This window comes from Pelophylax lessonae, assembly GCF_965119305.1.
Source record: "Pelophylax lessonae genome assembly, chromosome: 4".
Classification (NCBI taxonomy): domain Eukaryota; kingdom Metazoa; phylum Chordata; class Amphibia; order Anura; family Ranidae; genus Pelophylax; species Pelophylax lessonae.
In genome coordinates, this window is record NC_138771.1 from 348,661,874 (window position 1) to 348,806,052 (window position 144,179).

Consider the following 144,179-nt stretch of genomic DNA (forward strand, 5'->3'; position numbering starts at 1 on the left):
TGCATGTATTTGCAAATGTGTGCAACCAAACCCCTGTTTTTAACACATACTGTTAGACAGGTCAATTTGGTTGGTCGCTGGCTGGTTGGTAAGTTGTGACTGGTTAGACAGGTCAATTTGGTTGGTCGCTGGCTGGTTGGCAAGTTGAGACTGGAAATCTCTTTATTTTTTTGATCTGCGTCTGCCCTTCCAGTGCTCCTTACCACTAAGACCAGTTATAGGTGGAAGCGGTGACCACTTTTTGCATTATTGATATCTATATTGAGCCAGGTAACGCACCGACACCTTTGTCGCCAATGTGCGATGTGCTGGGTGTTCAGTGTGACCCTGCACCTTTAAGGAGGGGTGGGCTCCCTCTAGTCACCTGTCCTCCATCTATCCCATTAAATGCATGTGCTCTCATTGTAAAGACTCTTTAAATTGTAGAGTTAGGGACTGCAGATCACAGGGTGCCTTGTTGGGGCCTGCAGCTTACGCATGTATTTGCAAATGTGTGCAACCAAACCCCTGTTTTTAACGCATACTGTTAGACAGGTCAATTCGGTTGGTCATTGGCTGGTTGGTAAGTTGTGACTGGAAATCTCTTTGTTTTTTTGATCTGCGTCCGCCCTTCCAGTGCTCCTTACCACTAAGACCAGTTATAGGTGGAGGCGGTGACCACTTTTTGCATTATACATACAGGCGGTCCCTGGGTTACAAACGAGATAGGGACTGTAGGTTTGTTCTTAAGTTGAATTTGTTTGTAAGTCGGAACAGGTAAATTTTTTAAGTTTAGCTCCAGCCAAAAGAATATTTTTTTAGATACTATAGGGAAGAGTTAACACCCCTGTACCATTTGTTTTGCTCTCTTTGCCCCTGTTCAGAAGATTTCACCTCACTTTCTGTCCCTATGACAACTGTATTTCAAAAGTTTTGGGTTGCTGTGGAAATTTGGATTGGTGATAAAGCTTCAGTGGAGACACCTTTTTCCCATGAGAACGCTTACAGGAGTGAATTTCCCTTCCTAGGGTTAGATTTCTCCTCACGTCCTGTTGTCTCTCTCCATTTGTAAGTAGGAGTCATTTGTAAGTCGGATGTTTGTAACCCGGGGACCGCCTGTACTGTACATGTAAATGCATAAATATATACATGCATACAAACATGAATGCACATGCACATATACGGTCCTTATCAGGGCTTATTGAACATACGTGCATGTCAAAATCATATTGTTTGTGGGGTGAGATGGTAAGAGCTATCCAAAATATCCAGGGATATAAAGTGTTAATGGCCATTAATATGCCCATGTCAAAAAAGAGACTTTCTAAGTATGTATTATAGTTGATCCCTATATAGTATGTATAATAGTTTGAGCCTTTAAACTGCATCTAAAGACATTTGTGTGAAACTCATAGGGGTGTATATTCATATTGATGCAGTGACTTAACTACCATAGTAATAGCATCTAAAGTATATAAGTTCTTACCAAATGGTACTGAGAGTAGGGTGTCATCAATTGGCAGTACACAGCAGGATTGGTCATTCCCTTCAGTGCTGGTATACTGTATGTGTTTGTTCTGGCACGCCCTCCACTAATAAAGCGGCAGCTGTGCATTGTTGAGGGAGTCAGTGTTAATAAGGGAGTCTATAATTAGTCCCCTGGAACGCAGACGCGCATCGCCTCCCCGCCGCGCATGCACGGATGACCTAAAGGGGGCTTTGAATAATGTCACACACATGCGCACTGCCAACACAGAAAGCCCTCTGAGGGTGCCATAGGAAATACACATGGGGAGCTGTGCAGGGGGAGTAAGACCCGCCCCTCAACCAAAAACAATAGGCTGCGCCAGCGGGAAATTGACCATATGGGCACTGCCCGAGGGCACAGGACCAGTGGGAGGCCCCATAAGAGGCTCCCGGGATCCTGTGATATTAAGACACAGGATAAGCAGTGCCCAATGGCAGAGAAGGAAGTTTGAGCTGGAGCATAGAGGAGGCACAGACCCTCCAGGAGGGAAACAGAGAGAAGTGCAGAGAGCCAAACGCAGACCTGCAGAGATGAGTGCAGAAGAGCTGCACAGGTGAGGAGTTGGAGAGGGGGGGGGGGGGCAAGTGAGGAGAGGGGGACAGGTGAGGAGTGGTGGTGGGGACAGGTGAGGAGCATAGTCGGGAACACATAATACTGGGTTCTGTGAGCAGCACTCCTTCCAGAAGATCTGGAATATGTTTTGTACTGTGCTGTGTTGTGTGCACACTGTTTTTTCTGCAGGTGTACTTTAACCCCTCCTGTGCCAGGGGACAGACAAGCCACCCCCTTACCCCAGTTCTGCTGCACATGTCTGACAATAGCACAAAAGGTTTGTCAGCAGAAGTTTACAATAGAAGTGCTAGGTGCTAGGCAGGGAAAATATAGTTGCTCTGTCTGCTTATCAAGGGAGCCTGCTTAGTAGTTAGGCCTGGTGCATGTGTCCAGGGTGTGATTCATCTTGGCTGAGGGAGTGTCCCCACTGTATCCAATAGGGGAGCCTGTTGGACAGTGGAGGAAACCCAGCCAGTGACACACAGGATTTTGTAACTATCTCAGTGGGTTGGCACAAACAGTGTTGCATCCTGGGATACGTTATAAAAGCCAAAGGCACATGTGACAGGAGGTCTTTGGGCAGAAAGCCAGGTCCTAGGAGGAGGGTGACGGCTGTCTCTCCTCCTGTTTGCTGTGGATGGTGGTCAGAGGCAGTTGGCCTAGTGGATCAGAAAGTGTGGCTGAACCCAGAGGTCCAGTGGAAGCTGACTGTGGAGGTGAAGGCAGAGCAACTCTGAAAAAACCGTGTCTGTAAGTATGGGGGAGCTTTCCAAAGGGTCTGCCCAGGAAGGGGACCACTCCAGTGGCTAGAGTTAGTGGACGGGTGTCAGCACACAGGTAATGAGAGTAAAGGGGGTGTCAAGTTGTCAACCCTGAAGAGAATATTCAAGCGGGAACAGTCAATTTATCTTCACTACAGTGGCAGGGTGAAGTAGCTGCCTTGCCACATTCTACAGTCAGTTGTCCTGAGAATTGTGCATAGTTACTAGTTGGAGTACCCCAACTCATCCCTTCTCCTATCCCAGTTCTAAATAAAACACAAAATCAAGTCCCCTGGACTGATCATTGACTGAGCCAAGAACTTTTAATGCCGTTTATCTACTGTCAGTTGCTAATGGTATATCAAGTAAAATTAGTGCAGCGCAGATCCTCTAAATAATAATATACTAATGGAAAGAACTAAAAGTCCCAAAAGATGGAGAAAATCAGTCCATAAGTCCAATCTGTGTTAAATGAAGGTGTAGAAAATAACAGCTCCACACAGTGAACTCCCCTCCACTAGATAGCACACATATGCCCTCACCTTATAATTAGACCACTGTTTCACCAGAGGTCACAAATCGCAATGAACATCAAATCAAAGAATCAGGCATCAGGTTCATGAACATGCATCTAATGATGATTCAGGACCAGGTACCACTCATGGACATATGCCCCAGGTAATGATATCCACAGATGTTCCATAAGGATATGGACATAGAAAAGAAACAGGAGTCTAAGTGCAGATTGCTAATACCAAGCGTTTAATAATAGAAGAAATGCACTTACATTGGGGAAGACATAAACAGGTGTATCAATGTAAACCAGCATTGTAGACTCCACAAGCCATCATGAGAGCTCGAGGTAGCAGCAGCAGCAGCGGGTGACGTCAATTAGAAGCGACTCCACCTCCCGTACGCGGCGTTACGTCCGATAGGACTTCGTCAGCGGGGGTGGAGTCAGTCGGTCACCTTGGTAATTATATACAAAAACGCTGCTCATGTGATCGGAAGAACGTAATCAACACACTAATGAGGACATCTAGTGGTTATCTGAAACATTACATTCTCACAGATAGAAATCATAAGGAAGGACGTAAGCAACACACTAATGAGGACATCTAGTGGTTATTTTCAACATTGCATCCTCCAAACTCAATGCCATAAAGGGAAGGCCTTATGAAAACAACTCCTGATCAAATTAGAATCACTCCAATGATCAAAACATAAAAAAATAATCAATAAATTATTAATTAATTAATCAAGCCTATTGACATCAACAGCTGCTGTGCTAAAACACATATAAAACATATAAATTACATGAATAAGTATAAACACTAGTAATAAATATGAAACACACTAAAACAGCAGATATCATACTACATTAATATAAAAATGTATAAAACCCCAATAATGTCATAAAAAATATATATAAAAATACATATATTATATTAAAATACACTAAAATCGTGAAATTCTTAATAGAAAAAGGAGTACATTATCTGTCGGAAATAAAACATTTAAGATCGAATTCCACATTCAGGCCAGACGGAAAGGAGACTCTGGTCTCAAGTATCCATACGATTCCCTCTGGCTCAGGAATCTGATATAATGTCCTCCTCTCCAGTGTCTGTTCACCCTTTCTATACCCCAAAGTCCTATCGGACGTAACGCCGCGTACGGGAGGTGGAGTCGCTTCTGATTGACGTCACCCGCTGCTGCTGCTGCTACCTCGAGCTCTCATGATGGCTTGTGGAGTCTACAATGCTGGTTTACATTGATACACCTGTTTATGTCTTCCCCCATGTAAGTGCATTTCTTCTATTATTAAACACTTGGTATTAGCAATCTGCACTTAGACTCCTGTTTCTTTTCTATGTCCATATCCTTATGGAACATCTATGGATATCATTACCTGGGGCATATGTCCATGAACGGTACCTGGTACTGAATCATCATTAGATGCATGTTCGTGAACCTGATGCCTGATTCTTTGATTTGATGTTCATTGCGATTTGTGACCTCTGGTGAAACAGTGGTCTAATTATAAGGTGAGGGCATATGTGTGCTATCTAGTGGAGGGGAGTTCACTGTGTGGAGCCGTTATTTTCTACACCTTCATTTAACACAGATTGGACTTATGGACTGATTTTCTCCATCTTTTGGGACTTTTAGTTCTTTCCATTAGTATATTATTATTTAGAGGATCTGCGCTGCACTAATTTTACTTGATATATTTTTCTGGGATTTCTGCTGTGTCCTGGGTCGGTGTTCAGCTGGCATTTCCATTTATATTGAGTCTCACTTACCTGTCTGCGCTGATTGTTTTTTTGTTTATATAAGTTGCTAATGGTAACCCAGGGGATCCAAGAAGTGTAATTCTCAGAAGCCCTCCAGGGGGCAGTGCTACAGAAGTCATAATGAACACCCCTCCCCCCTCTTACCCCCCCCCCCCCCCCACACACACACACACACACACACACCTCTCTCCCCACCTCTCTTCCCCTCTCTATTTATTTTAATTAGTTTTAACAAAAAAATGTTTGTTTTCATTTTATTTATTTCCATAAAAATTCCCACTGAAATCCTCAGCACCAGGCCCGTGATTCTCTTAATATGGGCCTGTTTAGAGAAGATGTTTGAGAAATTGCTGAGTTGTTGTCTGTGCAGTGACAGACTGTGAACCTGATCAGACAAACATAACCTGACCGGTTGCATTAATGATGTTCTTTGCAATAATGGGGAGAGGGTCCCTCTCGTTAACTAAATATGGGTATGTGTCCTTATAAAGACACTGATGCCACCAGTATCCCACCCCTTGTTTCTGTGTGGAAGTTCAGATAGAGATGAGTTTGAAGAATGCTTGAGTTCATATTGGAGATTATATGATGGTGATTGGATAGGCTGTTGTTTAAAAGCCATCAGCTTACTCAGAAACTCCTTTAACCTCCCTGGCGGTATGATTATGTCAGGAATTACATACCAAAAGCGGTACAATTTTTTTCATGGAAATTTGGCGTTATGTATTATAGGCCTACAATTCTTAGTAATTACTGACTTAAACCTGACCAAAACAAGAGTCTAGTAGACATCCCAGATGTGATAAATTTGAAACACATGAATTATAATCGAATCAATAATATCATTTTATTATTTAATATATAATATATATAATAAAATTATATTATTGATTAGATTATAATTCATGCATTATATATTATATATATATATTATAAATATATATATAAATACACAAATACAGGGAGTGCAGAATTATTAGGCAAATGAGTATTTTGACCACATCATCCTCTTTATGCATGTTGTCTTACTCCAAGCTGTATAGGCTCGAAAGCCTACTACCAATTAAGCATATTAGGTGATGTGCATCTCTGTAATGAGAAGGGGTGTGATCTAATGACATCAACACCCTATATCAGGTGTGCATAATTATTAGGCAACTTCCTTTCCTTGGGCAAAATGGGTCAAAAGAAGGACTTGACAGGCTCAGAAAAGTCAAAAATAGTGAGATATCTTGCAGAGGGATGCAGCACTCTTAAAATTGCAAAGCTTCTGAAGCATGATCATCGAACAATCAAGCATTTCATTCAAAATAGTCAACAGGGTCGCAAGAAGCGTGTGTAAAAACCAAGGCGCAAAATAACAGCCCATGAACTGAGAAAAGTCAAGCATGCAGCTGCCAAGATGCCACTTGCCACCAGTTTGGCCATATTTCAGAGCTGCAACATCACTGGAGTGCCCAAAAGCACAAGGTGTGCAATACTCAGAGACATGGCCAAGGTAAGAAAGGCTGAAAGACGACCACCACTGAACAAGACACACAAGCTGAAATGTCAAGACTGGGCCAAGAAATATCTCAAGACTGATTTTTCAAAGGTTTTATGGACTGATGAAATGAGAGTGAGTCTTGATGGGCCAGATGGATGGGCCCGTGGCTGGATTGGTAAAGGGCAGAGAGCTCCAGTCCGACTCAGACGCCAGCAAGGTGGAGGTGGAGTACTGGTTTGGGCTGGTATCATCAAAGATGAGCTTGTGGGGCCTTTTCGGGTTGAGGATGGAGTCAAGCTCAACTCCCAGTCCTACTGCCAGTTTCTGGAAGACACCTTCTTCAAGCAGTGGTACAGGAAGAAGTCTGCATCCTTCAAGAAAAACATGATTTTCATGCAGGACAATGCTCCATCACACACGTCCAAGTACTCCACTGCGTGGCTGGCAAGAAAGGGTATAAAAGAAGAAAAGCTAATGACATGGCCTCCTTGTTCACCTGATCTGAACCCCATTGAGAACCTGTGGTCCATCATCAAATGTGAGATTTACAAGGAGGGAAAACAGTACACCTCTCTGAACAGTGTCTGGGAGGCTGTGGTTGCTGCTGCATGCAATGTTGATGGTGAACAGATCAAAACACTGACAGAATCCATGGATGGCAGGCTTTTGAGTGTCCTTGCAAAGAAAGGTGGCTATATTGGTCACTGATTTGTTTTTGTTTTGTTTTTGAATGTCAGAAATGTATATTTGTGAATGTTGAGATGTTATATTGGATTCACTGGTAAAAATAAATAATTGAAATGGGTATACTGTATCTTTGATTTTTGTTAAGTTGCCTAATAATTATGCACAGTAATAGTCACCTGCACACACAGATATCCCCCTAAAATAGCTAAAACTAAAAACAAAATAGCTAAAACTAAAAACAGCTTTGATATTAATGAGTTTTTTGGGTTCATTGAGAACATGGTTGTTGTTCAAAAAAAAATTAATCCTCAAGAATACTCATTTGCCTAATAATTCTGCACTCCCTGTATAACGCATGAATTATAATTGAATCAATAATATAATTTTATATATATATATATATGTGTGTGCATATATATATATATATATATATATATATATATATATACATATATACACATATACGTATATATATATATATATATATATATATATATATATATATATATATATATATATATACACGCATATGCATATGCATATATATATACCGGTATAATATACTGTATATTTCCCTCCCTAGTTCCGCTCCCATGCAGCATTGCTGCTGCAGGGAACGGAACTAGGAAGTCATCACACCGACGGAGGAGCGGCGGGACCCTCGGCTGGCGGTCACAGCAATGAGAGATCATCGCTGGATCGCCAGGAGAAGGTAAGATACACCGCTGCGCTCTCTGCACATCTACCCCGAGCGTGACTCAGGGATACCGATCCTGCACTAAAAAATCCACCCCGAGTCACGCTCGGGATTACCGACAGGGGGGTTAAAAGCACACATCTTATAAATTCAGAAAATACTTAATCACTTTTGTTAAAAGTGATTGAACTAAACAATCTGAAGGTCTACAGCTAAGAATTCTGGATCAGTAAGCACAGCAACTCATACACATCTATTTTAGAATTAATATCATATAAATGTCACACATAATATCTTGTGCCAGCTCTACTCTGACACTGTGTTTTTTTCCAGCAAAGCAATAAAGACAATGTTGCCACTGTGCAAGTCATTTATTGCTGTAGTCTATAAACCCTTTATTAATACAGTACATAGAAAACTGCCACACTTATTTTGCAATGTTCAGACTTAAACTACAGTTGACATTTAGGCTTGCCTTATAAATACTGGTTTAACCCAAAGGTAGCCTAGATAAGATAATATTTAAGCTCTTGGGTTTTAAAAAATGCACACTGCAGCAAAACTGATAAGAAGATGCATTCACTGCATAGACTAGTGATAATGTCAACGGTGAAAATATTGGTGGTAGAACTAAAGGGATATTTGTTAAAACAGTAAAATCTCAGCTCTTACCTTCAGACATTAGTCTGCTGGGTGTACATATGGCATTGATATTTATTGGAATAGCTAATCTCCACACAAGTGCTAAAGCATAAAGGACACAATTACATTGCTTTCACTGATCATGTAAGCTATTTTTAGCAGTTGATGCTTAGACGTTAAAGTAATTGTAAAGGGATTTTTTTTTTTATAACAAACATACTATACTTACCTGCTATGTGCAATGGTTTTGCACAGAGCAGCTACAAATCCTCCTCTGCCGGGGATTCCCAGACGGTATTCCTGGCTTCTCTCCTTTTCCAAGCTGCTTGCTATTGGGGCACTCATAATGGCTCAATCCCAAGTTGGGCTCTGTGTGTCCATTGTCCAGCTCAGCCCTGCTCCCCAGCCCCCCACCACAGGCTGTGATTGGGAGGAGCAGAAACCAATGGTTCCCGCTGCTGCCTTCATGTTCAGTATGGAGAGAAAGAGCTCTGGATTCAGATCGGGTTAAAGTGGTTGTAACCCTCGGTCTTGGAATGTGAGCAAAGCACATACAGTGGGTACGGAAAGTATTCAGACCCCCTTAAATTGTTCCCTCTTTGTTATATTGCAGCCATTTGCTAAAATCATTTAAGTTCATTCTTCTTCCTCATGAATGTACACATAGCACCCCATACTGACAGAAAAACACAGAATTGTTGACATTGTTGCAGATTTATTAAAAAAGAAAAACTGAAATATCACATGGTCCTAAGTATTCAGACCCTTTGCTGTGACACTCATATATTTAACTCAGGTGCTTTCCATTTCTTCTGATCATCCTTGAGATGGTTCTACACCTTCATTTGAGTCCAGCTGTGTTTGATTATACTGATTGGACTTGATTAGGAAAGCCACACACCTGTCTATATAAGACCTTCCAGATCACAATGCATGTCAGAGCAAATGAGAATCATGAGGTCAAAGGAACTGCCTGAAGAGCTCAGAGACAGAATTGTGGCAAGGCACAGATCTGGCCAAGGTTACAAAAAGATTTCTGCTGCACTTAAGGTTCCTAAGAGCACAGTGGCCTCCATAATCCTCAAATGGAAGACGTTTGGGATGACCAGAACCCTTCCTAGAGCTGGCCGTCCGGCCAAACTGAGCTATCAGGGGAGAAGAGCCTTGGTGAGAGAGGTAAAGAAGAACCCAAAGATCACTGTGGCTGAGCTCCAGAGATGCAGTCAGGAGATGGGAGAAAGTTGTAGAAATTCAACCATCACTGCAGCCCTCCACCAGTCGGGGCTTTATGGCAGAGTGGCCCGACGGAAGCCTCTCCTCAGTGTAAGACACATGAAAGCCCGCATGGAGTTTGCTAAAAAACACCTGAAGGACTCCAAGATGGTGAGAAATAAGATTCTCTGGTCTGATGAGACCAAAATAGAAATTTTTGGCCTTAATTCTAAGCGGTATGTGTGGAGAAAACCAGGCACTGCTCATCACCTGTCCAATACAGTCCCAACAGTGAAGCATGGTGGTGGCAGCATCATGCTGTGGGGGTGTTTTTCAGCTGCAGGGACAGGACGACTGGTTGCAATCGAGGGAAAGATGAATGCGGCCAAGTACAGGGATATCCTGGACAAAAACCTTCTCCAGAGTGCTCTGGACCTCAGACTGGGCCGAAGGTTTACCTTCCAACAAGACAATGACCCTAAGCACACAGCTAAAATAACGAAGGAGTGGCTTCACAACAACTCCGTGACTGTTCTTGAATGGCCCAGTCAGAGCCCTGACTTAAACCCAATTGAGCATCTCTGGAGAGACCTAAAAATGGCTGTCCACCAACGTTTACCATCCAACCTGACAGAACTGGAGAGGATCTGCAAGGAGGAATGGCAGAGGATCCCCAAATCCAGGTGTGAAAGACTTGTTGCATCTTTCCCAAAAAGACTCCTGGCTGTATTAGATCAAAAGGTGGCTTCTACTAAATACTGAGCAAAGGGTCTGAATACTTAGGACCATGTGATATTTCAGTTTTTCTTTTTTAATAAATCTGCAACAATGTCAACAATTCTGTGTTTTTCTGTCAGTATGGGGTGCTATGTGTACATTCATGAGGAAGAAGAATGAACTTAAATGATTTTAGCAAATGGCTGCAATATAACAAAGAGTGAAAAATTTAAGGGGGTCTGAATACTTTCCGTACCCACTGTATATCTGCAGTGTTTATTTATCTCTATCCAAAGCTCTTAGTGTCGTTTCTCTCTAGTGCTTCGTTCCTCTGTTATCAGCATGAGTCCCTTTTTAACAACTGAAACCACCAAGCTACTTATTCACTCCCTTGTTATTTCTCTCCTCGACTACTGCAACTCCCTTCTCATAGGCCGACCACTTCATAGGCTATCCCCTCTTCAGTCCATCATGAATGCTGCTGCCAGGCTTATCCACCTTACCAACCGCTCAGTGTCTGTCTCCCCTCTCTGCCAATCCCTACACTGGCTCCCGATTGCCCAGCGAATTAAATTCAAAATACTAACCATAACATGCAAAGCCATTCACAACTCTGCCCCGAGCTACATCACCAATCTTGTCTCCAAATATCACGCAAACCGTCCTCTCCACTCCTCTCAAGACCTCCTACTCTCAAGCTCCCTTGTCTCCTCCTCCCATGCTCGTCTCCAGGATTTCTCCAGGGCCTCTCCCTGGAATGCTCTACCTCAACCTGTACAGCTATCTCCTACTCTAGCTGCTTTCAGGCGACCCCTGAAAACTCATCTCTTCAGGGAAGCCTTTCACACCGCTAACTAATCTTCCATCAGCTCATTCCCTACTGTTACAACCTCTTGTACCACCTGCCCCACCCCATTAGATTGTAAGCTCTTCTGAGCAGGGCCCTCTTAATCCTCTTGTATTTTATTGTATTGTAACTGTATTGTCTCCCTCTAACATTGTAAAGCACTGTGTAAACTGCTGGCGCTATAGAAATCCTGAATAATAATAATAATGAGTCACTTCTGAGAAGTTTTCCCGACACGTGAGATAAATTTGTGTCTGAAGGGGGAGGAGGGGGGGAGAGCTCAGAATGGAGCTTGTCTATCCATAACACAGTTCTTTTGCTGTGTAAAGGGGGGTGTAATCCTTTCTTCCAATCAGCTCTAACACAGTGTAACTGCAGTCTCTCTACCCTCTCTTCTGTGCTGCTGACAGATGAAGAAAGATTTTTAACATGATCTGCACTTTTTAAGGGTGTAGAGAGGAGAAGACAGCAGATAAACAAGTAAAACCTATCTAGGATGATTTGTTTTAACTCTGTGTATCAGCTGAGGCTATTCACTTTACTGGGTATATGTGAGGATTCACAACAACTTTATGTATTAGGAGAAGTCATCAGAGAGTGAAGAATGATCGTTGGCTGCCAAAATAATTAGGAATGAATTAAAGCGATTGGAAAAGTAATTCTTTTTTGTTTATAACTCACCGGCTGTATGCAATGGAATTGCACAGAGAGACCGCAAACCTCCTCTTCTCAGGTCCTCCACTGGTGCTCCTGACCCATCCTCTCTGTCCAGTGTCTCCATGGAAAGCCCTTTCCCTTGGGGGCATTTATGTGTGCTCGCTCCCAAGCCCCGCTGCTGCGTCCATTGACACAGACAGTGGGACTCGGACCTGCTCCCCCAATCCCTTGTCACTGTCTTTCATTGAAAGCACTGGGATTCTAGCAAAGCCAGTGGGATCCAGAAATGAGGGGAGAAAAGAGCTGCAGATTTGCACAGCACTTGATCAAATGCGGACTCTGGAAAGTAAAAGGGAGGGGCGCATGCTGATGTCTAAACATTTTTTACCTTAATGCAAATAATACATTAAGGTAAAACATGTTTAGGCTTTAGAACCACTTTAAAGTTACAATAAAGTCTATTTTTACCTAACTAATCAGATAATATAATTTGCATGTATCTGCTGTGTTTTTCTCCCTCTGTATTTACTTTTGAAAGCATTCCCCAGCTGCGCTGACATGCTTTTGATTCTATATGTTGCTTATGTGCTGCGGGGACTTGTGTGTGCCCCCTCTACTTGCATGTTCCTCTTCTGTACTACATATGTGCATGCTGTGTCTCGGCTTTTTAGCTAAGATCATGTGTAGTATCTGTTGTTATCTTTTCGGAGGGAACAAGCTTGTGCCTCTCCGTATGGATGGAGTGCTGGTTAGTATCTTCATGATGTAATAAGGTAGGAGTGGTAGAAGGGATCCTTTTCCTCCTGGCCTTGTGCACCAGGCTTGTCCCTAAATGCTAATGTCTTTCTGGTAGGAATGGGAGGCGCAACTAGTTCTCAGGGATGTGACCCGGGAAAATCACTATGTGTTTGGGACCGCACTGTGTTTTCACTGGCACTAGGTCACATCCTTAAATGTTTTTCTTCATATCACTGTTCCTCTAAAACCAGGAACTTGAATGGTGAAAGGTACCAGACCCTGAGTACATGCCTCCTTAACCACTTGCCGTCTGCTCACACGAGCACTACTGCGGCAAATGATCGTCGGAGGAAGGACTCCCAGTGCCATCTTGGGAGTCCCGGGGCCACAAGCCGGCAAATAATTCCGTCAGCTTGCAGGGACCAGCTGACAGATTTTTTTTCCTGGACATGTTGCTCGAAGATTCCGGGTCTCAGGCGTCCGTTCAGGGTGATGAAGAAGCGGCTTGTGTTAGTGGAGCGTCTGTATTCTCCAGTGTTGGCCGGAGGGAGTTTACTATGTGTCCATCTTTGTGTGTGGCTCGCCTCCCCCCCTATATGTGTTATTTAACAAAAAGTTTTGGTGTTTGTACTAAATACCGCATATGAGCAATAGTGAATTTAGATTTTCATTATCATATTCGTTAAGTTGTTATGTGACCATTATAACGCAGGCGATAAACTTTAGTGAATTGTGCCCATTATATCACAAATATTCAGTCAGTTCTGGGGTATTACAGACACTGGGGTTGATTTACTAAAACTGGAGAGTGTAAAATCTGGTGTAGCTTTGCATAGTAGCCATTTAGCTTCTAACTTCAGCTTGCTCAATTAAGCTTTGACAATAAAACCTGGGAAACTGATTGGTATCTATGCAGAGCTGCACTCTCTAGTTTTAGTAAATCAACCCCATTGTAATTTTTCTGTAATAAACAAGTTATACAAATGCTTGCAAGTTTGAATTGAAAGGTGTGACAGACCCAACCAGTTTTAGAGAGGACTAGGAGCAGGGCAGCCATCAGAAATATTGGGGCCCCTTACACAGCTTTATGACTGGGCCCCCCGGTGCTTGACCACCAATCTTCCCCATGGCCCGCCCACTGGCCATCCCACCAAATCTGCCCACTGGCCATCTTACCAGTCCACCCAATTTTATTTTAGCACTCTTACAACTTAATATATGAAAATGAAAAGTGTATTACAAGTCATCAGTGCTTTCAATATTTAACAGTAAGACTCCATTCACACTAGTCCGACTTGGACCGCGCGGTCCGTCACGCTCCCATTGTGCGGTACAGGAGCCATTCTAATAGGAGCGACACAAGTCGCTCCGACTTAGAAAAAGGGTCCTGTACTACTTCGGGGCGACCTGGAGTGACTTGCATAGACATTCATTTTATCAAGTCCGTGCAAGTCGTGCCGAAGTCGCGGTGCACGCAAATTCACAGGTCGCCCCGAAAGTTGTGCCGCTGCAGTGTGAACCGAGACTTAGGGAATACAACCCTCCCTTATCTTAGATATTTCCTCTTTCATACATGAATCAAAAAATATAACAACTCTTGATTGACTAAAGCACAATACCTTTATTCTCCTTAGAAATTCAATTTAACAGGCATGAAACAAACACACTATTAAAAACCAAAAAACCCAACCATCAGGTCCCCACATTTTATAAACAATCCTGTATTCTTTCTATATATTCTTTATGCATATTTGCATGAATAATTAATCACCAAGTATATTAGCTTTGATCAAAGGAAGGCGATTTAGATAGGCTGCTGTATCTCTAATGATAAATAAGGATACAAAATGGTGGATCTAATAAATCCACCAATCAAATAGACTGGCAAATACTGCCATATTAACATAGCTGAAGGGAAAGGTGAACCATATAATGTGTAGTCCACTTTTAGAAACCTAAATTTAGCTTGAATATGCAATTTGATCAAATAAGAAGATGTATAAAAGTGCAATGTATCAATGTAATAGGTAAGCAAGTCCCCTGAACTTGTGAATGCTACTGTATTGGTGGAACTCCAACAGAAGAGAATGAGCAAGATGATATAGACCACAATTTAATGGATAAACTCAGTTGTAACACTCCATTTGTAAATACTGAATGCAAGCAAGTCCAGAGGAGGAGTGGGCTAGCTTTGTTTGGCATGTCCACCATATAAAAATATCTTAGTAGATGCTCACTATGATTCCCCACTTACTCCCTCTTGCTGCAAACAGGTATTGTGACACATCAGTATTTGTGGATAGAAATAGAGACAGAGGTCTAATGAGCCTTCTGGGGACATGAAAACTTTGGCGGCAGTGACTCCTATACTTTCTGTGGTCCAGAGGAGGTGGTTAGATCTAGGTAACATTCTTCAATATATATACCTTTCAATAATCTCCAGCTGCCTTCCTCTAACAGATACTAATTCATACAAAATTGGAGCACTGATATACACAAAGTCCCTTTTGAGCAAGGATCCACAGGTTTTATAACATGAAAAATAGCAGCACCTTCATTTAACATGAGCATTCACCAGCAGACAACATAGCAGCAATAATTTAAGCACAGTCCTTTGGCATATGGATCCATGAGTTAAACATCATCTTCCTAACTGGATAAGTGCATTCAACAGCAGCCATTTCAGCCAAGTTGTAACTACATAACATGCAGCCCAACCCGTTTCACTGGCTCAGACCAGCTGCATCAGCAGGCAGTAAACAAACAAATGTGACATGGTCTTCTAATATAACCAAAAAGACGTCACACACATTTAATTTAACATCCAGAATTAAGAAAAAAACACTACAGTATATGTAAATGTTAAGGTCTACCTGCACATTTACATATACTGTAGTTAAAAGAAAATCTAAAAAAAAAAAGTCTTCATACAAGATACATTTAGTGTGGCCCATGTACAACCATAAAAAACCTCAAAAACAAACATCCTTTTAATTTAATCTTTTGGTCAAAATATAAGGCCTCTTACCAAAGTTGAGAAGTTACCAAAAACAACTGAAGTTGACACATTACAGTTATGCATTTGTTCAATGAAATGGCAAAATACTTAATTGTGCTGAGCTGACCATCTCCTTATTTTAAGGCTTGCAAACTCTTCAATTAGATCCCTAAAATTAAGTTTCCGTGCAAGCTCATGTTCAATGGAGAGAATTGCAAGGCTATTCAAACTTTGCTCACTCATGGTTGACCGCAGATAATTTTTAATTAAAGCCAACTTGCAAAATGCTCTCTCTCCTTCATCAACAGAAAGTGGAATGGTGTTAAAAATTCTGAGAGCAACACATACTTCGCCAAAAATTCCTTCTAGTTGTAACTTGTAAATGTTATTTAGCAAGTTAAGAGGAGCCAAGTCACTTGCAAATGTGGCATCATACACCTTGCGAAGATGTTGAAGTTCACCTACTAGAGAGTTTGTGAGATCTTCAGAGTAGTAGGATATTACATTTTCTGCCGATTTTACCAATTCTTCATCCGAAAGAGTTCTTAATTTCAGAATGGCAACAAACAGGCAACACACCTTCTGCATGGATTGAAACCAGTGATTCAATTCACTAATAATGGAATCAAGTGCCATAAAGAAAACATTAACCTTGAAATCAGTTTCAGCTTCTTCTGGTTGTAATCGTATGTCTGGCTGATGCTTTCTTTGCCTATTTATGCGTCTTGGTGCTTTCAGGATCGTCGGAATTTCCAATTCATGAGCCACAAGTTTAGCTTCAGAAAGTAGATCTCTCCACCTGTCGCGGTGGGCCTGCATTTCAAGAGAAAGGGACTTAATATTCTCTGCGCCTATTTCCAGTGAAACAGATCTGGCTTGGAGAATCTTATTTCTCTCTTCAAAACTCTGAAGAACTTTAATCCAGAATGTTGCCAGTATGATTGCCTTAAATGAGGAAAAATAATCCTTCAGACCCACAGCCTCAGAATGAGATTCACTTGAAAGTCTTCCAGATGAAATTACTTTATCTATGTCTTCAAGGATGCCTGGAAGCTTTAAAGCAACTGGGCGAATGGCTTCCACCCTAGCACTCCACCTGGTGTCACTCAAGGCATGCAGTGAGCTTCCAATTTCTTCCTTCAGAATTTTCCACCTTTCTGGACTTCCACTAAAAAGAACGTATAGACGATTGACACATCCAAAAAAACGTGATTACGTCAGGGCAGCAAGATGCGGCATGAACACCAACAAGGTTCAAAGAATGGGAAGCACAAGGAGAAAATACAGCTTTTGGATACTTCTTTTGTATATGAGCTCAAACTCCTTTGTTTTTCCCAGACATATTTGCTCCATTATCAAACCCTTGATTAACTCCATGCTCCGTCAGTCTCAATAACAGCTTTTCTGCTATCTCTTCCCCGGTCTTCTGGGTAAAATCAAAAAACTCAATAAACCTTTCTTGAATATTCCAATTTTCTGTCACCGGATCTCTATGTAAATATTGTAGAACAATTACATTCTGTTCTGTATGTGAAATATCTGGCGTGGCATCACATATTACAGAGAAATAGATTGCCTTCTCCCTTTCACACAGAATAGTGTCCAGAACACGATTTCCACATATATTTATAAATTAATTTTGCGTGGCTCAAGATAGATAATGAGCATGAAGTTTTTTTTCCACTCTCTTGGCTTCTCTTTACTCTTTCTAGATGGTCTTGAAGGAGTGGATCATAGTGTGCTATCAATTCCAGTACATCAAGGAAATTTACATTGTGCAAATCTCCAATTCTTTGAGAGCTTCCCGAAAGGCCACATTTCTTGAAGCCAGAAACAAAGTTACATCCAGAAGTCTTTTTAACAAAGCAGCAAATTTTTGGGTTTCACTGTCCATACTTTTTTGTAACTGGGAGTCCAAACCATGGCCTGCAATGGACATTTGAAGCTTCCTCCAACTCCAATAGTGTTGCTTGTGATAAATTGAATTTTCGTGTTCTGGCAATCGATTGTATAGGAAATGTCACTTGTTTTTGGATAGATTAAATCCCTCTCTCCGACAAAGAAAACTAGTAAATTTGCCACGGTCAGAAGAGAATGCTCGGCATGTCACACAGTACAAAACATGCTTGCTGGTGCTCCACCTAAGCCAGTCCCATACAATTCTCTCTCGTCCATTTGACGCTTTTGCATATAAAAGAAATTCACTGAAAGATCGTTGTTCACAATCCTTGTCCATATCTTTTATCATTTCCTTTAGTTGTTCTTCTTTACCTAAGCCACAAATCCCAATTCTTTCTCTGTCTTTGTCTGTCAGCACATCTGGCCAAACTGCTGGATCCTTCCAATCAAGTTCTTCCTCTAAATTTTCCACAATACTAGAAATGTGTCAAGGCTGTGTTTCACTTTTTTCTTTTGGATATTGAGCATGAACTTCTGGATCAGTGACAAAAGATGAGCTGCAGGAAGCAGGCTCCTCTTCTGGTTCAACAGGAACTTCTTCCTCGATAGTTTCTATAGTAGTCTCTTCTGTAGTTTTTTGCTTCTTGAAGAACTTCAATAACACATTTTTCTTTTTCAGTTTTTCTTCTTCCTGCTCTCGTTCTCTCTTCTCCTTGCGCTTCTGTGAACCAGACTTGTGTAGATACATTGTAAAATTGGAATTTGTACAATACACAAAACTATGCTCGGAGTGACCAGAAATGCGTATACTTATTTCTCCTAACGCATACGTGGACAAATACTATCAAAAACATGGTAGTTTGGCAGACAAAATGCACACTTTAAAACACGTGTAGTGTTGAGCGAACACGGACTGTATTATTCGTGTTCGTACCGAATAATTGGATTTTTTTTACCCGAACACGGACACGGACACTTTACTGTATGTTCGGGTAAAAATCCGTGTTCGGTCGTTTTATTTCCGGGTTTTGCATGCTTTGGCGCTCTTTTCATGGCGGGCTTTCAACAGCCAATCAACAATCGTTTAACTGGTGTGCCTTAAGCCATCCCAGCCATGCCTGCAAATGTCTTAGTAGCTGTGATTGGCCGTCTGAAGCATGTGACCAAGTCTTTATAAGTTCGAGGCAGCCGCCGCAGCAGCGTCATTCTGCTGCTTAGCTAAGGGACAGAGCACACATCAATGTGCTGGCTGCTGATTAGGGAAAGATAGGCAGGAAAAAACCATTTGTGTCCGGATAGAATTGAGGGACAGGTCGGAGTGTTTAGGCAGGGCGAGTTGTAGGCATTTTAGGGATAGAGTCTGCTGAATTATAGGGTCAGTGTCTTCTACAAACTACAATCGATATTGCTGTGTGGGGGGTGGGGTGAATCTGCACTCAATCCTGATCTACGATCTCTTCTCAATCCTGTTAGGGACAGAGTCTGCTGAATTTTAGGGAAACTGTGTTCTACAAACTACAATCGATATTGCTGTGTGGTGTGGGATTGGAGATAGGCAGGTGTCAGTGATCCACATCCATTTTTCTGTGTGTGAGCTGCAGTGAACACAATCTTTTTGGGCTGCAGTGAACACAATCTTTTTGGGCTGCAGTGAACACAATCTTTTTGGGCTGCAGTGAACACAATCTTTTTGGGGTGCAGTGAACAAAATCTTTTTGGGGTGCAGTGAACACAATCCTTTTTGGTGTGCAGTGAACACAATCTTTGTGGGGTGCAGTGAACAAAATCCTTTGTGGGGTGCAGTGAACACAATCTTTTTGGGGTGCAGTGAACAAAATCCTTTTTGGGGTGCAGTGAACAACATCCTTTTTGGGGTGCAGTGAACACAATCTTTTTGGGGTGCAGTGAACAAAATCCTTTGTGGGGTGCAGTGAACACAATCTTTTTGGGGTGCAGTGAACACAATCTTTTTGGGGTGGAGTGAACAACATCCTTTTTGGGGTGCAGTGAACAAAATCCTTTTTGGGGTGCAGTGAACAAAATCATTTTTGGGGTGCAGTGAACACAATCTTTTTGGGGTGCAGTGAACACAATCTTTGTGGGGTGCAGTGAACACAATCTTTTTGGGGTGGAGTGAACAACATCCTTTTTGGGGTGCAGTGAACAACATCCTTTTTGGGGTGCAGTGAACACAATCTTTTTGGGGTGCAGTGAACACAATCTTTGTGGGGTACAGTGAACAGAATCTTTGTGGGGTGCAGTGAACACAATCTTTGGGGGGTACAGTGAACACAATCTTTTTGGGGTGCAGTGAACACAATCTTTGTGGGGTGCAGTGAACACAATCTTTTTGGGGTGGAGTGAACAAAATCATTTTTGGGGTGCAGTGAACAACATCCTTTTTGGGGTGCAGTGATCAAAATCCTTTTTGGGGTGCAGTGAACACAATCTTTTTGGGGTGCAGTGAACAAAATCCTTTGTGGGGTGCAGTGAACAGAATCTTTGTGGGGTGCAGTGAACACAATCTTTGGGGGGGTACAGTGAACACAATCTTTTTGGGGTGCAGTGAACACAATCTTTGTGGGGTACAGTGAACAGAATCTTTGTGGGGTGCAGTGAACACAATCTTTGGGGGGTACAGTGAACACAATCTTTTTGGGGTGCAGTGAACACAATCTTTGGGGGGTACAGTGAACACAATCTTTTTGGGGTGCAGTGAACACAATCTTTGTGGGGTGCAGTGAACACAATCTTTGGGGGGGTACAGTGAACACAATCTTTTTGGGGTGCAGTGAACAACATCCTTTTAGGGTGCAGTGAACACAATCTTTGTGGGGTGCAGTGAACAACATCCTTTTAGGGTGCAGTGAACACAATCTTTGTGGGGTACAGTGAACAGAATCTTTGTGGGGTGCAGTGAACACAATCTTTGGGGGGTACAGTGAACACAATCTTTGTGAGGTGCAGTGAACACAATCTTTGTGGGGTGCAGTGAACACAATCATTGTGGGGTGCAGTGAACTCAATCTTTGTGGGGTACAGTGAACACAATCTCATACTTCTGAAGATTTGAGGGTGCTGCCTGTTCCATACTCCCCCTACTCCTCATCTAGCCTTTTAGGGGTACAAACAATAGTAATTGGGGCCTAGTGTGGTTGTGTACGTGTGATATACATACACTTTTTTTGGATCGTATTTTCTATTCCGCTATTTAATCAAAAACCTTTGGGGATCAGTTAAATTGGGGGATAGTCTGTGTTGGTACGTGTGAGAGAGATCCACCTTTCCAAGTTGTTGGGGTTCATCTCATACTTCTGAAGGTTTGAGGGTGCTGCCTGTTCCATACTCCCCCTACTCCTAGCCTTTTAGGGGTACAAACAATAGTAATTGGGGCCTAGTGTGGTTGTGTACGTGTGATATACATACACTTTTTTTGGATCATATTTTCTATTCCGCTATTTAATCAAAAACCTTTGGGGATCAGTTAAATTGGGGGATAGTCTGTGTTGGTACGTGTGAGAGAGATCCACCTTTCCAAGTTGTTGGGGTTCATCTCATACTTCTGAAGGTTTGAGGGTGCTGCCTGTTCCATACCCCCCCTACTCCTCATCTAGCCTTTTAGGGGTACAAACAATAGTAATTGGGGCCTAGTGTGGTTGTGTACGTGTGATATACATACACTTTTTTTGGATCATATTTTCTATTCCGCTATTTAATCAAAAACCTTTGGGGATCAGTTAAATTGGGGGATAGTCTGTGTTGGTACGTGTGAGAGAGATCCACCTTTCCAAGTTGTTGGGGTTCATCTCATACTTCTGAAGGTTTGAGGGTGCTGCCTGTTCCATACTCCCCCTACTCCTAGCCTTTTAGGGGTACAAACAATAGTAATTGGGGCCTAGTGTGGTTGTGTACGTGTGATATACATACACTTTTTTTGGATCATATTTTCTATTCCGCTATTTAATCAAAAACCTTTGGGGATCAGTTAAATTGGGGGATAGTCTGTGTTGGTACGTGTGAGAGAGATCCACCTTTCCAAGTTGTTGGGGTTCATCTCATACTTCTGAAGGTTTGAGGGTGCTGCCTGTTCCATACCCCCCCTACTCCTCATCTAGCCTTTTAGGGGTACAAACAATAGTAATTGGGGCCTAGTGTGGTTGTGTACGTGTGATATACATACACTTTTTTTGGATCATATTTTCTATTCCGCTATTTAATCAAAAACCTTTGGGGATCAGTTAAATTGGGGGATAGTCTGTGTTGGTACGTGTGAGAGAGATCCACCTTTCCAAGTTGTTGGGGTTCATCTCATACTTCTGAAGGTTTGAGGGTGCTGCCTGTTCCATACTCCCCCTACTCCTAGCCTTTTAGGGGTACAAACAATAGTAATTGGGGCCTAGTGTGGTTGTGTACGTGTGATATACATACACTTTTTTTGGATCATATTTTCTATTCCGCTATTTAATCAAAAACCTTTGGGGATCAGTTAAATTGGGGGATAGTCTGTGTTGGTACGTGTGAGAGAGATCCACCTTTCCAAGTTGTTGGGGTTCATCTCATACTTCTGAAGGTTTGAGGGTGCTGCCTGTTCCATACTCCCCCTACTCCTAGCCTTTTAGGGGTACAAACAATAGTAATTGGGGCCTAGTGTGGTTGTGTACGTGTGATATACATACACTTTTTTTGGATCATATTTTCTATTCCGCTATTTAATCAAAAACCTTTGGGGATCAGTTAAATTGGGGGATAGTCTGTGTTGGTACGTGTGAGAGAGATCCACCTTTCCAAGTTGTTGGGGTTCATCTCATACTTCTGAAGGTTTGAGGGTGCTGCCTGTTCCATACCCCCCCTACTCCTCATCTAGCCTTTTAGGGGTACAAACAATAGTAATTGGGGCCTAGTGTGGTTGTGTACGTGTGATATACATACACTTTTTTTGGATCATATTTTCTATTCCGCTATTTAATCAAAAACCTTTGGGGATCAGTTAAATTGGGGGATAGTCTGTGTTGGTACGTGTGAGAGAGATCCACCTTTCCAAGTTGTTGGGGTTCATCTCATACTTCTGAAGGTTTGAGGGTGCTGCCTGTTCCATACCCCCCCTACTCCTCATCTAGCCTTTTAGGGGTACAAACAATAGTAATTGGGGCCTAGTGTGGTTGTGTACGTGTGATATACATACACTTTTTTTGGATCATATTTTCTATTCCGCTATTTAATCAAAAACCTTTGGGGATCAGTTAAATTGGGGGATAGTCTGTGTTGGTACGTGTGAGAGAGATCCACCTTTCCAAGTTGTTGGGGTTCATCTCATACTTCTGAAGGTTTGAGGGTGCTGCCTGTTCCATACTCCCCCTACTCCCCATCTAGCCTTTTAGGGGTACAAACAATAGTAATTGGGGCCTAGTGTGGTTGTGTACGTGTGATATACATACACTTTTTTTGGATCATATTTTCTATTCCGCTATTTAATCAAAAACCTTTGGGGATCAGTTAAATTGGGGGATAGTCTGTGTTGGTACGTGTGAGAGAGATCCACCTTTCCAAGTTGTTGGGGTTCATCTCATACTTCTGAAGGTTTGAGGGTGCTGCCTGTTCCATACTCCCCCTACTCCTAGCCTTTTAGGGGTACAAACAATAGTAATTGGGGCCTAGTGTGGTTGTGTACGTGTGATATACATACACTTTTTTTGGATCATATTTTCTATTCCGCTATTTAATCAAAAACCTTTGGGGATCAGTTAAATTGGGGGATAGTCTGTGTTGGTACGTGTGAGAGAGATCCACCTTTCCAAGTTGTTGGGGTTCATCTCATACTTCTGAAGGTTTGAGGGTGCTGCCTGTTCCATACTCCCCCTACTCCTAGACTTTTAGGGGTACAAACAATAGTAATTGGGGCCTAGTGTGGTTGTGTACGTGTGATATACATACACTTTTTTTGGATCATATTTTCTATTCCGCTATTTAATCAAAAACCTTTGGGGATCAGTTAAATTGGGGGATAGTCTGTGTTGGTACGTGTGAGAGAGATCCACCTTTCCAAGTTGTTGGGGTTCATCTCATACTTCTGAAGGTTTGAGGGTGCTGCCTGTTCCATACTCCCCCTACTCCTCATCTAGCCTTTTAGGGGTACAAACAATAGTAATTGGGGCCTAGTGTGGTTGTGTACGTGTGATATACATACACTTTTTTTGGATCATATTTTCTATTCCGCTATTTAATCAAAAACCTTTGGGGATCAGTTAAATTGGGGGATAGTCTGTGTTGGTACGTGTGAGAGAGATCCACCTTTCCAAGTTGTTGGGGTTCATCTCATACTTCTGAAGGTTTGAGGGTGCTGCCTGTTCCATACTCCCCCTACTCCTAGCCTTTTAGGGGTACAAACAATAGTAATTGGGGCCTAGTGTGGTTGTGTACGTGTGATATACATACACTTTTTTTGGATCATATTTTCTATTCCGCTATTTAATCAAAAACCTTTGGGGATCAGTTAAATTGGGGGATAGTCTGTGTTGGTACGTGTGAGAGAGATCCACCTTTCCAAGTTGTTGGGGTTCATCTCATACTTCTGAAGGTTTGAGGGTGCTGCCTGTTCCATACTCCCCCTACTCCTCATCTAGCCTTTTAGGGGTACAAACAATAGTAATTGGGGCCTAGTGTGGTTGTGTACGTGTGATATACATACACTTTTTTTGGATCATATTTTCTATTCCGCTATTTAATCAAAAACCTTTGGGGATCAGTTAAATTGGGGGATAGTCTGTGTTGGTACGTGTGAGAGAGATCCACCTTTCCAAGTTGTTGGGGTTCATCTCATACTTCTGAAGGTTTGAGGGTGCTGCCTGTTCCATACTCCCCCTACTCCTAGCCTTTTAGGGGTACAAACAATAGTAATTGGGGCCTAGTGTGGTTGTGTACGTGTGATATACATACACTTTTTTTGGATCATATTTTCTATTCCGCTATTTAATCAAAAACCTTTGGGGATCAGTTAAATTGGGGGATAGTCTGTGTTGGTACGTGTGAGAGAGATCCACCTTTCCAAGTTGTTGGGGTTCATCTCATACTTCTGAAGGTTTGAGGGTGCTGCCTGTTCCATACTCCCCCTACTCCTAGCCTTTTAGGGGTACAAACAATAGTAATTGGGGCCTAGTGTGGTTGTGTACGTGTGATATACATACACTTTTTTTGGATCATATTTTCTATTCCGCTATTTAATCAAAAACCTTTGGGGATCAGTTAAATTGGGGGATAGTCTGTGTTGGTACGTGTGAGAGAGATCCACCTTTCCAAGTTGTTGGGGTTCATCTCATACTTCTGAAGGTTTGAGGGTGCTGCCTGTTCCATACCCCCCCTACTCCTCATCTAGCCTTTTAGGGGTACAAACAATAGTAATTGGGGCCTAGTGTGGTTGTGTACGTGTGATATACATACACTTTTTTTGGATCATATTTTCTATTCCGCTATTTAATCAAAAACCTTTGGGGATCAGTTAAATTGGGGGATAGTCTGTGTTGGTACGTGTGAGAGAGATCCACCTTTCCAAGTTGTTGGGGTTCATCTCATACTTCTGAAGGTTTGAGGGTGCTGCCTGTTCCATACCCCCCCTACTCCTCATCTAGCCTTTTAGGGGTACAAACAATAGTAATTGGGGCCTAGTGTGGTTGTGTACGTGTGATATACATACACTTTTTTTGGATCATATTTTCTATTCCGCTATTTAATCAAAAACCTTTGGGGATCAGTTAAATTGGGGGATAGTCTGTGTTGGTACGTGTGAGAGAGATCCACCTTTCCAAGTTGTTGGGGTTCATCTCATACTTCTGAAGCTTTGAGGGTGCTGCCTGTTCCATACTCCCCCTACTCCTAGCCTTTTAGGGGTACAAACAATAGTAATTGGGGCCTAGTGTGGTTGTGTACGTGTGATATACATACACTTTTTTTGGATCATATTTTCTATTCCGCTATTTAATCAAAAACCTTTGGGGATCAGTTAAATTGGGGGATAGTCTGTGTTGGTACGTGTGAGAGAGATCCACCTTTCCAAGTTGTTGGGGTTCATCTCATACTTCTGAAGGTTTGAGGGTGCTGCCTGTTCCATACTCCCCCTACTCCTAGCCTTTTAGGGGTACAAACAATAGTAATTGGGGCCTAGTGTGGTTGTGTACGTGTGATATACATACACTTTTTTTGGATCATATTTTCTATTCCGCTATTTAATCAAAAACCTTTGGGGATCAGTTAAATTGGGGGATAGTCTGTGTTGGTACGTGTGAGAGAGATCCACCTTTCCAAGTTGTTGGGGTTCATCTCATACTTCTGAAGGTTTGAGGGTGCTGCCTGTTCCATACTCCCCCTACTCCTCATCTAGCCTTTTAGGGGTACAAACAATAGTAATTGGGGCCCAGTGTGGTTGTGTACGTGTGATATACATACACTTTTTTTGGATCATATTTTCTATTCCGCTATTTAATCAAAAACCTTTGGGGATCAGTTAAATTGGGGGATAGTCTGTGTTGGTACGTGTGAGAGAGATCCACCTTTCCAAGTTGTTGGGGTTCATCTCATACTTCTGAAGGTTTGAGGGTGCTGCCTGTTCCATACTCCCCCTACTCCTCATCTAGCCTTTTAGGGGTACAAACAATAGTAATTGGGGCCCAGTGTGGTTGTGTACGTGTGATATACATACACTTTTTTTGGATCATATTTTCTATTCCGCTATTTAATCAAAAACCTTTGGGGATCAGTTAAATTGGGGGATAGTCTGTGTTGGTACGTGTGAGAGAGATCCACCTTTCCAAGTTGTTGGGGTTCATCTCATACTTCTGAAGGTTTGAGGGTGCTGCCTGTTCCATACTCCCCCTACTCCTAGCCTTTTAGGGGTACAAACAATAGTAATTGGGGCCTAGTGTGGTTGTGTACGTGTGATATACATACACTTTTTTTGGATCATATTTTCTATTCCGCTATTTAATCAAAAACCTTTGGGGATCAGTTAAATTGGGGGATAGTCTGTGTTGGTACGTGTGAGAGAGATCCACCTTTCCAAGTTGTTGGGGTTCATCTCATACTTCTGAAGGTTTGAGGGTGCTGCCTGTTCCATACTCCCCCTACTCCTCATCTAGCCTTTTAGGGGTACAAACAATAGTAATTGGGGCCCAGTGTGGTTGTGTACGTGTGATATACATACACTTTTTTTGGATCATATTTTCTATTCCGCTATTTAATCAAAAACCTTTGGGGATCAGTTAAATTGGGGGATAGTCTGTGTTGGTACGTGTGAGAGAGATCCACCTTTCCAAGTTGTTGGGGTTCATCTCATACTTCTGAAGGTTTGAGGGTGCTGCCTGTTCCATACTCCCCCTACTCCTCATCTAGCCTTTTAGGGGTACAAACAATAGTAATTGGGGCCCAGTGTGGTTGTGTACGTGTGATATACATACACTTTTTTTGGATCATATTTTCTATTCCGCTATTTAATCAAAAACCTTTGGGGATCAGTTAAATTGGGGGATAGTCTGTGTTGGTACGTGTGAGAGAGATCCACCTTTCCAAGTTGTTGGGGTTCATCTCATACTTCTGAAGGTTTGAGGGTGCTGCCTGTTCCATACTCCCCCTACTCCTAGCCTTTTAGGGGTACAAACAATAGTAATTGGGGCCTAGTGTGGTTGTGTACGTGTGATATACATACACTTTTTTTGGATCATATTTTCTATTCCGCTATTTAATCAAAAACCTTTGGGGATCAGTTAAATTGGGGGATAGTCTGTGTTGGTACGTGTGAGAGAGATCCACCTTTCCAAGTTGTTGGGGTTCATCTCATACTTCTGAAGGTTTGAGGGTGCTGCCTGTTCCATACTCCCCCTACTCCTCATCTAGCCTTTTAGGGGTACAAACAATAGTAATTGGGGCCCAGTGTGGTTGTGTACGTGTGATATACATACACTTTTTTTGGATCATATTTTCTATTCCGCTATTTAATCAAAAACCTTTGGGGATCAGTTAAATTGGGGGATAGTCTGTGTTGGTACGTGTGAGAGAGATCCACCTTTCCAAGTTGTTGGGGTTCATCTCATACTTCTGAAGGTTTGAGGGTGCTGCCTGTTCCATACTCCCCCTACTCCTCATCTAGCCTTTTAGGGGTACAAACAATAGTAATTGGGGCCCAGTGTGGTTGTGTACGTGTGATATACATACACTTTTTTTGGATCATATTTTCTATTCCGCTATTTAATCAAAAACCTTTGGGGATCAGTTAAATTGGGGGATAGTCTGTGTTGGTACGTGTGAGAGAGATCCACCTTTCCAAGTTGTTGGGGTTCATCTCATACTTCTGAAGGTTTGAGGGTGCTGCCTGTTCCATACTCCCCCTACTCCTAGCCTTTTAGGGGTACAAACAATAGTAATTGGGGCCTAGTGTGGTTGTGTACGTGTGATATACATACACTTTTTTTGGATCATATTTTCTATTCCGCTATTTAATCAAAAACCTTTGGGGATCAGTTAAATTGGGGGATAGTCTGTGTTGGTACGTGTGAGAGAGATCCACCTTTCCAAGTTGTTGGGGTTCATCTCATACTTCTGAAGGTTTGAGGGTGCTGCCTGTTCCATACTCCCCCTACTCCTCATCTAGCCTTTTAGGGGTACAAACAATAGTAATTGGGGCCCAGTGTGGTTGTGTACGTGTGATATACATACACTTTTTTTGGATCATATTTTCTATTCCGCTATTTAATCAAAAACCTTTGGGGATCAGTTAAATTGGGGGATAGTCTGTGTTGGTACGTGTGAGAGAGATCCACCTTTCCAAGTTGTTGGGGTTCATCTCATACTTCTGAAGGTTTGAGGGTGCTGCCTGTTCCATACTCCCCCTACTCCTAGCCTTTTAGGGGTACAAACAATAGTAATTGGGGCCTAGTGTGGTTGTGTACGTGTGATATACATACACTTTTTTTGGATCATATTTTCTATTCTGCTATTTAATCAAAAACCTTTGGGGATCAGTTAAATTGGGGGATAGTCTGTGTTGGTACGTGTGAGAGAGATCCACCTTTCCAAGTTGTTGGGGTTCATCTCATACTTCTGAAGGTTTGAGGGTGCTGCCTGTTCCATACTCCCCCTACTCCTCATCTAGCCTTTTAGGGGTACAAACAATAGTAATTGGGGCCTAGTGTGGTTGTGTACGTGTGATATACATACACTTTTTTTGGATCATATTTTCTATTCCGCTATTTAATCAAAAACCTTTGGGGATCAGTTAAATTGGGGGATAGTCTGTGTTGGTACGTGTGAGAGAGATCCACCTTTCCAAGTTGTTGGGGTTCATCTCATACTTCTGAAGGTTTGAGGGTGCTGCCTGTTCCATACTCCCCCTACTCCTAGCCTTTTAGGGGTACAAACAATAGTAATTGGGGCCTAGTGTGGTTGTGTACGTGTGATATACATACACTTTTTTTGGATCATATTTTCTATTCCGCTATTTAATCAAAAACCTTTGGGGATGAGTTAAATTGGGGGATAGTCTGTGTTGGTACGTGTGAGAGAGATCCACCTTTCCAAGTTGTTGGGGTTCATCTCATACTTCTGAAGGTTTGAGGGTGCTGCCTGTTCCATACTCCCCCTACTCCTAGCCTTTTAGGGGTACAAACAATAGTAATTGGGGCCTAGTGTGGTTGTGTACGTGTGATATACATACACTTTTTTTGGATCATATTTTCTATTCCGCTATTTAATCAAAAACCTTTGGGGATCAGTTAAATTGGGGGATAGTCTGTGTTGGTACGTGTGAGAGAGATCCACCTTTCCAAGTTGTTGGGGTTCATCTCATACTTCTGAAGGTTTGAGGGTGCTGCCTGTTCCATACCCCCCCTACTCCTCATCTAGCCTTTTAGGGGTACAAACAATAGTAATTGGGGCCTAGTGTGGTTGTGTACGTGTGATATACATACACTTTTTTTGGATCATATTTTCTATTCCGCTATTTAATCAAAAACCTTTGGGGATCAGTTAAATTGGGGTATAGTCTGTGTTGGTACGTGTGAGAGAGATCCACCTTTCCAAGTTGTTGGGGTTCATCTCATACTTCTGAAGGTTTGAGGGTGCTGCCTGTTCCATACCCCCCCTACTCCTCATCTAGCCTTTTAGGGGTACAAACAATAGTAATTGGGGCCTAGTGTGGTTGTGTACGTGTGATATACATACACTTTTTTTGGATCATATTTTCTATTCCGCTATTTAATCAAAAACCTTTGGGGATCAGTTAAATTGGGGGATAGTCTGTGTTGGTACGTGTGAGAGAGATCCACCTTTCCAAGTTGTTGGGGTTCATCTCATACTTCTGAAGCTTTGAGGGTGCTGCCTGTTCCATACTCCCCCTACTCCTAGCCTTTTAGGGGTACAAACAATAGTAATTGGGGCCTAGTGTGGTTGTGTACGTGTGATATACATACACTTTTTTTGGATCATATTTTCTATTCCGCTATTTAATCAAAAACCTTTGGGGATCAGTTAAATTGGGGGATAGTCTGTGTTGGTACGTGTGAGAGAGATCCACCTTTCCAAGTTGTTGGGGTTCATCTCATACTTCTGAAGGTTTGAGGGTGCTGCCTGTTCCATACTCCCCCTACTCTTAGCCTTTTAGGGGTACAAACAATAGTAATTGGGGCCTAGTGTGGTTGTGTACGTGTGATATACATACACTTTTTTTGGATCATATTTTCTATTCCGCTATTTAATCAAAAACCTTTGGGGATGAGTTAAATTGGGGGATAGTCTGTGTTGGTACGTGTGAGAGAGATCCACCTTTCCAAGTTGTTGGGGTTCATCTCATACTTCTGAAGGTTTGAGGGTGCTGCCTGTTCCATACTCCCCCTACTCCTAGCCTTTTAGGGGTACAAACAATAGTAATTGGGGCCTAGTGTGGTTGTGTACGTGTGATATACATACACTTTTTTTGGATCATATTTTCTATTCCGCTATTTAATCAAAAACCTTTGGGGATCAGTTAAATTGGGGTATAGTCTGTGTTGGTACGTGTGAGAGAGATCCACCTTTCCAAGTTGTTGGGGTTCATCTCATACTTCTGAAGGTTTGAGGGTGCTGCCTGTTCCATACCCCCCCTACTCCTCATCTAGCCTTTTAGGGGTACAAACAATAGTAATTGGGGCCTAGTGTGGTTGTGTACGTGTGATATACATACACTTTTTTTGGATCATATTTTCTATTCCGCTATTTAATCAAAAACCTTTGGGGATCAGTTAAATTGGGGGATAGTCTGTGTTGGTACGTGTGAGAGAGATCCACCTTTCCAAGTTGTTGGGGTTCATCTCATACTTCTGAAGCTTTGAGGGTGCTGCCTGTTCCATACTCCCCCTACTCCTAGCCTTTTAGGGGTACAAACAATAGTAATTGGGGCCTAGTGTGGTTGTGTACGTGTGATATACATACACTTTTTTTGGATCATATTTTCTATTCCGCTATTTAATCAAAAACCTTTGGGGATCAGTTAAATTGGGGGATAGTCTGTGTTGGTACGTGTGAGAGAGATCCACCTTTCCAAGTTGTTGGGGTTCATCTCATACTTCTGAAGGTTTGAGGGTGCTGCCTGTTCCATACTCCCCCTACTCCTCATCTAGCCTTTTAGGGGTACAAACAATAGTAATTGGGGCCCAGTGTGGTTGTGTACGTGTGATATACATACACTTTTTTTGGATCATATTTTCTATTCCGCTATTTAATCAAAAACCTTTGGGGATCAGTTAAATTGGGGGATAGTCTGTGTTGGTACGTGTGAGAGAGATCCACCTTTCCAAGTTGTTGGGGTTCATCTCATACTTCTGAAGGTTTGAGGGTGCTGCCTGTTCCATACTCCCCCTACTCCTAGCCTTTTAGGGGTACAAACAATAGTAATTGGGGCCTAGTGTGGTTGTGTACGTGTGATATACATACACTTTTTTTGGATCATATTTTCTATTCCGCTATTTAATCAAAAACCTTTGGGGATCAGTTAAATTGGGGGATAGTCTGTGTTGGTACGTGTGAGAGAGATCCACCTTTCCAAGTTGTTGGGGTTCATCTCATACTTCTGAAGGTTTGAGGGTGCTGCCTGTTCCATACTCCCCCTACTCCTCATCTAGCCTTTTAGGGGTACAAACAATAGTAATTGGGGCCCAGTGTGGTTGTGTACGTGTGATATACATACACTTTTTTTGGATCATATTTTCTATTCCGCTATTTAATCAAAAACCTTTGGGGATCAGTTAAATTGGGGAATAGTCTGTGTTGGTACGTGTGAGAGAGATCCACCTTTCCAAGTTGTTGGGGTTCATCTCATACTTCTGAAGGTTTGAGGGTGCTGCCTGTTCCATACTCCCCCTACTCCTCATCTAGCCTTTTAGGGGTACAAACAATAGTAATTGGGGCCCAGTGTGGTTGTGTACGTGTGATATACATACACTTTTTTTGGATCATATTTTCTATTCCGCTATTTAATCAAAAACCTTTGGGGATCAGTTAAATTGGGGGATAGTCTGTGTTGGTACGTGTGAGAGAGATCCACCTTTCCAAGTTGTTGGGGTTCATCTCATACTTCTGAAGGTTTGAGGGTGCTGCCTGTTCCATACTCCCCCTACTCCTAGCCTTTTAGGGGTACAAACAATAGTAATTGGGGCCTAGTGTGGTTGTGTACGTGTGATATACATACACTTTTTTTGGATCATATTTTCTATTCCGCTATTTAATCAAAAACCTTTGGGGATCAGTTAAATTGGGGGATAGTCTGTGTTGGTACGTGTGAGAGAGATCCACCTTTCCAAGTTGTTGGGGTTCATCTCATACTTCTGAAGGTTTGAGGGTGCTGCCTGTTCCATACTCCCCCTACTCCTCATCTAGCCTTTTAGGGGTACAAACAATAGTAATTGGGGCCCAGTGTGGTTGTGTACGTGTGATATACATACACTTTTTTTGGATCATATTTTCTATTCCGCTATTTAATCAAAAACCTTTGGGGATCAGTTAAATTGGGGGATAGTCTGTGTTGGTACGTGTGAGAGAGATCCACCTTTCCAAGTTGTTGGGGTTCATCTCATACTTCTGAAGGTTTGAGGGTGCTGCCTGTTCCATACTCCCCCTACTCCTCATCTAGCCTTTTAGGGGTACAAACAATAGTAATTGGGGCCCAGTGTGGTTGTGTACGTGTGATATACATACACTTTTTTTGGATCATATTTTCTATTCCGCTATTTAATCAAAAACCTTTGGGGATCAGTTAAATTGGGGGATAGTCTGTGTTGGTACGTGTGAGAGAGATCCACCTTTCCAAGTTGTTGGGGTTCATCTCATACTTCTGAAGGTTTGAGGGTGCTGCCTGTTCCATACTCCCCCTACTCCTAGCCTTTTAGGGGTACAAACAATAGTAATTGGGGCCTAGTGTGGTTGTGTACGTGTGATATACATACACTTTTTTTGGATCATATTTTCTATTCCGCTATTTAATCAAAAACCTTTGGGGATCAGTTAAATTGGGGGATAGTCTGTGTTGGTACGTGTGAGAGAGATCCACCTTTCCAAGTTGTTGGGGTTCATCTCATACTTCTGAAGGTTTGAGGGTGCTGCCTGTTCCATACTCCCCCTACTCCTCATCTAGCCTTTTAGGGGTACAAACAATAGTAATTGGGGCCCAGTGTGGTTGTGTACGTGTGATATACATACACTTTTTTTGGATCATATTTTCTATTCCGCTATTTAATCAAAAACCTTTGGGGATCAGTTAAATTGGGGGATAGTCTGTGTTGGTACGTGTGAGAGAGATCCACCTTTCCAAGTTGTTGGGGTTCATCTCATACTTCTGAAGGTTTGAGGGTGCTGCCTGTTCCATACTCCCCCTACTCCTCATCTAGCCTTTTAGGGGTACAAACAATAGTAATTGGGGCCCAGTGTGGTTGTGTACGTGTGATATACATACACTTTTTTTGGATCATATTTTCTATTCCGCTATTTAATCAAAAACCTTTGGGGATCAGTTAAATTGGGGGATAGTCTGTGTTGGTACGTGTGAGAGAGATCCACCTTTCCAAGTTGTTGGGGTTCATCTCATACTTCTGAAGGTTTGAGGGTGCTGCCTGTTCCATACTCCCCCTACTCCTAGCCTTTTAGGGGTACAAACAATAGTAATTGGGGCCTAGTGTGGTTGTGTACGTGTGATATACATACACTTTTTTTGGATCATATTTTCTATTCCGCTATTTAATCAAAAACCTTTGGGGATCAGTTAAATTGGGGGATAGTCTGTGTTGGTACGTGTGAGAGAGATCCACCTTTCCAAGTTGTTGGGGTTCATCTCATACTTCTGAAGGTTTGAGGGTGCTGCCTGTTCCATACTCCCCCTACTCCTCATCTAGCCTTTTAGGGGTACAAACAATAGTAATTGGGGCCCAGTGTGGTTGTGTACGTGTGATATACATACACTTTTTTTGGATCATATTTTCTATTCCGCTATTTAATCAAAAACCTTTGGGGATCAGTTAAATTGGGGGATAGTCTGTGTTGGTACGTGTGAGAGAGATCCACCTTTCCAAGTTGTTGGGGTTCATCTCATACTTCTGAAGGTTTGAGGGTGCTGCCTGTTCCATACTCCCCCTACTCCTAGCCTTTTAGGGGTACAAACAATAGTAATTGGGGCCTAGTGTGGTTGTGTACGTGTGATATACATACACTTTTTTTGGATCATATTTTCTATTCTGCTATTTAATCAAAAACCTTTGGGGATCAGTTAAATTGGGGGATAGTCTGTGTTGGTACGTGTGAGAGAGATCCACCTTTCCAAGTTGTTGGGGTTCATCTCATACTTCTGAAGGTTTGAGGGTGCTGCCTGTTCCATACTCCCCCTACTCCTCATCTAGCCTTTTAGGGGTACAAACAATAGTAATTGGGGCCTAGTGTGGTTGTGTACGTGTGATATACATACACTTTTTTTGGATCATATTTTCTATTCCGCTATTTAATCAAAAACCTTTGGGGATCAGTTAAATTGGGGGATAGTCTGTGTTGGTACGTGTGAGAGAGATCCACCTTTCCAAGTTGTTGGGGTTCATCTCATACTTCTGAAGGTTTGAGGGTGCTGCCTGTTCCATACTCCCCCTACTCCTAGCCTTTTAGGGGTACAAACAATAGTAATTGGGGCCTAGTGTGGTTGTGTACGTGTGATATACATACACTTTTTTTGGATCATATTTTCTATTCCGCTATTTAATCAAAAACCTTTGGGGATGAGTTAAATTGGGGGATAGTCTGTGTTGGTACGTGTGAGAGAGATCCACCTTTCCAAGTTGTTGGGGTTCATCTCATACTTCTGAAGGTTTGAGGGTGCTGCCTGTTCCATACTCCCCCTACTCCTAGCCTTTTAGGGGTACAAACAATAGTAATTGGGGCCTAGTGTGGTTGTGTACGTGTGATATACATACACTTTTTTTGGATCATATTTTCTATTCCGCTATTTAATCAAAAACCTTTGGGGATCAGTTAAATTGGGGGATAGTCTGTGTTGGTACGTGTGAGAGAGATCCACCTTTCCAAGTTGTTGGGGTTCATCTCATACTTCTGAAGGTTTGAGGGTGCTGCCTGTTCCATACCCCCCCTACTCCTCATCTAGCCTTTTAGGGGTACAAACAATAGTAATTGGGGCCTAGTGTGGTTGTGTACGTGTGATATACATACACTTTTTTTGGATCATATTTTCTATTCCGCTATTTAATCAAAAACCTTTGGGGATCAGTTAAATTGGGGTATAGTCTGTGTTGGTACGTGTGAGAGAGATCCACCTTTCCAAGTTGTTGGGGTTCATCTCATACTTCTGAAGGTTTGAGGGTGCTGCCTGTTCCATACCCCCCCTACTCCTCATCTAGCCTTTTAGGGGTACAAACAATAGTAATTGGGGCCTAGTGTGGTTGTGTACGTGTGATATACATACACTTTTTTTGGATCATATTTTCTATTCCGCTATTTAATCAAAAACCTTTGGGGATCAGTTAAATTGGGGGATAGTCTGTGTTGGTACGTGTGAGAGAGATCCACCTTTCCAAGTTGTTGGGGTTCATCTCATACTTCTGAAGCTTTGAGGGTGCTGCCTGTTCCATACTCCCCCTACTCCTAGCCTTTTAGGGGTACAAACAATAGTAATTGGGGCCTAGTGTGGTTGTGTACGTGTGATATACATACACTTTTTTTGGATCATATTTTCTATTCCGCTATTTAATCAAAAACCTTTGGGGATCAGTTAAATTGGGGGATAGTCTGTGTTGGTACGTGTGAGAGAGATCCACCTTTCCAAGTTGTTGGGGTTCATCTCATACTTCTGAAGGTTTGAGGGTGCTGCCTGTTCCATACTCCCCCTACTCCTCATCTAGCCTTTTAGGGGTACAAACAATAGTAATTGGGGCCCAGTGTGGTTGTGTACGTGTGATATACATACACTTTTTTTGGATCATATTTTCTATTCCGCTATTTAATCAAAAACCTTTGGGGATCAGTTAAATTGGGGGATAGTCTGTGTTGGTACGTGTGAGAGAGATCCACCTTTCCAAGTTGTTGGGGTTCATCTCATACTTCTGAAGGTTTGAGGGTGCTGCCTGTTCCATACTCCCCCTACTCCTCATCTAGCCTTTTAGGGGTACAAACAATAGTAATTGGGGCCCAGTGTGGTTGTGTACGTGTGATATACATACACTTTTTTTGGATCATATTTTCTATTCCGCTATTTAATCAAAAACCTTTGGGGATCAGTTAAATTGGGGGATAGTCTGTGTTGGTACGTGTGAGAGAGATCCACCTTTCCAAGTTGTTGGGGTTCATCTCATACTTCTGAAGGTTTGAGGGTGCTGCCTGTTCCATACTCCCCCTACTCCTAGCCTTTTAGGGGTACAAACAATAGTAATTGGGGCCTAGTGTGGTTGTGTACGTGTGATATACATACACTTTTTTTGGATCATATTTTCTATTCCGCTATTTAATCAAAAACCTTTGGGGATCAGTTAAATTGGGGGATAGTCTGTGTTGGTACGTGTGAGAGAGATCCACCTTTCCAAGTTGTTGGGGTTCATCTCATACTTCTGAAGGTTTGAGGGTGCTGCCTGTTCCATACTCCCCCTACTCCTCATCTAGCCTTTTAGGGGTACAAACAATAGTAATTGGGGCCCAGTGTGGTTGTGTACGTGTGATATACATACACTTTTTTTGGATCATATTTTCTATTCCGCTATTTAATCAAAAACCTTTGGGGATCAGTTAAATTGGGGGATAGTCTGTGTTGGTACGTGTGAGAGAGATCCACCTTTCCAAGTTGTTGGGGTTCATCTCATACTTCTGAAGGTTTGAGGGTGCTGCCTGTTCCATACTCCCCCTACTCCTCATCTAGCCTTTTAGGGGTACAAACAATAGTAATTGGGGCCCAGTGTGGTTGTGTACGTGTGATATACATACACTTTTTTTGGATCATATTTTCTATTCCGCTATTTAATCAAAAACCTTTGGGGATCAGTTAAATTGGGGGATAGTCTGTGTTGGTACGTGTGAGAGAGATCCACCTTTCCAAGTTTTTGGGGTTCATCTCATACTACTGAAGATTTGAGGGTGCTGCCTGTTCCATACTCCTCCTCCTACTGCTCAACCATCCTTTTAGGGGTACAAACAATAGTAGTTGGGGCCTAGTGTGGTGGTGTACGTGCGAGATACATACACTTTCTTTTTGATCATATTTTCTATTCCGCTATTCAATTAAAACCTTTGGGGATCAATTCAATTGCGAGATAGTCTGTGTTGGTACGTGTGAGATCCACCTTTCCAAGTTGTTGGGGTTCATCTCATACTTCTGAAGATTTGAGGGTGCTGCCTGTTCCATACTCCTGCTCCTACTGCTCAACCATCCTTTTAGGGGTACAAACAATAGTAATTGGGGCCTAGTGTGGTTGTGTACGTGCGAGATACATACACTTTTTTTGATCATATTTCCTATTCCGCTATTCAATAAAAACCTTTGAGGATCAATTGAATTGCGGGATAGTCTGTGTCGGTACGTGTGAGATCCACCTTTCCAAGTTTTTGGGGTTCATCTCATACTTCTGAAGATTTGAGGGTGCTGCCTGTTCCATACTCCTCCTCCTACTCCTCATCCATCCTTTTAGGGGTACAAACAATAGTAATTGGGGCCTAGTGTGGTTGTGTACGTGCGAGATACATACACTTTTTTTGATCATATTTCCTATTCCGCTATTCAATAAAAACCTTTGAGGATCAATTGAATTGCGGGATAGTCTGTGTCGGTACGTGTGAGATCCACCTTTCCAAGTTTTTGGGGTTCATCTCATACTTCTGAAGATTTGAGGGTGCTGTCTGTTCCATACTCCTCCTCCTACTCCTCATCCATCCTTTTAGGGGTACAAACAATAGTAATTGGGGCCTAGTGTGGTTGTGTACGTGCGAGATACATACACTTTTTTTGATCATATTTCCTATTCCGCTATTCAATAAAAACCTTTGAGGATCAATTGAATTGCGGGATAGTCTGTGTCGGTACGTGTGAGATCCACCTTTCCAAGTTTTTGGGGTTCATCTCATACTTCTGAAGATTTGAGGGTGCTGTCTGTTCCATACTCCTCCTACTCCTCATCCATCCTTTTAGGGGTAGAAACAATAGTAATTGGGGCCTAGTGTGGTTTTGTACGTGCGAGATACATACACTTTTTTGGATCATATTTCCTATTCCGCTATTCAATAAAAACCTTTCTAGGGCAAGATCTTAAATTACAGAAATATGAGGAGACCGTCAAATAAGGGCCGTGGCCTGGGTCGTGGTGCTGCTGGTAGAGCTCCTGTTGCAAGGAGAGGACGTGGTCGATCTGTGCCAGCTACACGCACAAGTGAAACACCTTCCTCAAGTGTGAGTAGGCGACAGAACCTGCATCAGTATTTGGTAGGGCATCAAACGCCCCTAGAAGTGATGAGGCCAGAACAAGTTGAGGCGATAGTAGATTGGTTTGCTGCTGACAGTGCCTCCAGTTCCTTCACATTGTCTCCCACCCAGTCTACTGCAGAAAGGTCAGAGTTGGCACCTGCAGCCAATGTCCAACCGTCTTTCACCTCACCCCCTTGCATTTAGGCCAGCAGTCTGAGCCCCAAGCCATACAGCAGTCTCTTATTCTTTTTGAGGACTCTGTCAGCAGGGTTTCCCAGGGCCATCCACCTAGCCCTGCCCCAGAAGTGGAAGAGATTGAGTGCAGCGATGCCCAACCACTTATTTCTCAAGATGAGTACATGCAAGGATCATCGCAGCACGTCTCCGATGATGACGAAACGCAGGTGCCAACTGCTGCGGCGTTCAGCATTGTGGAGACCGACAAGGAGGGCAGGGGTGAAGACTGGGTGGAAGATGATGTGGAGGACGATGAGGTCCTCGACCCCACATGGAATGAACGTCATGCAGGTGACCTGAGTAGTTTGGAGGAAGAGGCGGTGGTCGCACAGAGCCACCAGCACAGCAGAAGAGGGAGCAGGGTGCAGAAGCGGAGCGGCCGTGCCCTAGACACTACGCCCGCTACTGCCCAACGCAGCAAGGGAACGAGCGCACCAAAGTCAGCTCAAAGGAGTTCTCTAGCGTGGAAGTTCTTTAGAAAATGTGCTGATGACAGGACACGAGTGGTTTGCACCCTGTGCAATCAGAGCTTGAAGCGAGGCATAAACCTTCTCAACCTGAGCACAACCTGCATGATCAGGCATCTAAGTGCAAAGCACGAGCTGCAGTGGAGTACACACCTTCAAAACCAAGAAACGTCTCTGGCTCATCCTGCTTCCTCTTCTGCTGCAGTCTCGGCCGCTCCAGCCACATCTGTAGTGATACCGGCACCTGCCACCCCGCAAACAGACGATCTGTCAGCAACACCACCACCTGGGTCACCAACAACCATCTCCACAATGTCCCGTGGAAGCGTTCAGCTTTCCATCTCCCAAACACTTGAGAGGAAGAGGAAGTACCCCCCTACCCACCCGCGATCCCTGGCCCTGAATGCCAGCATTTCAAAATTATTGGCCTTTGAAATGCTGTCATTCCGTCTGGTGGAGACGCACAGTTTTAAAAACCTTATGTCGGTGGCTGTCCCACAGTACGTCGTGCCCAGCCGCCACTACTTTTCCAGGCAAGCCATCCCTTCCCTGCACAACCAAGTGGGGGAAAATATCAGGTGTGCACTGCGCAACGCCATCTGTGCCAAGGTCCACCTAACTACGGATACGTGGACCAGTAAGCACGGTCAGGGGCGTTATATCTCCCTAACGGCACACTGGGTAAATGCAGTGGCGGATGGGCCTGAGGCGGATAGCAATTTGGCGCATGTCCTTCCACCACCGAGGATTGCAGGGCGCTTCAGTTTGCCTCCTGTTCCTAACTCCTCCTACTCCGCTTCCTCATCCTCTACCGCCTCCTCATCCGGACAGCGTAACACCTTCACCACCAACTTCAGCACGGCCAGGGGTAAACGACAGCAGGCAGTTTTACAACTTGCCTGTTTGGGGGACAAACCACACACCGCGCAGGAGTTGTGGAGGAGCATGGAACAGCAGACAAATGAGTGGTTGCTGCCAGCGAGCCTCAAGCCCGGCCTGGTGGTGTGCGATAACGGGCGAAATCTCATAGCAGCTCTGGGCCTAGCCGGTTTGACGCACATCCCTTGCCTGGCGCATGTGCTGAATTTGGTGGTGCAGAGGTTCCTTAAAAACTACCCCGATATGTCAGAGCTGCTGCAGAAAGTGCGGGCCGTTTGTGCGCACTTTCGGCGTTCTCACCCTGCTGCTGCTCGCCTGGCAGCGCTGCAGCGTAACTTCGGCCTTCCCGCTCACCGCCTCATATGTGACGTGCCCACAAGGTGGAACTCCACCTTGCACATGCTGGAAAGACTGTGCGAGCAGCAGCAGGCCATAGTGGAGTTTCAGCTGCAGCACGCACGCGTGAGTCGCTCTGCGGAACAGCACCACTTCACCACCAATAACTGGGCCTCCATGCGAGACCTGTGTGCCTTGTTGCGCTGTTTTGAGTACTCCACCAACATGGCCAGTGGCAATGACGCCGTTCTCAGCTTAACTATCCCACTTCTATGCCTCCTTGAAAAAACAATTCGGGCGATGATGGAAGAGGATGTGGCACAGGATGAGGAGGAGGAGGAGGATGAAGAGGTAACATTTCCAAGGCTTTCAGGGCAGTCATTCGCAAGGGGCTCAGAGGGTGGGTTCCTGCACACGCAAACGCCAGGGACGCAATTGTCCAGCAGGGGCACAGTTCTGGAGGATGAGGAGGATGAGGAGGAGGAGGAGCTGGAGGAGGAGATGGAACCATGTTCACAGCAGGGTGGCACCCAGGCCAGCTCATGGCCATCACTGGTGCGTGGCTGGGGGGATACAGAGGACACGGACGATACACCTCCCACAGAGGACAGCCTTTCGTTGCCTCTGGGCAGCCTGGCACACATGAGCGATTACATGCTGCAGTGTCTCCACAACGACCGCCGAGTTGCCCACATTCTAACTTGTGCTGATTACTGGGTGGCCACGCTGCTGGATCCCCGTTACAAGGACAACGTACCGTCCTTAATTCACTCACTGGAGCGCGATCGCAAGATGCGCGAGTACAAGCGCACGCTGGTAGACGCCATGCTGCTGGCATTCCCATCTGACAGCGGGGCCACAGTGGAAGCACAAGGCAGAGGAGGAGGAGGAGGAGGTCGCCAACGCAACCAGGGCACCGCCAGCACCTCAGAAGGCAGGGTTAGCATGGCCGAAATGTGGAAAAGCTTTGTCAGCACGCCACAACAAACAGCAGCACCAGCAGCTCAGATGGAACGTCTTAGCAGGAGGCAGCATTTTACCAACATGGTGGAGCAGTATGTGTGCACACGCCTACATGTAGTGAATGACGGGTCTGCCCCCTTCAACTTCTGGGTCTCCAAATTGGGCACATGGCCTGAGCTTGCCCTTTACGCCTTGGAGGTGCTGGCGTGCCCTGCAGCCAGTGTATTATCTGAACGGGTATTTAGCACGGCTGGGGGCGTTATAACAGACAAGCGCAGCCGCCTGTCCAGAGACAATGTGGACAAGCTCACGTTCATTAAAATGAACCAGGCATGGATCCCACGGGACTTTTCCGTACCTTATGCAGAATAGCAATGGATACCGACCTTACCCACCCATTGTTCCATTTTTGCTCTTTCTCACTCTTTTGGGGTGTACCCTCATTTAAAATTTTTGAAAAGAAGCAGTGTTGGCTACCTCGTCCTCCTCCTCAGGGCCAGATTAATGTAGGGGCTATTGGAGCTGCAGCTCCAGGCCCCTACCTTTTATATAGGCCCCGGGTTGGCCATATTCACTGTTACCGCTCTTCTGTCACTTGTAAACACAGAAGTCTGGCTTCTATGCTCGCTTCCCCAGGCAGCACCCTCAGAACCTCCCCACACAGCGTGAAGGCCGGACAAGGAGGGACAGTTGGCGATGCATGGATGTGTTTATGGGCTTCAGAGACAGCATCCCATGTTGAATTAGGCATGCATGGCTGCACCCTTCCTCCTCTGGGTGCATGGCAAGCCACGGCCCTTAAGGCCCTTCAAAATCCTCAGCACCAAGCCCATGATGCTGTTAATCCGGCCCTGGTCCTCCTCCACCGCCGCTTCCACCTACACCGCCCATAGGTGTGCGCAGCCTATTGCATTAAGGTGTGCACCCCAAAGTTGAAATACACATGCATGTGTTTGCCAGCAGGGAGAGTAATGTATCGGGGCCATGTACCTGTAGGCAAGGAGAAATAGAGCAGAGCAGGTCCCAGGGAGATCTTTCCCATCTCCTCACTGGCAATGCTATGTGCCCTAGGTGATTAGGGTGTGCCCAGGCACACCCAGCACACCCTGTGCGCACGCCTATGTCACCGCCACATCCACCACCACCTCAACCTCCCTCCTACTCCATATGGGCCTCGTCCTTCAGAGATGAAGAAGAACATTGTTTTATTTTTCTGTTTTTTTTTGTTGTTTTAAGTTATTTCCCTATCCACATTTGTTTGCAGAGCACTTGCCATGCTCTTAATTACGTTTTGCTGCCATTTGCAGCACTCTAGCCCTTTCCTTTGGTGTTTTAGAGCCATTTTAGTGCCTTAAAGTTCGGGTCCCCATTGACTTCAATGGGGTTCGGTGTCCGGGAAAAGTTCGGTAAAAGTCCGGGACACGGACCCGGACTTTTTTTTAAAGTTCGGCCGAACCCGTCGAACACGGACATCTAGGTGTCCGCTCAACCCTAAACACGTGTACAAATGTAAATCAGTGCAAATAATACTAAACTTTCAAAATTGAAGTCCTAGTAAATAGTGCCTAAAATATACCCATGTAAAAAAAAAAAAAAAAAAAATGTAAACTTTAAAATAGAAAAAGTGCTACTTAAAAGTGCAAACAGCTCAGCGCAACCAAATACTAACAAATAAATAATAAATTCCACAAACGCTTTTTGTTAAGTAAAAGTGGTATAAAAAGAAATAACAGAGATAAAAAGGAGACAAACTGAGAACAAAGGAAAAAACTGCAAGATTTATTTAATGTAAACTGTAAATGCTGTACAAAAAGTGCAAATGAAAATGTACTATCAAATCGCAAATTTGAGAAATGCTTAGTGTTAAGCAAAAGTGCTATAAAAGGAAGCAACAACAGAGATAAAAAGGACTCAAATGAGAACTAAGGAAAAAAGAGCAAGATTAAATGTAAAACGCTGTACAAAATGTGCAAATGAAAGTGTAAAATCAAATATTAACAATAAATATCCAAAGTGCGAGATACTCAGTGTTAAGTAAAAGTGCTACACGAGGAACCAATAACAGGACAAAAAGGAGAAAACTGAGAAAAAAAAATTGAGAACAAAAGATAAGAGCAAGATTTATTGACTGTAAACAATTAACACTGTACAAAAAAAGTGCAAATGGAAGTGTATAATCAAAAATAATATTTGAAAAACACAAACCCCTTGAAGGAAATTAAAAAATTGTTACTCACCTACTGTGGAAAAGTTTTGAAGTTAAGTGCATAAAATACTCACCACTCTTTCTGTTGTCTTCACAGTCAGGATGGACAAATGTATTCATCACTGAAAGTGTACATTCAGCAGAAAAAAATAAAATAATACATTAGTTACTATATTAATTTATAAGGAACAAAACTTTACACACATTTATACTATAATATATATATATATATATATATATATATATATATATATATATATGTTTCCTCTATCCACACAAATTAAGTGTATGTAGGAATCCCTTCTGCCAAGACATTCTCTCTAAGTACAATCCTTCGAGGTCAGTCTGTTTCCCAATACAATCCCCCCCCCCTCACTGTGCACCCTATACATAACAGTGCCCCCTATACATAACAGTGCCACTTACATCAATGTCACTTACATCACAGTGCCCGTACATCAGTGCTGCTTACATCACAGGGCCCATATATAACAGTGCAGCTTACATCACACTGATCTGTATAACAGCGCTGCTTACAACACAGTGCCAATACATCAATGCCACTTACATTCAGTGGCGGCTGGTGCTTAAAATTTGATGTAATAGGCATTGCTTTGCGGCAAAAAAACGCTGTAAAAAATTGTGTGACTTTGAGGTTGCAAAAGTGTGAAAGGGGCCTTCAGTAATTAAGGTATAGTGTGCCCCCTTTCAATGCAGAGAGACCAGCGTGCCCCCGTTCAATGCAGTGGCCAGCGTACATGCCCCCTTTCAATGCAGTGACCAGCATACATGCCCCCTTTCAATGCAGTGACCAGTGTACATGCCCCTTTCAATGCAGTGACCAGCGTACATGCCCCTTTCAATGCAGTGACCAGCATACATGCCCCCTTAGAATATATATATCCATTAATTCCTTTCCCCACTCAGAATCATCCCCAGCCATTTTTACAATGCAACTCCATCATGTCTGGAGTCTGTCTGTGTCCCATCAGGAGTCCAAACAAAAGAACAGGTGAACAAGCAGCAGGCAGCACATTGCACATTCAAAGTTTAGTGACTTACCCTCCACGCTGATCTTCATTCTGCTCAATGACCTGCGAGGGCTGGGGACACTTCCTCCTGCATAATGATAACCACACCCCCGTGCTGAGTGCTGGCCAATCAGCTACTTGCCAGGATCTACCCGCGGCCACTCGGAGGAGAAGAAAGCCTGTATGCAGGGATTTCTTCTCCTTCTCTCCTCAGTCAGACAGCGGCGGCGGTGGGGGCGGGGGGTGTGCGGTGACGATCTTGCTGATGATTAGAACTCCCCCACCCCCACTAAACACACGCACAAACAAAGGCACAAACAGTATTATCCCACATCCCCCCCCCCGTGGTGGGGGGAGGGGAGGGGGTCGGTTGCGGGTGGTGGTCGTGGTGAAGTTCAGAAGATAATATTTCTAAAGTGTAAGGGAAGCAGTCCCCGCCGGGCCCCTCTAGAGGCTCAGGCCCCTTACACCAGTACTGCTTGTACCCCTTTGATGGCGGCCCTGCAAAAGTGCAATGAACCTTTGTGGGAAAGTTTCCTTACCCTATTAACTTTAGGCCTCATGCACACAGGACACAGGATGCTGCTTTTACAAATGTTTGATGTCTTTTGTTCAGCCTCAAAATTCTCTATGTTAGCCTATGTGGCCATATACACATCGGTGTGTACAGGCATATTTGAAGTGGAGCGTTTGCGCAGAATAAATATTGCATGCACCTAACCATGTGTAAATCTCTCTAAACACCAGCCACTTTTTTCTTTCCAATGGGCAGAATATAATAATATTCTGGCCAATGAAATGAATGAATGCCTAAACGTGTGCAAAACATCCTGTGTGCATGAGGCCTTCAAAATAAGTTAGATCTTGTCACAGGGTCCCTTTAAAGTGATTGTAAAGTCTAGTTTTTTTAAAATAACAAACATGTTATACTTACCTTCTCCGGGTAGTTGGTTTTGTACAGAGCAGCCCCAATCCTCCTTTTCTCTTTTCTCCTGTCGAGTGCCTCACAGCAAGCAGCTTGCTATGGGGCACCTGAACCAAGTTGCAGCTCCATCTGTCCATTCAGACATGGAGATGCTGTTCGGCCCTGCCCCCTCTCTTTCCTGATTGGCTAACTGACTTTGATTGACAGCTGCGGGAGCCAATGGCACCGCAGCTGTGTCTAAGCCAATCAGGGGGGGAGGCCCAGACGGCTGAGGGACTCGTGGACATAGCTGGAGAGAGAGGGACCTCAAGTAAGTAATAGGGGGGCTGGGGGGCGCTGCTACAACCAGAAGATTTTCTATCTTAATGCATAGAATGACTTTACAACCCCTTTAATGGCCGGAATACACGATAAGAAAATCGGCCGAAAATTTCCGTTCAGTGAAGAATCGGCCGATATTCTACTCGTTAATGCCCAGCCATCAGTGACCCATATCGATATTGTGAACGAAAAATCCAGTTTGAAAAAAAACGAAAAATTCTGTCGTCTCATTTGCAAACAAACGATATTCTATACGTTGGTGTTAAGGTCGTTCATTTAAAATCTGTAGAACATCATCAAGCATGCACTGTTTCGATAGTCGGCGGTCAAACGGTCGGGCGATATTCAACCTGTGTATGTTGGCAACGTTTTCGATCAACGAACACTTTTTCATAAGTCGGTGGTCGAATGATCGGGCGATATTTGGCCCGTGTATTCCAGCCATTAGTCCTTTGAAAAAAAATTTGAACTTATTACCAGTCAATCAGTTCAGATTGATGTTAATCAAAGAAAAGTTTTAAAAGTATTTATGTTATAAAGCAATAGGTTACAAGAAAATACCGGTAAATTACAAAAAAAACAAGCATTTGCTTTTGAATTTGCTATCAAATAATAAATAATGTATAGTTTTGCAAGTGAAATGACAAAAAACGTCTTCATACTGTATCCCAGTATAGCATTTTTAAAAATTCAATAAACACTGATTAAAAAAAACACAAACAGCCAGGGGGATTATTCCATTAAGCTTGGAAATTCTACAGCATTTGCATGATACAGCAGATTGAAGGGACGCTTCTTATTCTCAGTAACAATCAATTTGTAAAGAGAGCTCCTTGTTTCTGAACACAGTTAGAGCTTATAGAACTGCATGTTAAGAGCACCTGAAAGCAAAACCCAGTGGGCACACAGTCAAATAATAATCAATTGCCTGTCTGCTCTTCCTTGCATGAATGGTCTTCCTTTTGGTCTGCCTCAAGTTCTTTATAGCACTGTAAATCTTTGACCATTATTACAGCATGGATCTTTCTCTCAGGAAAGGCATTTCAATATTACAAGCACATGCACCTCAGTAATGTAATCTCAACAGTCCTGTTGGGAGCAAAAACATTGTAAGACATTACAAAATAAAGTCTATTAGATCTAAAACATTTATGAAACAGCATTGTCTTTTTTCTTGAAATGCATTCCCTTATTTCATTTACATGTCTAAATCAAAGAAAAGAACTTTCTGGGAAAAGGCAATTGCTAGAAACCCTCAGCGAATAGAATGATTTTCTAGTTCAAGAAAAAAAAAAAGTTTTAGTATATAATAATGGCATGATATTTCAAGAATATTAAAATGAACTGCTAGATGTGCTGCGTATAGTTACCTGTAGACATGAATGGCTGTGCGCAGCTGTATTAGGTTATTGCCAGTGCATACATAGACACTTGTATAGCGTACAGGGCTCATGCATAAAATAAATGTTCAATTTGTTACATACAGTATGCCTGTGTAGCACCCTCCTGGGTTTAGGTAAGGTTGTAAGATCTATTTAGTTTAGCTCCACTTTAATCAGTGGAGCAGGAAATTATTGGTTAGGGCAGCGCAGGTTTTCCCTGCCTGCAGCTTTGATACTTTCCTCTGTATTCTAGCATGTAGTCTTAATATTTATGGAACTTCCAGCAATCCCTGGGGAGGTGTGTCCAAAAGGTGGGGAAAAAGCACATAAATAGTTTGAGCCTGAGCAGCAAGGGTGAGATTGCAGCATGCTGGAGTAAGGTAGCATTCCAGGGTCCAGCCAGGAGGGTACCCCTGCTGAGGGGCCTTGCCATTCTAGGCAGAAGCCATGGAAGGAGCAAGAGGAAGACACCAATATCCCAGCTAGACTTAGCTGGGGGCCTTATTAAAGAGCATCCTAGGGATCCAAAAGCCAGGAGAAAGCTCATGGGAGGAAAGCCAAGAAGTAAGCTGTGGATGAGAGCCCATGTTGTCCAAGAAGCTGAGTGAGTCTTCATTTCCCTCACAGAGAAAAATGCTGTTCATTGAATAAAAAAAGAAACCTCTGAACTGTTTCTTGAGCCAGAGAAAGACTGTTGAAAATGCTGTGTGTCTGGCTGTGTGTGCTCTATGGGGCGGAAATAGGCCCACGCTACCAGCCACTCTCTAGGGGGTGTAATAAACCTGTACACTTAAAGGGAGTGTACGCAGGCAGCAGCTTCTACCCGAGTACATTTGCATACAGAAATTAACGTTTTTAGGCGACTATACACAGCACCTTGGCTTTCTGGGCTAGGGAAATACACCAGAATTTTTATTGCAAGGGCTCAGGGGCCTGTGCAGAAGAAAATCTTAAACATGCTGCATAAAGCAAGATACTAATTATTTTCATGGTGCTACATACTGTATATCAGAGAAAAGGATGAAGTTCAGTTTTCTGTAACCATGGGTTTGAGGTGAATTCTACAGGTAACACGTCACGGCAACAATTAGAAGCTTGAGTTCCTGCTCTGGGCATGGTTGCCTGATGACTGTTTAATGTCTATCCCGGAAGCGGTGAGGGCTTCGGCGCTTGTGTGGAACAGCCGACACACACGCCAACATCTACCCTGCTCCGCTCCTCTCTTCCACCAGGGATCCATCCATTTATCTCAGGGGTTTTCTTACCCCTAAGAGGTACCTACAAATAGGGTTTACCAACTCTATTGATCCTTCCGGGACCCTCACAACGTCCTCACTGACATCCAGGACCAGACGACAATACTCTGTGTCATCCATTTTATCTGGTAATATGAATAAATCAATTTTATCTATCCCCTGCTGATTGTGGTTACATTTTGGAGTGCTTGTCCATTTATATCACTCCTGTGCGCCACCTTCCTTTTTAGCTTAGAGGTTTTGCATTCACATCCCATGCCAGGGATTGGCGGCATTGAGAGTGGTGGTTTTATTATCATAATCATTACTATTACTGTCATCACGATTATTATTTTTACACTGTTCAGTGGTCAATGGACTTATTGTTCAAGGTTTTTTTATGCGGAGGATAAGCGTCAGGACTATTTTCTATCTCAGCTACAAATAGCGTAGCTGACTCTTAATATTTAGAGACTTACCTGTCCAGGGAGCTTGCGATGTTGGCACCCCAGCCAATTTTCGGATTGGCTGCCGGGTGCTGCTGCTGCCAATCATTCTAATGGAAACCGGCAGTGAAGCCTTTCGGCTTCACAGCTGGTTCCTTACTGCGCATGCGCGAAGCATGCTGTGCACTCTAATTGGCTCGGCGGCAGGGGATGGAGGAGGGGGGCAGAACTTTTGACGGACGGTGCAGCGACACTGTCTCCCGGAAGTGGGGAAGGATACCTGTCAAAAACAGGTACCCGTTCCCCCCTCCCCCCTGATAGGTGTTAAATGTGGCACCGGAGGGGGGGGGAAGCAGATGAGCAGAAATTCAACTTTTGGGTGTAACTTGGCTTTAACTCAGGTTAGAGTGGGTTCACAATCTCCGTAGGCAACGAGGACCCATGTTTATTCTATAAGCAGTTTCTGGAGATCAGGGGAAAGTGTGTTTAAGTATAGTTTCCTTGGCTTGCACAGATCTTCCTTGGTTATGCCTGATGATGTTTTATTTGGAAATCTTAGAATTCCCACATGGGTGTGGTCCCTTTCCCAAAAAATTGTTTTTTTCAATTAGAGAAACATTCTCCAATTCGACCTCAAGATGGCACTATGGTATCATTCATGCCATAGCTCATATATGTCAGAAAAGCCAAGCTATTGTTTTCTATGGTTAGAGAACAATAGATGATCCAAATGTCAATTAAAATGCAACAATAGTATCTAACTTCCCATTGATTGAGGACAGCCCTTGTAATTGTTTATAAGGTATTTGTTAGAAAAAGCCATTTTTTCTAAGTATTCTCAAGTCTGAGGAAAAAATCAGATAAATATACAGGTGCACCTCATTAAAAAGGATTTTTAATACAGAAATGTTCGCTTGCTAAAAAGTATGTCCATGTACAGTATAGTATGCACTCAATACTTGGTTGGGGCTCTTTTTGCATGAATTACTGCATCAATGCTGCCTGGCATGGAGGCAATCAGCCTTTGGCACTGCTGAGGTGGGATGGAAGCCTAGGTTGCTTTGATAGTGGCCTTTAGCTCATCTGCATTGTTGGGTCTGGTGTCTCTCATCTTCCTCTTGACAATACCCCACAGATTCTCTAAGAGATTTAGGTCAGGAAAGTTTGCTGGTCAATCAAGCACAGTGATACGATAATCATTAAACCAGGTATTGGTACTTTTGGCAGTGTGGGAAGGTGCCAAGTCCTGCTGGAAAATTAAATCAGCATCTCCATAAAGCTGGTCTGCAGAGGGAAGCATGAAGTGCTCTAGAATTCCCTGGTAGAGGGCTGCGCTGATTTTGGACTTGATAAAACACAGTGGACCAACGCCAGATGACATGGCTCCCTAGTCCCCGGCTGTTCCCGGTGTCCTCACAGCTTAGCAAAGCCTCAGTTACAGACATCACACAGCTCCAAGTGTTTCCTACTCCACCCCACACCTCACAGATACCATCTGACTTCTTGCTGATCTTTTCAGCCCTCTTGTGCAAGTGAGTTAACCCTTTCAGGACCACAGTACCCATAGTCAAGGTTGGAAGCTCTTTCCAATCCAAAACGTCTCTGAAAAGTCTCTGAATTCTGGATTCCATATCAGGATCCCTCCTTACTGGATCACCCTGGAATCCCTGATCCTGCAAGGGTGAAAATCTCTGAATACTCCATGAAATTCTTTTCATCCCCCCTGAAAGGGGCAACAACCCGAAAAATTGAGACACATTGTTTCTGGGTCCTACTAAGGGTACAAACGACAAAAAACATACAATATCTCACAAAAGTGAGTACCCCCCTCACAATTTTGTAAATATTTTATATTTTCATTGACAACACTGAAGAAATGACACTTTTATAACAATGTAAAGTAGTGAGTCTACAGTTTGTATAACAGTATACATTTACTGTCCCCTCGAATAACTCAACACACAGCCATTAATGTCTAAACTAAGTGAAAATGTCCAAATTGGGCCCAATTAGCCATTTCCCATCCACAGTGTCACGTGACTCGTTAGTGTTACAAGGTCTCAGGTGTGAATGGGGAGCAGGTGTGTTAAATTTGGTGTTATCGCTCTCACTCTAAAATAAATCACCCGGACTGGATGGCTTGCACCCAAGGGTTCTTAAAAAGCTCAGCCAGGTGATTGCCAGACCATTGTTCCTGATCTTTAAGGATAGTCTACAGACGGGTATGGAGCCAGCTGATTGGAAAAAAGCCAATGTGATACCAATATTTAAAAAAGGGCCGAGATATATCGTGGGTAACTATAGGCCGGTCATCCTAACATCAGTAGTCTGCAAGATGTTGGAGGGGATGTTAAGGGACCACATACAAGACTTTAGTAATGAAAACGGTATTATTAGTAGTAATCAGCATGGATTCATGAAAAATAGTGCTTGCCAAACCAATCTATTAACCTTCTACGATGAAGTGAGCTGCCACCTAGATAAAGGTAAGCCTGTGGATGTGGTGTATCTGGACTTTGCAATGGCCTTTGACACCGTTCCCCACAAACACTTACTGTACAAACTAAGGAATGTAGGTATGGACCATAGGGTGGGTACCTGGATAGAGAACTGGCTCCAGGGGAGAGTCCATAGGGTGGTTTTTAATGGGGAGTACTCAGATTGGGCGGGTGTGGAAAGTGGGGTCCCCCAAGGTTCTGTCCTGGGACCAAACTTCTTTAATTTATTCATACATGATCTAGAGGAGGGGATATCTAGTACAATCGCAGTATTTGCGGATGATACTAAACTAAGCATGCCAATATCTGCTATGCAGGATGTGGAAATCTTACAAGCAGACATAAACAAAATAATGGGGTGGGCAACTACATGGCAGATGAGATTTAATGTTGAAAAATGTAAAGTAATGCACTTGGGTGTCAGAAACATGAAAGCAAGCTACTCACTAGGGGGGAAACCTCTGGGTGAATCTAAGATGGAAAAGGACCTGGGGGTCCTAGTGGACAACAGGCTTGACAGTGGCATGCAATGCCAAGCCGCTGCAAGCAAAGCCAACAGAATACTGGCATGTATAAAAAAGGGGATTCACTCCAGAAATAAAGAGATTATTCTCCCACTCTACAAGACTCTGGTCTTGCCACATCTGGAGTATGCTGTCCAGTTCTGGGCACCGGTCATCAGGAAGGATGTGCTGGAACTGGAGAGAGTCCAGAGAAGGGCAACAAAAATAATTAGGGGAATGGAGGGCATCAGCTATGAGGAAAGACTACAAGTATTGAACTTATTCTCTCTGGAGAAGAAACGCTTGAGGGGGGGGGGGGGATATGATATCAATGTACAAATACTGTACTGGTGAGGACCCTAGCATAAGGAACAAACTTTTTAGAGAAAGGGAATACAATAAGACACGTGGCCACTCACTAAAACTAGAGGAAAAACGGTTTAACCTTAAAATACGTAAGGGGTTCTTCACTGTCAGAGCAGTAAGGATGTGGAATTCTCTTCCACAAGCAGTCGTATCAGCAGGGAGCATCGATAGTTTCAAAAAACTATTAGATGGGAACCTTAAAGACCACAACATACAAGGGTATACAATGTACTAACACATACACACATCATAGGTTGAACTGGATGGACTGATGTCTTTTTTCAACCTCACAAACTATGTAACTATATGTAACTCTCTCATACTGGTCACTGGAAGTTCAACATGGCACCCCATGGCAAAGAACCCTGTGAGGATCTGAAAAAAGAATTGTTGCTCTACATAAAGATGGCCTAGGCTATAAGAAGATTGCCAAGACCCTGAAACTGAGCTGCAGCACGGTGGCCAAGACCAAACAGCGGTTTAACAGGACAGATTCAACTCAGAACAGGCCTCACCTTGGTCGACCAAAGAAGTTGAGTGCAAGTTCCCAGCATCATATCCAGAGGCTGTCTTAAGGAAATAGATGTATAAGTGCTTCCAGCATTGCTGCAGAGGTTGAAGGGGTGGGGGTCAGCCTGCCAGAGCTCAGACCATACGCCGCACACTGCATCAAATTGGTCTGCATGGCTGTCATCCCAGAAGGAAACATCTTCTAAAGATGATGCACAAGAAAGCCGGCAAACAGTTTGCTAAAGGCAGGCAGACAAAGGACATGAATTACTGAAACTTATTTGGTTCAGATTGTGTCAAGCGTGTGTGGCGGCAACCAGATGAGGAGTACAAAGACAAGTTTGTCCTGCCTACAGTAAAGCATGGGGGTGGAAGTGTCATGGTCTGGGGCTGCATGAGTGCTACTGTCACTGGGGAGCTACAGTTCATTGAGGGAACCATGAATGCCAACAGGTACTGTAACATACTGAAGCAGAGCATGATCCCCTCTCTTCGGAGAGTTGGCGACAGGGCAGTATTCCAACATGATAATGACCCCATATACACCTCCACAACAACCACTGCCTTGCTAAATATGCTGAGGGTAAAGGTGATAGACTAGCCAAGCATGTCTCCAAAACTAAACCCTATTGAGCATCTTTGGGGCATCTTCAAATGGAAGGTGGAGGAGCGCAAGGTCTCTAACATCCACCAGCCCTGTGATGTTGTCATGGAGGAGTGGAAGAGGACTCCAGTGGCAACCTGTAAAGCTCTGTGGAACTCCATGCCCAAGAGGGTTAAGGCAGTGCTGGAAAATAATGGCGGCCACACAAAATATTGACACTCTGGGCCCAATTTGGACATTTTGACTTGGGGTGTACTCACTTTTGTTGCCAGCAGTTTAGACATCAATGGCTGGTTGTTAAGATATTTTGAGGGGACAGCATATTTACAATGTTATACAAGCTGTACACTCACTACGTTACATTGTAGCAAAGTGTCAATTCGTCAGTGTTGTCACATAAAAAGATATAATATAATAAAATATTTACAAAAATGTGAGGGGTGTACTCACTTTTGTGAGGTACTGTATATATTTTTTTTTTTTTTTTTGGACAGTTTTCCTTTGCAATTGGTAATGGATAGCATCGATTTTATTATTAAGCATCATAACAGATCAGCGCCACTCCAAGCTTGCAGTGTCAGTCTCCTAGATTTACACTCTGTATTTAGGTGGTGGCAGAATTAGAGTACATCTCACTCCAAAATTTTCATACAGATACTGCTGCACACCGTATTTATCTCTAACATAAGGTAAATAAAAAACTGGCTTCAGCTCAGATCCCAGCCCCTCTAAGAGAAAAGTTAATTCGCTCCAATTTTAAATGATAAAAGTTCTTTTGAACAACTATCAGCAAGGTATCAAATGTACTGAGACTTTTTGTGCAAGCATTCATAAGATTTAGTTGTGTACGGCCAGGTTAAATGATGGTGCCTGGTATGGACCCCCCACTCCAAATTCCAAATATTAAGTACTTTACTGCCACCGTGGACAACACCAAGGACATTTGTTGGCTAGGGACAGAAAACATGAACTGGCCCCTGCAAATGGAAAGGAATCGCAACTTTATTTTTGGTGCTGTAAAATCTGTTACGTGCCAGTTCACATATGTGCGGCTGCGGCGATCGCATGTAATGTTGGAGCGCACTGCTCCTTCATTACATGCGATCGGCTGTGCGGTGCAAGTTCAGCCATACACTTTGGCAACAATAAAATGCAACAATAGTATCTAACTTCCCATTGATTGAGGACAGCCCTTGTAATTGTTTATAAGGTATTTGTTAGAAAAAGCCATTTTTTCTAAGTATTCTCAAGTCTGAGGAAAAAATCAGATAAATATACAGGTGCACCTCATTAAAAAGGATTTTTAATACAGAAATGTTCGCTTGCTAAAAAGTATGTCCATGTACAGTATAGTATGCACTCAATACTTGGTTGGGGCTCTTTTTGCATGAATTACTGCATCAATGCTGCCTGGCATGGAGGCAATCAGCCTTTGGCACTGCTGAGGTGGGATGGAAGCCTAGGTTGCTTTGATAGTGGCCTTTAGCTCATCTGCATTGTTGGGTCTGGTGTCTCTCATCTTCCTCTTGACAATACCCCACAGATTCTCTAAGAGATTTAGGTCAGGAAAGTTTGCTGGTCAATCAAGCACAGTGATACGATAATCATTAAACCAGGTATTGGTACTTTTGGCAGTGTGGGAAGGTGCCAAGTCCTGCTGGAAAATTAAATCAGCATCTCCATAAAGCTGGTCTGCAGAGGGAAGCATGAAGTGCTCTAGAATTCCCTGGTAGAGGGCTGCGCTGATTTTGGACTTGATAAAACACAGTGGACCAACGCCAGATGACATGGCTCCCTAGTCCCCGGCTGTTCCCGGTGTCCTCACAGCTTAGCAAAGCCTCAGTTACAGACATCACACAGCTCCAAGTGTTTCCTACTCCACCCCACACCTCACAGATACCATCTGACTTCTTGCTGATCTTTTCAGCCCTCTTGTGCAAGTGAGTTAACCCTTTCAGGACCACAGTACCCATAGTCAAGGTTGGAAGCTCTTTCCAATCCAAAACGTCTCTGAAAAGTCTCTGAATTCTGGATTCCATATCAGGATCCCTCCTTACTGGATCACCCTGGAATCCCTGATCCTGCAAGGGTGAAAATCTCTGAATACTCCATGAAATTCTTTTCATCCCCCCTGAAAGGGGCAACAACCCGAAAAATTGAGACACATTGTTTCTGGGTCCTACTAAGGGTACAAACGACAAAAAACATACAATATCTCACAAAAGTGAGTACCCCCCTCACAATTTTGTAAATATTTTATATTTTCATTGACAACACTGAAGAAATGACACTTTTATAACAATGTAAAGTAGTGAGTCTACAGTTTGTATAACAGTATACATTTACTGTCCCCTCGAATAACTCAACACACAGCCATTAATGTCTAAACTAAGTGAAAATGTCCAAATTGGGCCCAATTAGCCATTTCCCATCCACAGTGTCACGTGACTCGTTAGTGTTACAAGGTCTCAGGTGTGAATGGGGAGCAGGTGTGTTAAATTTGGTGTTATCGCTCTCACTCTAAAATAAATCACCCGGACTGGATGGCTTGCACCCAAGGGTTCTTAAAAAGCTCAGCCAGGTGATTGCCAGACCATTATTCCTGATCTTTAAGGATAGTCTACAGACGGGTATGGAGCCAGCTGATTGGAAAAAAGCCAATGTGATACCAATATTTAAAAAAGGGCCGAGATATATCGTGGGTAACTATAGGCCGGTCAGCCTAACATCAGTAGTCTGCAAGATGTTGGAGGGGATGTTAAGGGACCACATACAAGACTTTAGTAATGAAAACGGTATTATTAGTAGTAATCAGCATGGATTCATGAAAAATAGTGCTTGCCAAACCAATCTATTAACCTTCTACGATGAAGTGAGCTGCCACCTAGATAAAGGTAAGCCTGTGGATGTGGTGTATCTGGACTTTGCAATGGCCTTTGACACCGTTCCCCACAAACACTTACTGTACAAACTAAGGAATGTAGGTATGGACCATAGGGTGGGTACCTGGATAGAGAACTGGCTCCAGGGGAGAGTCCATAGGGTGGTTTTTAATGGGGAGTACTCAGATTGGGCGGGTGTGGAAAGTGGGGTCCCCCAAGGTTCTGTCCTGGGACCAAACTTCTTTAATTTATTCATACATGATCTAGAGGAGGGGATATCTAGTACAATCGCAGTATTTGCGGATGATACTAAACTAAGCATGCCAATATCTGCTATGCAGGATGTGGAAATCTTACAAGCAGACATAAACAAAATAATGGGGTGGGCAACTACATGGCAGATGAGATTTAATGTTGAAAAATGTAAAGTAATGCACTTGGGTGTCAGAAACATGAAAGCAAGCTACTCACTAGGGGGGAAACCTCTGGGTGAATCTAAGATGGAAAAGGACCTGGGGGTCCTAGTGGACAACAGGCTTGACAGTGGCATGCAATGCCAAGCCGCTGCAAGCAAAGCCAACAGAATACTGGCATGTATAAAAAAGGGGATTCACTCCAGAAATAAAGAGATTATTCTCCCACTCTACAAGACTCTGGTCTTGCCACATCTGGAGTATGCTGTCCAGTTCTGGGCACCGGTCATCAGGAAGGATGTGCTGGAACTGGAGAGAGTCCAGAGAAGGGCAACAAAAATAATTAGGGGAATGGAGGGCATCAGCTATGAGGAAAGACTACAAGTATTGAACTTATTCTCTCTGGAGAAGAAACGCTTGAGGGGGGGGGGGGGGATATGATATCAATGTACAAATACTGTACTGGTGAGGACCCTAGCATAAGGAACAAACTTTTTAGAGAAAGGGAATACAATAAGACACGTGGCCACTCACTAAAACTAGAGGAAAAACGGTTTAACCTTAAAATACGTAAGGGGTTCTTCACTGTCAGAGCAGTAAGGATGTGGAATTCTCTTCCACAAGCAGTCGTATCAGCAGGGAGCATCGATAGTTTCAAAAAACTATTAGATGGGAACCTTAAAGACCACAACATACAAGGGTATACAATGTACTAACACATACACACATCATAGGTTGAACTGGATGGACTGATGTCTTTTTTCAACCTCACAAACTATGTAACTATATGTAACTCTCTCATACTGGTCACTGGAAGTTCAACATGGCACCCCATGGCAAAGAACCCTGTGAGGATCTGAAAAAAGAATTGTTGCTCTACATAAAGATGGCCTAGGCTATAAGAAGATTGCCAAGACCCTGAAACTGAGCTGCAGCACGGTGGCCAAGACCAAACAGCGGTTTAACAGGACAGATTCAACTCAGAACAGGCCTCACCTTGGTCGACCAAAGAAGTTGAGTGCAAGTTCCCAGCATCATATCCAGAGGCTGTCTTAAGGAAATAGATGTATAAGTGCTTCCAGCATTGCTGCAGAGGTTGAAGGGGTGGGGGTCAGCCTGCCAGAGCTCAGACCATACGCCGCACACTGCATCAAATTGGTCTGCATGGCTGTCATCCCAGAAGGAAACATCTTCTAAAGATGATGCACAAGAAAGCCGGCAAACAGTTTGCTAAAGGCAGGCAGACAAAGGACATGAATTACTGAAACTTATTTGGTTCAGATTGTGTCAAGCGTGTGTGGCGGCAACCAGATGAGGAGTACAAAGACAAGTTTGTCCTGCCTACAGTAAAGCATGGGGGTGGAAGTGTCATGGTCTGGGGCTGCATGAGTGCTACTGTCACTGGGGAGCTACAGTTCATTGAGGGAACCATGAATGCCAACAGGTACTGTAACATACTGAAGCAGAGCATGATCCCCTCTCTTCGGAGAGTTGGCGACAGGGCAGTATTCCAACATGATAATGACCCCATATACACCTCCACAACAACCACTGCCTTGCTAAATATGCTGAGGGTAAAGGTGATAGACTAGCCAAGCATGTCTCCAAAACTAAACCCTATTGAGCATCTTTGGGGCATCTTCAAATGGAAGGTGGAGGAGCGCAAGGTCTCTAACATCCACCAGCCCTGTGATGTTGTCATGGAGGAGTGGAAGAGGACTCCAGTGGCAACCTGTAAAGCTCTGTGGAACTCCATGCCCAAGAGGGTTAAGGCAGTGCTGGAAAATAATGGCGGCCACACAAAATATTGACACTCTGGGCCCAATTTGGACATTTTGACTTGGGGTGTACTCACTTTTGTTGCCAGCAGTTTAGACATCAATGGCTGGTTGTTAAGATATTTTGAGGGGACAGCATATTTACAATGTTATACAAGCTGTACACTCACTACGTTACATTGTAGCAAAGTGTCAATTCGTCAGTGTTGTCACATAAAAAGATATAATATAATAAAATATTTACAAAAATGTGAGGGGTGTACTCACTTTTGTGAGGTACTGTATATATTTTTTTTTTTTTTTTTGGACAGTTTTCCTTTGCAATTGGTAATGGATAGCATCGATTTTATTATTAAGCATCATAACAGATCAGCGCCACTCCAAGCTTGCAGTGTCAGTCTCCTAGATTTACACTCTGTATTTAGGTGGTGGCAGAATTAGAGTACATCTCACTCCAAAATTTTCATACAGATACTGCTGCACACCGTATTTATCTCTAACATAAGGTAAATAAAAAACTGGCTTCAGCTCAGATCCCAGCCCCTCTAAGAGAAAAGTTAATTCGCTCCAATTTTAAATGATAAAAGTTCTTTTGAACAACTATCAGCAAGGTATCAAATGTACTGAGACTTTTTGTGCAAGCATTCATAAGATTTAGTTGTGTACGGCCAGGTTAAATGATGGTGCCTGGTATGGACCCCCCACTCCAAATTCCAAATATTAAGTACTTTACTGCCACCGTGGACAACACCAAGGACATTTGTTGGCTAGGGACAGAAAACATGAACTGGCCCCTGCAAATGGAAAGGAATCGCAACTTTATTTTTGGTGCTGTAAAATCTGTTACGTGCCAGTTCACATATGTGCGGCTGCGGCGATCGCATGTAATGTTGGAGCGCACTGCTCCTTCATTACATGCGATCGGCTGTGCGGTGCAAGTTCAGCCATACACTTTGGCAACAATAAAATGCAACAATAGTATCTAACTTCCCATTGATTGAGGACAGCCCTTGTAATTGTTTATAAGGTATTTGTTAGAAAAAGCCATTTTTTCTAAGTATTCTCAAGTCTGAGGAAAAAATCAGATAAATATACAGGTGCACCTCATTAAAAAGGATTTTTAATACAGAAATGTTCGCTTGCTAAAAAGTATGTCCATGTACAGTATAGTATGCACTCAATACTTGGTTGGGGCTCTTTTTGCATGAATTACTGCATCAATGCTGCCTGGCATGGAGGCAATCAGCCTTTGGCACTGCTGAGGTGGGATGGAAGCCTAGGTTGCTTTGATAGTGGCCTTTAGCTCATCTGCATTGTTGGGTCTGGTGTCTCTCATCTTCCTCTTGACAATACCCCACAGATTCTCTAAGAGATTTAGGTCAGGAAAGTTTGCTGGTCAATCAAGCACAGTGATACGATAATCATTAAACCAGGTATTGGTACTTTTGGCAGTGTGGGAAGGTGCCAAGTCCTGCTGGAAAATTAAATCAGCATCTCCATAAAGCTGGTCTGCAGAGGGAAGCATGAAGTGCTCTAGAATTCCCTGGTAGAGGGCTGCGCTGATTTTGGACTTGATAAAACACAGTGGACCAACGCCAGATGACATGGCTCCCTAGTCCCCGGCTGTTCCCGGTGTCCTCACAGCTTAGCAAAGCCTCAGTTACAGACATCACACAGCTCCAAGTGTTTCCTACTCCACCCCACACCTCACAGATACCATCTGACTTCTTGCTGATCTTTTCAGCCCTCTTGTGCAAGTGAGTTAACCCTTTCAGGACCACAGTACCCATAGTTAAGGTTGGAAGCTCTTTCCAATCCAAAATGTCTCTGAAAAGTCTCTGAATTCTGGATTCCATATCAGGATCCCTCCTTACTGGATCACCCTGGAATCCCTGATCCTGCAAGGGTGAAAATCTCTGAATACTCCATGAAATTCTTTTCATCCCCCCTGAAAGGGGCAACAACCCGAAAAATTGAGACACATTGTTTCTGGGTCCTACTAAGGGTACAAACGACAAAAAACATACAATATCTCACAAAAGTGAGTACCCCCCTCACAATTTTGTAAATATTTTATATTTTCATTGACAACACTGAAGAAATGACACTTTTATAACAATGTAAAGTAGTGAGTCTACAGTTTGTATAACAGTATACATTTACTGTCCCCTCGAATAACTCAACACACAGCCATTAATGTCTAAACTAAGTGAAAATGTCCAAATTGGGCCCAATTAGCCATTTCCCATCCACAGTGTCACGTGACTCGTTAGTGTTACAAGGTCTCAGGTGTGAATGGGGAGCAGGTGTGTTAAATTTGGTGTTATCGCTCTCACTCTAAAATAAATCACCCGGACTGGATGGCTTGCACCCAAGGGTTCTTAAAAAGCTCAGCCAGGTGATTGCCAGACCATTATTCCTGATCTTTAAGGATAGTCTACAGACGGGTATGGAGCCAGCTGATTGGAAAAAAGCCAATGTGATACCAATATTTAAAAAAGGGCCGAGATATATCGTGGGTAACTATAGGCCGGTCAGCCTAACATCAGTAGTCTGCAAGATGTTGGAGGGGATGTTAAGGGACCACATACAAGACTTTAGTAATGAAAACGGTATTATTAGTAGTAATCAGCATGGATTCATGAAAAATAGTGCTTGCCAAACCAATCTATTAACCTTCTACGATGAAGTGAGCTGCCACCTAGATAAAGGTAAGCCTGTGGATGTGGTGTATCTGGACTTTGCAATGGCCTTTGACACCGTTCCCCACAAACACTTACTGTACAAACTAAGGAATGTAGGTATGGACCATAGGGTGGGTACCTGGATAGAGAACTGGCTCCAGGGGAGAGTCCATAGGGTGGTTTTTAATGGGGAGTACTCAGATTGGGCGGGTGTGGAAAGTGGGGTCCCCCAAGGTTCTGTCCTGGGACCAATCTTCTTTAATTTATTCATACATGATCTAGAGGAGGGGATATCTAGTACAATCGCAGTATTTGCGGATGATACTAAACTAAGCATGCCAATATCTGCTATGCAGGATGTGGAAATCTTACAAGCAGACATAAACAAAATAATGGGGTGGGCAACTACATGGCAGATGAGATTTAATGTTGAAAAATGTAAAGTAATGCACTTGGGTGTCAGAAACATGAAAGCAAGCTACTCACTAGGGGGGAAACCTCTGGGTGAATCTAAGATGGAAAAGGACCTGGGGGTCCTAGTGGACAACAGGCTTGACAGTGGCATGCAATGCCAAGCCGCTGCAAGCAAAGCCAACAGAATACTGGCATGTATAAAAAAGGGGATTCACTCCAGAAATAAAGAGATTATTCTCCCACTCTACAAGACTCTGGTCTTGCCACATCTGGAGTATGCTGTCCAGTTCTGGGCACCGGTCATCAGGAAGGATGTGCTGGAACTGGAGAGAGTCCAGAGAAGGGCAACAAAAATAATTAGGGGAATGGAGGGCATCAGCTATGAGGAAAGACTACAAGTATTGAACTTATTCTCTCTGGAGAAGAAACGCTTGAGGGGGGGGGGGGGATATGATATCAATGTACAAATACTGTACTGGTGAGGACCCTAGCATAAGGAACAAACTTTTTAGAGAAAGGGAATACAATAAGACACGTGGCCACTCACTAAAACTAGAGGAAAAACGGTTTAACCTTAAAATACGTAAGGGGTTCTTCACTGTCAGAGCAGTAAGGATGTGGAATTCTCTTCCACAAGCAGTCGTATCAGCAGGGAGCATCGATAGTTTCAAAAAACTATTAGATGGGAACCTTAAAGACCACAACATACAAGGGTATACAATGTACTAACACATACACACATCATAGGTTGAACTGGATGGACTGATGTCTTTTTTCAACCTCACAAACTATGTAACTATATGTAACTCTCTCATACTGGTCACTGGAAGTTCAACATGGCACCCCATGGCAAAGAACCCTGTGAGGATCTGAAAAAAGAATTGTTGCTCTACATAAAGATGGCCTAGGCTATAAGAAGATTGCCAAGACCCTGAAACTGAGCTGCAGCACGGTGGCCAAGACCAAACAGCGGTTTAACAGGACAGATTCAACTCAGAACAGGCCTCACCTTGGTCGACCAAAGAAGTTGAGTGCAAGTTCCCAGCATCATATCCAGAGGCTGTCTTAAGGAAATAGATGTATAAGTGCTTCCAGCATTGCTGCAGAGGTTGAAGGGGTGGGGGTCAGCCTGCCAGAGCTCAGACCATACGCCGCACACTGCATCAAATTGGTCTGCATGGCTGTCATCCCAGAAGGAAACATCTTCTAAAGATGATGCACAAGAAAGCCGGCAAACAGTTTGCTAAAGGCAGGCAGACAAAGGACATGAATTACTGAAACTTATTTGGTTCAGATTGTGTCAAGCGTGTGTGGCGGCAACCAGATGAGGAGTACAAAGACAAGTTTGTCCTGCCTACAGTAAAGCATGGGGGTGGAAGTGTCATGGTCTGGGGCTGCATGAGTGCTACTGTCACTGGGGAGCTACAGTTCATTGAGGGAACCATGAATGCCAACAGGTACTGTAACATACTGAAGCAGAGCATGATCCCCTCTCTTCGGAGAGTTGGCGACAGGGCAGTATTCCAACATGATAATGACCCCATATACACCTCCACAACAACCACTGCCTTGCTAAATATGCTGAGGGTAAAGGTGATAGACTAGCCAAGCATGTCTCCAAAACTAAACCCTATTGAGCATCTTTGGGGCATCTTCAAATGGAAGGTGGAGGAGCGCAAGGTCTCTAACATCCACCAGCCCTGTGATGTTGTCATGGAGGAGTGGAAGAGGACTCCAGTGGCAACCTGTAAAGCTCTGTGGAACTCCATGCCCAAGAGGGTTAAGGCAGTGCTGGAAAATAATGGCGGCCACACAAAATATTGACACTCTGGGCCCAATTTGGACATTTTGACTTGGGGTGTACTCACTTTTGTTGCCAGCAGTTTAGACATCAATGGCTGGTTGTTAAGATATTTTGAGGGGACAGCATATTTACAATGTTATACAAGCTGTACACTCACTACGTTACATTGTAGAAAAGTGTCAATTCGTCAGTGTTGTCACATAAAAAGATATAATATAATAAAATATTTACAAAAATGTGAGGGGTGTACTCACTTTTGTGAGGTACTGTATATATTTTTTTTTTTTTTTTGGACAGTTTTCCTTTGCAATTGGTAATGGATAGCATCGATTTTATTATTAAGCATCATAACAGATCAGCGCCACTCCAAGCTTGCAGTGTCAGTCTCCTAGATTTACACTCTGTATTTAGGTGGTGGCAGAATTAGAGTACATCTCACTCCAAAATTTTCATACAGATACTGCTGCACACCGTATTTATCTCTAACATAAGGTAAATAAAAAACTGGCTTCAGCTCAGATCCCAGCCCCTCTAAGAGAAAAGTTAATTCGCTCCAATTTTAAATGATAAAAGTTCTTTTGAACAACTATCAGCAAGGTATCAAATGTACTGAGACTTTTTGTGCAAGCATTCATAAGATTTAGTTGTGTACGGCCAGGTTAAATGATGGTGCCTGGTATGGACCCCCCACTCCAAATTCCAAATATTAAGTACTTTACTGCCACCGTGGACAACACCAAGGACATTTGTTGGCTAGGGACAGAAAACATGAACTGGCCCCTGCAAATGGAAAGGAATCGCAACTTTATTTTTGGTGCTGTAAAATCTGTTACGTGCCAGTTCACATATGTGCGGCTGCGGCGATCGCATGTAATGTTGGAGCGCACTGCTCCTTCATTACATGCGATCGGCTGTGCGGTGCAAGTTCAGCCATACACTTTGTATGGCTGAATTCGCACTGCACCTGCAGCAAAGACGCACAGGACCCTTTTTTGCAGCCGCATCAGGATTGGATCGCAGGAACTGTAAAGATCGCACTGCGATATGCGATCAAACTGGGGGTGTCGTTAACATTTCATTGACACCCCCAGCGTATCGCATATGGCAGTGTGAACTGCCAGGGGTGCGTTTGCGATGCGGGAACAGGCTGCGAATTCGCAGCCTTCCCGCATCGCATAAGTGTGACCCGGCACTAAGACAAAGCCAAAATCTGTTTATATGGCCACATTCACAACAATGTACTTGCCTTAACATGCGACCATATGGCTGGTTTAGGTTGCACATGTTCCACTGTTAGAAGACATTTAACTAAAATCAACAAATAAAACCAGTCATAGTGTACTAATGCTAATCTTTATTTCTAGTGTTACTCTAGTCTAAGTGACCATCTTTATTTAATTTATCCTAGATCCTAACAAAATGTTTTTTTTTTTTTATGATTTAGTGTGATTTAGTGTAAATGTCAGCTCTAGATACTTTTACGGTTTCTAAAAAATTTCCAGCAGTAATACAGAAAACAATGTTATCAGCGATTGTCAGCTGTTCTTCCTCTTTAAATTCACTGCTGCTAGCTTTCTGTGAGAGATAGGTTACCAACTTATCAAACTGCCATTTTCCCAAGCAGAGGTATTATATCTATCAAACACAAATGAGTGAAGGTTATTTGACTTCATGTGTGTCTGATGTTGCATTCATGTATACTTGGAGAGAGAGGATCAGAAAATCTTGTGCTGCATCTATATGAGAGTATGGTATGTATATACTTTACAGTTCTTCCATGAGCAGAGAGCAGCATGTGCACTGTATTCTCTGATTCATTGAAGCCATTCCCAGTTCTGTGTATCACAATACAACATGCGTTAGGTCTTATCAGTGCCGTGTCAGCCTCAGTAGTTAGTCATTTCCAGACACTTGAACTATTTATCTTCTCTTCATCCCACACTACAGCAGTTATGATACAAATGTTTCCTGTATAGCAGGATTTATTACACAAATAATGAGTTTTAATTGGAAATTCGGTCTTACGTCATGGGGTTGTTAGCAGTTCTGCTTTGTCATTATGACTTACTATGTGGTGTTTAGCACTAGGCAGTAGTTTCAGAAAGCTGCAGCCTAATTTTTTTATTCAGCTGCATAGTTAAAATGATTGCTATTTAAAAAAAAAAAAAAAAAAAATTAGATTTTACAAACATTTTATACTTACCTGCCCTGTGAAGTGATTTTGCACAGGGCAGCCCAGATCCTGTTCTTCTCTGGTCCCTCTTTACTGCACCTAGCCCCTCCCTTCTGTTGAGTGCCCCCATAGTAAGCAGCTTGCTATGGGGGCACCCGAGACAAGCTGCAGCTCCATGTGTCCATTTAGATATGGAAACAGCAGTTCGGCCCCTCCCCCTCTCTCTTCTGATTGGCTAACTGACTTTGATCGACAGTTGCAGGAGCCAATGGCACTGCTACTCTGTCCCAGTCAAAGGAGTCAAAGGAAGGAGGTCTTACTACTTGTAGGACAGATCCCGATTCCCTCACAGAAGTGTTGGCACTCTATTTCCATCTCTTCTAATGGCTGTGACCTAGGCTGGAAGTCATTGTACGGCATGCTGTCACTTGTTTCTCTTGTGAGTGCATTTTTTTAATTTATTATTTTACCTAATACGACTCCATGAAGTGTTTGCATGGTATCTTTCCCTTCTTGTTTGTCTGTTCTGCTTGACCCTATGAAAGTGGCTACATGGTCACTTTAAGGTTGTCTAACGTCTCAGATCTCCTCAAAAGATGGGCTGGGTTAATGCAAGCAAAAAGACATTAGAGAAATGACTACTTTTATTTATAGAAAATATTTTTTCTTGACTGTTAGTCACCAAAACCAAAATGTTATACATAAGAAATAATAAGCAGATGATTGCAGTTTTTTTTATTGTTGTAAGCATATCTTTGATGCCAATTATATCTGACCATCATGACATGACTACCATGTTTTTCCTACCTTAATTGGGTACAGAGTAAACTTTATTTTCTTTTAAGAATGACAGACTTATTTACTCTTTTGTACTACTTTCTTTTAGGTACTGAAAAAGCAATAGCATTTAATGAAAAATATCCATTTCATTCTAATAAATAAAATCTACCTTTATAACATGTAAGGCCTGGTTCACACCTATGCATTTTTAGTGCATTTTCAGTTTTGCAGAAACACACTACAGTCCATTTAACATGGTTTCCTATGGGTCACGTTCACCTCTCTGCATTTTAAGGAAAGGTCCAGAGACCAGCAGATGTGTTTTTGGTTCCATAGACGTCAATGGATCAAAAGTGTGTATCGAAAAACGCAAAATTTACCCAGAATATGCATCAACTTCAACCTGCATAGGTGAGAACCAGGAACCAGTGAGAAGCAGAGTAGGAGCCTTTCTAGACTTTTCTGGAACCTTACTGGATTACTCTCTTAGCACAACTTATAGGTACAATGCACAAAAAGAATACTGCAGTTTGGAAATATTTCAATAGCATGCATCTGATCGCAGATCTCATGAATTACATGTTGCTAAAATATTCATTTTATTAAGTTAACCAGCATTGATGTTCATGTTTTTACTTTTTAGGCAAAAAGTGTAATGTGCCTGTTTATTTCAAAAAAATAAAAAAATGGCAAAATTCAGTAGTTAAAAAAAAAATGGCAAAGTAATTAGCTATCATTGTTCAAGTTCATGACAGTTAAAACTTGTTTGGTTGCTATAAGCCACTGCACTTTGTACATAATTATTGCATTTTGCGCTTTCTTATTTAGTAACCCTGAAAGTGTAAGATCAGATTCTAATCAAACTACAGGTGTTTCTTAGTGATTTTTAAAACTATTTTTGCCTATAGATTGCATAAAAAAATACAATTACTTTTGCAAGACAACTTTGCTAAAAGAAAACCTTGTTTACCAAAAAATAAAATCATATATACATTATTTCAGAATTATAAAAAAAATACCATAGTTGTTACTGTGTGAATAGACTAAAAGACTAAAGCTGCAATAATTGCAATCACTAGGCCTGAGTACTCTTACTTGACCAGGTGAGTGATGTCAGTGCTCACGGTGTTGCCCATACAGCCGATTTTGGAGGAGCTGTAAAAGAGCGCAGATAAGGTGAGCAAGGTTAAAGAATCTCTTTAAAGGCACAGTTATTAAAATGAAATTGTTCTCATACATTTCTGTATTCTCTAGAAAACAGTATTGAGTAAGAACATTCTCCTGCAGATGAAGATGAAGCACAAGCAATTTTCTTTGTGTCCATAAACAATTTAATTCTGAGCAGAATGAAAAGGGATTTAGAAAAATGAGTTAATATACAGTATCTCACAAAAGTGTGTACACCCCTCACAATTTTGTAAATATTTTATCTTTTCATGTGGCTACATTGTAGCAAAGTGTAATTTCTTGATTGTTAAGTAGTGAGTGTACAACTTGCATAACAGTGTAAATTTGCTGTTCCCTCAAATTAACTCAACACACAGCCATGAATGTCTAAACCACTGGCAACAAAAGTGAGTACACCCCTAAGTGTAAAATGTCCAAATTGAGCCCAAAGTGTCAATATTTTGGGTGGCCACCATTATTTTCCAGCACTGCCTTAACCCTCTTGGGTATGGAGTTTACCAGAGCTTTACAGGTTGCCACTGGAGTCCTCTTCCACTCCTCCATGGCGACATCATGGAGCTGGTGGATGTTAGAGACCTTGCGCTTCTCCACCTTCCGTTTGAGGATGCCCTACAGATGCTCAATAGGGTTTAGTTCTAAAGACATGCTTGGTCAGTCCATCACCTTTACCCTCAGCTTCTTTAACAAGGCAGTGGTCATCTTGGAAGTGTTTTTGGAGTCGTTATCATGTTGGAATACTGCCCTGTGACCCAGTCTCCCTGAAGGGAGGGGATCATGCTCTGCTTCAGTATGTCAAAGTACATTTTGGCATTTATGGTTCCCTCAATTAACTGTAGCTTCCCAGTGCCAGCAGCACTCATGCAGCCCCAGACCATGACACCCCCATCACCATGCTTGACTGTAGGCAAGACACACTTGTCTTTGTACTCCTCACCTGGTTGCCGCCACACACGCTTGACACCATCTGAATCCAAAAAGTTTATCTTGGTCTCATCAGACCACAGGACATGGTTCCAGTAATCCATGTCCTTAGTCTGCTTGTCTTCAGCAAACTGTATACAAGCTGTACACTCACCACTTTACATTGTAGCAAAGTGTAATTTCTTCAGTGTTGTCACAGGAAAATATATAATAAAATATTTCCAAAAATATGAGGAGTGTACTCACTTTTGTGAGATACTGTATGTAAATCCTTTTAAAGCCATTTTAATAACTCAAAATAACAATACATTTCTTTCTCATTCATTCAGGAATGGAAAGAGTTCCTTTGTAGTTATTTAATTAGGTGGACCTGCTGCTCTGGTGTCTTATAGAGCACTCAGCACTATATCGTGTATAACAAATCATTTGTGACAAAAGATTTCATTATGAGTGCAAACATATTTCAATATTTGAGCTGTGTAATGTAAAAACTAAATAAGAACAATACACACGCCATTACTGTTAATCAAAAGCCGTAAGAAATCTAAAAGAATACTGTCATGGCACAGAGTAATAACAGACTATAATATTCATTCGTGCCTATCTCATAATTTTTTTTTATCATTTCTGAATGTTTTCTAGCTACACAAAGGACATTAAATCTGATCTCCTAACGTGGTTTCTAAAGAGTATAAAAGACAGTATATTACACTATTTAAAATGTATTTTTTCCGTGGCACAAAAGAGCTTTTTTGCATTCAAATTTGATGTAAAATAACATATGGTGTCATCCTACAGGATTAAAAAAAATAGAATTGCTTTTTGAATTGTTCATAGCTCTAATAAATAAGAATGTATGACTGTACATCAAGTAGCAATCTTCTTGTGGGATTTCTAAAGTATTACAAAATAAAGGATTTGCAGTTGTACATTGGTTTTGTAGACAAAAACGATATATATATATATATATATATATATATATATATATATATATATATATATATATAAGGAGGTTTGTGATCCCTTTATAATAACCAAATGCAACTTTGGAATTACTGTACTTAAAGTGGAGTTCCACCCATTTTAGTAACTTTAGATGTATATAATCCCCTTTAAAACTACTTTTACCAATGGAAACTTTTTTTTTTTTGCTAGTAAATACCTTATTTTCTTCTTTATTCCTCCTCTCCTCACTTCCGGGTCCGATCGGCGATGACGTCATTCGGCGATTCGCAGGGGGGTGCTGGGATGTATTCCATGGCATGAAATCTTGCAGTATTACACAGGAGCTGAGCTGTACTGTATGTATTGAGGCCGTGACCTGCCCCGCCTCCGCCCCGCCTCCTCTCGGTGAGCTGTACTGTATATATTGTGTTCAGGCCGTGCTCTGCCCCGCCTCCGCTCCCGCCTCCTCTCAGTGAGCGAGGACTGAAAGCATTATATCCTCACTGAGCTCACTGAGAGGAGGCGGGGCGGAGGCGGGGCAGAGCATGGCCTGAATACAATACATACATTACAGCTCACTGAGAGGAGGCGGGGCGGAGGTGGGCAGGTCACGGCCTCAATACATACAGTACAGCTCAGCTCCTGTGTAATACTGCAAGATTTCATGCCATGGAATACATCCCAGCACCCCCTGCGAATCGCCGAATGACGTCATCGCCGATCGGACCCGGAAGTGAGGAGAGGAGGAATAAACAAGAAAATAAGGTATTTAATAGCAAAAAAAAAAAAAGTTTCCATTGGTAAAAGTTGTTTTAACCTCCCTGGCGGTATGATTATGTCAGGAATTACATACCAAAAGCGGTACAATTCTTTTCATGGAAATTTGGCGTTATGTATTATAGGCCTACAATTCTTAGTAATTACTGACTTAAACCTGACCAAAACAAGAGTCTAGTAGACATCCCAGATGTGATAAATTTGAAACACAAACACGTGAATTATAATCGAATCAATAATATTATTTTATTATTTAATATATAATATATATAATAAAATTATATTATTGATTAGATTATAATTCATGCATTATATATTATATATAGATATATGTGTGTGTGCATATATATATATATATATATATATATATATGCATATATATATATATATATATATACCGGTGTATATATATATAAATATATATATATATATATATATATATATATATATATATATGCATGCATATATATATATATATATATATATATATATATATATATATATATATATGCATATATATATATATATGCATATATATATATATAATATAAAATGTGTTTTGTGCAACGTTTTTTTTTTTTTTTTTGAATTTCCCTCCCTAGTTCTGCTCCCATGCAGCATTGCTGCTGCAGGGAACGGAACTAGGAAGTGATCAGAGCGACGGAGACCGACGGAGGAGCGGCGGGACTCTCGGCTGGCGGTCACAGCAATGAGAGATCATCGCTGGATCGCCAGGATAAGGTAAGAGAACACCGCTGCGCTCTCTGCAATCCACCCCGAGCGTGACTCGGGGTTACCGCTCCTGATATGAAAAACCAACCCCGAGTCACGCTCGGGATTACCGCTAAGGAGGTTAAAGGGGATTACATACATCTATGTAATCCAAGTTATTAAAAATGGATGGAACTCCACTTTAATAGTTTTTTTTTTCAAGTTTCATGCTTTTGGGCTTTCAAATCTTCTAAATGAGTTGGGTGCTTTTAACAGACACTCAAAACTTGACATATTACATGAAATAGGGTTTAATAAGAAACCATTTTTCCCCCATCAGCAGCTTACGTTCAGGCAGCAGAAGATCAACTTCCAAAGGGGCAGTCCAACCAACAATTGGCCAACTTTTCTACTCTAAATAGGAGAAAATACAAGTGATTAACAATACACGTCTTTTTAAGAATTAAAGCTGAACTATTACAGTCATTTTAAAATGGAAATTATGGTTCCGGAATTGTAGTTGACACTGCAATAGAAACACAAATTTAATGCATCCTCCCCAAAAAGATATACACATTTGGTCAAAATATAAGCAAAGATGCATGAATCTCATGCAATAAAAGAAGTATATTTGATCAAGTGGAAACTCACAAGATCCCTGCACATCAGGCCAGAGGAAGACAGTGTGGTGGCACCCACATGCCGCGGCCAGAGATGGGGCTGACATACTTATCTTGCAGGTGTCAGTAGAAATGCTAAGACAATATTCACAACAGTGACCTAAGGGAAAATAGCAATCACTGTCACTTGGCTGCACCTCAGGGGGTAAGGGGTGCAGGCTGTGAAAATTCAGGCAACAGGTTTCAAGTATTTTTTCTCTTTCTCAAGAGACTTGAGAAAGAGAAAAAATACTCAAAACCCAAAACAATTCCACAAAATTGAAGCTATAGTCTTCCTCTCTTTTCTTTCTGGAATCCTCTGCAAATTCTCAGTTCCCCCATTAAAAGAGGAAGCATATATAGACTGAGAATCCCCTAAGTGGATGGGACTTAATAAGCAACCAAACATCAGATTAATCATATATTTATTAATTCGTATTAAAATCAAATACAATAAATGATGATGTTGTTGGACAGTACAAAAAACAGAAATTCTAACCACATCATCATTTATTGTATTTGATTTTAATACAAATGAATAAATATATGATTTTATTAATCTGATATTTGGTTGCCATTAAAGTCCCACTCACATATATGCTTTAATTGGGACCAACAACATGGATTCCGAATAGTGGAGTACTCTGTATTAAAAAGAGGAAGGGGAGAACTCTCCAATATAAACACAGTGAGTGTTTACATTTGTGATCACTGGGATTAGCCAACACAGAAATCACAAGGCATAGAGCCACTCTGATCATCTCTGTGATTTTTGCCTATGATTACTACTGTCTGGTCACAGTGGGACCATAGGCATTTTGTGCATGACTAATGCATACACCAACAGTAAACAGCAGGATGCTTTTTTAATTGTCCACTCAAAACTGCCCCTCTTACTGGCCAATTCCCTTCAAGGAATAATACATTAACCAAGGCAATAGAAAAACAGGGCCATTAAATTGTCACTTGCAGAATGTTTTCAACCAATATTTGCATGACAAAAAGCCCAAGAAGTGCTCACTGCTCTAGAGGAATGGACTTTAAATAGAAAAGGGGTAACTTATCTCCTGCACAACAGACCTGCACAACCTTGTCAAATTTACTTCTAAATAGTGGAATAGTGGAAATCTTTTAGAACCTTTCTGAAGAACAACAGGGATTCTATCTGCCTAAAATAAGCAATGGCCAAGAGAAAAAAAAAAAAGAAGCCCAACAGCCCTTATTACATCCAGGCAACAGAGAAACATCTCTGGACAGAGCAAAAGGACACAAAATCCTTATCCTCAAAGACCTCTTTAGGAAAAAGAAAGGTAAGGGAAGTTATTTTTCTGTAAACAACCTTGTGTTTGTGTACAATAATTGGGCTTTTTACAGGACAATGCTGATAACTCAGAAAGTTAGTGTTTAAAAATCACTAACTTCTACTGAATTTAGTTAGAATTGGAGGCCCAACAGGGGGAGCAACATGTGAAACCCCCTATATGAAACTACCAATCAAGGAAATAATCAAGGAAATAATAGCAAGAGTACAATAGAAAGGAAAAGACAGGGCAAATACCTGACTCTGAAAGTGCTAAGAGCAAAAAGGGTGTTCTACTCCTAATTGAAGGAAAGAACACGGTCCACTGAAATACTTCTGGGAAAACCCCAGTGAAAATAAGGTATCCATAGTTGAGACTAAATATTGTGGGAAGTACATTTATAGGCCTAAACATGGTCAGAGAAAATGAGTCAAAAATGTGTTTAAATCCTGGAATTCAACAACTAGGTGGCACATTCATCAACCAAGGAGTATAGTGGAAGATCAGACTTTGGGAAAACCGATATGTTTGAGCACACAGGCTAAAAGACAAACCAGGTCAGTATACCGCACCCTCTGAGGCCCATAAGGTGCTATAACAATGAATAAAATGTTTTCAATTTCAAGTGCAGTGGAGGGAAGACATAATCAGGTAAAAGTCAGGGTATACGGATCCTACAGCATCTGCTCAGTCAGTTGTAAGCCCAGTCCAAAAACAAGAAGTTACCAGACCATATTCTGCATCTGAAAACAGTAACCCAACATATTTCAGCTAAAAACCAGCATTGCAGGCATAATCACAGATTGTGTTTGCAGTTACTGCAGTGCCCCTGAAAGCAAGTAGAAAGCATAAGCTGTAGTAGAATAGCCACTGAAGAGTAGCATACTGTATTCCCTTTAAGGACCTGCCATGTGGCACCTCCAGTATCACTCAGTCATTAAACTGACTGATCAACAAATGTATAAATAGGCAACATTCAGATTAAACTCAATTCTGGTCCAAAATGGATGCTCATGCCTATGAAAAATATTCAATGACCCCTCCCCTCTTTTATATCATTGTGTATTAAAGCTGAAACTTTTAAATAATTGTAAAGATTTTTAGGTTTTATTTTATTACCCTTTTTCAATATTTGATTGGGTCTTAGAAAAGCTGCTTGTGCAAAGTCTTTCTTCATCTGTTCTCAAGGTCTTAAAAATCAATAGGGTAAAAGTACCCAGTTAGACATAAAAAGTACTTTAAAGTTTACAGGATGAGTTTGTGGGTTTAATTCATGGGGCCAAATTAGGATTTTATTCCAACTGTGCCTTTCAGAAGATCAATATTTATAGACGTAAAGCTCTTCTGGGACTATTGCTTTTGATTATACATCACAAATAGTATTCTTTTTTATTTACTTTCAGATCTCCTATTTTTCTCTGAAGTAATCAAACTCTATAAATTTACAGTTGACATGATTCAATATATTGCTACCATTAGATCGGATTGCCTGTGAGCACTTGCTAAATAATAGTATAAAAGCCTTAATATACAATATTGAAAACATAGCATTCTTGTTTTGACATTTTATTGGGCATGGCACCTGCTCTAGTGGGGATTTAAGGAAAATAATACTGTGTGAAGCTGTAAATGCATATAAACCAATGAAATTTAAAATAATCGTCACTAACCACTCCAGCACTGCCCATTGAATAGTCATTTGGAGCACTTCTTGTTGTGTTAGGCTTTCTAAAAATGTCCTGCCTGTTTATATTATTGCACACACCCATCACGCATGCAAAGCCTCTACTTCTGCTGTCATGAGACGGTGGAGAGCATAGGCTAAAGGCAGAGAGCGACTGGAGTGACTCTATGCCATGTGACTACTGTGTTAGACCATGGCACGGTACTGTTTACATTTGGGAGCCCTCTCCTTCCTCTCACAATAGAGGGAAAGGAGAATGAGGACTTAACATGACACAAAAGGCTCAATTTTTTTTTTCTTTTTAAATAACAAATATGTTATACTCAACTGCTCTGTGGAATGGTTTTGCACAGAGCAGCCCTGAACCTCCTCTTGTCAGGTCACCCGCCGCCGCTCCTGGCCCCTTCCCGCTGCAAACTGCTCCCAGTGCCCATAAGACAAGCAGAGCACGGCTCTGCCCCACCCCTACTCCCTCCTCACTGGCTATGCTGCTGCTGTGTCTTAGCCAATGAGAAAGGAGAGACCCTGCAGAGCTGCTGCTCTCATGCACATCGCTGGATTAGGAATGGGCTCAGGTAAGCATTAGGGGGGCTGTGGGGGGGGGAGTGCATGAAGAGAACAAACCCTCAGCCTTTAGAACTACTTTAATAAATGAGTTCATATGTTGAATCCCCCTGACTGCATGGGAGGCTGCAATTGATGGTGGGAGTAATAAAGGGCCACTGACCACTAACATTGTGCGATTGTTTTGGAGGCAGTTAAAGTGCTGGAAACCCCCAATCATGGGGGTGGGTTGTTAATACTGTGGAATTGTTTTATGGAAGTTTAAAATTCCACTGACCACCAATGTTGTGCGATTGTTTTGGAAGGGTTTTAAAGTGTAGCTGAACACCAATGATCGGCAGGTGAGGGTGGAGGGTTTTAGCCTCCATTCACATAGGCGCAATTTGACATACAATTTGACAGGTCAAATCGCATGTAAAATCGCAGCCTTTTGCCGACAATGGGAGAGTCCCAATCGGTGCAACACTGACTTTGCAGCGCCGTACCAATTTCCAAAAGTAGTTCCTGCACTACTTTTGGTGACTTCGGGGGGTGATTTTAATAGACATCTGTGCATGATGCTGCACAGACGTCTTTATAGTCGCCCCTGAAGTCGGACTGATATGCGGCTTTGAAATTGCGCAAGTTCAGAATTAAAAGCCGTGTTCAGTATGAGTGAGGGCTTTATACCTAATATTTTTTATTGAAATTTCAGGCCCACTAGGGTGGAGGGTTTTTAAATGTTACTAACCTTAAATGGTTACAGGATTTTTTTTGGGTGGGGGTGGGGGTTAAAATGTTTTGGGCTTTTTCCATTAAATCTAGCCATTGTACACAATGCACTTTAAAGAACAGAATAATTCATTTTTAACAACTTCAATACCATCATGTTTCTTTGGTTCATAAAACTGTGGCAAAAATTGGTCCAGTTTCCAGAAAAGGGGTTATTCTGGGGTTGTTGTTTTAGGTTGTTTTGTCCTGATATTCTTTTAAATGTGTTTTATATTAGATAATTTTTTATATAGTAAAACCGTGGTTATTCAATACCCTCAAAGGAAAACTCTGTCCCAAAAATGATTTAAAATTAATTTGAGTACAATGTTGCATAGCTGAGTAATTGTCAGTCAAACTGTAACAGCGTAACAGCACTGCAAAATAAAAAAATGGCAGATAATGAAAGACTTTAACAGACTGGTACTAATGGAGTTAAAGTTTAACAGACTGGTACTAATGGAGTTAAAGTTTAACAGACTGGTACTAATGGAGTTAAAGTTTAACAGACTGGTACTAATGGAGTTAAAGTTTAACAGACTGGTACTAATGGAGTTAAAGTTTAACAGACTGGTACTAATGGAGTTAAAGTTTAACAGACTGGTACTAATGGAGTTAAAAGTTTAACAGGCTGGTACTAATGGAGTTAAAGTGAAGTAGCTATGACGAAAACATAGTAGCTGACTTTGATGAGTTCTCCTCTCTGAGATGTTATGCTAGGTTCCTGGCTGTCAAGCTACACATCCTTCTTAGCCTTGGTTCACAATGCTACGGCATGTTTGCACACACGTTGCAGGTACAGCAGCCCATTCATTTGAATGGCTTCTGTGCCTGCCTATGAAAAAAAAAGATAAATATGTTCCATGCTTTTTAAGGATCTTTTTTTTTTTTTTTCTGCGGCACCATACAGTTTTGCGCATTTTGCCGATATGTCAGAGTGCCATTAAGGCCCCTTTCACACTTTTGCGACTTAAAAGTTGCGCGATTTTGACTGGGCTTGAAGCAATGCCTATGTCTTTGGACCTCAAAACTCATTAAAATCCGGCCAAAGTAGTGCAGGGACTACTTTGAAGTCGGCGCGACTTCAAGTCGCACAGATATGAATGGTACTCATTGTAAATAATGGAGAACGACTTGTTATGCGACTTTGCAGTCCCAAATCGCAGGACAAGTCGCACAAGTGTGAAAGGGGCCTAAGAGTTAATTAACGTAAGTATGAACCTAGCCTTATTTAGTACTTTTACACTTTTCTGACATGCCCATCGGCATACTTGCTTGGTGTCAATGAATCAGAAAGCATTAAACAGTACAACAGCCAGACATCTAACATTTTTAGGAGGATGTCAGCAATGACAGCCCTGGTATTTCTCACATGAAATGATTACTCAACATGGAAATTTAGGTAAACAAAACATATGCAGTACTTTTCCGGAAAACATGCTTACTTCCCCATTATTTATAGCTGTAAAATGCTGCAAATACATATAAATATCTGTTGATCTGCCAGAAATCCACTGAGCTCCCAACTTCCTGTAGTAAGCTGACAATGCTTCCTCTGCTGCACTGTCAGCCCTTGCTGGAGTACAAAACACCTCCTTTCCATGTTATGGCGATGAGTACCGGGGTAGGTGTTCTTTAGCCAATCTGAAAAAAATGGGCAGGGCTGAGAACACTGGCATTTCAGTGTAGCAGAGGCACTGTGTTGTTTGCTCAAACAGGATGTTACATGCACACTGGATTTCTGGTAGATTAACAGTTTTTCTGTACTTTTAACAAAACAGAGAAGTATGCAGTGTATTACAGAGATGTACTGCATATGTGTGTGCTTTTTATATATTTTTTACTGACATAGATGTAGCCGAGATCGGACTACTCAAATATATGTACATTTATATGCTTATTGTTACGGTTAGAGTTGTCTGAGTACACCTTTAAGACTGCTTTCAGGCGGAGATCGGCCTCTCACAGGAAGTGGAAGAACTGGGTTGTGGGAGATTTAGTTCTGTATCGAGAACAGAGTGTCACCTGGATTGCTGAGGGAACTATTCTCCCAGGGAGCAATAGGGAAGTGAAGGACCATGGGAGAGGCTATAAACCTATCTGTTCCACAGTGTGAACGCTCTCTTGCTTCCGGGACCCAGTGAGCGTGAATCAGCCTGTGGTGTGTCCACAGAATGAGTGGCGGCTGATGCCTAGTACACGAGGCCTAACGCGAGTACAGAGCTCGTCAATAGCGGAGCGGATGCCGATAGCTACACGGTGGATGCTGACACAGTATGGCTGAAAAGGAAGTGAGTGAAGGTCAGATGGACAGCCTGCTGAAGCAGAGTATTGCTCACTCTCTCTCTTTCATCAACACACTGACAGTAGATTGGACCGTGATAAGACCTCCAACTGCCGGTGAAGACTTAGCAAGGCCTTGCTAGGGGGAAGGGTGCTGACACCTGTTACATCTTAAAGGGGACACACTTGACTTGTTTTACAGCAGTGCTTGTTAGAACATTGATAGCACTAGCATAGCTCTAAGTTAGTTCCTTCAAGTTAATAGAAATAGCAGTGCTATAAAGGTCAACAGTCACAGTTTCAAACCCTAGAATATTGTGTTACCACTGTTCATTGATATTGTAATTCGTTATTTGCTATTTCTTCATATCAGTCTTACTGAATCCCACTGGTTTAGGTGGGATTTGACTGACTGATAGAGATATACTTGTTTATCCTTTAAGTAAACGTCAAAACTTCATTTAATTTGTGTCAGTGTGTTCTTAACCACTTGACGACAGCCCACCGCAGATTTACTGCAGCAGGTAGCCGCTCCTGGGCAAACCTACGTAGTACAACGTCGCTCGCTCAGGAGACTCTAGTGGGCGAGCGCGTGCCGCTGTCACCCGGGGAGCTAGTGCGTGTGACAGGCGGCTCCGATGGCCACCGGCCACTCGCAATCTCCCCCCGCTGACAGAGAAGGACGGACGGCTGATGTAAACACAGCCGTCTGTCCTTCTCCCTGAAGTGATCACAGAGGCTATGTGATCCTGCTATATAGGATCGCATGTCTCTGTGATGAATGATCTCAAAAGCCCAACCCCCCCACAGTGAGAATCACTCCCTTAGGCTTACATTTAACCCCTTGATCACTAATAGTATTAACCCCTTCCCTACCAATGGCATTATTACATAACAGTGCATATTTTTAGCACTGATTACTGTAGTAATGTCACTGGAACCCCCAAAAGTGTCAAAAATGTCAGTTAGGGGTCTGATTTATCTGCCGCAATGTCGCAGTCCCACAAAAAATCGGAGATCACTGCCATTACTAGTAAAAAAAAAAAAACAATAAAAATTACATAAATCTTTCCCGTAGTTAGTAGACGCAATAACTTTTGCGGAAACGAATCAAAATATGCTTATTGCAATTTTTTTTTTACCAAAAATATGTAGCAGAAAACAAATTGGCCTAAAATGTTAAAAAATTTTGATTTTTAAATTTTTTTATGGGAATGTTATATAGCAGAATGTGAAAAATATATATATTTTTTTGTTTCAAAATTGTCGCTCTTTTTTTTTGTTTATAGCGCAAAAAATAAATATAACACAGGTGATAAAATACCACCAAAAGAAAGCTCTATTTGTGGGAAAAAAGAACATCCATTTTATTTGGGTCGCATGACCGCGCAATTGTCCCTTAAAATAACGCAGTGCCGAATCGCAAATTAGGGCCTAGTCAATAAGCAGCAAAATCCTCCGGGGCTAAAGTGGTTAAAGGTATACTTATAAACAAATGTGAAATGATTTATAATTGAAATCACAGCTGATGGATCAAGCAATAATTATCATTTATAATTTAAATCACAACCGATGGATCAAGAAATAATTATTTGACTTCATTAACAATCTTCCCATAAAAGTAAGGAAGCATTGGGAAAAATAGCAGTTACCACCAGGGACCATATATGACAAGCGTTCACTGGTAATCATCTGGTAATCACTTGTCAATGTCAGAGGCATAACTAGAACATTCAGGGCCCCGATGCAAAAAAAAAAACATGAAGAGCCCCTGACCCACTGATCCCAAGGGCCTTACCTTCAAGCCCGGGCCTCTTTACTCCCCTTGTGGGGCCCTTTATTATGACCCCACAGTAGGACCATTTCACATGTTCTGCAGTGGGTCCCTTTCCTGCCATATGGGAACCCCCAACGGTGGCAGAACACTAAGGCCGGTCACAAGTGCGACCTTTGCTACCCTGGTAGTTCCACCATTGAGTGAAATACTCTGCCATGGGATGGGTGGAATGCTCTGCAGTGTATCATGGGATGAATGGTATGCTCTGCAGTTAATCCTGGGATGGTTGTAATGCTCTGCAGTGTATCATGGGATTGGTGGAATGCACTGCAGTGTATCAAGGGATGGGTGGAATGCTCTGCAGTGTATCGTAGGATGGGTGGAATGCTCTGGAGGGAATCATGTGATGAGGGAATGCTCTGCATTGTATCATGGGATGGGTGGAATGCTCTGCAGTGTGTCATGGGATAGGTAAAATGTTGTGCAGTGTGTTCAGGGATGGGTTGAATGTTCTGCAGTATGTCATGGGATGGGTGGGATGCTCTGCAGTAACATTGGATGGATGGAATACTCTGCAGTATATCATGTGGCCTGCAGCTGAAACTGTGGGTAGCAGATTTTTTACCACCCCCCCATTTGTTTTCTGTTACTTTTTTAATTCCTTTTACTTGGCATTTGGCATTAGATATCTCTCTGTTTGTGTCAAGGTTGAGGACATTTGCGTGCAATCTGTGTGGTGCTTGCCTCTGCCGCCCCGTGTCCCCCCTCTTGAAAACGATCAGGGACCCTCTATCTAGCCAGTATCATCTTTGGCCAGCTTTGTCCTGTTATCCTGTTACCCTCTACCCTCTAACCCTGACTGTTCTTTAACCACTTTAGCCCCAGAGGATTTGGCTGCTCAATGACCAGGCCCTATTTTGCGATTTCAGCACTTTGTGAATTAACGGACAATTGCACAGTCTTGCGATGCTGTACCCAAATGAAATTCACTTCCTTTTTTTCCCACAAACAGAGCTTTCTTTTGGTAGTATTTGATCACCTGTGCGATTTTTATTTTTTGTACTATAAACAAAAAAAGAGCGACAATTTTGAAAAAATAACAATATTTTTCACATTTTTTTTATATGAAATTCTCAAAAAAAAAAAAAAGTAAAAATCAAAATTTTTTAACATTTTAGGCCAATTTGTTTTCTGCTACATATTTTTGGTAAAAAAAAATCGCAATAAGCGTATTTTGATTTGGTTTGCGCAGTAGTTATTGCGTTTACTAACTACGGGAAAGATTTATGTCATTTTTATTGTTTTTTTTAACTAGTAATGGCGCCGATCTGCGATTTTTTTTGCGGGACTGCAACATTGTGGCGGACAGATCGGACCCCTGACTGACATTTTTGACACTTTTGGGTGTACCAGTGACATTACTACAGTAATCAATGCTATAAATATGCACTGTTACTGTAAAAATGACACTGGCAGGGAAGAGACCCGAGCAACCAGCCGGCATGTACACCGGCTAGTTAGAGTCCCAAACTAAGCCGGATTCAGCTTTGATCGGGTCTCCGATCATGTAACCCGGAAGCGACACCACTTCAGGTTAACTCGGCTGCCAATGGTGTCGAGTTAAAAAAACTGTCAGTATTCAAAAATGCAGATTTTGCATTTTAAAACGTTTGAAGTGCATTGGAGGGGATTGGGGTCTTTTAGACCCCTCACTGCCTATTACTGTCACAAGGGATGTTTACATGGTGCCGTAGGCAGAACAACAAATAAAAAACTATACATTTATTTAATAAAATACACTTCTGACACTTCACTTGCATTGGTGTAATTGGCCGTGACCATTTATTACATTTAAAAATAAACACTAAATATTGAACCATAAACATATATAATTTAGTTCAGCCAAAAAGCTCAAACTAACCCATTACATTTTCAACAAGTAATATCTTAAACTTTGTAGTTTGGCCAAAAAGCCCGAACTACCCAAAAATTATAAATAAATAATCCCCTTCAGCAAAACAATAAAGACCGCGACAAGGATCCAGGGCGGGAGGGAGAGTCAAATCTTCTTCCTCTGCTCCCGCTGACTGAAAATTCCAACGGATTTTACTTTTTTTATAGGGAAAAAGCATGTTTCAAGGTGGCTGAATTTGTCAATTTCGACCAATTAAAGGTAAGTGATCTTTATTGACCAACTAAATTATTCTCTTACAGTGCCTTGCGAAAGTATTCACCCCCCTTGAACTTTGCGACCTTTTGCCACATTTCAGGCTTCAAACATAAAGATATAAAACTGTAATTTTTTGTGAAGAATCAACAAGTGGGACACAATCATAAAGTGGAATGAAATTTATTGGATATTTCAAACTTTTTTAACAAATAAAAAACTGAAAAATTGGGCATGCAAAATTATTCAGCCCCCTTAAGTTAATTCTTTGTAGCGCCACCATTTGCTGCGATTACAGCTGTAAGTCGCTTGGGGTATGTCTCTATCAGTTTTACACATCGAGAGACTGAAATTTTTGCCCATTCCTCCTTGCAAAACAGCTCGAGCTCAGTGAGGTTGGATGGAGAGCGTTTGTGAACAGCAGTTTTCAGTTCTTTCCACAGATTCTCGATTGGATTCAGGTCTGGACTTTGACTTGGCCATTCTAACATCTGGATATGATTATTTGTGAACCATTCCATTGTAGATTTTGCTTTATGTTTTGGATCAGGTCTTTTGCAGACTCCATCAGGTTTTCTTCCAGAATGGTCCTGTATTTGACTCCATCCATCTTCCCATCAATTTTAACCATCTTCCCTGTCCCTGCTGAAGAAAAGCAGGCCCAAACCATGATGCTGCCACCACCATGTTTGACAGTGGGGATGGTGTGTTCAGGATGATGAGCTGTGTTGCTTTTACGCCAAACATAACGTTTTGCATTTTTGCCAAAAAAGTTTGATTTTGGTTTCATCTGACCAGAGCACCTTCTTCCACATGTTTGGTGTGTCTCCCAGGTGGCTTGTGGCAAACTTTAAACAACACTTTTTATGGATATTTTTAAGAAATGGCTTTCTTCTTGCCACTCTTCCATAAAGGCCAGATTTGTGCAGTATACGACTGATTGTTGTCCTATGGACAGAGTCTCCCACCTCAGCTGTAGATCTCTGCAGTTCCTCCAGAGTGATCATGGGCCTCTTGGCTGCATCTCTGATCAGTCTGCTCCGTGTATGAGCTGAAAATGTAGAGGGAAGGCCAGGTCTTCGTAGATTTGCAGTGGTCTGATACTCCTTCCATTTCAATAGTATCGCTTGCACAGTGCTCCTTGGGATGTTTAAAGCTTGGGAAATCTTTTTGTATCCAAATCCAGCTTTAAACTTCTCCACAATAGTATCTCGGACCTGCCTGGTGTGTTCCTTGTTCTTCATGATGCTCTCTGCGCTTTAAACTGACCTCTGAGACAATCACAGTGCAGGTGCACTTATACGGAGGCTTGATTACACACAGGTGGATTCTATTTATCATCATTAGTCATTTAGGTCAACATTGGATCATTCAGAGATCCTCACTGAACTTCTGGAGAGAGTTTGCTGCACTGAAAGTGAAAAATTGGGCGTGCAAAATTATTCAGCCCCTTTAGTTTTTTATTTGTAAACAGAGTTTGAAATATCCAATAAATTTTGTTCCACTTCATGATTGTGTCCCACTTGTTGCTGATTCTTCACAAAAAATTACAGTTTTGCCTGAAATGTGGCAAAAGGTCGCAAAGTTCAAGGGGGCCGAATACTTTCACAAGGCACTGTAACTGACCAATCAACATCCTTTTGTTAATAGCCAATTAAAAGAAGAATAGCATTGCAAATAAAAAACTTTACATTTATTTAATAAAATACACTTCTGACACTTGCATTGGTGTAATTGGCAGCGGCCATTTATTAAATTTAAAAATAAACACTAAATATTGAAACGTAAACATATATTATTTAGTTCAGCCAAAAAGCTCGAACTAACCCATTACATTTACAACAAGAAATATCTTAAACTTTGTAGTTCGGCCAAAAAGCCCGAACTACCCAAAAATTATAAATAAATAATCCCACAAGCCTTGCTTATAACCTATGAGCAAGGCACTACCACCAAGCCAGCGGCCTGTTCAATACAAGTCTGCAAATGTAAATTAAGGATGTCATTAGCAACATCCGAGAGATGAACCATATCCGACCTATAAAAACCAGTTAAACCACCCTCTAAATCTGCATGGCGAAACGAGAAACCACCTATAGAAGGCATGATTTTCGAAATTTCCCTATTCACTCTTTTTCTGTTTTTTTCCAAAAACGTTGCTTCTTCTGAAAACCAACCCAAGCGGGGGATTATTTCAGAAAAAACAAATTTACACCCCTGGAAAACAGACTTAAAAATCATAAAATCAGACTTAACATTAAAAATAAGTTCTATATTTTTCCTAAAACCAATGTCATTACCACCCAGATGAATGACAATGAGATCAGGGGGGGGCATTTAATACTAAGGTCCTGAAAAACAGGAATAAAGATCACTCCACTGCATACCCCTCTTACCATACCAAAACGTGGTGATCAAAGACTGCAAAATCCCTAAGTTCACACCATAAGTCCCCAATTCTGCTCTTCTGTGGGCCCAAAATATGTAAGAATGCCCAATAATCCATACAATCTTAGACGGACCTGAAATTAAACACAAACATTAGGTCTAACATAAGATTTAAAAGCATTAGACTGCCATCTGCCTATATCTTTAATAGAAGTAGCAGAAAATCCATAACTAGCAGCCGTAGTAGCAGCACCTATTCTAAATGAATGAGAAGACATAGGCAGATGTCTCAAATTAAAAAAAGACAAGCATTGCTTCAAAACAGCGCCAAATTGAAATATTGTCAGTGGAGAACCATTTTTATGAACAAAGAATTGAGGAAAAGGCAGGGGTTAAATACATATGTATCTCTCGGCCAGTTCAACAACACAAATATTCTTATCCATGTTACGCCCACGAGAAATCCAATGCCCTTGACCCAATTGGTCGGTCTTACTGCGTCTTAAGAATATTCTCATCTTGTCATTAACTACAGAAACATCAGAATATTGTAAACCATTAATCGCAGTAGACTTAGAGGCCAGCAGTTACGAAATGCGAAAAGCACCAAAGTAACAGGAACAAAAAGCACATTGGAACAACAAGGACTCATATTCACAAAAACAAATAGAATTCGTGGCCGTACACAGGTCCTGCAGAAGAGACAGAGATATCGCAAACCTCTTATCCTGGCTCACATGAGTTTTGCGATATCCTCTCAACGCTGTTTTAACCAAAAAGTTTCTGAATCAGAAAAAATAGGCAAACCCTGCTCAAGTAAAAAAGAAGCCCATAAACTCCACGCAGATTGATAAGATTTCCAAGTGGATGGCGCCACGGAACTCTCAATTGCAGCGTTGACATTATTCATACCAAGTCCCAAAGATGACGAGGGAAAGAGAGGCCCAAAGGATCCGCTCCTGGTGCTAAACTTCGGAAACGCTCTATCTGTAGACGAGACAGGGAATCCGCAATAGCATTAGAATGCCCTGGCACTAATTTTGCCTTCAACCAAATATTACATTTTAAACAGTGAAGCACCAAATACCTCAGCAAAGAGATAACCGGAAGCGAACGAGAAGATAAGCAATTTATTGCGAAGACTACACCCTTGTTATGTGAATGTAACAGAATTCTCTTGTTTCTAAAATGACCACCCCACAACTCCAACGCCACAATAACAGGAAATAAGGTAATAAGGCCCTTAATAACCCAAAGTGAATGCCATGAATTTGCTGACCAATGGCCATTCCAAAAAACACCATAATCATGGGCTCCAGATGCGTCAGTGTACAAATTCAGTGCTGCAGCCGAGCAAAAGCAATCCTGCCACATAGATGGAATTAAATTAAAGGAATCCAAAAACGTAATCCAAACCAACAAATCCTCCTTAATTTCAGAAGATAAACAAACGAAATTTGAAGGCAATGACATACCTGAAATAGCTCTATATAAATGCTTGGTGAAAGCTCTGCCCATGGGCATCACCCTAGAGGCAAACTTCAACAATCCAAGCAAAGACTGTACTGTTTTCAACTGAACTTTCCATTTACCCAAAAGGACATTCAATAGGAATTTCATTTTAGAGATTTTAGCAGCTGGCAAGCGAAATTCCATGGCGACAGTGTCTATCTGTATACCCAAAAACTCTAAGCAAGTAGTTGGGTATACAGTGTTTCCGGCAGCTAATGGAACACCAAATTCATTACATACAATCTTAAATTCAGTGAGCAGAAGTAGACAATCCAAAGAGCCAGGCTGACCTATAAAAAAAAAATCATCCAGATTATCTGTATTCGCTTTGTAGGACACCACCCATTCTAAAAAACTGGAAAACAATTCAAAATAGGAGCAAGAAATCGAACAGCCCATAGGTAGGCACTTATCAAAGAAGAATTCACAATAAAAAAAGAAACCCAATGAATTAAAAGCCTTTGGATTAATAGGCAGCAACCAAAACAGACTTGATGTCAGCTTTCGCAAGTAAAGCTGCTCTACCAACACTTCTGATCTTTGCTAAGGCATCCTCAAAAGTGGCATATATATTAAAAAAGAATAGCGCACACATGCAAAAGAAAAGGCTATCAAATATGGAGACAATCCAAAAATAAAAATGGGGATTTGGTCCCACCATATGGCCATATCGTGCTCAAGCCCACCACTACGTCAAAGTACCCCATTATCAGTGGGTCCTACACTATCCATAAAAAAGGATGAATCCAGCCTCTCTAACCCTTGGAGATAACACTCCTTGCTGAGAGAGATGTGCAACTGCACTACAAGCGACTCCTCCTATATCTACTGGATAGTAGACACTGATAAAGTACAGGTGTGTGTGGGGGGTGGGGTGCTCAACCTCAGAAGTCTGGTCAGACCGAATACATAATAAACAAGCAAAAAATTGGGGGAGCAAACCCTGAACATGTATATCTAAAGCCGGTGCAGCTATGAACCAAGCGACATGTATATTAAAAAAAGAATAGTGCACACATGCAAAAGAAAAGGCTATCAAACATGGAGACAATCCATAAATAAAAATGGAGATTTGGTCCCACCAGGAAAAGTGGCATAGGAGACTGAACACAAAGAAGGATAAATGTCATCATTCAAGGATAAGCCTTCAGGGTAGGATAGATGGTGAATACCTAAAGGGGAAATCCTAAAATCAATAAATGGAGGAGAAGAAAAAGGACCGGCTACTCTACCCTCCATAACCTCCTTATGTATTTTATCACAAACTATATCAGGAAAGATAGCTACCGAAGGTAGATTAGCCCTAATTGAACAACCTGTGCCAGAAAATGAAGGCAGATCAAAACAAAAACAAAAACCCCGAAAAAGCACACCAACTTTATCCCTGTCTGGGTAAGCCATTAGCCAAGGAAGCATTCTTTCCAATCTCACCGGAGTTACTGCTTTTAAGAAAAAGCTGTTCTTTGTTAGAATGTGCAGTAAGAGAAACATTGTTCTTAAAGCACTTAGACACAGGGTGAGTCCCAGCACAATGTGAGCATTCGTGCTTGAACTTACATCTATGAGGCCATTTACACTGGCCATCATTAAAACTAAAACATACACCTTTACGATGCTGTCCCAAATGAGCAGATTTCTGAAAAGTTACAGGCCTCTGAGGCAACAATAAATTAAGCCAGAGGCCAATATCTTTAACACCCCATTTAATGGACTTGTGAATGGAAAGCTTCTGACGAAAAGATTTGTCATAAGCAAACCATCCCATTCCCGGAAAATTCTTGTAAGCTTCAAGCACTATATCCAAGTGCTGGAAAAGCCCACTACACAAATCAGGATTTCGCTCACCTAAAATACTACAAAAAATACAAAAGCTCTTGGAGCCAGTTATTAAACAAACAGGGAGGGGTTCTAGCGCTATCATCAGTAGCCCTGTCCCCTTCAAATTTGGAAGGCTTATTACCGGGCAACAAAGACAACACATCTACATATTCCCCATTTCAATTTTTTTTCTTTAATTGACTCCTTTAAATAAACACCGAGAGGTGAAATAGTGCAAGGCAATGCCTCTTTAAAGGAAGCTTCCGGGACGGAGCGGAAGGACACAGGCACAGCAACGACTTTATCAGGCACTGAATTAAATAAATCAAATCCCAAATTAGCATTTCCACCAACTGCATAGCTACCCCAAACATTGCATATAGGAGGAATGTCCACAGACACAGAGCCAAGAGAATCAGTACAAGGAGCAGTAGAAACAGTAGCACCATGAACTCCAACATTATTAGATAGCATACTAGAACAAAAGGAAGACAGTAACCGACAAAATGGAATCTTGAATGGATCTTGAATCTTGAATCTTGAATGGAGCCGGAGCCGGGCCGAAATCTTCGGGGCCGCTTGGAGACCCTCTGCAACCGTCATCCATCCTTTCTGGCAAGTGTCGACGAATGTAAATGACGATTCTGGAAGTCGTCACCGGGGTCAAGTGCGGACTCTGTGTCAATAGGTCGGCCACGAAGAACGGAAGTCGCATCAGCGGGAAGGTAGTCAGGACCCAGAACTTCATCAACAGAAGGGGACGAAGACGGCGGACGAGGCTGCAACGGAACCGGGACTTCATGCGGCAATGAGAGGCACTTCAGCATCCAAGCTTCACCATCAGCACCGCCGGCCCGCTCCATCAATTTCCTCAGCAGCGACTCCATGACCAGGTAAGAGACAAATCTTCTTCCTCTGCTCCCGCTGACTGAAAATTCCAACAGATTTTACTTCTTTTTATAGGGAAAAGCATGTTTCAAGGTGGCTGAATTTGTCAATTTCAACCAATTAAAGGTAAGTGATCTTTATTGACCAACTAAATTGTTCTCTTAACTGACCAATCAACATCCTTTTGTTAATAGCCAATTAAAAGAAGAATAGCATTGCTAACTGACCAATCAACATCCTTTTGTTAATAGCCAATTAAAAGAAGAATAGCATTGCTGTCCTGTCATGGCCCCATACATGCAGAGCGGGTACAATGATGCACTCTGCATTTTCATTCCTTGTGACAGCAAGAAAAGTGATCAGATTTTTAATTTTTTTTTTAAAAAAACAGGGTTAAAAATAAATAAAATAAAATAAATAGGAGAAAAAAAAATGTAAAGCCCCCCCCCCCCCCACGAAAGAGAATGCATACCTAAGTCGCACGCGCAAATGAAAACAATGTTCAAATCACACGTGAGGTATCACCACGATCGTCAGAGTGAGAGAAATAATTCTAGAAAAATACCTCCCCTGTAACTCTTTGTTTTTTTTTTTTTAAACAATATTTTTTTTTGTTTTCAACCATACCAAATAAGAAGAGCAATATACAAGGTATTTTGTAGGAAAGAGAAATAAGAATGTGAAGAAACGGTCCTATAGTTACATATAGTTGTCAAGTATAGCCTAACAGCAGTGAGGAATTCCAGTTCAACAGTTATGTAATGTCAGTTATTTTAAAACATATACAGTACCACTGAGATAGCAGAACTGAGTATCAAGTGTACCAATCCACCCATGCCTTCCAGTTTTTATCAAAGAGGGAAAAAGAGGCTACTCTAGAGTATAATAGTTCTTCATATGGGTAATTAGGATTAACCTGAGTAACTACCTCAGATGGGTTTGGTGTTAGGTCGTCTTTCCAGTGTCTATAAATTACCAATTTGGCTGCTATTAGTACATGGATTATTATTATTCTGAAGAAGTTAGGATATTTGTGGATATTTGTCGATACCAATATGTAAAATTGCTAGTGCAGGATCTGGAGGTGATCAAATACTAGTGATCTCTGAAAGAATACTGAATATTTTCCTCCAGTAGCTGGTAAGATTTTTACAAATATGGTAGATGTTGGCTGTTTGCCTACAGTTTCTCCAACAAAGGGGAGAACTCGAGGGGAAGAACTTTGCCAATTGTTGGGAAGTTCTGTACCATCTTGCCACTATTTTCTGGGTTAGATCCAAGTGATTTGTGCAGTGGGATGCAATATGATTATACCGAAGAGCAACCAACCATTGTTGGTGGGTAATAGTTCTGTCAAGATCAGTTTCCCATAACAACATTGGTGGAGTTTTCTCAAATTGCTGTTTGCTGTGGTGCATATTAAAGAACAGAGAAATGCCCTTTTTTGCCTCTGGTATCAAATTGTAAAATTTCCATGCTTGTGTGTTGATATATATAATAGGCTGGGGGTGGCGAAGTATGAAGCTTCTAACTGTGTGTGTGAAAGAAAATGTGTTAGTAAGCTTGTATTCCAGAATCAGTTTGGATGTTGATTTGGGGGCCCCATCCTCCATTAAGTCATCTACCCATTTGATACCGTTTTAAACCAAACTTTGCACAGATAAATACGGAAAAAGTATTTCCAGCGTTTTAATGGGTATACGAATATGGGTTGTGAGAGGTTCCTGTACAGATTGGAGGAGTAATTTTCTCCATGCTGATATTGAGGTTGGGGTTGGGGGCGGCAATGCTGACAGAGTCTGATTTCCAAGCATTGGCTTACAGTAGGAGGTTTATTTTGAGGTCTGCACATATGTGGATTCTATGTCAACCCACAATGCTTCGGGTGAGTCTTTGAACTATCGCTTTATATGTGTCAATTGAGTGGTGGTATAGTAGTCGCCAATGTCGGCCCAACCCACTCCTCCCACCATTTTGTGTTTAGTGAGGTGTTTGAGGGAGCATCATGATTTCTTTCCCTGGCAGATGAAACTTTTAAGGATCTTATTCAGCTCTGCTATATAAGATGTTTTAATAGGGAGAGGTAGTGTGCGATAAATGTAAAGTATTTTTGGTAGGGATATTTTTTTAAAAGATACAAGTCTACCTATCCAGGATAGCTCGTATTTTGCAATGCAGGAAAGATATCGGTGGATCTCGTTAATAAGTGGTTTGAAGTTGGTATCTATGATGTCAGACAGTCTGGCAGTCAGTGTGATCCCTTAAAAGGGAATGTTACGGGCAGCCCATGTGTATGGGAGATGGAGGTTTAGGTGTCCTCTGGTATGTTTATTTACCCCTAGGTCTAGGATCAGTGATTTGTTGAAGTTGACTTTCTAGTATGACAATGTGCTGAAATGATTGAGTAGGTTGTGAGCAAAAGGGAGTGATGTAATGGGATTTGTTGACAAGAGAATCACATCATCCGCAAATAGGTTGATGACATGGGATCTACGGTAGAATTGTAAGTCTGTTATATGAGGGTGTGCATGGATGGTTTCAGCAAGTAGCCTAATCATTAAATTGAAGATTGATGGTGATAGAGGGCAACCCTGGCATGTGCCATTAGAAATTACAAAGGTTTCTGACAGTAATCCTGAAGTGTGAACATGTGCGGAGGGTTAGGAGTATAAGGCAGAGATGGCAGCCAGGATTCGTCCATAAAAGCCACATTTTTGAAGAACTGCCGACATATGGCCCCAATGTACTCTTTCAAATGCCTTCTCTGCATTAATTGATAGAAGCAGAGAAGGCTTTCTAAGAGTCTCTGCATAGTGTATGATATTAAAAAAGCGTCTGGTGGCATCTGACGCTTGTCTGCCAATGGTGAAACCCAACTGGTCTGGTTTAACTAGTATTGGGAATCACATCAAGTAGGCCTTTCACTAAGAGTTTGGCATAAATATTGACATCCGTATTTAGCAGGGAAATGGGACGAAAGTTGAATGGAGTGGGGGGGGGGGGTCATTGCCTGGTTTGGGAAGTGTAATTATCTGGGCCTTTAACATTTCTTCTGGGAAAGAACCTGTGTCTGTAGCTGCCTGGACTATAGAGGTCAAATGTGGGGTTAAAAGAGATTTGGAAGCTTTATAATATTCATTAGTTAGGCCGTCAGGGCCAGACAATTTGCAATTTGGAAGTGTAGAAATAATATGATCAATTTCTATTGAAGTGAAGTCAGAGTTTAGTGTATCTATCTGTATCTGTCTTTTTGTCAGAGAGGGCAGGTTTAGGGAGGCCAAGAAGGAGTTAATAGCTGTTTCAGGGGCTTGTGGTGTGTTGGGGTAGTTTCTTAGATTGTAAAGCGAGCTGTAATAGTCTGCAAAAGCATCAGCAATTGCCTCTGGGTTTTCAAGCTTTTGGTGTGTGGTCGGGTGATAGATGTGGGAAATTTTTGATTTCATTCTTTGGACATTGATTCTATTTACTAAGAATTTTCCTGCTTTATTGTGATTAGCGTAATATTGGAGTTTAAGTTTGCACATATAGTGGTCTTGTTTGTTACATAGGAGTTCCCTTAGATTGTGACGTAGTTTAGAGAGTTTTGTTGCCACTGCATAATAGGGGGAGGTTTTGTTTTGTAAGTCTAAGCTGCGAATTTCAGACAGGAGGGTGTCCATTTGTGCCTTATGTTGTTTCTTAAGTCTGGAACTGATTTTTATCAGGATTCCACGTATAAATGCCTTATGGGTATTCCAATTTATAAAGGGCCCCGTATCCTGTTGTTTGTATAGTTGTAAAAATTCCTGAAGGTGTTGGATTTTGGACCACAGAATTAATGCATCTCTAAATTTGTGTTGCTCTTGTCTAAGTGTAGTGAGATAGCTGCATGATCTGATCATTTTATGTCACAGATGGATGAAGCGGCCACTCTCTGTAGCAGCCATTTATCCACAAGGTAGAGGTTTATTCTTCAGTAAGAGTTATGTCTTATGCAATAATAGGTGAAGGTTCTCTCATCAGCATGTTGGCAGTGCCAGGCATTGTAGACCACCTATCTATTCAGAAGACCACGTAAAGAGAAAGAGCGGTTTTTGTTTAGAGAGGATGTGTCGAGGTTAGGGTCCACATACAGCTAGGCTCCCGTATCGCACCCTAGAGATTTTTGTAAAAAGTTTTTGGACAAATCTCAGTTGGTGCAAATTAGGGGCATCGATTGTTGCTAAAGTAAAGGGTTGTTTGTTAATGTTGCAAAGTAAAATAATATATTGAAATAACAATAGTGAAAACTACACTTAAAGTGAAGGAACACCAGCAGTGCAAAAATGAGTGAATAAAGTAAAACACCAAAAAATATATACATGTGCAAAAGAATATATATATTTATGGGCTTCATTTTCTCCTGTCCTTTTCCTCTTTTGATGACCTTGCTGGTCTGTTTTCTGATTATGGCACTAACTATTCATATCTGTGTTTCTCCTGATGAGGCGAACTTTTGAATTTGTGAAACACGTTGAGATTATTACAGCACAGATTGATAATAACATAGTACTGGAATGTCAGAAATAGATGAAGTGATAATTTGTATGTATTTGCATGGGCCTTTAGTTTCTGTCTTTGATAACAGTAGTACGCTTTTGGCCAAGAAGACTGTGGTTCACAACCCTTCTACAGTCGAGCATAGAAGATCCATTACCTCTTCCAGTAACGCTGAATCTGCTCTCACAGGGAAAGTTTCTACACCCAGCAACAGAGAAACTACATTTGATGGCATAAAAATTGAGAGGGATAGGCTACTAAGTCAATGATGTTCTCATAGGGTGGTAGCTACTTTTCTGCAATCCAGAAAAAATACCACTAATAACACTTATAGGAGAGTAAGGCAAAAATGTACTTCACTTGCACAACATTAATCTTGGAACCTGCTGTTCCCTGAAGTTGCTCAAGTTCCTCGAATTTCCCTAGGCGTTATGTTGACGGCCAACAAAAATTTTATGGCCTGCACACCAGATTTTTTTCGGCCGAAAAGTTGGAGTGGGTTGTCGGAAGCATCATACTAACAAGCCGGAAATCGGCCGATCGGACGTTGGCCAAAAATTCACGGCCAATAATTGTTGCGTGTGTACGAGGCATAACCTTCCTTATTGCCATAACCTCAGCAAAAAGAGTGTCTAATGCAAGAACTATTGAATATTGAACCCCATCTTATTTTTTATCTGGATAGAGTGGTTCTGAGACCCTCAGATCGCTTCATACCTAAAGTAGCCTCTTCTTTCCACTTCAATCAAGCAATAAGCCTACCAGCATTGCTTAATGGCCAAGGAGAACCACATCCTTTGGATGATGTGAAAAGTACCATTAACTTGTATCTGACAGCTACTACCTCATTCTGAAAAACAGATAGACAATCTCCTAGTTACCCCTTACGGCCCTAGGGCAGCGTCAACCTCATGGGCATATTGCAGGTTGTCTCCGGAAGCAATATGTAAGGCTACAACCTGGTCATCCAGAAACACGTTCATCTCACAATATATAGTGGATCTGCCTTAACCCCCCTAGCGGTATTCCTGAGTGTGGCTCGGGGTTAACTTTTAGTACCAAAAGCGGTAACCCCGAGCCTGCAATGTTACTCACCTTCCCTGCGCTCCCCCACAGTCCTCCCCGCTGTCCTCACAGTCTCTCCCTGCTCTATGCACGGCCGATTGCCAGCACTTGCCTTCCAGTTCCCTCCCTGTGAGGGGGTTGGAACTGGCGGCAAATTCAAAAGTGTAAAAACACAAATGACATGATACAAAGCTGTGATCCTAACAGATCACACTGTATCATGCCATTTCAGCACAGTATTGCACCTGGTGAAATTTCTAGTGCCCTGCCTGTGCTTTTCCAGTGCTTTGTGCCTGGAAAATTTGGAACGTCCATGGCGTCCAAAAAGCGTTCTTTTTGGGCAAAAGCGTTTTTAGACGAACTGGAAAACAGCGACAGCGAAACTGAGTTACTTGAAGAACTCAGCGATAATGATTAGTGGGAAAATTTGTCATCAGGTACGGAAAGTGACGTCAGCGACGATTCTGATGTCTCTTTCTGGCACATAGCTTGTGGAGTTTGGCAAGTATATCAAATGATTCTTCAGAATTTCCAATGGAACTATGTGCCAGAAAGAGACATAAGAATCGTCGCTGTCGTCACTTTCCTTACCTGATGATGAATTTTCCCACGGACAGCTATTGCTCAGTTCTTGAAGTAACTCAGTTTCGCTGTCGCTGTTTTCCAGTTCATCTAAAAGCGCATTTGTGCAAAAAGAATGCTTTTTGGACGCCATGGTCGTTCTCAATTTTCCAGGCACAAAGAAATAGAAAATCACAGGCAGGGCACTGGAAAAGTCACCAGGTGCAATCCTGTGGTGAAATGGCATGATACAGTGTAATTCATTAGGATCACAACTTCATATCATGTCATTTAGTGTACTTACATTTTTTTAAATTGCCGCCGGTTCCACCCCCCTGCGTTGCAACGCTCGCAGGGAAGGGAACCGGAAGACAGGTGGCGGCATTGGCCAAGCACACAGCGGGAGGACGGCAGGGGGTCGCAGGGGAAGGTGAGTTTTAAAATGTAAAACAACAGATTTCCATGCAAAAGAATGTACCGCTTTTAGCACAGAAATCTGGACATAACCACCAGGGAGGTTAATTGACAACTGTCAAATATTGAAAAACAGTTATTTAAGCTAATTCCTCTGTTAATAAATTAATACTTTCTAGCACCCACCCATTTAGCGAGTTATTTCCCAGTGTGTGCTGCCATGATGCATCAGGAAAACAGAAAATTGTATACTCACCTTTCTGTAATTTTCCTTTCCTGACACATCTTCATGGCAGCACACAGTTACCCACCCATTGAGGTAATAGATACAGAAAATGCTGCGTGGGGGGGTCCTTTGTCAAAACTTATAGCTAACCAGTCCTATCAGGTTGTGGGGGCAGAGTCACAATCCAGTGTGTGCTGCCATGAAGATGCATCAGGAAAGGAAAATTACAGAAAGGTGAGTATACAACTTTCTGTTTTGCTAAAATGGCAAACTTTTTCTAAAATTTCTAGGTTCTCTCAGAAGTTACACAAAAAAGCCTCCATTTCACTCATTCCAACTCCAGAGCCTGCACCTTCAAAAACACAAAAAAAGCAGTTGCCATATTTGTCTTTTGCAGGTTCCCTTTAAACCAGATTGCCCAGGATAATAGTAACATACATTTACACCCAATTTACACAAAATATCATCCTAAATTCTCAGCCTTCTTTTTTTTTTTAACTAGATAATTTTGGTACCAACGATCCAATTATCCATAATTATAGTAAGATATACAATAGGAGTCTTCTCAGGTGAGCACAATCTCTCTGTGTGCTAGAAACACAGTTAATTATGTTCGTGCTTTGTCTTTGAAAGAGAAGGATGTGGTTTACAACATCTGTTACTTTCTGCTACTGTAGGCCTATCATGAGCCACAAGGAACCAGCTAAACAAAACCAAATGCCTTAGGTAAAGCTGAAAGCCAAGCACACAGAAAACACTCTCATTGTCTTTATCTTACTGTTCCATGATTCCCTGTGCCGAAAAAAATCAGACTGCCACTAGACATGCTGGCAAACATTTGTTGCACAATATTTATGGTCTAGTTCTATGCAATTTACAACAATTTTTGACAGATTTTCATTTTAGTATTTATACTATTCTTATTTTTGGTGAGTGCTATAAAAGATCTAATTTCATATATCATAACCATTATATCCCACACACTACAAACTCATCAAAACAGACAGTTTTTTAAGCCTTTTTTAAGTAAACGTCAAATCTTCAATGTGCATTAACAATACATTACTATATAATAATACATAATAAATAAATAAATTAAAGTGCCAGTGCTATATCACTGAACTGAAGTGCAAATACATGAAACAACTGAAAAAAGTATTTTCAATTTGGTCAGATAAAGTCCTTATGCATAAAGTGCTTGTGCTCTTAAACAGCTGAAAATACATGATCCTTATAAAAGTGCTCATGCTTGAATACTTAATAGTGCAGACCACTCCGTGCTCCCCTCTTGTGTCCCCACTCACCAAACAATGGGGAGATCAAATGTATATTCAGAGACTTTGCTTTGCCACGTAGTGGATGCTGGAACAAGAATTTCTCCCAGGTTCTCCCAGAGGACTGTGGGGAATGGCTTTATCTCCTGTGATTCCTGGACTCTCTGGTGCTCAGGAATGTACCGTTATGTAAAGTTATGCACTTGGGGGCTAAGAATATGCATGCATCATACATACTAGGGGGAGTAGAACTGGGGGAATCCATAGCGGAGAAGGATTTGGGTGTTCTGACAGATCCTAAGCTGAATAATAGCATGCAATGCCAAGCTGCGGTTTCCAAAGCAAGCAAAGTCCTTTCTTGTATTAACAGAGGCATGGACTCCAGAGAGAGAGAGAGATATAATTTTGCTCCTGTACAAATCATTATGATTTGAATATGCAGTTCAGTCTTGGGCAACCAAACTGATAAGAGGCATGGAAGAGCTCAGCTATGAGAAAAGATTAGACAAACTGAATTTACTCTCTCTTGAGAAGAGGATATTAAGGGGGGATATGATCAAGATGTATAAATACATAAGAGGTGTTGAGAGGAAAAAGGGGCACTCTCTACGTCTAGAGGTAAGCAGATTTTGTTTCCAGATATGGAAAGGTTTCTTCATCGTAAGAGTTGTGAAAATGTGGAATGGACTCCCTTCAGAGGTGGTTCTGGCTAGCTCACTAGATTGCTTTAAATAAGGCCTGGATTCTTTCCGAGGTGTACATAATATAAATGGGTACTAATATTTTTTGGTAAAGTTGATCCAGGGAATATCCAATTGCCTCTCGAGGGATCAGGAAGGAATTTTTTTCCCCTGCTGTAGCAAATTGGATCATGCTTTGTTGGGGTTTTTCACCTTCCTCTGGATCAACTGTGGGTATAGGATTGTGTATATGGGATTGTATTGTTGGGTTTTCTTTACTGTTTTTTTTTTGTTTTTTATTGTTTGAGCCAGATGGACTTGTGTCTTATTTAAACCTAACTAGGTAAATATGTACTGTAATTATGTAACTATGTAACCATGTCTGCGGAAGTCAACACGCTGCTCACTGGATATTATACATCTCTGTACTTAGAAGATCCAATAAATCCTGAGACCACCGCTACCCTGTTGGCTAGGGTGCATGTGCCTCAAATTTTCTTCATTTAGCTACCTGCCTTAAATGCTTCCATCACCTTGGAAGATATCCAGACAACTATTAACCGCTTGCCAACCGCCCGCCGCAGTTGTACAGCGGCAGTCTGGCGCTCCCAGGCAAAGTGCCATACATGTACGGCGCTAGCCTGGGAGGAGCTAGTGGGCGATCGCGCACCGCCGGAGGCGCTCCCGCCCCCTGTTCGTCAGCTGAGGAGTCAGTGCATGTGACCGGCAGCTCCGATGGCCGCCGGCCACTCACGATCTCCCACTGCAGTGAGAGAAGGACAGACGGCTGATGTAAACACAGCCATCTGTCATTCTCACTAAAGTAATCACAGAGGCTATGCGATCCTGCTATCCTGCCCCTCCACAGTTAGAATCACGCCCCTAGGGACACACTTAACTCCTTGATCACCAGTAAAGTTAACCCCTTCCCTGCCAGTGTCATTTTTACAGTAACAGTGCATATTTATAGCACTGATTACTGTAGTAATGTCACTGGTACTCCCAAAAGTGTAAAAAATGTCAGTCAGGGGTCCAATCTGTCCGCCGCAATGTTGCAGACCCGCAAAAAAAATTGCAGATCGGCTCCATTACTAGTTAAAAAAAAACAATAAAAATTACATAAATCTTTCCCGTAGTTAGTAAACGCAATACCTTTTGCCCAAACCAATCAAAATACACTTATTGCAATTTTTTTTACCAAAAATATGTAGCAGAAAACAAATTGGCCTAGAATGTTAAAAAAATTAGATTTTTTAATTTTTTTTGAGAATTTCATATAAAAAAAATGTGAAAAATATTATTTTTTCAAAATTGTTGCTCTCTTTTTGCTTATAGCGCGCAAAATAAAAATCGCACAGGTGATCAAATACCACTAAAAGAAACTCTGTTTGTGGGGAAAAAAAGGACGTCAATTTCGTTTGGGTACAGTGTCGCACAACCGCGCAATTGTCCGTTAAAGTCACACAGTGCCAAATTGCAAAATAGGGCCTGGTCTTTGAGCAGCCAAATCTTCCGGGGCTAAAGTGGTTAAATTACTTCTGATGGCCAAAGCCCCAGGCCTAGACAGATATACTGTGGAATTCTACAAACTCACCACAAACTTTATCCCGGACACTCTAAAGCATGTTTTTACAGCAATGTAGGAAAGAGGCCCATACCTTCTTACGGGTGCACAGACCTACAATAAACTAAATTCAAAGAAAGGGAAAGACCCTCTTCACCCAAGCTCCTATAGGTAAGGTAAGGTCCTGTTTGCACTTGAGTATGCCACATCTCATCAAGACCAATATATTGCCATTATTTCTCTTGACATCGAATAGGCTTTTGACAATATCAGCTTCTCTTGGTTGTTCATGGTGAGGGGGAGATTTGGCTTCTCAGGCTCAGTTGGGGGTGACGCTGCACGGATCCTGGAAGTGTGAGGTCCGGTGCCTTGTTTGTGTGTTTGGCCGACACACGCGCCGTATGACCTCCCCCCATTGACCTAGACTCTCCGGAACTTATTCCACTCCTCCATCTCCCCCCGGATAAGGAACATTGCTTCTCCCTATACGGAGCGGGACCCCCACAGTGTCCCCTGCGACACCGAAGACGTCAGGACTGGTTTGTGACCACTTTTAACAATTGTTTAATAAACTTCCTTATTTTGCTTACTGCCTGTCTTCATTAAGGAATATCAGTGGTTTACACACCGCAGTGTGCCATCCCTTCTTCCAGTTTCTCTGTCCATACACTACCATCCTGTGTCAGGGATTTGGCAGCACTGTGCACATGTGTTATGCCATGGTACCATTTACACAATCTTGTCAATTATGATTTTTTTTAACTGGTTAGAGGTGGTCCCGGAGGACTAGTGCCTGGACTTTGTGGTATTTTCAACGTGATACAGGCACCACTGTCTTGATTTACTAGAAAAAACTGGATGCCATTGTAAAAAATGTTCAAACTACCTGGCGCTTCTTTGCCAGATGGTGTCATTTTAATGAGTATTATTTCTCTCAAATGGAGATATCTTCCCACATGCAACCTTTCCATTACACTGACTGGTATTTAAAAGCAGAGCTCTCCAATTCCCTAGGCAAACTCAAAGTTTTGGATTAAAACCAACCCCTTGACTCTTTCTCTCGCAGTCCCCCGGAACCCCCCTGCTAGATGTAAATCCACTGCCGCTAACACCCTAAAGTTAGTTCATGTGTTAAATTATGGTTGTGATTACCTCATGATAATTAGTCAGTAATACACTGAGGTGCTTCCACTCCTGAGGATATTTTAGTAGTGTAGTGTTGGCCTTTGATCATTACCTCACTGTTGAATGTACCTTGCTTTATTTTACCCTTGTTTTCCTTTTGGTTGCCTTTCCGCTGTTTACACATCATATTTTTAAAGGCTGCTAACAATATAAAAAATCATACTGGCGCATAGTAGGCAGGAGCTGGCCCTTGTGGATGATGGAGTGGGGATAGCAGGATAAGTGGCAAGTCAATTGTACTAAATGTAATACATGTAGTCCATCAACAGATTAAACAAGTCAATGTGATGGGTTTAAGTTGATTGGAGATGTATGCTGGCTCTATTGGATGGCTGCTCAGTGTTCAAGCAAGAAAGGGCTTGTGCAATAACTGAGGAAAAAACACAAGTGCCATCTGAGTGCAGCATCAAGTATTTATTATGGCAGAAGTTGACATGTTCTCACACTTGAGTAAAGGACAAGGCTTCTGGCGTTATGTGTCAAAAAGTCCCCTGGAGGGAGGGATGCATCAGAATGGCCTCGGCGGCTGCTCTAGACTGGGACACGGCTGATGGATGTCAGCCTCTCCATGGCTTGGCAAATAGTCTGCGTGGCTTCTCCTGTGATCGACTTCCGGGTGCAGGGGGGTAACCAAGGGGATGCGTTTGCGTAGCATGCGCTCCTTCTTCAGGCCTAGCCAAGCCATATCTGTAGTGGACTTAAATAGGACTGGAGCTGTGTCTCCTGGGTCCTAACTATCAAAGCTTACAACAATCACTTTAATATGAAACTAATATGGCACATATTCATTAAACAATAGGATTAAAAGCAAATATGAAGGGATAAAAGGTATATAAGGAATTAAAATTGCCTATAGAGTTTAAATAAGGAAATAATAAGAAATGTTGGAGAATATATATATATATGTATATGCAGTGGCGTACCTAGAGCATTTGGCACCCGGGGCGGATCCTATATCTGGCACCCCCCCCCCCCCCCCGACTTTAAAATGTAAAAACACCCACAAAAAAATGTAATGTTTTCAAGAATATTTTTTGCACAAATTTCACAGCCCCCCATCACAGTGCCCCTTGCAGTCTGCCCTCCGTCTCTCTAATCACAGTTCCCCCTTTTGCACTCTCTGCCTCCCCTGCACAGTCCTACCTTCAGCATAGATAGATAGCTAATATTAGCAATGTGTTTAAGTTTGAGTAAGAGATTGGAGACTTGCTAAATTAGATATTCAGAGACTACAGACATGATACAGGAGATGGTCAGAGACTATAGACGTGATACAGGAGATGGTCAGAGACTACAGACATGATACAGTAGATGGTCAGAGACTGCAGACGTGATACAGGAGATGGTCAGAGACTACAGACATGATACAGGAGATGGTCAGAGACTGCAGACGTGATACAGGAGATGGTCAGAGACTGCAGACATACTACAGGAGATGGTCAGAGACTACAGACATGATACAGGAGATGGTCAGAGACTGCAGACGTGATACAGGAGATGGTCAGAGACTACAGACATGATACAGGAGATGGCCAGAGACTGCAGACGTGATACAGGAGATGGTCAGAGACTACAGACATGATACAGGAGATGGTCAGAGACTGCAGACGTGATACAGGAGATGGCCAGAGACTGCAGACATGATACAGGAGATGGTCAGAGACTGCAGACATGATACAGGAGATGGTCAGAGACTGAGGACATGATAGAAGATAGAAGAGCACTAGGGGGGCCGGAGAGCACAGGCGAAGCAGAGAGCACTGGAGGAGCTGAAGGGCATGGTGGGGGGGGGGGGGACTGGAGAGAATTAAGAGAGGGTTTGGAAAGCATTGTAGGGGGGTTGGAAGGTGCAGGGGGTGGATTGCACTGGGGGGGCAGGGAGCACTTGGGGGGCGAGCAGGGAAAATCAGGGGGGTGGAGAGCACTGGGGGGACAGGGAGCACTTAGGGGGGTGGGCAAGGAATATCAGGGGGGTGGAGAGCACTGGGGGGGCAGGGAGCACTTGGGGGGCGAGCAGGGAAAATCAGGGTGTGGAGAGCACTGGGGGGACAGGGAGCACTTAGGGGGGTGGGCAAGGAATATCAGGGGGGTGGAGAGCACTGGGGGGGCAGGGAGCACTTAGGGGGGTGGGCAAGGAATATCAGGGGGGTGGAGAGCACTGGGGGGGCAGGGAGCACTTGGGGGGCGAGCAGGGAAAATCAGGGGGGTGGAGAGCACTGGGGGGACAGGGAGCACTTAGGGGGGTGGGCAAGGAATATCAGGGGGGTGGAGAGCACTGGGGGGCAGGGAGCACTTAGGGGGGTGGGCAAGGAATATCAGGGGGGTGGAGAGCACTGGGGGGGCAGGGAGCACTTAGGGGGGGTGGGCAAGGAATATCAGGGGGGTGGAGAGCACTGGGGGGACAGGGAGCACTTAGGGGGGTGGGCAAGGAATATCAGGGGGGTGGAGAGCACTGGGGGGGGCAGGGAGCACTTGGGGGGCGAGCAGGGAAAATCAGGGGGGTGGAGAGCACTGGGGGGACAGGGAGCACTTAGGGGGGTGGGCAAGGAATATCAGGGGGGTGGAGAGCACTGGGGGGGGCAGGGAGCACTTAGGGGGGTGGGCAAGGAATATCAGGGGGGTGGAGAGCACTGGGGGGGCAGGGAGCACTTAGGGGGGTGGGCAAGGAATATCAGGGGGGTGGAGAGCACTGGGGGGGCAGGGAGCACTTGGGGGGCGAGCAGGGAAAATCAGGGGGGTGGAGAGCACTGGGGGGACAGGGAGCACTTAGGGGGGTGGGCAAGGAATATCAGGGGGGTGGAGAGCACTGGGGGGGCAGGGAGCACTTAGGGGGGTGGGCAAGGAATATCAGGGGGTGGAGAGCACTGGGGGGGCAGGGAGCACTTGGGGGGCGAGCAGGGAAAATCAGGGGGTGGAGAGCACTGGGGGGGCAGGGAGCACTTGGGGGGAGGGAGAAAGCACTGTGGGGAGTTGAAGAGCATGGGGGGGCTAAAGAACAGGGGGGGTCTAGTGCACTGGGGGAGAGGGGCTAAAAGCACTGAGGGAGGGATTAGGAGCACTGGAGGAGGTTAAGAACTTTGGGGGGCCAGCAAAAGAAGTTGTATAGGAGGGGGATGGGGCAGCTGCATATAGATGAATTGATTTTTCCCTATTCTTCCTGCAGGAAGGAGAGGAGGAGAATCAGTTATTCAGCAGGAAGCTGCAGGAAGAATAGAGAAAGATGAATTCCTCTATATGTAGCAGCCCCATCCCCCTCCTATCCAGCACACACTTTGCAATGGGCACTCACCTTCTTCCCGCCGAGGCTCCGCCCCTTATTCCCGCCGCGGCTCCGCCCCCTTATTCCCGCCGTGGCTCCGCCCACCACTAGCAGCATGGACTGAAGGAGCTGCCAGCCACTGCAGCTGCCTTCACACTGCGGGATCTGTCTGACTCTGGACACACCGGGCAGGACACCGGCTGACACCCCCCAGTGAGTGGCACCCGGGGCGGGCCGCACCCCCGCCCCCCCCATTGGTACGCCACTGTGTATATGTATATCCTTATATATGTGTGTATGCTTGCAAGGGAAAAAGTATGAGATGTATATCACTGATGTAATTTAAAGGGTAATGTGAAAAAATTATAGGAACTTATATGTCAACAATATATGCATATATATGCATATGCGTATATATATATATATATATATATATATATATATATATATATATATATATATATATATATATATATATATATATATATGTAACGGGATGGTTTTGTGTGAAGGTAATATTGGAAATAAAACTAAAACCAAAAATAATTAAAATAATACAAAAATATATAATAAAAATATAGAAAGAGGATAAGTAATATTATAAAAAAAAATAATAAAAAATATTATATAAAAAATAAACATAAAAATAAACATAAAAATTAAAAAGATGTATTAAAGAATGAAAAAGTATATGTATTAGTATCCTTGAGATACAAAAGTCCAATGACTTCTCAGATGAACCTTTCCGTTAGTGGGTAGGATATTGACATGGGAACCTAACAAGCAGCTGTAGATGTCAAAAATGAACTATAAGTATGATATATATACACAGTTATATTAATGTGTTGGTTTCAACTTCCTCGTTAAGTCCCCTGGGTACCAAAGTATCCAGGGAGTATATCCAGTATGTTTCTCTCTGGCAGAGGCGTTTGAAGCATTCTGCTGTTGGGAAAGTATTGGGGATGGATTTGATGATCCAGACCTTGAGGCCCAAAAAAAAACCATTTTTCACATTACCCTTTAAATTACATCAGTGATATAAATCTCATCCTTTTTCCTTTGCAAGCATACACACATATATAAATATATATATATATATATATATATATATATATATATATATATATATATATATATATATATATATATATATATATATATAATATAAAAAAATATATATATATATATATTCTCAAACATTTCTTAATATTTCCTTATTTATAGACAATTTGTATTCCTTTATATATCTTTTATCCCTTCATATTTGCTTTTAATCCTATTGTATAATGAAGATGTGCCATATTAGTTTCATATTAAAGTGATTGTTGTAAGCTTTTCCCAAGGACTATTTGCCAAGCCACGGAGAGGCTGACATCCATCAGCCGTGTCCTGGTCTAGAGCAGCCGCTGAGGCCATCCTGATGCATCCCTCCCTCCAAAGGACTTTTTGACACATAAGCCCAGAAGCCTTGTCCTTTACTCAAGTGTGAGTACATGTTAACTTCTGCCATAATAAATACTTGATGCTGCACTCAGATGGTGCTTGTGTTTTTTTCCTCAGTAAAGGCTCCTAAGCCTCCCATCCGAGGCCTTCTCGCATTGTTTACTACTTTGTATTTCTGAAAACTTATTAAAAACATAAAAAAAAAAAAGAAATACATTTACGTCTATAGCTAAAAAGTTCTCCCTACTTTTTGTCTCGTGTTTTTCATTATTGGCAATGCATCAGCTTCATCACCTCTCACTGCAAAGACAGAAGCAAAAGATTTTCAACATTGCTACCAGACCCCCTTCTACAAGAGGGAACATACACTATTTCCGATATTTACATACCCCTAATCTGCAAATGTATCCCCCCCCTTTACATCATCCTCATTAAGGAACTGGAGTAAGGACCCACATACTCTACCTGCATGGGCGTCCGCAGAACTTTTTTCAGGGGGGGCATCATTTTAAGGTCACCCATGCTCCGCCCCTTTTCGACAATGTCATGAAGGGGAGGGGCTTAGTCATTATTTTATAAAGCGCAGGCATGCAAAGGTTTGAGGCAGGGGCAGCGTTGAGAGCGGACAAGCAACGTCTCTCCTCCTGCCTCTGGTGCATAAGCAGTACTCCTCCTGCTTTCTCTAGCCTGGTGCATAACATAACCCACCAAATGTATGCCATTCCATTCCCTAGGGTTAATATCCTTCCGTGGCTTCAACTCAACATGTTGTGAGTCAGGGCCAGGGGCAATCCTCTATTCATGCCAATCAATTTTAACCCTAGGGAATGGAATGGGATAAATTTGGTGGGATATTCTGCACCAGGCCAGAGGAAGCAGGAGGAGTACAGGTACAGCCAGGCCAGAGGAAGAAGGAGGAGTACAGGTACAGCCAGGCCAGAGGAAGCAGGAGGAGTACAGGTACAGCCAGGCCAGGGAAGCAGGAGTACAGGGACAGCCAGGCCAGGGAAGCAGGAGGAGTACAGGTACAGCCAGGCCAGAGGAAGCAGGAGGAGTACAGGTACAGCCAGGCCAGGGAATCAGGAGGAGTACAGGTACAGCCAGGCCAGGGAAGCAGGAGGAGTACAGGTACAGCCAGGCCAGGGAAGCAGGAGGAGTACAGGTACAGCCAGGCCAGAGGAAGCAGGAGGAGTACAGGTACAGCCAGGCCAGAGGAAGCAGGAGGAGTACAGGTACAGCCAGGTCAGGGAAGCAGGAGGAGTACAGGTACAGCCAGGTCAGGGAAGCAGGAGGAGTACAGGTACAGCCAGGCCAGGGAAGCAGGAGGAGTACAGGTACAGCCAGGCCAGGGAAGCAGCAGGAGTACAGGTATATCCAGGCCAGAGGAAGCAGGAGGAGTACAGGTACAGCCAGGCCAGGAAAGCAGGAGGAGTACAGGTACAGCCAGGCCAGAGGAAGCAGGAGTACAGGTACAGCCAGGCCAGAGGAAGCAGGAGGAGTACAGGGACAGCCAGGCCAGGGAAGCAGGAGGAGTACAGGTACAGCCAGGCCAGGGAAGCAGGAGGAGTACAGGTACAGCCAGGCCAGAGGAAGCAGGAGGAGTACAGGTACAGCCAGGCCAGAGGAAGCAGGAGCAGTACAGGTACAGCCAGGCCAGAGGAAGCAGGAGGAGTACAGGTACAGCCAGGCCAGGGAAGCAGGAGGAGTACAGGTACAGCCAGCCCAGGGAAGCAGGAGGAGTACAGGTACAGCCAGGCCAGAGAAGTGCAGTGCTCTATTCATCATGCCATTCAATTGAAATTCTCCTGGGAGTGACTGAGGGACAGTGACTTACTTGCTTTTCTCCCGGTCTCTCACTGTCAGTCTCATGCCTCACTTGTGTGTCTGTGTACCGCTGCCTCTCTCTCCGAGTCCTCCAGGCTTCTCTCCTCTGCGGGCCTCAGCTCTGCCCTCCAGACTTCAATCCTCGGCCCGGGCCGCCCCCCCCCTGCAGCTGTCTGACTCGGAAGGGAGAGGAGGACAATAACAGAGAGAGGAGAGGAGTGAGGCGGCTCAGCCGCGGTCACAGGTTCACTTGGCAGTGATCGGCTGCATTGCACGGCTGGCACAATTAAAACAATGTACTTCTGGAGACTGGATGGAAGGAAGTTGACATTCCAGGGGAGGGCACTCGCCCGCCCCCCTTGCCCCCTCCTGCGGACGCCCATGTCTACCTGGTACCAAATGAAACTTATAGAGAGCTTTCATTCCCTTTTTACTTGAGAAGGATCATCCTCAATCTGCCTTATGCCCACTGTGTTCCCAGCCAAGGCCATCTCTCACTTATCGCCTATGGTCATGTACACACAGACGCTAGACAATGGAACCCTGACTGCCATTAGGTATCGGGATGAAATCCTTGGACCCATTGTAAGATCCTACAATGGTGCAGTGGGTCCTGAGTTCCTCCTGGTGCACAACAATGCCCAGCCTCATGTGGCGAGAGTACGCAGCCAGTTCTTGGAGGATGAAAGAATTGATACCATTGAATAGCCCCCATGCTTGCCTGACCTAAATCCAATAGAACACCTCTGGGGCATTATGTTTTAGTCCATCCGATACTACCAGGTTGCACCTAAGTCTGTTCAGGAGCTCAGTGATGCCCTGGTCCAGATCTGAGAGGAAATACCCCAGGACACCATCGTCGTCTCATTAGAAGCATGCCCCAAAGTTGTCAGGCATGCATACAAGCACGTGGGAGCCATACAAACTACTGAGTAACATTTTTAGTTGCTGCAATGAAATTTCAGCAAAATGGACTAGCCTGCTGCATAATTTTTCACTTTGATTTTTGGGGTGTCTTTGAATTTAGCCCTCTGTAGGTTGATAATTTTTATTTCCATCAAACGATGTGGCATCCTTCCGTTCCTAACACATTACCCAGTCCATATCAGTATAGATATCCAGCATTAGATTTTTTTCCCCATTGAGATTTGATACATTTTCAAAGTGTCCCTTTAATTTTTTGGAGCAGTGTATATCCCCCAAATAAGTGAAAATAATCTTGAAAGGAAAGTCTTATAACTAGCAAATTAACCTAAAATTACCCAAACAGCCTAAAATAAAAAATAAACCCCCAAAATAAAAATAACCATAACTAAATCCATAATCAGAGCAACAGGAACATTTAACTGTAAAAATTAAGGAACATTCACCAATAAATAAAATCACCTAACGCTATATATATAGTCCAAGAGCATTCAACCACCAGGGGAAATAATATAAGCGAGACCTGTTTACAAAGTGTATGTAGATTACTGTGTGAGCTGCCAAATGAATGGGTGTTCTGTTCAGTTGAGCAAACATCCAGCTGCAATGTGACATTATTAATAGTCTTAATACTACTGCTACTATAAAATGCACCCACTAGAATCCTAACAACCAGTGACTCTTCCCTACCTAGCACATTTAGCTATGGATTCTTGGCTGTCAGATGACTTACTCAAAAGGATAGTGTAAAAAAAGGCACGTGGTCCCCCCCCAAAACTTATACTAGGCCAGCCCAGGCTCCTAACAACAATAAATCCTGAGAGCAGGAAGCTGTCACATTTAACTTCAAGGGTCTATTAAATTTGCTGTAAATTGAACAGGAACAGTAAATATACTGCAAAAACAAACAATTGCCATAGACAGCAATCCCTCCTAAACCCTACACGGGGGTAATCCTAAATAAGGAGAGTGATGCATCCAGAACAGCTCTGTAATATATCCTCTTTCTTCTGCTGGCCAGCTTGTTGGAGCCAAACACTTATGTTGGAATGCTCAGGATTATTTTCCATGAAACACTGATAATACTAGCTCTGTGATACCTGCTAAATCAGGCAGCAGGCACTGTCAGCATCCAAGGCACTGTTCCAGGATGTCTGACGCTGCTCCTCTCTCCCTCTCAGGTGCAATGGTGACCAGTCTGCTGACAGCCTGAAGCACACTCAGTTCCTCTGAATGTCTTCAATATTCTTTCTTTTCAGCCTGGGAAAAAGCAGAAAAACCACCTCACTTCTGAGGATCTCACGGGATCTGTAGTTTCCTTTTGTTCAGTCCATAAACCAAATTAGTATGTTTGCAACTACTTTTCCACACAATCCTATGTTCTTCCCAACATTCTTAGAAGTCCACATCCACTTCCTCTGCATATACCTATTGTTTAGAAGGTGGGCTTGACACAGTTCTATAATAGCCATCTCTTCCTACAGTTGTCACAATAGTTTTTTTTTCCAAACTTCACAATAGTTTATAGATGACGCATGAGGTAGGTAACGACTGAAGTCCACAGTTGTAAAGCACACTAGTCCCAACAACAATAGTTAATTTGGGCATAGGCAGCTCCTAATAGATGTGAAGAAATCTCTGCAGCAATGACAATAACAACAAACAGCACCACTCTAGCTGCAGCATAAAACACACTACAAGTTTAGACAAATAACAACTCACATTTAGATAAAAAAAAATGCTTACTACACCTGCAAGTTTGGGGTAGCCACTGTCTCATGGTGATGTGAGAAGTCCAGGGGAACCACTGCTCAACTCAGAAGAGGAACTTCTGCTCACCACCATGTTACTGGGAGCCAAAAAGCCTTTTTGAGAAAGGAGCTGGAGCCAAAAAGCCTTTTTGAGAAAGGAGCTGGGTGGCTCCAAAATGTGTTAGCCATGCCCCCTTCCTCCCCCAGGTACTGATATCACTCCCAGTTGGCCTCCCACATCCCACAGCCCCAGGAGGATTTCCGGCTCCCATAAAGATGGCAGTGAGCAGAGGTTTCTCCTCATCTGGGTGAAGCAGTGGACCCCCAGACTTCTCCAGTCACCATAAGACAGAGGCTATCCCGATCCAGCAGTGTAACAAGCACTTTTTACCTCCTAAATGTGAATTATTAATTGTCTAAAAAAACTTGTAGTGTGTTTTATGCGGCACTCTTAGTTGCTCTTGTCTTCTTACAGATGTGCCTGTGAATAGTCTCTGTCACTGATCAGACACAGAATCCTCTCCATAGAAGCATTTATCCACTATATCCACAGATTCTACACAGCGCTGAGGTCTCATATTGATTCCTCTGCTGGTCAAATGTTCTTAGCCTTAAAGAGTTAGGCTATTTTGCTATTTTCTCAATTGGTGAATGTTCTGTACCTAATGCTAACCTAGATCAAGCCATGATCTGGTTATTTTGTCTTTTTTATCTCAAATAGAGCTTGGAAAGGTCCTATTTGGGATTTATACATCTCCAAGGCTTCTGTCCTACACCTTTCAAAACCTCTGATAATCTGTCTGGCGTTTTAGGGTCAACTGGAACTCAGAGTCTGTGCTCTGCCACCTAGGGAATATATAGGCCATGCTGTTATAGCTAAAGAAAAAGATTGGTGAAAAATATGAGCTGTGTTTGTGAAGGCCGCCAAGTGATAGGCTTGGGCTGCCTGATATTTAGGATTGCCTTGTGTGTGGAAAGAACCAAGACATTAGGTTTTGGTTTGTTTTGTTACTTATTTTTCTCTGAAGCACTGTACAGCATGTGTAAATAGCCTGTGTATAGTACCAATAAACTCACAACATCCTTAGGCTGCACAGCAGCTCATGCCTAGTGGTGAATTGCATTAATAAATGTGTATTAGCAGATGTTTTTTCGCACATTAATGTTTTTTGCTTTATAACATCCATTCAGATGCATAAATTGCAAATGCACCAAAACAAAACACAAAATTGGACATTCTCCTATGTTTAGCAATGTACCACTGTAAATATGCTCTTAAACAAAAACCTAAAATAAATAAACATTAACTAGAAAATCAATATGCTTAGAGCACCCAAACATCTTTTCTTCATGAATTTAACATGTTTAGTATGATCATGCAGTATATTATTGCTAGTTTTATTAGTAATAGAATTAGTATTTAGTTTTTTTGTTTTTTTTTTTCATTACAGCAACCTATGTGTAGATATTCCATTAAAACACCATTTACTTTTTGATGAGATGTAACACTGAAGTATATATTGAAGTGTCTACAGAAACAATATCCTCATTGAAGTCAAAATAATGCAGACAGTATTTGCCCAAAAGATGGCAAGCCTGCGTCTTATCTTTTTACAAGCAGACGTGGAAAGCAAGCAGCATGCATGAAATCTAGAAAGATCAGTTTCCCTTGGCTATAATTCATATGCCAGACAAATGGGAGTTTTAAGTGGGATTCAGAGAAACCCACAGAGATCAGGCATAAGCCAAATCCATGGTGTATGATATTTCTCAGTTTCAGCTAGCTTTGCAGATTAGGGGAGATTTAGGGAATGCATTATTGTTAGCAATGTCCACTGAAACAAGACATCTCTGCAAGACACTGTTTTAATAGCCAGCACAATAAACACTATTTATAAATGAGTCCTGGTTTGAAGTTACAAGAAACATTTCTCTGCATGGCTGTCACAATTCGTAAACAAAGTTGAAATGAAAATGTATTATGTTAAAAGACGGATTCGACATATGTAATTGCTACAAAAGCCACTGTGTAATGTGAGGTTATTAAATATATATTTCAGATCTACAGTTCCATGCTCTATAACCTCCAAAAATGCAAAAATGGTTTCCATGCAACTATGGAAATAGTGAGTGCTAGACAGTTATTCTCAGAATCCTCACCCACTGCTCATATACAGTAATTGGCTTTCTGTCTTTATTGGAAGTCTATACAGAGCTTGAGGTTAATTACATGCCATTAATGCATATAATATTGGATCCCTGTAAATAAAACACTTTCATAACAGGTAGTAAACTTGGCAAAGAGTAAACGTATGCACCTATAGGGACTTGAGAAGTCTAATGTACACCTAGTAGTTTTTTATTTTAAAGGTGTGGCATGCCTACTCCCTACATTCCTAAATAAAAAGTTATGTGCCTCTCTGTTGGTAGACTAGATATGTGTTCATTGTTGGATAGTGGGGACAGAGCCTGACTTCAAAGATGCAAGCAGATACATTACCATTGAGGGATTGAAGGCACCACATTCTGGGACTTCTGGGATATATGTGATTTTGAAAAGAGTGCATTTTTCTTTAATACGAGGGGCGGGTATGTAAGGGTGGTCCCATAGGATTATTCAAAGAAAAGGAGCCACCCTACTACCAGACAGTAGGGTTAGTAATGAGGGGAGCAGCTACATCCCGAGGAAAGCAAAACTTATCACATCAAGATGTAGCATATGTGCCTAGCAGTAATAATTACTTTTATTAGTTTTAATATCAATTTTTTTTTTTTTAACCTTTTTTTATTTTTGTCAAAGCTGAAAGCTGACTGATATTAGCTGGCCATACATGATCAAAAATTCAGCTGATTCTGCAGGGTCTAGCCAAATATTGATCCATGTATGGGCACTATGGTTGAACAGAAGTTGATCTACCCATTGACTTCTGTACGACTGCATTGATTCATTTTAAGCTATCGGCTACAGGCTGCAACACTGATCAGTGTATTCTGATGTCAGGGAAGTATCCCCCCCCCCTTGCTGTCAGAATACAATAGCTCAGCAGGTAGGATTCCCCCATCCACACATTTGAAGTGGACCAGGCCAGTTTTTTTTCACTTAACCCGCTGGTTGAACAGAAAAAAACTGACTAATGTATGGACAGCTTTAGCCACATGAGAAGGTAACTACAGAGCCATCTCCCGCTTCAAAAGGAGAACACGAAATAATAATACGTAAAATTGCAATTTATCTAACTACAAGAAGAACATTTATTTTTCCATTTTTGTTTTTTGGATCTGACCTTAATAATTAATAACAAATATATGCTAACACACTATGCATTTCTTTTAAACTATTTCTTTTAAACTATTTAAACAGCTTTAAATAAATAATTTAGCTTTTCTAAAGGAGGGTTTATTTTGTTTTTTGTTTTTAATGCTTACATTAAAATAAAATATATATATATATATATATATATATATATATATACACATATATATATATATATATATATATATATATATATATATACTGTATATATAATCTTGTTTTTTTTTTTTTCTTTTGCGGCTAGTGCAGCAATTTTAACAGGATGCATTTTGGGTTTAGTGTCCTTACTGTGGGTACAATTGTAATTTTGTATTGGGCAATGGAATGGACTATTATCATCAGCATGATAAGCTTATGAAAATTATCGTTAACCTGTTTGTAATTAGCCTAGATGTACAGCTAGTCTTTAGAAAAAAAAAATTAAATAGTAGCTGTACAACACATAAACATAATTATGTATTGTATAATTCATAGAAGTAAACGACCACCCCAAAAATGTGTAGTTCTCTTTGCCAGTCTTGTGGAAAGTCAAATCTGTCAGGCAGCACAGCCTACTATAGCTCTCTATATTACCTCCCAAGTGGGTTGCACTACCATTGAGCAAGGAAACCTGATCTAGGAAACATTCAAACTAGCAATTGGAAATAAATTAGCACCACCACATAACAATGGCCCATTTTTAACTTTTAAGTAAATGTTTAATGTTAGATAAACAACACTATGCAGTGAAGTAGAGCCTGGTTGGTTGATAGTATTACCCCTCCTTCCACCAGTCTCAGTACAGAGATTATAAGAGGCTATCATAATGACAGATAAAGAAACCTTTGATTTATTCACAAATCCATAACTGCATTTATTGATATTTTTTCTTCCTATCTGCAGTTTAGTTATAGGTAAAATTATAGGGTGAACACAACATCAAATTAAAGCTATAGTTTCAGGAGAAAAAAAAAACATTGGTGAGTTTAAAACCCAAAGACTAAAAATGTTATACAGTTCCTTGAAAAAGTATGTATACCCCTTGAAATTTTCCACATTTTGTCATGTTACAACTAAAAATATAAATGTATTTTATTAGAATGTTATGTGATAGGCCAACATAAAGTGGCACATAATTGTGAAGTGGAAGGAAAATGATAAATGGTTTTCAATTTTTTTCAAGTGTGGCATGGATTTGTATTCAGCACCCCTGAGTCAATATTTTGTAGAACCACCTTTCACTGCAATTTAAGCTGCAAGTCTTTTTGGGTATGTCTCTACTAGCTTTGCACATTTAGAGAGTGACATTTTTGCCCATTCTTCTTTACAAAAAAGCTCAAGCTTTGTCAGATTGGATGGAAAGTGAATAGTAATTTTCAAGTCTTGCCACAGATTCTCAATGTGTTTTAGGTCTTGACTTTGACTGGACCATTATTACACATGAACATGCTTTGATTCAAACCATTCCATTGTAGTTCTGGCTGTATGTTTAGGGTCGTTGTCCTGCTGGAAGGTGAACCCCCACCCCAGTCTCAAGTCTTTTGCAGACTCTAACAGGCTTTCTTCTACAATGGTTAAAGTTTTTCATTTATGTAAGACCTTTAAACAAAAAGGAAAACAACAATTATTGCTATAACTGTTTAAAAGGTAAACAACAATTATTGCTATAACTGTTTAAAAGGTATTAGCTGGAGTTGTACTTTGTAATTTGTTAGTCAAGTCCATCTATATTTGCTAGTGCACCTTAACACTGCCCTCTTAACAGTCTGGCAATGCTGCTGTCCAAGGGTGGCTCTGTTGCCCCTCCATAGAGTGGCACCACCAAAAGTGAGAAAGTGTGTCACTGTGCAGATTATCAGGTGAAAATTATTATGTTAGATTTTTGTTTTTGGGTTTACTAAGTAAATAAATGAATGGAAACACTGCTATAAAAGATCAACGATCATTAAAAATATACACAATTTGCTGTACCCAAAGCAGTATGGCTTTACTGAGAGTAGATCATGTCAGATTAATCTGATTGAACTTTTTAACAATTTCAGGAATGCATTTGGTATGGTTTCAGATAATGATCTCATAAAAAAGTTGTAGAAGCTAGGACCTAAGCTTTGGGTGGTTCAGTGAATACATAGTTGGCTAACCGATAGATATCAACCACAAGGCTCTCTATTATGTCCTGTTCTATATACAGGAACTAAAGGTTTGGTGGGTAAAGTATGTTTATTATGGATTTACACAAAGGTGTGCAATATAGTTGATATTCCTGGAACATGATTTGGCATTCCCGTAAGATTGGTCAAAGCAGTGGAAACCGTAGTTCAATGTTTATAAAACCAAAATAATGCATTTGGGGGAAAATCATACATTAGCCAGAACAAAAAATGAAAAAGATTTAAGGATCCTTTTTTTTTCCAGAGGACTGGAAAATGAACAAATGACGTGGCCCAGCAGTGGGAAAACTCAATAGAATTATTGGGTGCATCACCAGAAGGATCCCAGCAGGAGGAAGGAGGTTCTGATTCCTCTATATAGATCTTTATTTAGAAGTTATTTAGAAATGTCCAGTTCTAGGAATTTCTCTTGCAAAAAGATATTGATAAGATAGAATAGGTTCAGAGATGGCCAATAAAAATGGTAAAAGGTCTAAGGGTTAAAACATATGAGAAAAAAAATGCAAGAACTTATTTGAAAAGTCTTGGGGGCAGAAGGGAAATGGGTACAGTTAAGATTAGAAACACAGGGACATGACCCCAAACAAGCAGAAGGAAAAACTAACTTTATGCCTCAAACACACGATCAGATAATTGTATGAAAAAAAAATGCTTTTGAGTTGATTGCCCAATAATCTGATCATTAGTACACAGCTTTTGACAGTCGATCACAATATTTCATCCAAAAAAATCCGAAGGGACAAACACGATAATTTTTGTCGCATGATAGCCTAGCAAACAACAATTGTTTAATCAGTACAGTATGTGTTCGCTAAAAATCGATAGACAAAGACCACGCATGATCAGAAACATGAAAATAAACTGGAAAAAGCCTGGCTGCCATTGTTTTTGTTTTGCATCCGATACGTAGCTACGCAACCAGGAAGCTTTTCCAGAATCATACGAAAAAAATCATATGTTTAGCATGCATTGTTGAATTCAATACTAGTACCATGCAACAAAATGCGAACGATAAATCATGCGATTATCTGATCGTGTGTACGAGGCATTAGGATTATTTTACAGATAGCTGATGCTTGGAACAGAGATTGAGCAAAAGTAGGGGGTCTGTCAACAGTAAGATAATTTAAAACATGCTTAGGACAAATATGCACAGAAAAAAACAATAAAAAAAAAAATGGGAAAGACTCAATGGGCCACTTGGTATTTTTCTGATGTCACCTTCTATGTTCCTAAATTATGTCTCATTTGACCAGCTTTTTTTGTCTTCCTCTTTAACTTTTGATATGAGTCAGTCTATACCATTTCTGTAACTACAAACTGTTGTTTAGCAGTAACAAGTCCCCAGACAACCCTTTCAGGTAGAATAATGCCAAATCATAGAACAATATATTATAATTAAAACCAATAAAAGCCATAAAATCAGATGTGCCAGGTAATGTATAAAGACAGTATTTAGAGAAGAGGACTGCCAAATAAACATTTTACTATTTCATGCAATTAGGAAATATTCAATTCCTCAAATTACCTTTTTCATTTTAGTTACAGTCTAAGTGACTGATTTTTGCTGCATAATAGGCTATTTGGCTTTCTGAAGGACATTAATTTATTGTCCTTTCATAAAGTTGTTTAGGCATTTTTTTTACAGAATATAGATGTAAAGCTTTTGTTCAGTAAAATAAACTGTTAAAACATATAAGTAACTGTAATGTTCTGGTACCTCTGGTACCCTTGTCTCCATATTTCTCCTCTCCTAATTGCGTCCCATCTTGTGTAACAAGGGACGCATATACCTTTAAGACCGGATGACATCATTGCCGAGCGCCGCTATGAGCGGCTATTTCAATCGCCGGTTTGCTCTCACTCATCGCTCGTTCAAACCGCATGTTCACCGCACCTACTCCTGTGAAGTCGGAGTTGCTGACATTCTCCCTTGCTGAACTGAAGCCGGAAACCTCGCTGGTGATCCGTATCTCGCTACGGGATCACCCCTCTCCAATAGACACTGCTACTCCTAAACCTATCTAAGTGATAAGTACCCCGCAGGGGATTCTTACTAACCAATCTCCTACTGTCATCTACTGCAATTACCAAGACTATCTATATCTATCTATTCACTATCATCTGCATAGACTGTTAGCTCTTGGGACTACCTTCAACTATCCTTGCACTAGGTTACTCTGTCTAAGTATACTCCATCTGTGTCCTCTTACCATCTGCACTATACTTGACATCAGAACCTATCTGCTTTACCATCACCTGCAACTCTCCTAATACTACTTCTAGTGCTCACCATACAATAGCCTGTCTCTCATCTATATATCCTCATATATTCTATCCCTCCATTAACATCTATTAATATATATATGGTATATAACAGGCTGTACACAGTGATGAAGTCCTGAGAGTTGGATATGTTTGTTCAACAGATTCTCTACAAGGCTACTGAGTGTAATAATTCTGCAGCTGTAAATCCATCCACTAACAAAAACGCATGAACGTTACAGATTGAACGAGCCTTTAAAAAAAAATATGGATTCAGCAGAATTATCCACTCATGTACTACAATTAAAACAGCAAGTAGATGCATTGATCCTTGCGCTTACAGAGGTACAAAATGAAAATCAGACCTTGAGACAGCAGCTTGGCCGTCTCACACAGCCTCCTGCTGCTCAGCCCCGTGAGCCTAAGATAAACCCTCCTATAGTGTTTTCTGGTGATCTGAGCAAATTCCGTGAATTTAAAAACGCATGTCGATTGTTTTTTTTGTTAAAACCTCTAACCTACACCACTGACCAAATTAAGGTTTGTACCATCATCTCCTATTTAACGGGTGAACCCCGGGCCTGGGCAGATGCTCTCTTTGAAAAGGATGATCCACTCCTTAATTCTTATCCCTTATTTCTAGCACAACTTGCTAGTTTATATGAAGACCCCAACAAGCAGAGTACCGCTGACACCCAATTACGGGCCTTAAAACAAGGAAGGAGACCTGTTGAAGATTTCGTGGCGAATTTTAAAAGATGGTCCCCTGATTCAGGGTGGAACGACACATCTTTGCGAACGCAGTTTAGACTCGGCCTATCTGAGGCTGTTAAAGATGAGCTCGCCCGAGCGGATTTACCTGGCACTCTAGAGGGACTGATACAGACCAGTATCAATATTGACAAACGACTACGAGAAAGAAAGGCTGAGAAGATGGGCTCACCATTTTCCAGTCCTTCTCGGATGTTGCCTGCTGACCAGTGGTGGCTGGTGCTCAAAATTTTTGGGGGGGCGCAAAAACAAAAATGTAATAGGTATTGCTTCGCGGCAAAAAACAAGGTAAAAAAATTGCATGACTTTGAGGTCATGGTACAGGCATGGCACATGTGATGGTATAGGCATGGCACAGATGGTACAGGCATGGCACAGGTGATGGAATAGGCATGGCACAGATGGTATAGGCATGGCACAGGTGATGGAATAGGCATGGCACAGATGGTACAGGCATGGCACAGGTGATGGTACAGGCATGGCACAGGTGATGAAATAGGCATTGCACAGGTGATGGTACAGGCATTGCACAGGTGATGGTACAGGCATGGCACAGGTGATGGAATAGGCATGGCACAGATGGTATAGGCATGGCACAGGTGATGGAATAGGCATGGCACAGATGGTACAGGCATGGCACAGGTGATGGTACAGGCATTGCACAGGTGATGGTACAGGCAGGGCACAGATGGTACAGGCATGGCACAGGTGATGGAATAGGCATGGCACAGATGGTATAGGCATGGCACAGGTGATGGAATAGGCATGGCACAGATGGTACAGGCATGGCACAGGTGGTGGAATAGGCATGGCACAGATGGTACAGGCATGGCGCAGGTGGTGGAATAGGCATGGCACAGGCATGGCGCAGGTGGTGGAATAGGCATGGCACAGATGGTATAGGCATGGCACAGGTGATGGAATAGGCATGGCACAGATGGTACAGGCATGGCACAGGTGGTGGAATAGGCATGGCACAGATGGTACAGGCATGGCGCAGGTGATGGAATAGGCATGGAACAGATGGTACAGGCATGGCACAGGTGATGGAATAGGCATGGCACAGGTGATGGTAAGGTCATGGCACAGGTGGTGGAATAGGCATGGCACAGATGGTACAGGCATGGCGCAGGTGATGGAATAGGCATGGAACAGATGGTACAGGCATGGCACAGGTGATGGAATAGGCATGGCACAGGTGATGGTAAGGTCATGGCACAGGTGGTGGAATTGGCATGGCACAGATGGTACAGGCATGGCGCAGGTGATGGAATAGGCATGGCACAGGTGATGGAATAGGCATGGCACAGGTGATGGTAAGGTCATGGCACAGGTGGTGGAATAGGCATGACACAGGTGATGGAATAGGCATGGCACAGGTGATGGTAAGGTCATGGCACAGGTGGTGGAATAGGCATGGCACAGATGGTACAGGCATGGCGCAGGTGATGGAATAGGCATGGCACAGGTGATGGTAAGGTCATGGCACAGGTGGTGGAATAGGCATGGCGCAGGTGGTGGAATAGGCATGGCACAGATGGTACAGGCATGGCACAGGTGATGGTAAGGTCATGGCACAGGTGGTGGAATAGGCATGGCACAGATGGTACAGGCATGGGGCAGGTGATGGAATAGGCATGGCACAGGTGATGGTAAGGCCATGGCACAGGTGGTGGAATAGGCATGGCGCAGGTGGTGGAATAGGCATGGCACAGATGGTACAGGCATGGCACAGGTGATGGTAAGGTCATGGCACAGGTGATGGAATAGGCATGGCACAGATGGTACAGGCATGGCGCAGGTGGTGGAATAGGCATGGCACAGGCATGGCGCAGGTGGTGGAATAGGCATGGCACAGATGGTACAGGCATGGCACAGGTGGTGGAATAGGCATGCCGCAGATGGTACAGGCATGGCGCAGGTGATGGAATAGGCATGGCACAGATGTTACAGGCATGGCACAGGTGATGGAATAGGCATGGCACAGGTGATGGTAAGGTCATGGCACAGGTGGTGGAATAGGCATGGCACAGATGGTACAGGCATGGCGCAGGTGATTGAATAGGCATGGCACAGGTGATGGAATAGGCATGGCACAGGTGATGGAATAGGCATGCCGCAGATGGTACAGGCATGGCGCAGGTGATGGAATAGGCATGGCACAGATGGTACAGGCATGGCACAGGTGATGGTAAGGTCATGGCACAGGTGATGGTAAGGTCATGGCACAGGTGGTGGAATAGGCATGGCACAGATGGTACAGGCATGGCGCAGGTGGTGGAATATGCATGGCACAGGCATGGCACAGGTGATGTAATAGGCATGGCACAGATGGTACAGGCATGGCGCAGGTGGTGGAATAGGCATGGCACAGGCATGGCGCAGGTGGTGGAATAGGCATGGCACAGATGGTACAGGCATGGCACAGGTGGTGGAATAGGCATGGCACAGGCTTGGCACAGGTGATGGAATAGGCATGGCACAGATGGTACAGGCATGGCGCAGGTGGTGGAATAGGCATGGCACAGGCATGGCGCAGGTGGTGGAATAGGCATGGCACAGATGGTACAGGCATGGCACAGGTGGTGGAATAGGCATGGCGCAGATGGTACAGGCATGGCGCAGGTGATGGAATAGGCATGGCACAGATGGTACAGGCATGGCACAGGTGATGGAATAGGCATGGCACAGGTGATGGTAAGGTCATGGCACAGGTGGTGGAATAGGCATGGCACAGGCATGGCGCTGGTGGTGGAATGGGCATGGCACAGGCATGGCGCAGGTGGTGGAATAGGCATGGCACAGATGGTACAGGCATGGCACAGGTGGTGGAATAGGCATGGCACAGATGGTACAGGCATGGCACAGGTGATGGTAAGGTCATGGCACAGGTGATGGTAAGGTCATGGCACAGGTGGTGGTAAGGTCATGGCACAGGTGGTGGAATAGGCATGGCACAGATGGTACAGGCATGGCGCAGGTGGTGGAATAGGCATGGCACAGGCATGGCGCAGGTGGTGGAATAGGCATGGCACAGGCATGGCGCAGGTGGTGGAATAGGCATGGCACAGATGGTACAGGCATGGCACAGGTGATGGTAAGGTCATGGCACAGGTGATGGTAAGGTCATGGCACAGGTGGTGGAATAGGCATGGCACAGATGGTACAGGCATGGCGCAGGTGGTGGAATAGGCATGGCACAGGCATGGCGCAGGTGGTGGAATAGGCATGGCACAGGCATGGCGCTGGTGGTGGAATGGGCATGGCACAGGCATGGCGCAGGTGGTGGAATAGGCATGGCACAGATGGTACAGGCATGGCACAGGTGGTGGAATAGGCATGGCACAGATGGTACAGGCATGGCACAGGTGATGGTAAGGTCATGGCACAGGTGATGGTAAGGTCATGGCACAGGTGGTGGAATAGGCATGGCACAGATGGTACAGGCATGGCGCAGGTGGTGGAATAGGCATGGCACAGGCATGGCGCAGGTGGTGGAATAGGCATGGCACAGGCATGGCGCAGGTGGTGGAATAGGCATGGCACAGATGGTACAGGCATGGCACAGGTGATGGTAAGGTCATGGCACAGGTGATGGTAAGGTCATGGCACAGGTGGTGGAATAGGCATGGCACAGATGGTACAGGCATGGCGCAGGTGGTGGAATAGGCATGGCACAGGCATGGCGCAGGTGGTGGAATAGGCATGGCACAGGCATGGCGCTGGTGGTGGAATGGGCATGGCACAGGCATGGCGCAGGTGGTGGAATAGGCATGGCACAGATGGTACAGGCATGGCACAGGTGGTGAAATAGGCATGGCACAGATGGTACAGGCATGGCACAGGTGATGGTAAGGTCATGGCACAGGTGGTGGAATAGGCATGGCACAGATGGTACAGGCATGGCGCAGGTGGTGGAATAGGCATGGCACAGGCATGGCGCAGGTGGTGGAATAGGCATGGCACAGGCATGGCGCAGGTGGTGGAATAGGCATGGCACAGGCATGGCGCAGGTGGTGGAATAGGCATGGCACAGATGGTACAGGCATGGCACAGGTGATGGTAAGGTCATGGCACAGGTGATGGTAAGGTCATGGCACAGGTGATGGTAAGGTCATGGCACAGGTGGTGGAATAGGCATGGCACAGATGGTACAGGCATGGCGCAGGTGGTGGAATAGGCATGGCACAGGCATGGCGCAGGTGGTGGAATAGGCATGGCACAGGCATGGCGCAGGTGGTGGAATAGGCATGGCACAGGCATGGCGCAGGTGGTGGAATAGGCATGGCACAGATGGTACAGGCATGGCACAGGTGATGGTAAGGTCATGGCACAGGTGATGGTAAGGTCATAGCACAGGTGATGGTAAGGTCATGGCACAGGTGGTGGAATAGGCATGGCACAGATGGTACAGGCATGGCGCAGGTGGTGGGATAGGCATGGCACAGGCATGGCGCAGGTGGTGGAATAGGCATGGCACAGGCATGGCGCAGGTGGTGGAATAGGCATGGCACAGATGGTACAGGCATGGCACAGGTGATGGTAAGGTCATGGCACAGGTGATGGTAAGGTCATGGCACAGGTGATGGTAAGGTCATGGCACAGGTGGTGGAATAGGCATGGCACAGATGGTACAGGCATGGCGCAGGTGGTGGAATAGGCATGGCACAGGCATGGCGCAGGTGGTGGAATAGGCATGGCACAGGCATGGCGCAGGTGGTGGAATAGGCATGGCACAGGCATGGCGCAGGTGGTGGAATAGGCATGGCACAGATGGTACAGGCATGGCACAGGTGATGGTAAGGTCATGGCACAGGTGATGGTAAGGTCATGGCACAGGTGATGGTAAGGTCATGGCACAGGTGGTGGAATAGGCATGGCACAGATGGTACAGGCATGGCGCAGGTGGTGGAATAGGCATGGCACAGGCATGGCGCTGGTGGTGGAATGGGCATGGCACAGGCATGGCGCAGGTGGTGGAATAGGCATGGCACAGATGGTACAGGCATGGCACAGGTGGTGGTAAGGTCATGGCACAGGTGGTGGTAAGGTCATGGCGCAGGTGGTGGAATAGGCATGGCACAGGCATGGCGCAGGTGGTGGAATAGGCACTTACCTGGCGACGGCTCGGCTCCCGGCGGCGGCTTCTCCCCTCCTCGCGACTCTGATGTCCGTCCTCTTCTGCTCGGCTCCTGGCGGCGGCTTCTCCCCTCCTCGCGACTCCTCTTCTTCGCGGGCTGCGGCGGGAAAGTGACCGGGCGGTGACGGTGAGTGACTGATGCACGCACCGGCACCGCCCCCAACGAGGTCACCATGGATGTCCTGAATCATGATTGGTCCAGGCTGGAGTCTGGACCAATCATGATCCAAGACATCACAAAAGGGGGTGGTGTAGCGCATTTTTCTGCGCTACAGTTACGCCCCAGAAGGCCGCCAATTGGCGCCTCTGCTGGTGGAAAACCCCACCCCCATCGGCACCAATGCGGCGGACGCCGAAAGAGGGGCGGTGGAGCGCAGAGCTCTGCGCTACAGTTACGCCCCAGAAGGCCGTCTATCGGCGCCTCTGCGGGTGGAAAACCCCACCCCCATAGGCACCAATGAGACGGGCGCCCCTTGTGGGCAAAAATTTTTTTTTTTTTTTTTTTTTTTAAATCTTTTTTTTTTTCTTTTTCTTTTTTTTGGGGGGGGGGGGGGGGCGGCGCCCCTGCGCCCCCTATGGGCCGGCCGCCACTGCTGCTGACCCTACTCCTATGGAAGTAGGAATGATACGTCCACCTCTGACCCTTTCTGAATGTGCCAGGAGGAAAACCGAACATCTTTGCATGTACTGCGCATCCCCGAATCATTTGGTAAACGGCTGTCCTCTTGTCCGCAGAAAAGAGGGTGAGTGTTCAAATGTCTTGCTAGGGGGACTCACAATTTCCTTTTCTAATCCCTATCTTTTTGTTCAATTAACATTGCAGTGGGGCCAAACTAGGATCACCACCAAGGCTATGATTGACACCGGATCTTGTGGAAACTACATTGACATTTGTTTTGTCTCCCTTAACCACTTAAGCCCCGGAAGATTTTACCCCCATTCCGACCAGGGGGTATTTTGCGATTCGGCACTGCGTGACTTTAACGGACAATTGCGCGGTCGTGCGACGCTGTACCTAAACGAATTTGGCGTCCTTTTTTTCCCACAAACAGAGCTTTCTTTTGGTGGTATTTGATCACCTGTGCGATTTTTTGATCACGCGCTATAAACAAAAAAAGAGCGTCAATTTTGCAAAAATAACAATATTTTTCACATTTTTTTATATGAAATTCCCCCCAAAAAAATGTAAAAATCAAAATTTTTTAACATTTTCGGCCAATTTGTTTTATGCTACCTATGTTTGGTAAAAAAAAATCGCAAAAAGCGTATTTTGATTGGTTTGCGCAAAAGTTATCGCGTTTACTAACAAAGGGAAAGATTTTTGTCATCTTTGTTGTTTTTTTTTTTAACGCGTAATGGCGGCGATCTGCGATTTTTTTTGCGGTACTGCGACATTGCGGCGGACAGATCGGACCCTTGACTGACATTTTTGACACTTTTGGGGTTACCAGTGACATTTCTACAGTAATCAGTGCTATATATATGCACTGTTACTGTAAAAATACACTGGTAGTGAAGGGGTTAACTTTATTTGGGAGGGAGGGGCTGTGTGTGTCCCTAGGGGCGTGCTTACTACTGTGATTGGCTGTGGCTTCAGCTGTAAGGACACTGATCAACGGATCTACATAGTAGATCCATGTGATCAGTGTCTTTGCAGCGAGGAGAATGACAGGCAGCTTGTTTACACAAGCTGCCTGACATTCTTCCTCTCCCCCGCCGATCGCCGAGTGGCCGGCGGACATCGGGTCCGCTGGTCACACGCGCGGGGGGGTCCGTGACCGAGCGGGAGCGGGAGCGCGCCTCCGGGGGCGCGCGCTCGCTCCCTAGACCCTCACAAGCAAGCAACGTAGCCCTACGTTAGTTTGCCTGTGAGGGGCTGACCGCCGACGTAGATAGTCGTGTGGCGGTCGGCAAGTGGCTATTGTTTCAAAACCCAAACCTGTCTCCGTTAGTTTTATTAACGGTACCCCTTTATCCTCTGGTCCTATCACCAGTCAGACACAGGCACTTCTTGTAACTGCTGACGAGTCTCATGTGGAGACCACCACCTTTGATGTATTAACTTCACCACATTTTCCAATCATTTTGGGACTTCCCTGGTTACACATACATCAACCAATCATCGATTGGAAAACAAGAACGTTAGCCTTCTCTTCTCACTATTGTGAGACGACGTGTAACCTCCCCACACATGATAGGATCCTGTCTGTACTGCCGGATGACATTATTCCTAAGTGTTATCAGGATTTATCGGAGGTTTTCCTTGAGAAAAACGCTCAAATGCTACCTCCCCATAGGGACTATGATTGTTGTATCGATTTACTCCCTAATAGCAAGTTGCCTTTCGGACATGTTTATCCTCTCTCACAGGATGAACTCTCTCATCTTAAGGAGTATCTGGATGAGAACTTGGCAAAAGGATTCATCCGACCTTCTACTTCCTCCACTGCTGCTGGGCTCTTCTTCGTCCGCAATAAGGACTCTAGCCTTAGGCCTATCATTGATTTCAGACAATTAAATGCCATCACAATAAAGGATCGTTATCCTTTACCCCTTATTCCTGAACTTATCGAACAGGTGCGTGGGGCTTCTTTCTTTTCAAAATTGGACCTAAAAGGGACATACAATTTAATTCGAATCCGTAAAGGGGATGAATGGAAGACGGCATTCAGAACCAGATACAGACTGTTTGAGTACCTTGTAATGCCATTTGGGCTATGTAATGCTCCCGCAGCCTTTCAACGGTTTATAAATGAGATATTCCGAGACTTGCTTGATGTTTGTGTGGTAATATATTTGGACGATATACTTATCTATTCTCATTCCTTACCTGAACACATAAAACATGTGAGACTTGTGTTGTCAAGACTACTTGCACATAACTTATATGTTAAATCAAAGAAATGTTTGTTTCATAAAGAGGAAGTACTATTCCTAGGGTATATTATATCTAAAAGTGGAATCAAAATGGACATGAGCAAAATATCCTGCATTCTGGATTGGCCTGTGCCAACCACTCGCAAAGCATTACAAAGGTTCCTAGGATTCTCTAATTACTATAGGAAATTCATTAAGAACTTCTCTGCGATTGTGAAACCTCTCACACAACTTACAAGCACGAAGAGACCATTTAATTGGTCAAAAGAAGCAAATGGAGCATTCTCTCTACTGAAATTAAGCTTTACTACTGCCCCCAATTCCTTGCCATCCAGACCCATCCCTTCAATACATCTTGGAGGTAGATGCGTCTAATATGGCAGTAGGAGCAGTTCTCTCACAACGACCAACAAACACCTCACCTCTTCACCCAGTTGCTGGGTGAACTACCCAGTAGGTGAGAAGGAGTTATTAGCAATAAAACTGGCGTTAGAGAATTGGCGACATCTACTTGAGGGCACTCAATTGCCAATTCTGATATATACTGATCACAAAAACCTTCAATACCTTCAGACTAATAGAACTCTTTCCCACCGGCAGGTACGGTGGTCATTATTCTTTCTGAGATTTAATTTTTTAGTGACTTACACGCCCGCAGACAAAAATAAAAAAGCGGATGCACTCTCACGACTAGCCGAGAAAGATTGTACTGAGGTTCCCTCAGTTCCTATAATACCACTTGAACGTATTATCGGAGTCGTTCGCTCCCTGAAGGAGGAGATTTTGCACAGCATAGGATTGGATTCACCTCCACCACAACTAACTACTGACGCAGAAGGCTTCCTCTACTACAACGATAAATTATACATACCCCCTACTATGCGAACCAAGATCTTAGAATTGTCGCATGATGTACCTATGGCAGGACATATGGGTATGACTAAAACTCTCAATCTACTCACTAGGCAATTTTGGTGGCCAGACATGAAGACAACCGTAAAAAAGTTTGTTTCATCTTGTGATATCTGTGCAAGGTCTAAAATTGACAACACGAAACCATCGGGGTTACTTTGTAGTTTACCGATACTCCAGGTTCCGTGGGAAGTGGTATCCTTAGACTTCATAGTGGAACTACCACCTTCCAAAGGATTCAACACCATCTTGGTGTCAGTGGACCATCTGACCAAGATGGCACATTTCACTCCTATCCAAAAACTACCTTCATCCAAACAAACAGCGGAATTACTTGTGAAACATGTCTTTAAGTTACATGGTATTCCAAAAACACTGCTGTCTGACCGTGGTTCACAATTCATCTCAAAGTTTTGGCTAGCTCTATGTCAGATACTGCGAATAGAGCGTAACCTTACTTCTCCCTACCACCCTCAGACCAACGGACAGACAGAGAGAGTTAACCAGTGCATTGAACAGTACCTGCGTTGCTATACTTCGTATCTACAGGACGATTGGGCAGATCTCCTCCCGCTGGCGGAATTCGCCTATAACAACGCTACTCATAGCACTACTAAGCAAAGTCCGTTTTACCTGAATTATGGGTTTCATCCCACACTCCTTCCTCCACGTATCTTGCCATCAAGTAATCCAGTGGCATCTGATTATCTTGCCCAGATAAAGGATTCTCTGGGATTTCTCAACAATACCATATCCCATGCTCATAGCCAACAAAAAAAGTACTACGACCTCCGTAGGAAACCCTCTCCCCAATATGCCATTGGGGATCTTGTTTGGCTTTCTACAAAAAATCTGAGACTAAAAATCCCTAGTAAAAAACTTGGACCTCTATTTCTGGGACCTTTTCCAATAGAGAAGCTTATTGGAAAAGCTGCAGTACAACTCACATTGCCAGTAGACCTCAAAATACATCCTGTCTTCCATGTGTCTCTACTGAAGCCCCATGTTCCTAACCAAAGAATAAGGCCTACTATCTCACCTCCACCTCCTGTACAAGTGGAGGGCGGAGAAGAATTTGAGATAAAAGAAATTTTGGATTCCCGTTTTAATAGAAGAAGACTCCAGTATCTTGTACGATGGAAGAACTATGGGCCCCAAGATGACACCTGGCTGGATACCTCCGATATACATGCCCCTAGACTGATTCGCAATTTCCACTTGAAATATCCGGAAAAACCAGTTCTAGAGGCCTTCCGGAGCCGGCCTTAAGGGGGGGGGGGGGTACTGTAATGTTCTGGTACCTCTGGTACCCTTGTCTCCATATTTCTCCTCTCCTAATTGCATCCCATCTTGTGTAACAAGGGACGCATATACCTTTAAGACCGGATGACATCATTGCCGAGCGCCGCTATGAGCGGCTATTTCAATCGCCAGTTTGCTCTCACTCATCGCTCGTTCAAACTGCATGTTCATTGCACCTACTCCTGTGAAGTCGGAGTTGCTGACATTCTCCCTTGCTGAACTGAAGCCGGAAACCTCGCTGGTGATCCGTATCTCGCTACGGGATCACCCCTCTCCAATAGACACTGTTACTCCTAAACCTATCTAAGTGATAAGTATCCCGCAGGGGATTCTTACTAACCAATCTCCTACTGTCATCTACTGCAATTACCAAGACTATCTGTATCTATCTATTCACTATCATCTGCATAGACTGTTAGCTCTTGGGACTACCTTCAACTATCCTTGCACTAGGTTACTCTGTCTAAGTATACTCCATCTGTGTCCTCTTACCATCTGCACTATACTTGACATCAGAACCTATCTGCTTTACCATCACCTGCAACTCTCCTAATACTACTTCTAGTGCTCACCATACAATAGCCTGTCTCTCATCTATATATCCTCATATATTCTATCCCTCCATTAACATCTATTAATATATATATGGTATATAACAGGCTGTACACAGTGATGAAGTCCTGAGAGTTGGATATGTTTGTTCAACAGATTCTCTACAAGGCTACTGAGTGTAATAATTCTGCAGCTGTAAATCCATCCACTAACAAAAACGCATGAACGTTACAGATTGAACGAGCCTTTAAAAAAAAATATGGATTCAGCAGAATTATCCACTCATGTACTACAATTAAAACAGCAAGTAGATGCATTGATCCTTGCGCTTACAGAGGTACAAAATGAAAATCAGACCTTGAGACAGCAGCTTGGCCGTCTCACACAGCCTCCTGCTGCTCAGCCCCGTGAGCCTAAGATAAACCCTCCTATAGTGTTTTCTGGTGATCTGAGCAAATTCCGTGAATTTAAAAACGCATGTCGATTGTTTTTTTTGTTAAAACCTCTAACCTACACCACTGACCAAATTAAGGTTTGTACCATCATCTCCAATTTAACGGGTGAACCCCGGGCCTGGGCAGATGCTCTCTTTGAAAAGGATGATCCACTCCTTAATTCTTATCCCTTATTTCTAGCACAACTTGCTAGTTTATATGAAGACCCCAACAAGCAGAGTACCGCTGACACCCAATTACGGGCCTTAAAACAAGGAAGGAGACCTGTTGAAGATTTCGTGGCGAATTTTAAAAGATGGTCCCCTGATTCAGGGTGGAACGACACATCTTTGCGAACGCAGTTTAGACTCGGCCTATCTGAGGCTGTTAAAGATGAGCTCGCCCGAGCGGATTTACCTGGCACTCTAGAGGGACTGATACAGACCAGTATCAATATTGACAGACGACTACGAGAAAGAAAGGCTGAGAAGATGGGCTCACCATTTTCCAGTCCTTCTCGGATGTTGCCTGCTGACCAGTGGCGGCTGGTGCTCAAAATTTTTGGGGGGGCGCAAAAACAAAAATGTAATAGGTATTGCTTCGCGGCAAAAAACAAGGTAAAAAAATTGCATGACTTTGAGGTCATGGTACAGGCATGGCACATGTGATGGTATAGGCATGGCACAGATGGTACAGGCATGGCACAGGTGATGGAATAGGCATGGCACAGATGGTATAGGCATTGAACAGGTGGTAGAATAGGCATGGCACAGGTGATGGTATAGGCATGGCACAGGTGATGGTATAGGCATGGCGCAGGTGATGGAATAGGCATTGCACAGGTGATGGTACAGGCATGGCACAGGTGATGGAATAGGCATGGCACAGATGGTATAGGCATGGCACAGGTGATGGAATAGGCATGGCACAGATGGTACAGGCATGGCACAGGTGATGGTACAGGCATGGCACAGGTGATGAAATAGGCATTGCACAGGTGATGGTACAGGCATTGCACAGGTGATGGTACAGGCATGGCACAGGTGATGGAATAGGCATGGCACAGATGGTATAGGCATGGCACAGGTGATGGAATAGGCATGGCACAGATGGTACAGGCATGGCACAGGTGATGGTACAGGCATGGCACAGGTGATGGTACAGGCAGGGCACAGATGGTACAGGCATGGCACAGGTGATGGAATAGGCATGGCACAGATGGTATAGGCATGGCACAGGTGATGGAATAGGCATGGCACAGATGGTACAGGCATGGCACAGGTGGTGGAATAGGCATGGCACAGATGGTACAGGCATGGCGCAGGTGGTGGAATAGGCATGGCACAGGCATGGCGCAGGTGGTGGAATAGGCATGGCACAGATGGTATAGGCATGGCACAGGTGATGGAATAGGCATGGCACAGATGGTACAGGCATGGCACAGGTGGTGGAATAGGCATGGCACAGATGGTACAGGCATGGCGCAGGTGATGGAATAGGCATGGAACAGATGGTACAGGCATGGCACAGGTGATGGAATAGGCATGGCACAGGTGATGGTAAGGTCATGGCACAGGTGGTGGAATAGGCATGGCACAGATGGTACAGGCATGGCGCAGGTGATGGAATAGGCATGGAACAGATGGTACAGGCATGGCACAGGTGATGGAATAGGCATGGCACAGGTGATGGTAAGGTCATGGCACAGGTGGTGGAATTGGCATGGCACAGATGGTACAGGCATGGCGCAGGTGATGGAATAGGCATGGCACAGGTGATGGAATAGGCATGGCACAGGTGATGGTAAGGTCATGGCACAGGTGGTGGAATAGGCATGACACAGGTGATGGAATAGGCATGGCACAGGTGATGGTAAGGTCATGGCACAGGTGGTGGAATAGGCATGGCACAGATGGTACAGGCATGGCGCAGGTGATGGAATAGGCATGGCACAGGTGATGGTAAGGTCATGGCACAGGTGGTGGAATAGGCATGGCGCAGGTGGTGGAATAGGCATGGCACAGATGGTACAGGCATGGCACAGGTGATGGTAAGGTCATGGCACAGGTGGTGGAATAGGCATGGCACAGATGGTACAGGCATGGGGCAGGTGATGGAATAGGCATGGCACAGGTGATGGTAAGGCCATGGCACAGGTGGTGGAATAGGCATGGCGCAGGTGGTGGAATAGGCATGGCACAGATGGTACAGGCATGGCACAGGTGATGGTAAGGTCATGGCACAGGTGATGGAATAGGCATGGCACAGATGGTACAGGCATGGCGCAGGTGGTGGAATAGGCATGGCACAGGCATGGCGCAGGTGGTGGAATAGGCATGGCACAGATGGTACAGGCATGGCACAGGTGGTGGAATAGGCATGCCGCAGATGGTACAGGCATGGCGCAGGTGATGGAATAGGCATGGCACAGATGTTACAGGCATGGCACAGGTGATGGAATAGGCATGGCACAGGTGATGGTAAGGTCATGGCACAGGTGGTGGAATAGGCATGGCACAGATGGTACAGGCATGGCGCAGGTGATTGAATAGGCATGGCACAGGTGATGGAATAGGCATGGCACAGGTGATGGAATAGGCATGCCGCAGATGGTACAGGCATGGCGCAGGTGATGGAATAGGCATGGCACAGATGGTACAGGCATGGCACAGGTGATGGTAAGGTCATGGCACAGGTGATGGTAAGGTCATGGCACAGGTGGTGGAATAGGCATGGCACAGATGGTACAGGCATGGCGCAGGTGGTGGAATAGGCATGGCACAGGCATGGCACAGGTGATGTAATAGGCATGGCACAGATGGTACAGGCATGGCGCAGGTGGTGGGATAGGCATGGCACAGGCATGGCGCAGGTGGTGGAATAGGCATGGCACAGGCATGGCGCAGGTGGTGGAATAGGCATGGCACAGATGGTACAGGCATGGCACAGGTGGTGGAATAGGCATGGCACAGGCTTGGCACAGGTGATGGAATAGGCATGGCACAGATGGTACAGGCATGGCGCAGGTGGTGGAATAGGCATGGCACAGGCATGGCGCAGGTGGTGGAATAGGCATGGCACAGATGGTACAGGCATGGCACAGGTGGTGGAATAGGCATGGCGCAGATGGTACAGGCATGGCGCAGGTGATGGAATAGGCATGGCACAGATGGTACAGGCATGGCACAGGTGATGGAATAGGCATGGCACAGGTGATGGTAAGGTCATGGCACAGGTGGTGGAATAGGCATGGCACAGGCATGGCGCAGGTGGTGGAATAGGCATGGCACAGGCATGGCGCTGGTGGTGGAATGGGCATGGCACAGGCATGGCGCAGGTGGTGGAATAGGCATGGCACAGATGGTACAGGCATGGCACAGGTGGTGGAATAGGCATGGCACAGATGGTACAGGCATGGCACAGGTGATGGTAAGGTCATGGCACAGGTGATGGTAAGGTCATGGCACAGGTGGTGGTAAGGTCATGGCACAGGTGGTGGAATAGGCATGGCACAGATGGTACAGGCATGGCGCAGGTGGTGGAATAGGCATGGCACAGGCATGGCGCAGGTGGTGGAATAGGCATGGCACAGGCATGGCGCAGGTGGTGGAATAGGCATGGCACAGATGGTACAGGCATGGCACAGGTGATGGTAAGGTCATGGCACAGGTGATGGTAAGGTCATGGCACAGGTGGTGGAATAGGCATGGCACAGATGGTACAGGCATGGCGCAGGTGGTGGAATAGGCATGGCACAGGCATGGCGCAGGTGGTGGAATAGGCATGGCACAGGCATGGCGCTGGTGGTGGAATGGGCATGGCACAGGCATGGCGCAGGTGGTGGAATAGGCATGGCACAGATGGTACAGGCATGGCACAGGTGGTGGAATAGGCATGGCACAGATGGTACAGGCATGGCACAGGTGATGGTAAGGTCATGGCACAGGTGATGGTAAGGTCATGGCACAGGTGGTGGAATAGGCATGGCACAGATGGTACAGGCATGGCGCAGGTGGTGGAATAGGCATGGCACAGGCATGGCGCAGGTGGTGGAATAGGCATGGCACAGGCATGGCGCAGGTGGTGGAATAGGCATGGCACAGATGGTACAGGCATGGCACAGGTGATGGTAAGGTCATGGCACAGGTGATGGTAAGGTCATGGCACAGGTGGTGGAATAGGCATGGCACAGATGGTACAGGCATGGCGCAGGTGGTGGAATAGGCATGGCACAGGCATGGCGCAGGTGGTGGAATAGGCATGGCACAGGCATGGCGCTGGTGGTGGAATGGGCATGGCACAGGCATGGCGCAGGTGGTGGAATAGGCATGGCACAGATGGTACAGGCATGGCACAGGTGGTGAAATAGGCATGGCACAGATGGTACAGGCATGGCACAGGTGATGGTAAGGTCATGGCACAGGTGGTGGAATAGGCATGGCACAGATGGTACAGGCATGGCGCAGGTGGTGGAATAGGCATGGCACAGGCATGGCGCAGGTGGTGGAATAGGCATGGCACAGGCATGGCGCAGGTGGTGGAATAGGCATGGCACAGGCATGGCGCAGGTGGTGGAATAGGCATGGCACAGATGGTACAGGCATGGCACAGGTGATGGTAAGGTCATGGCACAGGTGATGGTAAGGTCATGGCACAGGTGATGGTAAGGTCATGGCACAGGTGGTGGAATAGGCATGGCACAGATGGTACAGGCATGGCGCAGGTGGTGGAATAGGCATGGCACAGGCATGGCGCAGGTGGTGGAATAGGCATGGCACAGGCATGGCGCAGGTGGTGGAATAGGCATGGCACAGGCATGGCGCAGGTGGTGGAATAGGCATGGCACAGATGGTACAGGCATGGCACAGGTGATGGTAAGGTCATGGCACAGGTGATGGTAAGGTCATGGCACAGGTGATGGTAAGGTCATGGCACAGGTGGTGGAATAGGCATGGCACAGATGGTACAGGCATGGCGCAGGTGGTGGGATAGGCATGGCACAGGCATGGCGCAGGTGGTGGAATAGGCATGGCACAGGCATGGCGCAGGTGGTGGAATAGGCATGGCACAGATGGTACAGGCATGGCACAGGTGATGGTAAGGTCATGGCACAGGTGATGGTAAGGTCATGGCACAGGTGATGGTAAGGTCATGGCACAGGTGGTGGAATAGGCATGGCACAGATGGTACAGGCATGGCGCAGGTGGTGGGATAGGCATGGCACAGGCATGGCGCAGGTGGTGGAATAGGCATGGCACAGGCATGGCGCAGGTGGTGGAATAGGCATGGCACAGATGGTACAGGCATGGCACAGGTGATGGTAAGGTCATGGCACAGGTGATGGTAAGGTCATGGCACAGGTGATGGTAAGGTCATGGCACAGGTGGTGGAATAGGCATGGCACAGATGGTACAGGCATGGCGCAGGTGGTGGAATAGGCATGGCACAGGCATGGCGCAGGTGGTGGAATAGGCATGGCACAGGCATGGCGCAGGTGGTGGAATAGGCATGGCACAGGCATGGCGCAGGTGGTGGAATAGGCATGGCACAGATGGTACAGGCATGGCACAGGTGATGGTAAGGTCATGGCACAGGTGATGGTAAGGTCATGGCACAGGTGATGGTAAGGTCATGGCACAGGTGGTGGAATAGGCATGGCACAGATGGTACAGGTATGGCGCAGGTGGTGGAATAGGCATGGCACAGGCATGGCGCTGGTGGTGGAATGGGCATGGCACAGGCATGGCGCAGGTGGTGGAATAGGCATGGCACAGATGGTACAGGCATGGCACAGGTGGTGGTAAGGTCATGGCACAGGTGGTGGTAAGGTCATGGCGCAGGTGGTGGAATAGGCATGGCACAGGCATGGCGCAGGTGGTGGAATAGGCACTTACCTGGCGACGGCTCGGCTCCCGGCGGCGGCTTCTCCCCTCCTCGCGACTCTGATGTCCGTCCTCTTCTGCTCGGCTCCTGGCGGCGGCTTCTCCCCTCCTCGCGACTCCTCTTCTTCGCGGGCTGCGGCGGGAAAGTGACCGGGCGGTGACGGTGAGTGACTGATGCACGCACCGGCACCGCCCCCAACGAGGTCACCATGGATGTCCTGAATCATGATTGGTCCAGGCTGGAGTCTGGACCAATCATGATCCAAGACATCACAAAAGGGGGTGGTGTAGCGCATTTTTCTGCGCTACAGTTACGCCCCAGAAGGCCGCCAATTGGCGCCTCTGCTGGTGGAAAACCCCACCCCCATCGGCACCAATGCGGCGGACGCCGAAAGAGGGGTGGTGGAGCGCAGAGCTCTGCGCTACAGTTACGCCCCAGAAGGCCGTCTATCGGCGCCTCTGCGGGTGGAAAACCCCACCCCCATAGGCACCAATGAGACGGGCGCCCCTTGTGGGCAAAAATTTTTTTTTTTTTTTTTTTTTTTTTTAAATCTTTTTTTTTTTCTTTTTCTTTTTTTTGGGGGGGGGGGGGGGGGGCGGCGCCCCTGCGCCCCCTATGGGCCGGCCGCCACTGCTGCTGACCCTACTCCTATGGAAGTAGGAATGATACGTCCACCTCTGACCCTTTCTGAATGTGCCAGGAGGAAAACCGAACATCTTTGCATGTACTGCGCATCCCCGAATCATTTGGTAAACGGCTGTCCTCTTGTCCGCAGAAAAGAGGGTGAGTGTTCAAATGTCTTGCTAGGGGGACTCACAATTTCCTTTTCTAATCCCTATCTTTTTGTTCAATTAACATTGCAGTGGGGCCAAACTAGGATCACCACCAAGGCTATGATTGACACCGGATCTTGTGGAAACTACATTGACATTTGTTTTGTCTCCCTTAACCACTTAAGCCCCGGAAGATTTTACCCCCATTCCGACCAGGGGGTATTTTGCGATTCGGCACTGCGTGACTTTAACGGACAATTGCGCGGTCGTGCGACGCTGTACCTAAACGAATTTGGCGTCCTTTTTTTCCCACAAACAGAGCTTTCTTTTGGTGGTATTTGATCACCTGTGCGATTTTTTGATCACGCGCTATAAACAAAAAAAGAGCGTCAATTTTGCAAAAATAACAATATTTTTCACATTTTTTTATATGAAATTCCCCCCAAAAAAATGTAAAAATCAAAATTTTTTAACATTTTCGGCCAATTTGTTTTATGCTACCTATGTTTGGTAAAAAAAAATCGCAAAAAGCGTATTTTGATTGGTTTGCGCAAAAGTTATCGCGTTTACTAACAAAGGGAAAGATTTTTGTCATCTTTGTTGTTTTTTTTTTTAACGCGTAATGGCGGCGATCTGCGATTTTTTTTGCGGTACTGCGACATTGCGGCGGACAGATCGGACCCTTGACTGACATTTTTGACACTTTTGGGGTTACCAGTGACATTTCTACAGTAATCAGTGCTATATATATGCACTGTTACTGTAAAAATACACTGGTAGTGAAGGGGTTAACTTTATTTGGGAGGGAGGGGCTGTGTGTGTCCCTAGGGGCGTGCTTACTACTGTGATTGGCTGTGGCTTCAGCTGTAAGGACACTGATCAACGGATCTACATAGTAGATCCATGTGATCAGTGTCTTTGCAGCGAGGAGAATGACAGGCAGCTTGTTTACACAAGCTGCCTGACATTCTTCCTCTCCCCCGCCGATCGCCGAGTGGCCGGCGGACATCGGGTCCGCTGGTCACACGCGCGGGGGGGTCCGTGACCGAGCGGGAGCGGGAGCGCGCCTCCGGGGGCGCGCGCTCGCTCCCTAGACCCTCACAAGCAAGCAACGTAGCCCTACGTTAGTTTGCCTGTGAGGGGCTGACCGCCGACGTAGATAGTCGTGTGGCGGTCGGCAAGTGGCTATTGTTTCAAAACCCAAACCTGTCTCCGTTAGTTTTATTAACGGTACCCCTTTATCCTCTGGTCCTATCACCAGTCAGACACAGGCACTTCTTGTAACTGCTGACGAGTCTCATGTGGAGACCACCACCTTTGATGTATTAACTTCACCACATTTTCCAATCATTTTGGGACTTCCCTGGTTACACATACATCAACCAATCATCGATTGGAAAACAAGAACGTTAGCCTTCTCTTCTCACTATTGTGAGACGACGTGTAACCTCCCCACACATGATAGGATCCTGTCTGTACTGCCGGATGACATTATTCCTAAGTGTTATCAGGATTTATCGGAGGTTTTCCTTGAGAAAAACGCTCAAATGCTACCTCCCCATAGGGACTATGATTGTTGTATCGATTTACTCCCTAATAGCAAGTTGCCTTTCGGACATGTTTATCCTCTCTCACAGGATGAACTCTCTCATCTTAAGGAGTATCTGGATGAGAACTTGGCAAAAGGATTCATCCGACCTTCTACTTCCTCCACTGCTGCTGGGCTCTTCTTCGTCCGCAATAAGGACTCTAGCCTTAGGCCTATCATTGATTTCAGACAATTAAATGCCATCACAATAAAGGATCGTTATCCTTTACCCCTTATTCCTGAACTTATCGAACAGGTGCGTGGGGCTTCTTTCTTTTCAAAATTGGACCTAAAAGGGACATACAATTTAATTCGAATCCGTAAAGGGGATGAATGGAAGACGGCATTCAGAACCAGATACAGACTGTTTGAGTACCTTGTAATGCCATTTGGGCTATGTAATGCTCCCGCAGCCTTTCAACGGTTTATAAATGAGATATTCCGAGACTTGCTTGATGTTTGTGTGGTAATATATTTGGACGATATACTTATCTATTCTCATTCCTTACCTGAACACATAAAACATGTGAGACTTGTGTTGTCAAGACTACTTGCACATAACTTATATGTTAAATCAAAGAAATGTTTGTTTCATAAAGAGGAAGTACTATTCCTAGGGTATATTATATCTAAAAGTGGAATCAAAATGGACATGAGCAAAATATCCTGCATTCTGGATTGGCCTGTGCCAACCACTCGCAAAGCATTACAAAGGTTCCTAGGATTCTCTAATTACTATAGGAAATTCATTAAGAACTTCTCTGCGATTGTGAAACCTCTCACACAACTTACAAGCACGAAGAGACCATTTAATTGGTCAAAAGAAGCAAATGGAGCATTCTCTCTACTGAAATTAAGCTTTACTACTGCCCCCAATTCCTTGCCATCCAGACCCATCCCTTCAATACATCTTGGAGGTAGATGCGTCTAATATGGCAGTAGGAGCAGTTCTCTCACAACGACCAACAAACACCTCACCTCTTCACCCAGTTGCTGGGTGAACTACCCAGTAGGTGAGAAGGAGTTATTAGCAATAAAACTGGCGTTAGAGAATTGGCGACATCTACTTGAGGGCACTCAATTGCCAATTCTGATATATACTGATCACAAAAACCTTCAATACCTTCAGACTAATAGAACTCTTTCCCACCGGCAGGTACGGTGGTCATTATTCTTTCTGAGATTTAATTTTTTAGTGACTTACACGCCCGCAGACAAAAATAAAAAAGCGGATGCACTCTCACGACTAGCCGAGAAAGATTGTACTGAGGTTCCCTCAGTTCCTATAATACCACTTGAACGTATTATCGGAGTCGTTCGCTCCCTGAAGGAGGAGATTTTGCACAGCATAGGATTGGATTCACCTCCACCACAACTAACTACTGACGCAGAAGGCTTCCTCTACTACAACGATAAATTATACATACCCCCTACTATGCGAACCAAGATCTTAGAATTGTCGCATGATGTACCTATGGCAGGACATATGGGTATGACTAAAACTCTCAATCTACTCACTAGGCAATTTTGGTGGCCAGACATGAAGACAACCGTAAAAAAGTTTGTTTCATCTTGTGATATCTGTGCAAGGTCTAAAATTGACAACACGAAACCATCGGGGTTACTTTGTAGTTTACCGATACTCCAGGTTCCGTGGGAAGTGGTATCCTTAGACTTCATAGTGGAACTACCACCTTCCAAAGGATTCAACACCATCTTGGTGTCAGTGGACCATCTGACCAAGATGGCACATTTCACTCCTATCCAAAAACTACCTTCATCCAAACAAACAGCGGAATTACTTGTGAAACATGTCTTTAAGTTACATGGTATTCCAAAAACACTGCTGTCTGACCGTGGTTCACAATTCATCTCAAAGTTTTGGCTAGCTCTATGTCAGATACTGCGAATAGAGCGTAACCTTACTTCTCCCTACCACCCTCAGACCAACGGACAGACAGAGAGAGTTAACCAGTGCATTGAACAGTACCTGCGTTGCTATACTTCGTATCTACAGGACGATTGGGCAGATCTCCTCCCGCTGGCGGAATTCGCCTATAACAACGCTACTCATAGCACTACTAAGCAAAGTCCGTTTTACCTGAATTATGGGTTTCATCCCACACTCCTTCCTCCACGTATCTTGCCATCAAGTAATCCAGTGGCATCTGATTATCTTGCCCAGATAAAGGATTCTCTGGGATTTCTCAACAATACCATATCCCATGCTCATAGCCAACAAAAAAAGTACTACGACCTCCGTAGGAAACCCTCTCCCCAATATGCCATTGGGGATCTTGTTTGGCTTTCTACAAAAAATCTGAGACTAAAAATCCCTAGTAAAAAACTTGGACCTCTATTTCTGGGACCTTTTCCAATAGAGAAGCTTATTGGAAAAGCTGCAGTACAACTCACATTGCCAGTAGACCTCAAAATACATCCTGTCTTCCATGTGTCTCTACTGAAGCCCCATGTTCCTAACCAAAGAATAAGGCCTACTATCTCACCTCCACCTCCTGTACAAGTGGAGGGCGGAGAAGAATTTGAGATAAAAGAAATTTTGGATTCCTGTTTTAATAGAAGAAGACTCCAGTATCTTGTACGATGGAAGAACTATGGGCCCCAAGATGACACCTGGCTGGATACCTCCGATATACATGCCCCTAGACTGATTCGCAATTTCCACTTGAAATATCCGGAAAAACCAGTTCTAGAGGCCTTCCGGAGCCGGCCTTAAGGGGGGGGGGTACTGTAATGTTCTGGTACCTCTGGTACCCTTGTCTCCATATTTCTCCTCTCCTAATTGCATCCCATCTTGTGTAACAAGGGACGCATATACCTTTAAGACCGGATGACATCATTGCCGAGCGCCGCTATGAGCGGCTATTTCAATCGCCGGTTTGCTCTCACTCATCGCTCGTTCAAACCGCATGTTCATTGCACCTACTCCTGTGAAGTCGGAGTTGCTGACATTCTCCCTTGCTGAACTGAAGCCGGAAACCTCGCTGGTGATCCGTATCTCGCTACGGGATCACCCCTCTCCAATAGACACTGTTACTCCTAAACCTATCTAAGTGATAAGTATCCCGCAGGGGATTCTTACTAACCAATCTCCTACTGTCATCTACTGCAATTACCAAGACTATCTGTATCTATCTATTCACTATCATCTGCATAGACTGTTAGCTCTTGGGACTACCTTCAACTATCCTTGCACTAGGTTACTCTGTCTAAGTATACTCCATCTGTGTCCTCTTACCATCTGCACTATACTTGACATCAGAACCTATCTGCTTTACCATCACCTGCAACTCTCCTAATACTACTTCTAGTGCTCACCATACAATAGCCTGTCTCTCATCTATATATCCTCATATATTCTATCCCTCCATTAACATCTATTAATATATATATGGTATATAACAGGCTGTACACAGTGATGAAGTCCTGAGAGTTGGATATGTTTGTTCAACAGATTCTCTACAAGGCTACTGAGTGTAATAATTCTGCAGCTGTAAATCCATCCACTAACAAAAACGCATGAACATTACAGTAACAGGCCAATGACTTAAATCATTCTTGTGCAATCCTTAGTTAATACACGTTTTTACCTGTATGTTACCTGCAAGTAATCATATAATATTTTAGGTACATGTACCGTATGTATACAATTTCCACTACTTAGTAAAGGTTCATGTATTCTGTGTTCAATGATGGTCCTTTTTTAAAAATAGTTGTCTTCTAATCTTCAGGTTGAGTGGTACTTTTGAGCAAATCTATTTCCAAATTCCAAAAAGAATAAACTATAGATTTCCATAATAACTTATACGGTATATTATAATATCTAGAAGAAACTGCTAGATGTTTAGGCACTTAAGAATGCCTTAAACGAGTCGAAAAACTATTGTCGATCATCGGGTTTTTGGGTTTTCGCATCGTTAGTGCCACAATTAAAAGTGCCTGATCCCATTTGCTGTTTTTTGTTTTGTTTTTTTTCAGAAGCGAAACCAATGATGACACAATGGTATGTGCAATTTTAATTTTTCGATCGGCAGAACGACTGAATTTCAATGAAATTGAAAAATAATAAATTAGTGATGGATCTTATAAAGTAATCAGAAATATTTAAAACAAGAATAATAACAAGAACCCAAGATATAAAAGTAAAATACAAACAGAATATATAAAATCAAAAGTATGTGTGTTTGTGAATGCTTGGGTTTGATTCTTGGGTCATGCATCAAAGTTTCTGTAAAAAATATAAATTGCAAACTTTACTGAAGTCAAAGAAATTCATGCAAGACATTTTCAAGGCTAACAGGCAGGGCATTGTCAAATAACATAATGCAAAAACAAAAATTTAGGAAATTCCATTAAGTGGGGAGAGGATCCTCTATTTTTTGTGACCTCAATGACGGTATGTAAGAGGGAGAGACAGGGCAGATTTTATTGTCAATAAAAATGACAGTGTATTATGTTGGAGACAAGAGCCAGACATATAATGCAAACGGTATGTGCATCATGTAAGCAGTTCTAATTGGCTGCATTTAAAGAGGCAGAGATGAGATTTTTATCAAGAAATATAAAATTATATTGGATTATATCAGAGACAAGAGACAGAAACCAGCATATCATGTAAGCGGTTTTACTAGGCTGCATCTATTGAGACATAAACATAACATAAAATAAATATTACACTGTATTATGATAGATAAAAATAGCTGGAAATTAGCAAAAGCATGCTCCACATCATATAAGCAGTTTCACTTTAGGAGGGAGTGACAAGGTAGATTTTATTGTAAAATAAACATTACAATGTATTATGTCATAGACAAGAGCCAAAAATATTGCATGGACCCACTGCACATGATGTAAGCCTTTTGACTAGGTCGCATAGAGATGAGATTCACCCAAAAAATCCTTCACCCAAAAAATCCCAGTGGAATGGGTCATAGACAAAGGCCAAAAAGATACCAAAGACATGCTGCACATCATGTAAGCCTTTTTAGCAGGCAGCATTGAAGAGAGAGAAATGAGGTGTCTTTTATAAATAAATAAATAAATAAAAAAAATTAATGTATTATGTCAAAAACCAGAAACAGAAAATAGCACAGACATTGCTGGACATCATGTCAATCTTTTTAATTTGTCACATTTGGAAAGAGAGAGACGATGCACCTTTTATACACATGTAAGTGGATTATGTAAAAGGGAATCACTAGCAATATAGCACAAAACATGCTGCACATCATGTAAGCAGTTTTACTAGACCACAATTGAAGAGGTAGGGATAAGACAGGTTTGCTGCTGGTATATAGTTATTGTGGCCCTTTACAGCTCTATCCCACATCAAGTGTGAATGGAGGTGGTAGTGGGTTTTTTAAAGGAAAAAGAACAGTCGTTTCCTCCCAATTATCCTTAACGGAACGTGACTTCTCTCTTTTCGGTGACTGATTCACAAGTGGTGGTGTTGGTCTTTCTTTCACTGAAGAACTACACAATTGCAAATTTGTATTCACTATTATTCATACACGCAGCTATGGACTTTTGTTTTTCAAAGAATATGGATATTTTATTTATTTTTGTTTAATAATCAATATAATCTTTGACACATTAATTAGTGCAACCCTTTTAGATATTTGTATTTATTGTGTCCGTCTTACACATTTTGGTTGCGACTTTTTGTTTTACACGGTTTTGTTTTTTATTTCATTTTTAACCAATAATCATATGTAAAAGTCCCAAAATCCAGTTAAAATAATAGTCCCACAACGGTTGTGATGGGTAGGAGATCCTGATGTAAACCCAGTGATAACTCTCACATGCACATCCTACTTACCAGATCTCGTGTGACCCCGTTAGAGTGGTCAACAAATGCCTGTGTGTATACCGGCTCATCAGCCACAGTGGTAACAGAAGGTCAGCGTTAGATAAAACCAGGAAGTATTTCAATGCAGCATGGTCAATTCCAGCAAAATTGTAACATTAAAAAGGAAGACTGACAACATGGCGTGATTCCGTATAAAATAGAAATGTATTAAAATCATTGTGGGTGCACTCACGTCTTAAGCGTATAAAATTTGATTTCGATTTGGCATATCAAATGCTAAAATCCTCGATATCCAGAAGTTAAAATGGACGACTCACAACCGCACATGCGTAATGGTGTGTGTAGGCCCAGCCTGTTCCTGGTAGGTGCGACGTACGCATACCACGTTTAGCTTTTAAACATAAAGATCAAAATAAATGTGCAAATACTCCTGCGCTGCCTAAAATTATTAAAAAAACAAAATAAATAAACAAGTGTGAGCCTAAAATGATTAAAAAACTAAATAAATAAAAAAGTGTGAATTGTCCTAATAAATCTAGTATAGCCGCTGCGAACACTAATATATGTTCCCACACTACAAAAATCGTATAATTAAAAAGAGTAACATATTGCTATCAAACAGATAGATATAATATTATAAACATCATAATAAAAAACAAAATTCAAACTATATAAACTGTATAAACACCATATTGCTACAGTGCTCTGTCTAAAACTGAAAATGCATATGTGCTTCACAAATGTGTGAAGATCCTCAACAGTCTACTGTGCATATAATACGTTTATGCAAACAGTCTATCCAATGTGAGTGTAATGCTCCGGCGTTTGTTTAGTGAACTGGATTTGCAGCTGCAGAATTTCCACTCAGTAGTCGTGTAGAGATGTGTTGA